Here is a 126,091-nt window from a genome sequence, read left to right on the forward strand (position 1 = left end):
AAAAAAAAAAAAAAAAAAATCTCAAAATTACCCTCCAAGTCTCCGTTAAAAATATGATAAATAAATTTTTTATTTAAAATGATATTTTAAAAAAATCTTCTCGATCGGGCTCGAACTTAGCTCATTTTAACTGTGACTTTAACTCGAGTTTGTATTCGAGTAGAAAATGTAGGAAAAAAAATTTGAGGAGAAAAATAAGAAAAATAGTAAATGTCGTAAAAAGCACATGAAAAGTCTGGTCCAATTGGTCCACACGCAAGGAAGAAATTAATTACTTGTTGGAAGCCTCGTGTTTTATTCTCCATTTTGATATCTACTGGATTAAATCAAATAAACACCGAACCTAATAATAAAAATTGAAATAATTAATTAAGGTAAAATTTAGAGCTCAAAAATAAATAATTTTAAATTAATAGCAAATAAAAATAAATATAGAAGCTTAAATACCCAATAATATCTAAACCTACTTTCAGAATTTTTAATTATAAATTTTATTTTCCGTTTATATATATATATATATATNTAATTTATATATTTACGTGTATTTATTTCATCCGTATATTATTTTAAATTTTTTTATTGGAGGGTCAAGCTTGGCCATACATTCATGAAGCGACAATGTGATAAAAGTAGTAAAAAGACATCTATTTATTTATTTTATAATAGACATTAAAAATTTTAAAATAATGAGGGATATAAATTATTAACAAATAGTTGATTATTATTATTGCAATTATTTATACCATCATCTTCTTTATTGTTGTAATTATTTTTTATTATTCATAAATTAAAAAAAAAAATCAATTAGATTCTCGAAAGAATAAAAAATTATAAATAAAAAAAACCCAATAATTATTTGCATTAGATAAAATAATTTTAAATTTTCATATGCTATTTTTATGAAATTTTTATATAGTATTGTTGGGCGTTACAGCCCATATTTTCATATAATATTGATGAAAATGTAAATAAACTTAAAACAATATCAAATAATATATATACCTATAATTAAATGGTGAGGTAGAGCCTATCAAATAATATATACTATAGTTAAATGCGCGAGGTAGGCCTTATTTTTCACATTATGTCATTGCCCATTAATTACATAATTATAAGTATAGATTAATTAATTAACCATTAATTATTCATAATAGATGTATATAATTTTAAATGTTTATGACAGCTATCATCCTTTAAAGTTCATGTAATTAGGATTAAATTGTTATAGTAAAAAAAAAAAAAAAATCATGGATGACTTCCTTAGCTTGTTTTGGCATTATTAAACGGAGTTAAAATTGGCTTAATTTATATAATAAATAATATTTAACACTAATTAACATTGGTTTTAGGTTAAATTAATAAAAATACTTTAAATATCTTATTTTTACCGCATTTAAAAAATACTCGTGAACTTTACAGAATAACATTAGAACGTTTGGAAATAATTTATAAGGTGTTGATAGACAGTTTTCGTCCACATAATAACACTACAATAAGGGGGTACTTTGAATTTTTATGGATACAGTAAAAGTAAAAGTAATTTTTTTTTAAGTCGAGTATTTTTTAAATGTTATTTAACGGAGAAGGCCCATAACTTAGCCGGATAAAACGAAGTGGACCGGAACTATGGGCTAGGAAGTCCTTGGAATTGGGTTCTTTTCCGCACGTGGCGCATGGCCCATGAGATGTTATGACGTATCATGTATGATGGACATGTATGACATACCACAACTATGTAAATATGTCATATAGATAATTCATGCAGTAACAAGTATTAAGTATTACGTGCATTGTTATACTAAACCATGATTTTAAATACGATACTTCATGCATTTTGTATGTCACATGAGCATATATTATTTCTTCAACTATTACGTGCGTTCCATTTTGTATGAGTGTGTGCTGACCCATAGTTAGGCACAAAGATACATATACGAGTTTAACTAATAGATTCATTTGCATACGCATGAACCATGTGTAGAGAATTACTTTGCATCCAACTATATCCAAATATATACACGAGTCTGCCTAGTAAGAGCTCACTTAATTATTGAGGAGTTAGGAAGAGACTCTGTCGAGATGAGTTAGTTGATCACGTTTTACCATAGATAAACAAATATTTAGAGACAAAGAACAGATTTTTTAACGATATAAATTCAATATAAACAAACAATTGTCTAGATAATCAAATATATAGAGACAATGAAGAACCATTTTTGTCTATGATCTAAATTACTTGACAATGAAATTGACTCCCTACCAATAGTTATATAATGTGAGCTATTGTTGTTACTCTCTTGTTTGCATATATAACACTTCATTAAAAAAATTTCTTTTGAAAATCTCTCTGCCCTCGTTTTGTAAAACTTATTCTTAAACCGAGGCCAGAGGCTCGAGCACACGTCGCTTGGCCGTAGGCGACGTAAGAACGAATTGTCTTAGTTCACTTGTTGCTGGAAAGTGAGTGTCAATCGCAAGTCCAGTATCATTAAAAGTGCGATTGAGTAAATCTTAAATAAATAATTATTTTTTTAAAAATAATAGTATTTCTTATAATAATTAAATGATTAATATTTTGTTGACTAATCAAATGGGTCAGCCCAAGCTCGACCAAACTTTGGATGTAAGAGTTGACCCACGAGCTCGACTATTTTAAACCAAGTTGGCCCAACCAAAGCCCAAACAATGGTTCAGGTTGAATTTTGAGATTTAATTTTATCTTATTAAACGATAATTAATGTCTTGTCTATTAAATTATGCCGAATATGTTATTAAAATTTAAAAAATAGATATATAATTTATAATCCGGAAAATATTTATATTTAAAAAAAAAATGATTTAAACTTGAAAATTAAGTTGTTGGAATAAAGGATTGAATAATGATTGAAATTGAAAAATATTAAAAGAAATAATAAATTTTATTTATGTTGGAAGGAAAAAGAAATGGGTATTTAAACGATCCACGCGGCGGCAGAGCTGAGGAGGGAGAAATCGTTCCACGACTGCGAGTGACTGGAGAGAAAAATTGCAGAGAAAAAAGCCCTCAAATTTTCTTCACACGCCATTCCAAACCCTCAATTTAGGTTTTTTCTCCTCCTCCATTGCCATTCCAGCTTCTCTCTCTCTATCTCTGCAGGTTGCCTGAGCAGACTGCAACGCCGCGCTTCGCGTTCCTACTGTTCTGTCTAAGGTTATCTGATCGTTTTTTTCTTGATTCTTCTGTTGCTGCCGTTCTTTTAATCCTTCTGAGCTGCCATTGAGTCGTTCTGTTGATGTTGTTTTGTTTCCAGCGCGAGAAATTATGGAGAATGGTGTTACATGTAACATTAGTCATTGTTTTTCTTTCCTGTTAGTGGTTTGTGCATTTTTTTTTTTAATGTGTCTGGGCTAATCAGAGGTTTTGGATTTACAGCATGCTAGTTAAGTAGGAAAAGATGGGCTAATTCTCTTGTAAGTGTCTCAAGCTTTGGGTTGTGTTGTGTCTTCTTGTGGTCAATCTGAGTAATAAGCGATCAGGAAGTGAGAAAATAATCGATGTAAACCGTTCTTTTCAAGTAAATTCTGTCTGCATAGTAGCTTGCGAGGTTAAGTTTTGATTCATTCAATGCGTGGTTTTGGTAATTGATGTTATCTTTTGTTTTCTTTTTAAATCGTGTATTTATTGTTTTGTAGGATTATAGAATGTGCTAGTGATTGCATAGCACGGAGGATTCCCACATTGACCAGTTATTGGTCTTTCGTGGTTAATGCGGACTTTGTTTGAGAAGACATTATCATAGTATATCGTCCGTTTTAGTAGGGGCCGATGAGCTCGTATAGTTTCTCAAAACATTACAGCAGAAGAAGTAAAAAGCAGACACTGAGCAACTCTAATGATGAAAGTGCAGCTCGGACTAGGCCTCTCAGCTTTGAAGATATTATGCTTAGAAGGAAGAATAAAGGGTCAGCTGATACTGTTGAAGTGGGTGTCACAGGTAGCCATTCAAGGAGGGAAAGCATAGATAAGCTCAGCACCGATAATTGTGCATCTGAAAGGCATTTTCGTCACGGTAAAGGTGCTTCTCTTGATGTGCAAAATCTTTCATTGGAGGAATCGGGCAAGGATAGTTCAAGAAGGAAAAAAGAGGAGACATTGTTGAAGGACAATATGGAGGTTCGAAGTGATAGGAATAATTATGATTCTGAATTGACACTGATGGGTAAGCTGAAATATGATGCAAATGGAAATGATAAAAAACAGAAGTATGGCCAGGAAAATGTTGGTCGGGGAAAAAATAACCAGAGTTCAAGGGTTGATATTGAAAAGGAAACTGGAAAGAGGCATTCAAGAGATAGCAAGGCTAAACGTGAAGATCTCGATAGGGGGAAATTTGAAAGAGGTGGTAAGAGAAAAGATCAAAATGGTGACGATGAAGGGAATAGAGACAAGTATGCTGCAAAGAGACATGATCATTGTAAACACCATGACCCAGAAAATAGAAAAAGAAAGGAAGCTAAATCATTGTTGACTTCAAATTATGAAGATTCAAGATTGAAAAGAAGACGGAAAAGAAGCCAAGATCGTGAAAGTAAACATAGAAGATCTGTGTCACTTTCTCCAAGGCCACACAAGCACTCGTCTAAGTTAGTGAGGCAGAAGGAGTTGCCATTAGATTCTCATGTAAAGAAGTCTGGAAGATGGCGTTCTGATAGTGATAGAACAGGGGATTTGACCAACAGTTCCAATAGCCAATACAGGCGACATTCTGGGTCAACTAGTGGGCTGGGTGGCTATTCACCTAGAAAGAGAAGAACTGAGTCTGCTATCAAGACTCCTTCACCGGTTCAATCACCAGAGAAGAAAGATGAAGGGTTGGATCTTCCTCCAACAGAAAAAATTGGATTATTTTCTAGTTCAATTAATTCCAACTTTCAGCCGTCAAATGCTACAGTTTCCTCGGGCATTATTAATGTTCAATCTGGTGGTGCAATCTTTTCTTCAGTTATAGGGAAATCTTTAACAGGGGTCTCTTCAAATAATATAGAAATGAAGACAAATGTTTCTCTTGATTTGATTCAGCTGACCCAAGCTACCCGGCCAATGAGGAGGCTTTATATTGAAAACTTACCACATTCTGCATCTGAGAAAGCAATCATTGATTGCCTGAATGGTTTTCTTACATCTTCAGGCGTTAATCACATCAAAGGAACACTGCCATGTATTAGTTGTATTGTAAGTGCTTTATTCTATGTTCTAAATGCGTGTCGCTATTTTCTTATGATGCTGTTTGATGAGAGTTTTGGTGCATACCACCACTTGTGCAGATACACAAAGACAGGGGGCAAGCTCTTGTCGAATTTCTAACTCCTGAAGATGCTTCAGCAGCTCTTTCGTTTGACGGAAGTGACTTCTCTGGCTCCATTCTAAAGATTCGGCGCCCAAAAGATTATGTTGAGATTGTAGTAAGAATAAATATCCAGAATTCTTGACCGTCTCCATTCTCATGATACCCTCAAGATATATTACAATTTGCATTTGTTGAATTAATAATTCCATTGATTGGATGAGTAGTATAGTAGTAAGGCAAACCTAAAATTGTTAAACTATGATTTCCTAGGTGTAAACACCCTGCATGACTATCTTCTAATTGTTGGGGACCTTTGTTTGTCTCCCATGACTAAATTTTTATTTTTTCTTGAAGTTCGATATGCTTTTGTTTTGAATTCTTTGATTCTTTTGTTACAAAAGTATGTTGTGCCAGTAAATGAGGACTTAGATGAAGTTGTCTTACATCTTCGTTTTCTGGGATTGGGGAGGTAATCTGTGGTACTTTTTTCCTGCCTGTTCTCTAGAATGTTTGGTTAGAAAAATACAGGAGAATCTCCCTTTAAGTAAGTTCTGCGTCATGTGGATACATGTTTTAGTTTAGTAGGGTGCAAAATGTGGATGCTATGATGGCTTGTAGCGTTGGAGAATGGCATATGTTATATTTAGGCATGCGACTTAGGGATGATCCTATTGAAAACATTTTTTGAATGCAGTGATGGGAAGTGTAGAGAAGGATGAGTAAGTGGGAAATGTGGTTTTTAAGATTTGATTATGTTTATGCTAGTTCTTGGGGGTAGTATTTTGCGCACATGAAGGATAGTCAGGATAGAATTCCTTTTATTTCATGAAGCCCTCTGTTCAAGGGATGTTTGCAAGTGGACGAGATTGGGTTAGATATCTTAGTTGAAGATGGGATTACAAGTACTTATGGATTGGGGGAGACTCAAGTTGTGGAGTGGTGGAGTTGACCAACGGTGTAGAGGAATTTCCCTGAATCTTGAGAATGAGAATGTAGGGATTGTTGTTTATTGTTGGGGTATTACTGTTAAAATAACTCATCAAGTGCATGGATCAATTGTGGATTTTCCTACAAAAAAAGGTTATGCTCGGGCATGTTGTTAACACAATGGGAGGACCTATTATTTAAGGAAGGCTCTAAATGATTACGAGTGAAGATGTTGTAGTGAACTCCCTCACAATTTTTTAAGGTGCACAAGCCTATAAAAAAATAAGGTTAAAACTTAAAAGTGGTGGATAGTCGGGCTCCTCTAGGGCTAATAAGAGTTTAAAATTAGGACAGACAATGTAACGCCCCAGATCCATCGCTAGCCGATATTGTCCTCTTTGGGCTTTCCCTTTCGGGCTTCCCCTCAAGGCTTTAAAATGCGTCTGCTAGGGGAAGGTTTTCACACCCTTATAAATGGTGGTTTGTTCTCCTCCCAACCAATGTGGGACATCACAATCCACCCCCCTTCAGGGCCCAGCGTCATCGCTGGCACTCTTTCCTTCCTCCCATCGATGTGGGACCGCTCCCAAATCCACCCTCCTTTGGGCCCCAGTGTCCTTACTGGCACACCGCCTCATGTCTACCCCCTCTTCGGGGAAGAGCGAGAAGGCTGACACATAGTCCGGTGTCTGGCTCTGATACCATTTGTAACGCCCTAGATCCACTGCTAGTAGATATTGTCCTCTTTGGGCTTTCTCTTTCGGGCTTCCCCTCAAGGCTTTAAAACGCGTCTGCTAGGGGAAGGTTTTCACACCCTTATAAATGGTGGTTTGTTCTCCTCCCAACCAATGTGGGACATCACAATCCACCCCCCTTCAGGGCCCAGCGTCATCGCTGGCACTCTTTCCTTCCTCCCATCGATGTGGGACCGCTCCCAAATCCACCCTCCTTTGGGCCCCAGTGTCCTTACTGGCACACCGCCTCATGTCTACCCCCTCTTCGGGGAAGAGCGAGAAGGCTGACACATAGTCCGGTGTCTGGCTCTGATACCATTTGTAACGCCCTAGATCCACTGCTAGTAGATATTGTCCTCTTTGGGCTTTCTCTTTCGGGCTTCCCCTCAAGGCTTTAAAACGCGTCTGCTAGGGGAAGGTTTTCACACCCTTATAAATGGTGGTTTGTTCTCCTCCCCAACCAATGTCCATCACAATTGGAAGAAAATCTCTTGCTACTGATACCATATTAAACCAGAAACATATAGCTCAAGGGTTGGTCTTGAGAGTGGTAAATGATATCTTGTTATGTAGTCACTTGACAAAAATGCCCAACTATGGAATTATTAATTCAAATTCAATTTTTTTCCATGCGACAAGGAGGTGTACTTATCCATATTTTTGTCTAGCATGTCTACATTTTAAATTAAGGGATTCAAGAGCAGGATTTGAGGTTATCACTCCGTACCTTTTTGCCCCTAGTCAAACCTCCTTTTCTTTTTCCTTTTCTCGCAACAAAATTATTAGCTCAGGTTTCTAAAATTATTTCATGTTTTCTTTAGCGTATATAGAATCTGTTTCTTCATCCATGTTATTTCAGTTTCTGAGGTCTATTGTGGTTACTATCATGTAGCAGGTTTTCAGACCGTTACTATTTTCATGCAGACTGGTGGCCTGGACAAGTCAGTGGCCGTGGTAAATAAAATCATTGATACTGTCGAGGACTCACCAAATAAGGTATGCATTTAAGTTTTTGACACTGAGGAGCAGCATGTTACTTTTTGCTTATGATGAGGAGTGAAGTCTCCAGTTGTTTACTTATTATTATTATTTATTTTTGGTGGGGGGTGGAAAGAGAACAAAAAGGTAAATGAAGTAAGAAATGTCTTTATCTTTCCCCACTTATGCAACTCTTAGTTACCTGTCACCTTTTTTGGGATAAAAGTTACCTTTCACCATGTTGGACCAAGAAACTCTGGCTCTTCATAAAATGATCATGTAAAATTTGAACAAGAAAATCACTGAAGATTGCTGGCTGAAGAAGAAAAATGCCGAAATCATCCTTCAGGACCAGCTTGTTAATTAATGTTAATTAGCTTTCGTTTTCAAGTAATTGTAACCATGGAGGTTTCTAATCCCTAGCTGCACCAAACACAACCCAACTAAGGAGGTTGCTTACCATGATGGGCCTTCCCATTACCTTATGGACGGAACCTTTGGACCTACAAGGAAAATAGAGTGATCAATTCTCATTTATTACATCACTACTTGAGCACATTTTTCTTTAAACCATTTTCAAATGCATTCGTTGGTAATTCCAAGTATTACCAATGCCTAGATCCATTAAAGAAATTTTTTTCCCAGAGTGACTGCCCCTTCCTAATTCCTACTCCCAAATGAAGTTTCTGAATGGCATCTCCTTTTTCCACCTTCATAGGGACCCTGAATGAAGAAAAGTATTTATTCCATTTTGAAATTTTATTTTGAACTCTTTCCATAAACTGGTCCAAATAGTTGAGGCTTAGGATTTCTCTGAGGTTGAGTATAAAAAGTATTTGATAGTAACTTGTTTTCATTTTCATTTCATTTTTTTTTTTTTCTCTTCTCAGGTCGAGTAAAGCTATTAGAATTCTAGTGTTTTAGCATCATTTGAATATTTACTATTTTGCTGTCTATAGTCTGAATGGTACTCCCTGGTTTATTTAATATACAACTTTTCTGACATATAGAGGGGGCAATGGGTTGTTTTGATATATTTTGCACCACACATCATCATTAGAGCACTGGATGTGTCTATATCACTGTATTTGACAAACTAAAATTACTCTTGTCCTATTAAGCTATTCTTGTCTAAACTTGAATAAGTTTATTGAGTTATTACTACTCTTAGTGACCTTATTTTCTGCTTTGGCTATGTTGAATTTTGTTGCAGATTTTCATTGCTGGGATCTCAAATAGAATATCATCTGAAATGGTAATTTGAGGAAATAGTAGTTTCACCTTGTAAATGATCATACCTTGTATATGATCTTTACCTTTCACTACTGTTTTCACTTTGTAATATACATTCGGTGATTGTTTCTTTGTTGTTGTTCTCCAGCTTAGAGATATTGTTACTGCATTTGGACCTTTGAAGGCCTTTCACTTTGAGATGAACCATGATCTTAATGAACGTTGTGCCTTTTTGGAGGTAAATTTTCATGTCTTACGTGCTTTACTTCACCATGCTCATCTCAAGTGCTATTTTATTATTTGTAATGATTTGGAAGGATCTATATTGTTGGGAAGCATCATGTTTACACGAACACTTCCAGTCAGAAAATGATACTCCATAATAATTCTTCAAATACTACATTGGAAGCATATGATATCCTCTAGTATTTTGTTTCTGTACATTAACTTTTTAAGTTCTAGATGTTGTCTCTTTTTGATAAATGCTTCGGACTCAATATTCCTTTTATTATTATTATTTACGATGTATTAATGATATATGTCAATATGGTTACAATTTAAATTGTTCATGAAAGAGTTCAAATCACCTTGTATTTATAGTTTTACTTTGTAAAATTAAAAAATGTAAAGGAAATTGTCTGCACCAGTTCATGACATTTTAAGTGATTCATTTGATTTGACCAATCATTAATATTCACATTATTCTTTATCATCTCTGTCAAGTCTTAGACCTAGAAAACATGTTATCGTTTTACATCATATGCTTAAAGGAAGCTTGAGTAGATAGCACATATAGGATAATAATATCCTTGCATTATTTTTTTGGTAGTATATGCAATCCCTTGAGACTTGATTTAGTGATTTTTCCTTAATGCTTCTTGATCACAGTCTTAGTCCGGGAGTTGGTGACTTCAGTTAGTAGTGTTCTGTCATCCTCCTCAAGAGGGGCAAATATGGGTTGCCTCTTATTACAGTGAAAGATTCAACGTTCAAAGTTTTACTGATTAATGGGCGCTTTAAAATCTTTTGGTTTCTAACCAATGCACATAGAATGCTATTTTCTCTAGGAATCAGCAGACCAATGCAAAGCTGAAGGTAAAAATGCAATGAAGTGTGCTATTTGTCTTTGAACTTGCTTATAACCGCCATAAGTGAGACTCCAGCTATTGTAATACCCAAACATGGGTTTCTTAATAGGTTCAATTTGCTTTCTGGTGCAAATATTGCAGGATAGATTATTGACTTTGGGATTTCTTGTTGACATTTGGTTTTAGACTTTCACATATGAATATATACCTTGGTTCTGATGGATGAACCTTTTGCCACTATAAACTACTATGTTCCGGACATGTTGTATGATCTTTTTAGTGTGTTTACCTTTATGTACTCCACAGCTCTGTTTTATATCAACATGCTCTAGAACTCTCATTTGTAGACGTATGTTAGGTAATTGTATATTCACCAATGACAAAATACTCAAATGACTCTTCTCAGCTATTTAACTAGGCGAAACTGTTCGCACAATATTCAGAGTGAATGCATGATGAAGTTTCATATTTCTTCGTACCTTTTAGGCAGCAACATGTGTTAAAGATATTCACGATGTTCATGTATTGTATTGTAGCCACTGTAGCCGTGGTCCATGGCAACCCTTGATCATTAAATCAAGGCTTTTTGTTTGCTGTTTAACAAGTATGGTATCAATTAAATTATTAAGTTCTTTTACTTTTGAATAGGTAATAGCACTTCTTATATGCACGTAGAAATGTTGGCCTGTTATTATCTCGAATTTTCTTGATGCTTAATTTATATGTCGTTTCCTAGCCAAAAAGAAAGCATGAATAAGTAAAGTCCTCGGGCTTCAATATCATTCCCTCCGTTTAACTTTTGTATTATATGCCATTTATTTGATCAATCTTCTCTTCCCTGACCACAATTCCACTTAATTTAATTATCAGTATGTCGACCAATCAATTGTCTCCAAAGCTTGTGCTGGTCTAAATGGTATGAAGATTGGAGGGGAAGTACTAAAAGTGTTTCCAGCTGTTCCATTTACATCATTGGTATTAATGCTATTATCCTTGTTTTCCTAATTTTTGTGACAATTATTGATCACAATAAGCTTTTTGAAATTTTTATTTTTTATTTCATATACTGGTTTGGTCCTTGCTTATCAAGTAACATTTGTTAGGAACGTAATGAATGTCAACCATGGTATGGGATCCCAGAGCATGTGAAACCTCTTCTTCAACAGCCAACAGTAGTGTTAAAAGTTAATAATGTGGTACGTTAATTTTTTTTTGCTTACTCCTGAAACCACTCACCTCCCCCACCCAACAGAAAATGAAAACATAGGCACATACATATACTGTCACTATGCAGTTTAATGGTCAAAGTGGTTATTTACAATCTTCCGATGAGGCGTTTTCTTTTTGGAACCAGTTTAATGCAGATGTCCTCCCAGTACTCTCTGAGGCAGATATCGATGAAGTTCTTGAAGATATTCGGGTTGAATGTGCTAGGTCCTGAGAATTACTTTTAATGTTACTAATTATGTTACTAATAGTGTTATCTTTCCTTAAATGTGATTGTTGTCAAATAATCCATGCAATTTTGTAGGTTTGGGACAGTTAAATCCATGAACTTTGTAAAGCCATGTAATGGCTGTTTCAGTGCTGAAGAAGATTACAAGAACATTAGTGATATCACTGATGTGGAGATCAAGCGTGAGATTCAGGAAAACTGCACAATGGCGATTTCAAGAAATGGTAATGATGTCGAAGATAATAACGTTAACCTTGATAATTGCCCCATTGATACCAATCAGAGGCAGGGTAATTTCCCTGGCAATGGTAGACATCAAGACGAAGTTGTGGAGGTCAAATCGTATCGAATGGGTCAAGATGATGCTACACGTTTTGAAATTGTAGCGTGTGAGAATGCTTCGGAAAGAATCCCTCGCAGGCTCTCTGAACAGCAGAGCAGCCCAGGAAACCAACATCAGGATGCAAATGTAGCTGAAACAATCGAAACCAATGAAATTAGCCCGGATAAGAAATCAGTGTGTATAGATGATTCAGCTATGGTGAGAACAGATTCCGACACGTCTGAGAAGAACGAGAAGGACGATCCTAGAAATACTCTGGCAAGTTTATTTGTGTTGGGGAGCGTTTTTGTCGAGTTTGGTAGAACGGAAGCCTCATGTATGGCAGCACACTCTTTACATGGAAGGATTTATGATGGACAAGAGATTAGCATTGAGTACATTCCCCATGATCTCTATCGAAAGAGGTTTCCTAAATGATAAGTTAAATACTGAATGTGGTGATTTATCTGGTCGATGAGGTCCTTCGCCATGAAAGGTCCACTTATTAGCAACTTTCATTACTGACGAAGGCATTTGTTGATGGCTCATTTTAGGTCAGCCTCAATCATCTTTTTTGATCATTTAGCTCGACAAGTCATTTCTCGAGCACCGCATCGACGATATACTGAAATGAAAGCCTAGGAGAGTATAACACTCCCCATAGCTTGGAGGAAGCCTTTTAACTAAGCCCCTGTACATTTCTGATAGATTTTCTCTATATGCTCAACAGGTGCAAGGAACTAGGTTATGGACGTGAAAGATTTACGGGTTCTTTTACTGCCGAGCTCTCGACATTCTCTCGAGTCTCTCTCGAGTCTGACCTTTGTTGTTGACGATCTCTCCTTCGTTGTTGAATTAGGTACTTTATTACAAGAGATCATGATCCTTCATCTCTGTTTTGTTTACCTTATATAGTAATACAGTACGTAATGGAGTGGGCCACCCCATAAAGTTCATAAATGATAGACATTTTTAGTAGTAATCTTCTTTTTGCATGTTTTTGAGCCAGATTTATAAGTTTGGTGCAAGGTTCTTATACCATTTGGATGCAACTTTGTTAAGAAGCTGATCATGGGGAACTAAGATTTTGTTCTTTATATGCAGCTTGGTTTTTTGTTCTTGCATAGTACACTAAGGCGTATAGTCTTCTCGAACCTTAACCATAGGATCATACGTCACAAGCAAAATACAAGAACTTATGGACTCGTGGTTTCTTAAAATGAAGGTATTAATTACCATTTTAAAATTAGATGGTTTAATTTTTATTTTTTCTGCTGTTGGACTAAAAATTGCGATATAATCTTCGATAACTTGAGCATTAGGGAAATACGAGCATTCTTGAGCATTAGGGAAATACGAGCATTCTTGAGCATTAGGGTTGTGAATTTCGTGAATATTAAGTCAGTCTAATGATTCATGAATTTGTTTTGGTCATACAATGCTGAGTGTGGATTTATATAATTTGTATTCGATGAAGAGAAAAGAAATAGAATAACATAACAATATTGATGATAAATATTGACGTAATCTAATGCATGAAAACAATTTCATAGTGCATATTATATTATATGGTATGATATATGATGCGAAGTAAAAAGCTTAGTGGTGTCCAATTCCTCCGCCACCACCTCCACCAAAGCCAGAGCCACCGCCGAAGCCCCCTCCGACTCCGCCTCCGCCGCCGCCACCGAACCCACCTCCAAATCCACCACCTGAGCCACCTCCAAAACCTCCGCCTTTTCCAAAGCCACCACCAAAACCTCCGCCCTTTCCAAAGCCACCACCAAAACCTCCTCCTCCTCCTCCTCCTCCTCCACCTCCACCACTCCCTATGCCACCACCAAGTCCACCGCCCTTACCGAACCCTCCTCCAGCACCACCACCAAGGCCTCCACCATTACCACCTCCTACTCCACCACCTAGGCCTCCACCCTTTCCAATGCCACCGCCAAGTCCACCACCCTTGCCAAACCCTCCACCGGCACCACCACCTAAGCCTCCTCCTTTGCCAATTCCACCGCCCAGTCCACCACCCTTGCCAAACCCTCCACCGGCACCACCACCTAAGCCTCCTCCTTTACCAATTCCACCGCCCAGTCCTCCACCCTTGCCAAACCCTCCACCGGCACCGCCTCCTAAGCCTCCTCCCTTACCAATTCCACCGCCCAGTCCACCACCCTTACCATACCCTCCACCGGCACCACCTCCTAAGCCTCCTCCCTTACCAATTCCACCGCCAAGTCCACCACCTTTACCGATCCCTCCCCCAACACCGCCTCCTACTCCACCACCAAGGCCTCCTCCCTTACCGAATCCTCCACCCTTCCCAATGCCACCACCAAGTCCTCCACCCTTACCATAACCTCCTCCAGCGCCACCACCAAGTCCTCCACCTTTGCCAATGCCACCACCAAGCCCTCCTCCCTTACCGTATCCACCACCTAGGCCTCCACCCTTGCCAATGCCACCGCCTACTCCACCACCAGCACCACCACCTAGGCCTCCACCCTTACCAATGCCACCGCCTAGACCACCACCTTTACCAAACCCGCCACCAGCACCACCACCTAGTCCGCCACCCTTGCCAAAGCCAGCGCCTCCTCCTACGCCACCTCCAGCTCCACCCCCAATTCCACTTCCACCTCCAAAACCACCGCCGCCGCCGCCGCCGCCGCCACCTCCACCTCCTCCTCCTCCTCCAAATCCGCCTCCAAATCCACTTCCACCACCAAACCCAACCCCTAATCCACCACTCTTGCCAAAGAACAGAAACTTCTCTTCCTCCCCATTACTAACTTCCTTGGCAACCACACTGAACACAAGAACATAAAAGCAGAACAAGGATAACAGAGTCACTCTGTTGCAGCCAGTTGCCATGATTGTGGAGGGCAATGGATGAAGAGCTTTAGGCACACCCACAGGTATTTATATGCCCCATCAAACACCTTTTGGCTTGGCATTAATTTGAACTCAACTACTAACAGTTCGCTTTTTTGTTAGAAACTCTGAGCTCCCACTTCCCCATCACTACTTTTTCTGCCTTTTCCCATAACCAGAAATGTGAGAGAGCCATTTTGTAGCTGTCATGCACGTTATGGTCACACCACCATTCAATTCTTTGGGTCCTTCTAAACTAACAACCAAATACAAACCCTCTTAATTCCTCACAAACCTCCTCTTCATACATTCATTCATTAGGGAACCACTTCTTGTTGCTCCTCAAAAAATCACTTCAAATTACACCCAAATTAACCCAACCCATTTCAGAGTTAGATATTCATGTTTAATGTGGTATCAATGAGATGTCCACCCAAGACGAGGAAGCCTTCTCCGTCCTTATTTTATGCCCCATGCTCAAGACGAGGAAGCCTTCTCCGTCCTTATTTCACGCCTCATGCTCAAGACGAGGAAGCCTTCTCCGTCCTTATTTCACGCCCCATGCTCACATCCTCCATTAATTTTTTGATGGGGGTCGAGGTAAAGATTCCTGGTAATTCACTTTTCCCTCCATTTATTGCCCCATTTAGCTAACAAGAAAATATGATCTGGGTAGGATCGAGATGAGAATATAATTCATCCCGACCCCAGTCCCATTTATCTAATCAGAAAAAATGTGAGATTCCCACGTCAGTTAGGAGAAGAATGAAATATTCTTATCTAACATGAGAGCAAACACGAAAGGAAAAACCCAAAGAAGATAATATCTACTAGCAATGAGTTTGGACTGCTACGAAAAAAAATCTCTTCCCTCTCTCCCTTTTTTTATTTAAAGAGGGATCCCATTCATGGCGAATTAAAATGCTCTCCACAAATCTCACAAATCACAAAGTGAGTATAAACTTCGAGAAAGTGACGCATATTAATTAGAGCGTGGAGGTTGCAATATCTTATCTTAACATTATGCAACTAAGGATAGGGAGAGTGAAGGAACAATTTTGTTATGAAAAAAAAAAAAAAAAAAAATAAAAAAACATAATTATTTTGTTTTTAGTGATTAATTATTGGAATTATTTGTGTATTAGTGTGTTTTTGATGCTTTTAGGATACCCACCGACAAATCAGCCCCCAAACAAAAAGCTAAAACAGATCACTTTCCTATTATTTCAATGGAGAGTAAATGAATAATTAATTATTTCTTTTTTATTTTTTTAATATTTTTTTAATAAACCATATTAATTACCACAACAAAATAATAATAAAACTGAGATAGTCTCCTATTTATTTATTTATTTTATTAAAATATATTTTTTTTTATTTGTTTATTTTAAGGATATTTTTATGGCTTATCCACCAATGCTTGTGGCACATATTAATTAGAGAAATAAAGAAAATAAAATATAGCTCAAATTTTCATTTATTATTATTTTTATTATTTTATCAAGTATATTACTGTTAAATTTATTAAGTAATTAATTGAATTATATAAGAAATATTATATGGTCTGTAATTAAAAAAAAAAAAGAGAAATAATATATATATATATATTATGTAATATATTATAAAAGTTAAAAAAATATTTATAAATCATATAAAAAATTTAATAGCTATAATTGCTAAGAAATATGGTTTGAAATTTTATTCGTACAAACTTATTATAATATTTGTTATTAAATTTAATTATTGCATAATATTTTTTTGAAAAATTAGGCATATGTATGAACATATTATAAATAGGAATTATAGCCATATTTGTGAATATAATACCATGTGTGACACCTAAGTTTGTTAAATGTCTAATTTATTCCCTATGGTATAAGATTAGTAATAATTTTGGTCACCTTGCCATTATCATATTTACTTTTTTTTAACGTGCTAATAAATTAATATTTTTTATTTAGCTAATTAGTTAATTACGGTAGGGTAAAAGAAATAGATGTGATAAATAGCAGGTTTTTTCGGGTGAATATTAAAGAAGAGTATAGGAAAGATTTGTGAGGCTTAATCAAACCCTAAGGACTAAATTGAAATTTGTAATACTATAAAAACGACGCATTAGGGAGTAAATTGAAAATTTTAAAACTACCCAGGCCAAATTGAAATTATATTGGAAAGGGTGGGTATAAAAGAAATAGACGTGACAAATAGCACGTTTTTTCAAGTGGGTATTAAATAAGAGGATAGAAAAGATTTGTGAGGCTTAATCAAGCTACAAGGACTAAATTGAAACTGTAATACTATAACAACGACCCATTAGGGAGTAAATTGAAAATTCTAAAACTAAAGGGACCAAACTGAAAATATATTGGAAGGGATGGGTATAAAAGAAAAAGAGGTGACAAATGCTGGTTTTTTCGAGCAATTTGTGAGGCTTAATCAAACTATAAGGACTAAATTGCAATTTGTGATACTATAAAAACGACCCATTATGGAGTAAATTGAAAATTCTAAAACTAAAGGGACCAAATTGAAATTATATGGGTATAAAAGAAATAGATGTGACAAATAGCAGGTTTTTTCGGGCGGGTATTAAATAAGAGTACAGGAAAGATTCGTGAGGCTTAATCAAACTATAAGGACTAAATTGCAATTTGTGATGCTATAAAAACGACACAATAGGGAGTAAATTGAAAATCCTAAAACTAAAGGGGCCAAATCGAAATTATATTGGAATGGATGGGTATAAAAGAAAAAGATGTGACAAACAACAGGTTTTTTCGGGCGGGTATTAAATAAGAGTATTGAAAAGATTTGTGAAGCTTAATCAAACTATAAGGACTAAATTGCAATTTGTGATAGTATAAAAACGACCCATTAGAGAGTAAATTGAAAATTCTAAAATTCGAGGGACCAAATTGAAATTATATCGGAAATGGGTGGGTTTGATGGTTTCCCATGTGATTTGGTAGCTGAAAAAATTGAATGCCATGTTGGGAAGTTGTGTTCTTTTTCTTTGATTGTAGCATTCAATTTTTGTCCAAATCTAAACACATTATGAAGCTTCTTAGCTGTTCCTTTCTTTTTTTCATCTCTTTTTTGTACACTTTTAATTAATTTTGGAGTCCCTATTATGGATCAACTTACGTTAATACAATAATTTACTAAATAATTGATTAAAGTACACGTTTAATTTTGAAATTTTGAGATTTGTAACGCCCCGACATTTTCTGCAACTTGGTCACGTAATTTACTTTTTGTAACGACCTGAATCACGACTCAAAAGTTGGATGGTCTCGACATTCCCTGCGACGTGATTACGTAACTTACTTTTAGCTTCTAAGAGTGAACATTAGTCCCGACATTCTCTGCAATATGATCATGTAACCTACTTTTTGTAACGACCCATGTCAAAGATTTGGATCAAGATTCAAAATTTGAATGGTCCGAACATTCCCTATGACATGCTCACGTAACCTACTTCTTGTAATGAATGACCCATGTCCAAGATTTGGATCAAGATTTAAAATCCAAATGTTCCCGACATTCCCTTCGACATGGTCATGTAAATTACTCCTTGTAACGATCCATGTCCAAGCTTTGGATCAAGATTCAAAATTTGAATGGTCACGACATTCTCTACAACATGGTCACGTAACCTACTTCTTGTAACGACCCATGTCTTGACATGTCCTACGACATGCTCACGTAACCTACTTGTAGTGACCCACATCTAAGATTTGGATCAAGATTCAAAATCCAAATGGTCCTGACGTTCCCGATAAACTAAAATTTTGAAAGGAATTCAAACATATATCTAATAAATCAATTAATTTATTAATTTGACAATCTAATTTTCAACACAATTTAAAAATATCAATAAAATTTAAAATAATGGAAGACATTTAATTATATACATATTTGATCAAGATTTCAAAAGTATATTAAAAAAAAAAAAAAAAAAAAAAAAAAAAAAAAAAAAAAAAAAAAAAAAAAANATGTAATAATAGACTATTATTTTTTTTCTTTATAAAATATATAAACAAGATAATTTATTTTATAATATCCATACAAAAAGTGTTCAAAATCAATTCAATAAATAGCTTTTTTATAAGATTTAATATATATATATATATATATATATATATATCATTTTTGGATTTTTCTATTATAACTCTATTTTTAATTTATTAAATATTATTTAGGGTATAAAAATTATTAATAACCTTTTTTATATTATAATTTAATATTCCAAAATTATTAATAGTCGATAAGAAAAGTTAGCTATGGAAATTAATGAAGCATTAAAAACATTAACTAATTTAAGCAAAATTAGCACATGGGAGAACCAACCGACAATTTTGTGAGAGGGAAATAACATGTCCTTTGGTGCTATTTTTCCAAATATGAGAAAATTAGGGCTATTTTTCCAATTTTTTTGAAATTAATGGACTTTTAAGTGACCGAAATTTTAGATGTAATTAAATTAGAAATTTGTCACCATTTTTAAATTGAAATATTATTAATATATCTAGATTTAATTTTAAATTATAAGACTAACTAATAAAAATATTCCTAAATTTTCTTTAAAAAAAAATAAAATGTAGAATTAAAACAATTTTTCTTTATAAGAAAAAAAATCTTATCGTCAATATACGAACGAAAATTATTTATCGATACCTCATAAAATATCTCCAAATTTTTTTAATATTCTCTTAGAAAGTTCGTGAGTATTTTTTAAACGTGGTACTCACGAAATTTTTGAAAACTTAAAGTAATTTTTTAAATATTTTAAAAGTTGTAGGGTATTTTTTAAATTATTTTGAAAATTAAAAGGATATTTTTGAAATAAAATACTAACCCGCACTATTTTTTTAAACCATTTAAAATTTAAGGGTATTTTTTTAAAATAAAAAATTCAATTTTTTTTACGAATTTGAGTTTTCTAAATTTCATTCCTATTTTTATAATTACAAAAAATCATAATAATAATAATAAAAAAATCATAATGTCATAGATGGGCTATATTCGGTTGTGGATCAGTTTGTGTGGGCCGGCCCATCAGCTTCGACCAGAAAAATTTGGATCATCTAAAGCCCATATATTCTGTCGTTTTTCTGAAATACCTTAATTTTCTCAAAACCACGTGAATATAAGGTTAAATTAATAAATTATTTTTTAAAAAAATTCAGAAAATTAAATTTTTAATATTAGAATGAAAATAATTATTCTTAAAAAAAAAAAAAAAAAAAAAAAAAAAAAAAAACACGTGGGGCACGGAGGTTCGGAGCCGAGCATAGAAGATGATAAGATGGGGACCTTGACAATTGTAGTAACGATGTTGATTGCCCAACCACCATTTTACCTTAATAATGTTAACAATTATGCAAGCCCTTAATTATACTTACTTCCATTAACATGGATTCTTCGGCGTTGGTGCTCGATCTCTTTCCGATGTACATCTATATCGGGTTCGGGAGCATTTTAAAGGGAACCTTCTACTTTTTCTAATGGATGCACATCGAGATCAATGTCTCACCAAAGACACGAGTTTGAGCTCGATACAAGGCTTTTATCAACGTCCATGAATGATAAGTCATAAATCGACTTACTGGAGTGTCAAGTCGATCTCGTGCTCTTTCACGTGGAATCGTTTAATTTTAATGTAATTTCTAAAAGTATATTAAAAATATATAATTTTTTAAAATAATTATAGAGTGAAAGAAGCCTTAAAATAATTGTTACACACGTAAATATACATAGTTTGGGATGTTTTTCAATCGAGTCATAGCTAAGGGGTATAACATAGTCTAATGGTTTAATTTTTTTGATATATTCAACTAAAAAAGGACATTTTCTTCAACATACATGCTCACACTCGAACTTTTCTCAAAAGATCAAGGTTGGTCGGTGGTGCAACCCATAGAGGGATTCCACCCATAAGCTTCCATGCACCTTACGAGTTTATTTGCTTGTTAATTTCCCCACACGTCAGTTTCTTTGATCCGTCTTTCAAGACAGGTCGAATGGAGAGCCCACAAACTGACGTTAGGAACATGCATATGTCAAAGCACGTCAAAAGGCGCGTGCTACCAACGATGACAACGTTTCAACAGGCGTAACGAGGGCCTTGTTACCATCTCAATCTGGACCGTTCCATGTCCCAAGTCGATTACGAACTAGCTTATTACTTTTCCACATCCAACTGGGGGCATTACCAACCCCCATACGTACGTACGTACATACGTACGAAACCGCGATGTGGAGTTGGACAAGGGGATGAGAGGGAATGGTTTAGAGAATGGGTGACATTTATGGAGCATATTTTAAAAATTTGTTATGGCAGACTTTTTAGGTCAAAAGTGGATGAGTTATTATACAATTATCTGTGCCTCAATGTATTCTATTAATTAAAGTTTCCCAATATCACCATACTTTATTTAGCCTTTATTTTTCTCATCTTACTTTTCACACTTTAATTCATTTAATTATCTTCATTTGGGTTAATCTATGGTTTATCTATTTTATTTTAACTTAATTTATTATTTATAATAATAATAATAATAATAATAAGTTCGACATTAAATTCTTAGAAATTATACTTTGAACTGATATTTATATTTTTACATACGAACAAACGTTTCTAGATCAATGTATTAAAAGAATGGAATGTATTTTATTATGATTAAAAAAAAATTAATTTAAGTATTTTTTATGCTAATATAATAAATAAAAAATATTTGTTTGGTACATCACAATATCATGAATGCTAGCGTGTTAGGTATGGTCATGAAACCTTCGTTCCTTCCTCTTTCCTTCCCCTTCTTTTTTTTTTTTCCTTCTTTAGGACAAAATGTTAATATAGGGGAGATTTCGTTTTATATTTTTATTAATTAAGTTGGTTCACTATTTTTTCGGTCATTGTGAGATCCCACATTGGTTGGAGAAGATAATGAAATATTCTTTATAAGCTCAAACACCGGACGATGTGCCAGCAAGGACGCTGGGTCCCGAATAGGGGTGGATTGTGAGATTCCACATTGATTGAAGAGAGGAATGAGTACCAGCGAGAACGCTGGGCCCAAAAAGAAGGTGGATCGTGAGAACCCACATCGATTAGAGAGGGGAATGAGTGCCAGTTGGGTCACAAAGGAGGTGAATTGTGAGATCCCACAATGGGTGAAGAGTGACCAGCGAGGACGCTGGGCCCAAAACGGAGGTGGATCGTGAGAACTCACATTGATTATAGAGGGGAATGAGTGCCAGCAAGGAGACTGGGCCACGAAGGAGGGTGGATTATGAGATCCCACAACGAGTGGAGAGTGATGAAACATAAGGGTGTGGAAATCTCTCCCCAACATGTGCGTTGATAAAAGACAATGTCTGTTATCAGTGGGCTTGAGCGGTTAGAAATGATCAGACCATTATTCTAACCATTTAATTTGTAAAGATATTTGTAAATGATTATTTGCAAAATGTATAACCATTTAATTTGTCATAAATGTTTTTTTTTTTTTTTTTTTTATNTAAAAAAGTATATATTGAGGATTTTTAAAATTTAATTGAAAATAGCATTTATATTTTATCGGATTGTTTCCTTCTAACAAGGAACGTGTCTACAAAAGTAAGAATGTTACCACATCGTGGCTGTTGTCTAGGAAACCGTATTTCGACCCAAAACGACGTCGTAAAAGGGCAATTGTGTCCTTTCATACAACCAATGGCAAATCCAGTAATTTTATTAAACAATGAGGCTATTTTCTAAACTTCCCACCCAATATATTCAAGAACCACCATTTCGCCTCATTCCCCTTCCCCATATATATTCTCAAATTTCTCCCCCCTCTCTCTCTCTCTCTTTCCGTTTTTCCTTTTTCGCTCCCTCAATCTCTAACTATCAATCTCAACCCTAGAACCCTCAGTTTTCCTCTCTTCCTCCGCCGTCTACGGAGGCGAGTTTCCAGGACGCCGTCGGTGGATAAATCTGGCCGTACTTTCATCGGTCACCGTCGCAAGGACCGCCGCCTCTCGATCCGATTTCCGTCGTATCGACGTTTCGGATTCGGTTTTTAAACAGACCATTTTCTCTCTCAAAATTTCGGAGAGTTTACGCTTTGATCCTTTTTCGTTGCTGGAGTTACTGACATTCACCGTCTGCATCTTTCTTTAACCGCTCCAAGTTCTTTATTATTATTATTAATTTTTCTTTTTTTTTTTTTTCATTTCCTCTTATCATTTGCGATTTGAAATTTGTTACGTCCGAAACGTCCAACTCTGGGTGATTTGACGGGTGAACCTTTCTAGGAGTAGGATTTTACGATTTTACCCCTTTGTAGTGCCACGTGGCATGATCTAAGGTTGAGGATGAGTGTTCACTCACGCACCATCACCACCATGTTGCCTCCTAGGGCGTCAAGGAAGCGAAAGGAGGTTGAGCCGTTTGTGAAGCCAAAAGCTACGGGAGTCGACTCAGTCTCGTCGAATCAGCTTCTAGCCGGCTACCTTGCTCACGAGTTTCTCAGTAAAGGCACTTTGTTTGGGGAGAAGTATGAGCCGGCTCGAAGTGAAGCCGTTGGAATGACTAGCTCACAGCCATCTGAGTGTAAGAGGACGAAGCCGGAAGCCGCCGCCGCTGCCGCTCCGAGCGTCAGAAAAGAAAATCATAGCTATGCTGAGGTGGCAAGCATCTTGAAAATGGATGGGGCCCACTTGCCTGGGATTGTTAACCCGGCCCAGCTCGCTCGGTGGATTAAAATGTAACGTCCGGCGTGGTGTCCTTTCATTGGATGTAAATTTTACTTTTTAAGTTTGCGTTGAAATTTCTCATTTCTCATAACAGTTGGAAGGATGGAAGTAGAGACGAGTGCTCTCTCTCTCTCTCTCTCTCTCTAAAATAGCTCTCGGGAATTTTCTCTCTCATTCTCTTTTGTTCTCTCGAATTTCATATGAGTGTAGCGAGATCTGTTGCTGATCAACGTATAGGACTGAGTTCGGAAACGGAGAATCAGTCAGCTTGTTCTAATGCTGTAATCGTACAGTTTCTCCTTCCATGTAAATGATTATATGTTCCTCTTTTTCTTCTGTTTCAGATTTTTTATTGCTCCGATTTATGAAATACAGATCTATAATGGATGCATGCATAAGCTTTCATAAACCGCTAATGTCGAACCGGCATTTGCTTTAGAAATCGGAGCCATGATGATTGAGGTACGTACGCTATTGAAATTTTCTGCACATTTACGAATTTCTTTAGTTATATGTGGATCGATGAATGATTCTTCTCGTTTGCGTCGTAAATGATTGGTTCGATTGTTCCTCTTTTGTTTAGTTGGCACGGCAGCCTTGACCGTCAAAATTCGTTCATCTGTCGTGCCAATTTAGAATTTGTTACGGCATTAGATTTTCACTGCAAAAATTTTCCGTTTCGTCGATATATTGCTTTATTTTCTTCGGAAGAAAATTGCAATTAATTTTTGAAACATTCTTCGAGGAAGAATGTCGGATGATCGGATAATCAAGTTCAAAGAACTTGTTATGGCTTATGGCTTTGGATATCCGTGCGTATTCTCTGTTTCTGCCGTCAGCTTCACTTGGAAGGAAACCGCCTTTAATTTTAGTAACATTCTATCTGCAAGAAACGCTCTATGGTTCGATTCCATTACCACGGCGCAACAAGAAGTATCACGGTAGTTTTCAATCTTCAAAAGTTTTGTGTACTTCAAATATGTCAGACGAACACGTCTCCCCACAATGGTGGTATGATATTGTCCACTTTGAATATGTGGTTATTTTTTCCTCCTATTAAGTTTTTCTTTTCCAAATTTCTCTTTTCCAAATTTCTTGCATCGAAAGAAAAGGGAATTTTGAAAGCGTGTGATACAGTTAAATAACTGTTGTGTTTGAAAACTCTTTTATACTTTACTTTTCCTCTCTCCTTCTCTTCCCTTCACCTGATTCTCCTCCACCATTTCATCTGCCCTCTCCCTCTCCTTCAACTTCAACAAATTTGATGGCCAAAAGATTTGTGCTGGATTGCAACGACAAATATAGACAGTGCCAGCGACACATAACTCAAAATGCTTCAGATCTGGATAAATCAACCAAAATCAAAATATAATATAATAATATAACGCATTACAACGTTTCCGATAATCATTGCCACGTGGAAGTACCCCACTGAGCACAGGCAGTTTGAAACGACGGTTTCTATCGCTGTCCATCAGACGGTTATAAGCATTTGAGATTATCGGAAGGGACATTGAATCTGGCCGAGGAAGAAAAGAGGAAGGAAGGGTTGGATGTGAGATGGAGATGACAGTATTTTTAAAAGGTTAAGAAATTAAATTTATATAAATAAAATTTAAAGGTAACGTGAAGCCCATGGACTTTGGTTTAACCCAATGGTTGCTAAATCCAGGCCTTGAAAATCCCAAATTCTTTATATTCAACCTTTGAACTATAATATGGTTAAAATCAAACTCAAATTCTTTACATCAAGTTTTTTTTTTTTTTTTTAATATAGAAAAACCGAATATGTTTAATGTTTCAATATTATAGTGTTAAAAAATTAAGTGAAAAGTAATGGATTGACAAGATATATTGCCAAGTTTAATTGTATGTTTTTTTAGAAAGGGCAAAACATCTTTTTTATTGGAAGAGTAGAAAGAAAAAAAAAAAAAAAAGGATCGGTGAGAATTGTTGGAAGAGGAATTCTTATATTGGCTAGTTAAGCGAAAGATCATGGGTTTATAAATTAGAAACACGAGGCCTTTTGTGAAAATCAAAAGCAAAGTCGTGAGAGCTTATGCTCAAAGTGGACAATATCGTACCATTGTGGAGGTTTGTGATTCCTAATATGGTATTAGAGTCATACCCTTAACTTAGCCTATGTATGTAGAATCCTCAAGTGTCGAACAAAGAAGTTGTGGTATAGTCAAAAGTGACTCAAGTGTCGAACAAATAGTATTTGTTCGAGAGTTCTAGAGGAGTAAAGCCTCGATTGATGGGAGGTTGTTTGAGGGCTCCATAGACCTCGGGTAAAGCTCTATGGTGTATGTTGTTCAAGGGGAAGATTGTTGAGAGAGGAGTCCCACATGTGGCTACCCAAGTGTCGAACAAATGGAGGAAAGACTATTGTATACTTTGTTTAAGGGGAGGATTGTTGAGGATTATTGAAAGAGGAGGTCACACCTCGGTTATTGACTAATTGAGGGAAAGATCATAGGTTTATAAGTAAGGAATACTAGAGACCTTTTGGGAAAACTAAAATTACGAAAGTTTATGCTTAAAGTGGAGAATATCATACCATTGGGGACGTTCTGAGTGCTTTGCCTCTTACCCTCTTACTTTAATGCTAACCAATAAGGGCAAAGGAAAAAAAAATAGAGACAAGCTTCTTTAGTTTATTCCTTAACTACCCTTGTATTATTCATGGTGCGAGTCAAAACAGAAGATGAGCAATCACAGCTCATATCAAAAGCTAATGGGTTCTACAGATACCAAAGTAAAGAAAGAGAGACTTTAAGGCTTAAATTAGAGAAATGATGATTCAACTTATGCTGCCTTCACCGCAACTGATCTTGCTTTCAGATTCAGAAAGATTCCCCTGAAACCAGAAACCACAATTGTGTTAAGGGGAATATGTACAAGATCAAATCACAATATTCTTTTCCAGATAATATATATATATATATATATATGTAGCTTTATATTCTTGTAGGCTAAGTTACAAAGCATACCCCACGACCTTCGTCTTTCGTTAAAAAGTATTCCTATTTTTTTCAGAAGTTGCAACATCACCCATGAGTCGTGACGTTCATGGTCTTTTCAAAACTACTTGAATGTTAGATGAAATTGAGATATGGAATGGTGTGATCGTGACCATGAACGGTAATCGATACTCTATTTTGAAGCATTTATGAAACAATAACAAAATTTAGAGGTGTTTCTTGTAATGTCAGCAGTTTCTTGATCTTCCAGTTTATGGTGAAATGGCCTAATATAAGTAACATTATCAAGCCAGATGGTACAAACATCAAATTCTAATGCTCAGATTAACGTGTAAACAATATTGTTTCTTTCATTTCTTTTGACTCTTTTAGATGTAAGTTATATAGATTTGTAAAATAGTTAATAGCCCAAGCCCACCGCTAGTAGATATTGTCCGCTTTGACCCGTTACCACGGTTTTTAAAACGCATATACTAGAAAGGTTTCTACACTCTTATAAGGAATGTTTCGTTCCCCTCTCCAACCAATGTGGGATCTCACAATCCACCCTCCTTGGGGGCCCAACGTCCTCGTTGACACACCGCCCGATGTTTGGCTCTGATACCATTTATAACCAAGCCCACCACTAGCAGATATTGTCTGCTTTGGCCTGTTACGTACTGTTATCAGCCTCACGGTTTTTAAAACGCATATACTAGGGAGAGGTTTCTACACCCTTATAAGGAATGTTTCGTTCCCTTTTCCAACCGATGTGGGATCTCACAATCCACCCTCGGAGGCCCAACGTCCTCGTTGGCACACCGACCAGTGTCTAACTCTGATACCATTTATAACCAAGCCTACTGCTGGCAGATATTGTCTGCTTTAGCACATTACGTATCGCCGTCAGTCTAAAATCGTGTGTGCTAGGGAGAGGTTTCTACACCCTTATAAGGAATGCTTCGTTCCCCCTCTTCAACCGACGTGGGATCTCACAATATATATTTGTTTTTTTGTTGCAGGAATAGTTGAAAAATAATGAAGGGGTCTCACCAGCATGAAGCAACAAAGCTGTGAAATATGACTCGAAACTGCAGAGGCATGTACTGGTAATTCACCCAACCAACTATAGGCCAGAACTGCAATTCATAAGCATCTCATTCTTATTATCTATTTTACTAAGCTTTCTTCATTTCTAACAGCAACACAAACCCAAATCAAAACAAAACAAAACAACAATAGGTTTCAATTCCATACCCGCCAAGCAGTCAGCTGAATAGTTGGATAATCCTTTCGAACTTTAGCCTTCACCAAACTCCATGGTCTTCCTGCAATTATAGGCTCTAAGTTTGTCAACCTTTTAGCCAACATGACCTTTATGAACATAGTTCATCCATAGAGATTAGAACCAACAGCACTATGGAGGGTTGAATACTTCTGGATAAAACATGAAAAGCTAAGTAACCCATATTTCACCATCGTTTGAAATAGCAAAGATTCTCGAGGATTGTTGGGAGGGAATATCACATTGGCTAATTAAGGAAGCAATGATCATGGGTGGATAAGGAACACATCTCTATTGGCACGAGGTCTTTTGGGGAAACCGAAAGCAAAGCCTATAGAGCTTATATTCAAAGTGGACAATATCATAAGATCGTGGTAAAAGATATAAAAAAACATGACTAATTGCAGCAGATTTGCTTACCTTCAACTACCAAACCATAGTATATCATGAAAAACAAATTGTTCCAAGGAGAGCTGGTCAATTGTTCCAATATCACCTTCAGCCATCAATATAACCACAGAAAACGGCTAAGATTATAAGGAAAGGATTCAGGTTTAGAAACATTTAAAGAAGAAACAGATACTACCTTCTTTGCAACAGTTGTGTTTCCTTTCTTCCCCTTGAAAATTTTATCCATTAACTTATGCAAAAAATGCCCAAACGGTCCAGCATAAGCAAAGCCATAGAGCTACAGAGCAGTAATACAACACATTTTTAGCACCTCACCAGCCATTATCCACAGAGAATCACAGAATTAATAAAGGAACTGTACCATCACAAGAAGTAATCGTCTGATTTGAAGCTTTTTGATCCCAGAAATCTTCTGAGCCACCGTATCGCTGCAACCAGCTAAAACCCCAGCAGTGATCGCCTAAAAAGAAAGCTAGAACATAGTTAGAACAACCCGAAGAAGCCGAATCAGATTCTGAATGAAACAACAGACCTTCGTTCTGAGAGGATTCTTCTGAAGTTGAAGGAGATAGCCTTTCCAGGCATCGGTAACTATGGAAGACATAGTTCTCTTGAGTTGGGGATCTCCAAGATCTTGGGATGAAAATGGAAACAATAAGCGAAGATCGTTGTGATGATCGAGAATAGAATAGGGGTTTTGGAGGAATTTAAGTATTGGAATTAACGAATGTTTGACTTTGATCGCAGGGGGTTGGTTTGCGACGCCGGTAGACCGAGATTGGACGCGTCTCTGTCTCGAACCCTACCATCGAAGGTACTCACTCGATCATTTCGCATGAATTTCCAAACAATTACTTGGCCTTGACATGAATTTCCAAATTTGGGCCTTTTTTTATTTACTTAAAACAATTTTGAGCTGTTTTTAATTATTAGGTTTAAATATATGTTGTTTTTGTCCTCAATTAAAACTTTTAACAAAATTTCGCTTAAATCAATAAAAATAATCTTTTAATTTTGTATTTACTCTCTAAAAATACCTTAAATATTTCAAAAATTCCAACTTTATTGGAAAGAAGTTGACAAAAATAGTCTATCCATACTGATAGATTATTTCTAAATTTTTTAATGTTAAAAATGTGATACTAACGGTATAGATGTATTTTTCTTTTAAGTTTAATTTTTTTATTTGATTATATTGTTTACTTTGAAAAACTATTGTTATTAATTAATTATTGTCCAATTTGATAATTATTTAGTGTTTTTTACGACAGTAAATATTTGAAAATTAAAAGCACATTTTTTTAAAATTACTATTTTTAATTTAAAAAATTTGTTTGGATTTTAAAAACATTTCTAAAAATAGATATCAATAAATGGAAATAGTTGTTTATAAATTTAATTTTCAATAACTAAATAATCAAACCGCGTAAATAATTTTGGATATATATTTAATATATTTATGACCGAAAAGTAAAAATGTAAAAGGACGTTTTAAAGGCTTGTTTTTTTCTTCTAGAATGGAAAAATGAAAGTAAAAGGAGGGGCAAAATAGTAAAAGAATAAAGGTTTGACATTTATTATTAAAAAAAAAAAGGCAAAAGAAAATTGAATTGTCTATGGGTTTTTTGTTTTCATATTTAAATACTCTGAGTCGAAATCGAGAACAAAGTTTTACTGTAACAATTCAAACCTAATTGTCTGCCCGGTTATGTATTGTCTTTAGTCTCACATGTTTAAAATGTGTTGGTAGGGAGAATTTTTCACATCTTTATAAGAAATATTTCATTCCCTCTACGTGAGATCCATTACTTACAAGGAGAGTGAGCCATTTGGTGGTTGTGTCGTTGAGTCAAGGTCAACATGGTCTCGCTTCTACACCATTTCATTTATGATTGTAACATTTATCTAAGTTTAGGGTGAAATTTAATGAAATTAAAAGGGTACGAATATACTTTCTAAATTTTATGTATTTTTCTAAAATTATTTAAATAAATATCTATCAAAAGAATGTATAGTCGTATTTTTCAGCTATATAAAATTGTTGATATTTGAAAATATAGATGTCTGACATCTTTAAATAACCGTACTTATTTTACACGAATTTTTTTAAGAATGTTCGAGAATATTTAGACAGGGAGGTATATTTTCAAATAAGTTATATATAAAATTATATAATTTTTTTATGTCTTTAATAATTTAATATTTTAAATTATGAATTCAGTTTGTATTAATTTTACTTAAAAAAACAAGTTAATGGATATTTTCTCTAATTTTATTTTTATATATTCAATTAAATATAAAATTGATCGGAAAACGCGAAAAGGAAAAATATGGAAGAAAAATAATTAAAAAATTGGACGTTGGGAAGTCGTAACGGCTATATTTTGTTTGAACTTCAAAGCCATACTCCATTTCTCATTTTTTTCCTCATTTCAACGGGTCTTCTTCTTCTTCTTCTTCTTCTTCTTCTTCAATAGCTCTCTGTAATTCCTCATCCTTCCTAAATTAGCTTTCTTCATAATCCAATCTTGAAGTTCCTCGATCAAAAACCCTAGTGATCTGCAAATCAATCTTGTCGAGGTAAATTCTTCTGCACTTCTTTTTTCTTCTGGATCACTGTAATGGCTCCAACGCCGTCTTCGAAATCAAATCAAGGTCACATGAGCCAATTGAGAACTCCTCAAGCAAAACGCCTCAATTTCAACCCCCCTAGGCCACATTTATCCCCTTTCCCCAATTCCGCCATTAAAGACTCTCAATCGGAGCATCCTGTTGAAGTAATCGGCCGGATCCGAGACTATCCGGACAGAAAAGAGAAACCGGCTTCGATTCTTCAGATAAATCCCGACGGACAGAACGTTAGGGTTCGGGCCGATTTCGGATACCGGGATTTCAGTCTCGACGGAATTTCGCTCTCGGAAGAGGAAGATCTGGACACGTTTTACAAGAAGTTCGTTGAAGCGAGGATTCATGGCGTTAAGTTGGGTGAGAAATGTACGATTATGATGTACGGACCTACCGGTGCCGGCAAGAGCCATACGATGTTTGGCTGTGCGAAGCAGCCGGGGATAGTGTATCGATCGCTGAAGGACATTTTAGGCGATGGAGAAGGTGAAGCTGACACCGCTGCCGGCGCAGGTGGCGGCGAACGGTTGAACGTTGGGATGTTTGTACAAGTTACGGTGCTGGAGATTTATAATGAAGAAATATATGATCTTCTATCGAGTAATTCTGGCGGAGGGCTAGGGCTTGGCTGGCCGAAGGGCAGTGCCTCTAAGGTAATATCACTTGACTCCCTACACTTGTTTCTTGAATTAGGTTAAAATAACATTTTGGGCTTCTTGGTCTCTGTACTTCTATGTCAAAGTTTAGTGCAATAGTTTTGGGAAATGCTGAAAGTGGTCCATCCTGTTTGAGCTATTAAGTTATAGGAACAACGACTCTCCGGTCTCCACAATGGTACGAAATTGTCCACTTTGAGCATCAGCTCGCATGTCTTTGCTTTGAGCTTTTCCAAGAGACCTCATAACAATGGAGATGTATTACTTATAACCTCATGATCATTTCCTTAAATTAGTCAATATGTGACTCCCTCCCAACCATCCTCAACAATCCTCCTCTCCATCAAAGTACACCATAGAGCCTACCTACCCTGAGTTCTATGTAGCCCTCGAACAGCCTCCCCTAAATCAAGGATCGACTCCTTTCTCTGGCACCCTCGAACAAACTACACCCTTTGTTCGACACATGAGTCCCTTTTGACTACACCTTCGAGGCTAGCAATTTTTTTATTCAACACTTAAAAATTCTGTTGACATGGCTAAATTAAGGGCATACTCTCAACAATAGTATGATATTGTCCACTTTGAGTGTAAGCTCTCGTGTCTTTGCTTTGGGCTTATCCAAAAGACTTCATACTGATGGAGATGTATTCTTTACTTATAAACCCATGATCATTTCCTAAATTAGCGTGTGACTCCCTCCCAACAATCCTCGACAAGTTGTTCATGAAAAATAATTTCATGTAGCTGAGAAAATGTGATCTGTTTTGTTTGCTTGGACTGTGATCTCAAGGGACTGAAAGTTTGAGATCATTTTGTTGTTGCAGGTGAAGCTTGAAGTAATGGGGAAGAAGGCTAAGAATGCTACATATCTATCTGGGAATGAGGCAGGAAAGATCTCCAAAGAGATTCAGAAAGTGGAGAAAAGAAGGATTGTTAAAAGTACACTCTGTAATGAAAGAAGTTCAAGGAGCCATTGCATGGTATGTTTGAAGAACTGTCTTCTTTATCTAGTTCATGAAGTTTTGTAATGCTTATTATGCTCTGGATTTTTCATAGGTAATCCTCGACGTGCCGATGGTCGGCGGGCGGCTAATGCTCGTCGATATGGCTGGTTCTGAAAATATAGAGCAAGCTGGGCAAGTTGGATTTGAGGCAAAAATGCAGGTGAAAATTGTTTCAAGAACAGTCCATCCCCCCCTCCCCCTGTGCTCTTTAAGAACTAAATATTTTCTTTCAATCACAGACAGCAAAGATTAATCAAGGTAACATTGCACTGAAAAGAGTGGTTGAATCAATTGCCAATGGTGATTCTCATGTGCCTTTTAGAGACAGTAAATTGACTATGCTTCTGCAGGTAACTTTCCTCCCCTCGGTGAAATTTCTTAGGCTTAGAATTCTGTGTTCTTGCTCAGATTGTGTTTATAATGGTGATTCTCTGTTTCTTTTGAGTTTTGCTCAGATTGTGACTGAAAGATTGATTTGGTTTGATCCAATTCTTCTGTTTAGGATTCTTTTGAGGATGATAAATCCAAAATTCTGATGATTCTGTGTGCCAGCCCTGATCCAAAGGAACTACACAAGACAATCTCTACGCTCGAATATGGCGCGAAAGCCAAATGCATTGTCCGTGGTCCTCACACGCCGACGAAGGATAAAGGCGGTGCGGACGATTCGGCTTCTGCTGTTATTCTGGGGTCCAGAATTGCAGCCATGGATGATTTCATTTTCAAGTTACAGAAGGAGAACAAACTCAGAGAGAAAGAGAGAAATGAGGCGCATAGAGAGCTCATGAAGAAAGAGGAAGAGGTATCCGAATTGAGAGCTAAGCTCGAGCTAGCGGGGTCGAGAGGCTCTGGCCTCGTGAGTGAGGACGAGATCAATTCGAAGGTGAATGAAAGAACTCAACTTCTGAAACTTGAGTTAGAGAGGAAGCTGGAGGAGTGCCAGAGAATGGCCAATGAGTTTGTTGAAGTGGAAAGGAGAAGGATGGAAGAAACAATAATGCAGCAGCAACAAGAAGTTGAAATGTTAAGACGACGTTTAGAAGAGATCGAAACCGAGCTATTGAATTTGAGGGATGCCACGAGCGTCGACGTACACAAATCAAGGGACATGGATGGCTGTAAGCTTGCTAAAAGGCTCTTAGGAGTTTATGCTAGTGCTGATGCAAGTATGGTGAAGTCCATGGACCTTGACATGGATGATCAAGAACCGACTCGCGAAGTAAGACTCATCGGCGGTGTGGATTATCAACCAACAACAACGAACAATGGTATCCAAAGCCTACTAGACAAAGTGAACGAGATAGTTGATCACGATGTGTTTTCATCGCGATTTGGGGATCGGGATAGAGTATGCCTGAGTACCGTGTTCGAGGAAGAAGAGGTAGAAGAGGAAGAGGAGAAGGAAGTTATAGAAGAAAAGAGAGTAGTGTGTACAGTTGAAGGACACAACGAACTGACACCAAATGGTATGAACAAAGATAACCTTCCCAAGGAGAGATCAGAGATCGGTATCGGATTGATGAACGATAACGAACACTCGAAGGACACGGCGTTCTCGAGAAAATTGAGAATTCAAAATATATTTACTCTTTGTGGAAATCATAGAGAGCTTTCTCAACAAGTTGGCTCAATGCCTGAGAAGAAGAGATCAGATGATGCTGAAAACCAGCACCTATCATCTCCATTGAAGCCTGCATCAGATCATTACACTCAAATTCTTTCAGACCTGACGGTAATATTTATCGGTTTCGAAAATTTAGTTTCGTAACGTAAGAACAATCATTTCGACTCGTTTTTGTTTACATTGCAGAACAAGAATGGAGCATTGTTGACAGAAAATGAGGAGACAATGCAGGCTGTAAAGCTACAAGTAAAGGGAGGAGTAAACAGCCCTGGTGTTGTACCATTGAGTCCAATTCCATTGTGCTCAAAGGAGAACCAGCTACCCGTCACGCCGAGCGTCGTATCACAGCAACGTGATGGCCTATCGCCGCCGAGGCTCTGCGTTACGCCGTTCATCACTGTAAGAAGACACTGAGGGGAAAGGAAATGGGGGATTTATGTTAGGACTTTTACATATTTTGTTGTGGTTTTGAGTATATAGAGATGAATATACTCTTGTGTTGGACTGAACCCTCAAAAGTTGTTAATAGATTCATGAAATCCTCAATGTATTCAATTATATCTTATACTTTGTTATATATGGAACTTAGTCTTCCTTCCCATTATTGTTCTTCTAAGAACAAAAAAAATTATGTTGGGATCTTTATTTCACATATCGAGCAAGAACCCACTAATCTAAATAACTCGATTAATCCAATCCAGCTAGTGCTACTTGGGTATGGAAGATTTTGTTGATTTTATAGCAACCGTGAAATTTTCTCGAGTCGAACCAAATCCATTTGAATTTATGTTTGCTAGTGATGGACTTGAGCTATTACAAATGGTATTAGACCTAGATGCAGGGTGATGTGTCAACGAGGACACTGCCCCCTATAAGTCAAAGTGAACAATATTTGCTAGTGGTGGACTTGAGGTGCTATAAATGGTATCAGACCTAGACACTAGGTGGCGTGTCGATGAAACGTTGGCCCCCATCGAGCCAAAGTAGACAATATTTTCCAGTGGTAGAATTAGTTTGTTACAAGTAGTACCAGACATAGACACGTATGATGTGTCAGCGTCATCTCGAGAAAGGTGGAATGTGAAATGTGAGATCCCAACTAACATTTGTTGGAGATAGGAACGTAACATTTTTTTATAAATATTTGTTCGTTTGTCAAAAAAAAAAAAAAAAAAAAAAAAATTGATATTTTATAATTAATTTTGGTTGAATTTATTATTTAATAGAAGTTAATTAGGTTGAAAACTTAATTAAAAATAAATTTATTTAAAATTTAAAAAAGAAACAAGAAAATAAAATGAACGTGGGCCGGAAGAGGCCCAAAAGAAAGCCTTCATTTGGGTCTAAACTTCCTTCGAAGGCCCAATTTGATGAGTATCCAATTAATTTGAGAGCCCTAGAGAAAAGTTATTATAAAATGCAGTAGGACAGCAGCTTCTCCTTCCTTCCTCCATCGGCGCCGCTGCTCTCCACAGTTGTAAACCTCCCACAAGCCGCAAGAATGGTGAGATTCTCTCTGTAATTCATTTACTGCTCCTTTCTCTTTAACTCTGCTTTGTTTTCCATTGTTTCAACCTGTTCATTTTGGTCTTTGGTTTTGTTTGTTTAGCCGTTCAAGAGGTACGTCGAGATCGGGAGGGTTGCCCTCGTCAACTACGGTGAAGATTACGGAAAGCTTGTTGTAATCGTTGATGTCATTGACCAGAATCGGGTAGGCACTCGTAATATCGTTTTATTCCATTTTTTTTTGTAGATGTTATTCTGATTGTCTTTTAGCAACTCAACAGGAAAAGGCCGTAATGTTATTCTTTTAATAGCTATATGGAATAACAGTAGCGTTCGTAGCTTCTGTGGAAATTCGTATTATAGGACTTGGTGATGTAACTGCTGGATATTGAACTAGTTGTGTTTCAGTCTTCATGATGTTTTTTTCTTTTTTGCCATACAATGTAATCCTTGGACTACTGGATATTGAGTATTTGAAACTTAAGAACCGGTGGATTTGTACACTATTTCATTTGTATAGTGTTGATGTTGGTGGTTTTCATTTCCAGCATTCTCAATTGGTGGATTGAAGTTCTTTGATGCATAGAACTTGGGTTTTTGTTGCTTATCTGCAGAAGTATTAATTTTCTATTCTCTAGTAATTTTGGAACTTTTTGGAATGAGTGAATTTCATGACTAGTTTCTTAATGGAGCCTTTTGTTAAATCATCTGCATGACTAGTTTGATTTTATGTTTGGACAGGCTCTGGTTGATGCCCCTGATATGGAGCGGTCTCAAATGAATTTTAAGAGACTTTCCCTGACAGATATCAAAATTGATATTAAGAGGGTCCCTAAGAAGAAGGAGTTGATTGAAGCAATGAAAGCCGGGGGTATGGAGTAATTCCTTGCAATCTCATCTCCTACTTATATTGTTTTAGTATGTGCTTAATAATTTTTCTATCCAATAATCAGATGTTCAAAAGAAATGGGAGGATAGCTCTTGGGGAAGGAAATTGATTGTTAAGAAGAGAAGAGCCTCTCTCAACGACTTCGACAGGTTCAAGCTTATGTTGGCGAAGATTAAGGTTCGTGCTGATTACCTAACGATGCACCACATTTTTTTAAGAACAATTGATAACATTTGAACTTATGGGTCTTGGTTTATGCAGAGGGCTGGATTGGTTAGACAAGAGCTCTCCAAGTTGAAGAAGGCCGAGGCTTAGAGGTTCATTTTTTCAACGGATTCTCTCATTTTGCTGTCATCTTTCATTTAAACTACTGTAGGTCTTCGTTTTTTTGTTCCAAACTTTTGGTAGCAGTCTGTGTTCAACTTCTCACATTTAAATTATAGTACGCCAATTTCTTATTTGGATTTCAATTGTCACAGCTTTATCACCCTCTATTTATAAGGTCCTTGTTTAAATTGGCTTGAATGATAGTTCTGGTTTTTCATTTCTTTAAGAAAGTCACTTTACTGTGAGTTAATGTCTCTATGATTTGCCCATTATTCTTCATGGTAGTTGATTAAGTAGCTTTTTTAGTGTATTCACTGAATTTATATGCTGAACATGGAAAGAAAATTTTCTTAATCTTGTATCCAAATGTATATCCTTATTCATAATTAGTGTAGGGTCTCTAGAGATTACTACCAGAATGCACCTTATTGTTGAGTTTGAAGCGTTGATCACCATCTTAGGTTGGTTTGAATTGGGTTTTTTCTTTTTTTTTTTTTCATTTTGAACTGCATAAGAACATTCAAACAAACCATTAGTTATGGATGTTTTATCCTTTCTAACTGAACTATGAAACGTTTTAGTTGGTTTGTTGGTTTGCCTTTGAGTCCTTTACTACTAACTTTAAAGTAGCCTTCTAATTTCATTGGAGATTCGATTTTTGGTATGGTTATTGGTATCTTTATCCATTAAGTTGTGTTTGGATTGATGTTGAGCTTTAATTCTCTCTCTTATTTCTTCTATCAAACCAAACCGAGCTTTAATTCTCTCTTATTTCTTCTAACAACCGAACCTAGAAAAAACGACTTAAAAATTTCTCACTTTTGAAATAAATGTTGGATTTCGGCTTATTGCTCTTAGCCCCACTTTCAATCTTAATGATAATCACAAGATTGTGTCATGATATTCAATTATTCTATTTTATTTATTTATTTATTTTTTGGTGTGAGAGATTTGAAAACGTGTTTTAAATAGTTATGAATAGTAATCTAAATGTAATTTTCAAACATTTCAAAATCTAATTTTTTACATTTCGACTTAATTTATTCTTTATAATGTCAAAATGTTTATTTGGGTCCAAGCTTTTGACCATTTCTATCAAAATTTTGTCGTAAAGATTTATGATACATGTATAGGGTGTACTCAATGTGTCCAAGCTTGCCCCACAGATGTACTAGAAATGATACCTTGGGGTGGATGTAAAGCTAAGCAAATAGCTTCGGCTCCAAGAACAGAAGACTGTGTTGGTTGTAAGAGATGTGAATTTGCTTGTCCGGCGGATTTCTTGAGTGTTTATTTATGGCATGAAACAACTCGAAGCATGAGTCTAGCTTATTGATACGTTCTTATATTTTAAAAATATAGAGAATTTTAAAAATATAGAGATCGAAGTCTATTATTGTGAAAGTATATGAAAAGATATGGATTAAATTGATATTAAAATGAAACTGAAAGCAAACAATTACATCTATTATGATTGAAGAAACGCAAGCATTGAAACAAAGAGGATTGTAGTTTGAAGGACCAAATTTTTAGGAAAAAACCCATCTGTTTGCTTTGCATTCCCATCTTCTTCTTCATGAGAAATCGTCGAGTCTTGCCAGTCTGAACTGAAAATATACCAAAAAAAGCCGAAACAGACTGTTACTTCACACTAAATTTTTGCTTTTTTTATTTAATTGACAATTCAAATTCAAATTAATAATTATCTTGCCAATTCATTCAACCCAAAAATGGAGTCTAATTATAATCACTTTTCTCTTTCTCCTTCTACAAATTCCCCCTTTTTTCAATTCAACTCCTTCACCACTTCAATCACTCCCCACTATTTACAAAAGAAAACATAGAACTTTCCCCCAAGAAAACCCAAACCCCTTCACTCATAAATCCAGGAAAAATCTCTCGTTTTCCCTTGAAAACAAGGGAAACTCCACACACCCATGTGAAAATTTTCACTGGATTTTTCTCCTGTTCATCGAGGGGTCTCATTTCTTTAGATTTCTGAAAATGGGTCTTGAAAATCTTCGTCTCAAACTCAAGGTAAACCCATCTTTATCATCTCATTTCCCTAAGTTTTCAAGAATCTGATTGATGGGATTTTCTTAAACTACTGTTTCATTGCATTCTCGTCCATTTCTTCTCTGTTTTCGTCCCTTTCTTTCATCGAGGTGTATTAATGGCGGATTGTAAAATGGGAATCTCAAAATCTTGAAGATGGTGTACCTTTTTGTAGGCGCTTAGATTGGGAAGGTTTCTGACGAGGAATAGGAGGAGTAAAAGACGGCCGGCGGCGGCGGTGTGTAATCGGACGTGGATAGCGCCGGTGAACCATGGGTATCATATGGTGGCCGATCTGTCGTATTCGAGGAATTGGGAAGAGGAATCGGAGCACGACTCCGTTGTGGTGCAGAGAGAGCAGATGGATGGGATTGAGTTATGTTTTTTTGGGGTTTTTGATACTCAAATTGGCGACAAAGTCATCAAGTTCATGCAAACCCATTTCTTTGATAAGAACTTCAAACAGGTCAAATCTCAACATTCTCTCCATTCTTTTAACCCTTTTAATCTTCAATCTCTTGCAGAATAAATTACCCTTTAAGGGTTGTTTTTTTTGTTCATATTGCATCATAAATGGTAACTAGTAGATGAACACTTTGAAGACTTTTCTTCATCAAACAAAGTTTTCAAATCTATAATTACCAATTTTGTTAATGGGTGATATTGTGAGATCCTACGTCTTGGAACGAAACATTTCTTATAAGGGTGTGAACCTCTGCCTAGCACACGCGTCTCGTCTTAAAATCTTGAGGCTAACGACAATATGTAATGGGTCAAAGCGGATAATATATGTTAGTTGTATGCTTGGACTGTTACGAATAGTATCAGATACAGTCATTAGATGGTGCGAGGCACTAATCTGAGTAGGGCTAGATCCTCTCTCTAGCATACGCATTTTAAAATTGCAAGACTGACGATAATACGTAACAGACCAAAGCGGACATTATCTATCAGTGGACTTGAGCTGTTACCTATAGGAATGTGATTAGGGAATATGAAGGTGGAGAGTTGTTTAGATGGTTTTCATCCTAAGTTAACGTACTCGAGATTCTCAAGTTCTTCGAATACTTTGATTATCTCGTAAGTTATAGGTTATATTGTACTTAAAATCGTTATTCTTCATATGGTATAATTTGCAGTCTCAAGTAAAGGGGAAGGGAAGAGAAGCAATGAAGAAAGCACATGTGAGTGTAAGAAGTAAGGTGAAAGAAGCAAAGGAAGGGAAGGAGGCATGGAATATGGGATCATCTTCAGCATTGGTCGTGGATGGAGATAGATTGGTGATTGCTACCATGGGGAACTATAGAGCCATTGTATGTGAAAACGGTCTGGCTCGTCAAATAAGCTGTGATCAAGATCCAACTAAGCAACGCTGGCATCGTAGATTAATGCTCGGTAATCTTCTTTCTCTACTCACTCGACTCATAGTGTTTTTTCAAGCTCGAATGTCCTTATGTAAGAAAACAACCAAAAAATCCCGTTAAGAGCCTCTAAAATGAAACTTTTGTGATGAAGTAACATGTGAATGACATGAACTTAGATGCCACCAAATCCCGAAGATAACCCAGGCGGGGACGATATCTTGTTGGTTAACATGAAGCGTTTTAGAGGAAGTTGAAAAGTGCACTCTTATAGTATAAAGTGAATAATATCATCTATTGTATAGCTTTTAATTCGAGGGAGTTTCTTCTTAGGAATGAAGCCTCGGAGAAGCTCCGAACTTGTGGTTGCAGCTAAAAGAATCAACTCGGAAACGGAATTTGTGATATTGGGAAGCAATGGCATATGGGAGGTAAGATATGAACTCCAAGAACATTTACATCTTCCGCATGAACAGATCTTGGTCAAATGGATTGAAAGCAACATCATATCTTAACAACATTGCTTTTATGAGTGCATATATAATATATACATATCTTCAAGTTTACTGCATTTTATGTTCATTGTCAAAGAGCTTGCTTCAACTATGGTTTTTAAAGAGAATTTAAAATTTCAAACCAAATGAATCTATATCGTTTTCTATCTCGTTTGAGAGTTTAATCTAATTTCTTTTCATAACTTTTGTAATGGAACGACCACTAACATAAGCTTCTTCCTTTTTCAAAGATAAGGTTTAAGATTTCACATCCATCATAAGTGGAAAGTTTGAAAGCTTTTTTTTTTTTTCTTTTCTTTTCTTTTTTAGACTTCGATAAGATTTTGTTGGATTTTTTTGGTCGGAGACATTTCAATGCATAGGTCACTTGGATATTCCTTTCGGTCTCTGCTTTTTATGTTCGGTGATCAGTCAGGCCGATCCTTTTGTTAGAAATTTCTTCGTTTGGCCATAACTTATTGTAGTGGACATTCAAGAGGTAGTGGTATGCAAGAGAGGAAGCTAGGCTCGGTCTTGCATGTCCGAGTGTATATAACTTTTTTAAAAGAATGATATCTGTGATTAATATTTGAAAAGGAAATTCAGGTAATGAAGAACCAGGAGGCTGTGAATCTGATAAGACACATAGAAGACCCACAAGAAGCAGCAGAGTGTTTGGCGAAGGAGGCCTTCACCAGAATGAGCAAAACTAACATTTCTTGTTTGGTCATTCGTTTCGACTAAATTTAGTCTTTCCTTTTCTTTCTCTTCTTATCTATTCTCTACCTAATCTGTTTACACTTTGGGTCATAATTGCTATGCTGTAAATATGAGCCATACCATTTGGTTTTTCCTGTAATAAATTTTGGACATCTTATTCCTTAAATTTTTCTTCACATATATATTCTTTTAATCCTGTTTCTAAATTTATTGTTAAAAGTTAAGGCTTGTTCAATAAGTCAAGAAAGGCTGTATCATATAATTTATAATTATCTACTTTCTCTTCCATCTGTTTCAAAAGTCAACCTTATCGGTCAGAGTCAACTATCCTTAGGAAAGGCAATCTCACTAGTTGGGTATGTTTATAACATAATCTCACCCATAATCTAAGTTAGTCAATCTAAACAAAATATTTATAAATAATCACTTATAGCATGAAATGATGTATATATGCATGAAATAAAAGAATAAAATGCAATTCAATTGGTTAAAATATATATTCTCGATCAAGATATTTGGTTATCAAAGAAATACATGCAAAGGTACCCGTTAAACATAGAGCTATTCTATAAAATCTACTTTAGAGCTATTCTATAAAATCTACTTTAGAACGGATATTCTCATGTATGGAATCCACTCTAAGAGGATATATCTTAGGGCAGCAGTGAGGATAATCCACTCTAACAAGTGGAGGATTAGTAACAGCTAGTAACTATGATGATGAATTGATGATTGATTATCATATTCATGACAGAAGTACCTATTTCAGACTTGATGCCCGTCCCTCGGCTCGGTGTTTGAACGAGCACATTCGAGAATGACATCGCCTCCAGTCTCTATTCTCCTACAATCATTTAGACAATAAAGGAAACATTGTGTTCTTCCATTCCTTGAGTAGTGTGCGATCCAGTTTTTTTTTTTTTTTTTTTTTTTTTGTTTTTTCNTTTTGCATAATTTGAAACTGGTTTTTCATTTAATAAGCCATAATGGACACTACATGGAAATTCATCACTGGAAAAATATGTAAAATATACAATGACCATGCTTAAGATAACGTTACTGAGAATATTTTATAAGAGAACAAAAAACAAACCGTTGTATCCTTCACAACCCAATCAAGGCTTGTGCTGCGCAAAAGACAAGCTTGAACTTTATGGTTCCTCAACTTCACATATTTAAGAGCACCACAAAATTGTGTCGTGTTATGCAGTTCTCTTTTCACTGTTCTTGCTTCGGAAAGGTGATAGCAAGGAAAATGCACGAGAAGCTGTAGCAAGAACAAAAAATACATTTGAATTTGAGACCATAATGATCTTACAAGATGAAGACAATATGGAAAAATAGAAACATATCAAATCATTGGCAATGCTTACACTTCTGAGTTTTGCTGGCAGTGGGGGTTTCATCTTGAGAAATCAGATTTTTCAATGTAGGAACTGCTGGCAAAACAAAGGGTTCAAAGATATATTTGTTTCAAAGTTACATAGTAAGCTCACAAAGCAAGATCAACAGAAACAAACACATGGAAACATCATTGTCATATTTTTGTCAAACATGAACTTTCCATCATCCAACATGATAATTAAAAGTCTAAGAGAACAGAAACCGTGCCATAGTAGTTAGTTAGAGCGATATACGACTTCTGATGTGTTGTTCAGTTCTCCATATATAAAAAATGTACATGTGACTCAGCTAAATGAGTTTCAATTCAAGATGAAATATTGTTATATCTAAAGTGCTTAATTAGATAGTAGAATCACTTTTGTAGCATCATCTTTGAACTCTCAGATTAATGTATCAGATTGTTACTAGAAATATACGCATTTTCGTCATCTGCTCAGCAAGTATCAAGCAACTAATATAATTTTACCTTCATTGTGCGGAGTGGTATTTGTCCCAACATCATTGGCTTCAGAACCAGTTGCGCTGGTATTATCTGATTCATCATTATGCTCATCTGTAGCTGGGCTTTGATTCTTTCTTCCAAACTTCAGAAACAGTCTAAGTCCTTTAGATGATTTTTTTGCCTCGGGTTTCTCTAATGCTTCAGGAATCTTTTCCAATAGTGCGTTTCCATGATCAGGAACATAAGCTTTAGCCGTTTCAGTGCCTGATGCTGCACTCTCCAAATTTGATGGGGTTGCTTTTCCATGCTCCGAAATGCGTGTGCAAGGATCTTCAAAAGACGAAACTCGAGCATGTGGAGCTTTATACAATTTTTCGGTCGTAGTAGGAGATGAGAAGTTTTGTGCTTCCTGATCTGCACCATTCACCGTCACCTGAACAAAGGAGCTTATATGTAAGACTATCTAGGGTTCAACTTGTTCTGTAAGCATCGCACTGTTCAAAGAATTCACTGAAAAACTTTCCACATCTGAGGAAGCAGTCAATCATACCTCACGAGAACTCAACTGACCCTGTGATTGGCGCTTGATGGGTTCTCTATTAACACCGGACACTTTAATTTGGGGATTAAGAGCATTGGTGGCAGAATATTCTGATGGGATATCAGTTTTTCCCTCCATTTTGTGCTTGCTATATGTCCTTCGGTCGCAAAGATTGTCTTGAGAAACAGGACCTGTACGGATGGAGGGCTTCTCACATTCAAGCATTACAACAGTCTTCTCAACAACAGGGTTGTCATCCAGTTCATTATGATGTGAGACTTTGGCAGTGATTTTTTCCATGGAAGCACAAGCAACATCAGAAACTGAAGAACAATTAACGCTCTGCGTCATTTCTTTTGCTAATGAGTTGCCAATTGTAGCACCAGGTCCCTTGGGCGTTCTAATTTTAAGTTCCGGAAGAGTTGCAGCCTTGCTCTTATCCAAATTCATTATAGCAGATATCTTCTTTTTGCTATCAGTCTCATTTACCTTCTTTTTGCTGTCAGTCTCATTAGATATCTTCCTTTTGCTATCATTCTCATTAGATACCTTCTTTTTGCTGTCAGTCTCATTAGATATCTTCTTTTTGCTCTCAGTCTCATTTGTTAGTTTTGCCTTCAAAGCTGGCTCAGTGCTCCGCGTCTTGAAAGAAGAAGAATGATTGCTGATACTCATTTTGGGCTCTGATAATCTTCTAATTCGAGCCATGGATACTTTTTTATCATGTGTAGCCTCACTGTTCTCTTTCTTTAGTTTATTTAATGAAGGTACAGATTGACTTAACCGGTTTCCAGCTGAGTGATTTATACCATTCAATCTGCTGGGTTTTGCAGCACTGTTGGAATCATTGGAACCAATTGAAGCCGTTCTGATGGAGAACCTTTGCAGAGGAGATGATGGTCCTGGATCTGAATCACTAAATTTTGACCCTTTCTGAGAGCTCGGTGACATTTTTGTTGGCAGGAGCTTTCTAGTTTGTTGAGAGGGCAATGATGACTGAGCAGCAGTATTGCTGTTGTTACCTCTTGCTGCAATTCTCTTCTGCCTCTCTAGCTTTAAAGTTTCTATTCTTTTTATTGCCTCCTCCTCCTGCATAGAAGATTTTAGAATAAGTTATATCCTGAACAAACTAGCCAGAAAAAAAAAAAAAAAAAAAAAAATANCTGCAACTTTTGAGACATGACTAGCAAAAAAAAATAATTTACATGAAGAAAAACATTTCTAATATGATACCTTCTCCTTCTTCAATTTCTGGAGATCAGCTTTATAACTTCTTAGCTTTTCAGCACGTGCTCGTGCTTCATCTAAAGGACTCAACTTAGATGGCTTTCCCTTCCTTATTGGCCCCCCAGTTTTTCTGTCAGGAGTAACTTTTGGCTTTCGATCATTGTCCAACCTTTTAGTCCCTTGTTTAACATCAGTCACCATTTCCTTCTTTTTATTCACAGCTGGTACACGTCCAGCATGGACTTGCATTTCATATTCTGAAGCAGGATCATAGCCAGCAGGTTCGTTTTCTGTTTCACGCTTTGGCACCAGATTCAGTACATCTGGCTCGTAGTCAGCAACTCTATTGGACAAGTTTTCTGCCTTACGATTTGAAGATGGAAACTCAGAATCCATGTCAACAGCACTTCTACCTTCCTTTCCTACTGCATCCATTGATGTCGATCTTAATGTAACTATGTAAGAATCACCATCCAAATTATTTGACGAACTTTTATCATAACTCATTTTTGTATTATCAAAGCCACCTGCAGCTAATGGATCCGAGTAAGCGTTAGAATGAGTTTGACCTTTTTGTCCATAAACTATAAAATCATCACTACCAGGCCTCCTGTAGCCATTTCTTCCTCCATCTAGTTCTGTAGCCTGCACGTTCAAATGACCATCTCCAGATAGACTATCTCCTCTGGAAGTTAATAATTCATCATTTGATGCCCTTGACATGCGGTTGATTCTTCCACCAACTCGATCAATGTCTGTAGCACCATTTTCTCGGATTTCATTTTTGTTCCATCCTTGAGCAATCAATGGATCATCACCAACTTTATTTTGTTGCCTTTTCTGCTTCGTCTCCCTTTCCAAGGTAAACAGGCTTTGATCAGCATGATGTTTATCCCCATCAGCATCCCGAAGTAAAAGGTTTTGGAATGCCTGCCAATGTCCATCTGCTTCTGGTGAAACAGTTTTTGCAGAAGTATTTGATTGATCTCCAAAATTTAGATGTTTTCCTTTGCTCCTTGACGATCTAGGTGATTTCTTGTGTTTAATTTCCGGATTAATAGCCTGTGAATCTCCATCTTCACCACTTTCACTATCAGACCGTGAATCTGTTTCACTGCCTGATGAGTTGTGCCTCTTCGATGCAATGTAGTTGATGTTGCGGATGACAACCACACTCGACTTCTTTTTACCTGATCGACCAGCTTTTCTTAGATCTTCTGAAGCTTCTTGCTCTGATTCTGCATCATCTGGTGTTCTTGTTTCTGAAGCATTCGACTCCCAGGCCTCTGGTTCCATCGAGTTATCTCCACTATCCATGGAGTGCCGTTTGCCTCCCATTTTTTTACCATCACCCGGGCGAGAATCCTCTGTTACTGGATAATGTGGATGAAAGAATGGGCTACTCCCTGCATAGTTCTGATAGTAAGGCATTCCTTGCATGGGGTATCCTTGAAAGACAGGTAATGCACCTGGAGGAGAATTGATGGGCCAGGGAGGGTAGACATGATGAGGATACTGCCCTTGAAGATACTCCTGGTGGCCTGGTGGTGACTGGTACATCATAGGTGTCCGTGTATTTCCATCTGGGAAAATGAGTCACAAAAAAAATTTTAACCCAAAATTGAAAAGAGTAAAACAAGCAGCATTGTATAAGGCAGACATGTAGTATCGCTAGTGTTTCTTAGTCTATAGATTTGATAAAAAATCAGGAGACTGTAAAAACAACTTCAATTATTGATCGACACTCTATCAGTTAAAATTAGTCCCATGGCTGTTACTTTGTCACAAATATAATGATGTGGCATGGACATTTTAAGTCTAAGACAAAAATTAGGAAAGCTTCATTTTAAGTCCCATATCACACCTGCACTTGCATTCCCCTTATTTGTCGGAGATGGTTCGCTTTGAGATTCAGACAATGCTTCTCTAGATTCTGTCTGCTTGTCAGTCATATTTGTAAGTATAATGCCTGATGCATTCATGGAAGGGGAAAAGTCTGCTCGGCTGGACAGTGCTTCTGCTGCTTCAATTTCGAGCCATTGGCCACTTTCATGCTTTCTTTTCCACAGTTCTTTGAATTTTATGCATGCATCCCTATTTGTTTGCAGCAAATTATTCACACAATGAGTCATCAACTGCAAGAAATATGATGTCAACATTAACATTTTTTAGTTAGCTAGAAATATGAATCATTGCGTACATCAATCGTGAGGCTCCAAAGCTGTTGGCAAATGATATCAAGGGTGACAACCGATCAATGTCAAAACCAGCAGCAACAGCTCGAGCAAAAGCCATTCCTTGCTCCTTTTGCAGCATAGTTTTGCGTGTCTCCAAGACTTTAAGAAGCTGGGCTCTAATGGGATTAAAGGAAATTAAAAATACTCACAGCAAAGTCATGAAATTTCATTGCATAATTATCCTTACCCTAAAGGAGGACAACACCAGACATACTTTAATTTACTTCTTTATTAGCAAACTTATTATTTGTTTGTGTCATGGAAAGGGGAAAAAAATGATAGAAGGAGATTCAACTCTGCAAAATAGTTTGAACAAATAAATCGTGGGAGGACCTTTGCATCCGTGATATGGAAGTGAAGAAGTTCAAAAGAGAGGCAACAACTTTAGAAGAACCTAATTGTGATCAGTCCTTTCTATGCAAGGGATTAGCGGGGGAGAATTACTTTGAAAGATAAGATCAAATTCTCTAATATCAATCATATTAGGTAAAAAAAAAAAAAAAAAAAAAAAAAAAAAANATTCAAGGCTTGCAATAGGCATACATATGCATATTAGTATTCAAGATTCTAAGTGAGTATTTGCAATTGTTGACTAGGGTAAATTTTATAACAAATCTATTTAAGTTGAGGATGGTATGTACTTTGAGTTCTCCTCTGACATCATATGTCCATTGGCCTCCAATGATTTTGCATCAGGCTGCCAGATTTTTTTAACAAAGAAAATTAAAATAAAGAAGTGAAATTTAGTTAGCTCAAGAGCATAATTGAGTACCACTTACCTTGTATAGAACAATGGCTTTCTCCTCATTACCATCCAGAAGAGGCTTGCTTGCTGTTAAAGACCACATAAATCAATTTAGTTGTTAAATATTGCACGGTATTTAAGGTACATAAATATCGACTTGGTAAACAAAACTTTCGCTTCATATTCAAAGATGGTAGTAACTCATTCTAAAAGAAGATAGAGTAAAACAGAAAAAGACTAAGAAGCAATGACTATTTTGATCCTCCAATACCAGGATATCAAGTCAAATGTAATACATAATCTATGTTAAGAAAATGAAAAAAATATTCTACATGCCTCCATTGATTTTAGAACCTTCGGTGGCGCTTTCGGTAGGCTTTGTAGGCTTTCCTTGCTTGTCATCTACCTGTTGAATGAAACTGAACTGAAAGATGGACCTTTTGGGTGAACATGATGCGTATTAATAATATGTTAGAATATACTTACAACATTTGGTCCCATGTCACTGTTGCCCTGAATCACGATTGCCTCCTCAATTTGTAAGATCTCTGATTCAATAGTGTACACCCGTTCCAAGATTTCAGGGGTGCTTACAAATCGGACAAACCTAAAGGTGGAAATTGATCAGTATAACATGAATTGCCCAGAAAAAAGCTCAATACTAAGGCTGAGTAACACATGGCCGAACCTAAGACGATTTACGCAAATAAATTTTGCTTGCATCTTTTAAACAAAATTTGCAATGGATGTTACTCGTTAGGCACTTAATATGGACACATTTATATTGGTTCCAGAGGCAACAAATGTTAGGAATCACGATCCTCCACAATGGTATGATATTGTCCACTTTGAGCATAAGCTCTCATGGCTTCGCTTTTGGCTTCCCCAAAAGGCCTCATATGAATGGAGATAGTATTCCTTACTTATAAACCCATGATCAACCCCTTAATTAACCGATGTGGGATTCCTCTCCCAACAATCCTCAACAATCCTCCCCTCGAACAAAGTATACCATAGAGTCTCCCCTGAGGCCTATGAAGCCCTCGAACAGCCTCCCCTTAATTGAGGCTCGACTCCTTCTTTGGAGTCATTCCTTACTTATAAACTCATGATCAACCCCTTAATTAGTAATGTGGGACTCCTCTCCCAACAATCCTCAACAATAAATACTATAAGTAGAAACACATACTTGGTGAGAATAATATTGATGTATATTTATGAATGGGAGAAATGTAGGTTCATAATATCAATACTACCTTTCCATGGTACCCTTTGTGAACCATGTTCTATCACTGCGAGGGTCTGGCTCAAGAATAATGGAATAACCACCTCTGGCCATCTGTTCTTGTGCAGTCTTCAAATGGGCAAGAAAAGGATTCAACAAACCCGAAGCTATCTTCTCAGACTTTCCATTCGCAGATAGAATCAAATCACACCTGATTTTAGTGGGAGAAAAAGAGAGATGGTTCACTATCACTAGAGAGTTCAATGATTCAATGTTCACACAAGTAAAAATGCTGCTACAATCTTAACAGATAAATCCTTAAATAAAGAAAGAAAAAAAACTAGAAGAAATTCATAATAGCAGGTCAGAATGCAAACAAAATCCAAATATTATGCACCAAGAACTAATCAAAGCTAAAATACTAAAACCGTGAATTGGCTTCTAAAGCCGAGCGCGGCATAGCAGATCGCTTGAAGCAAAGAAGTTCATCAGAACTATTAACAAGAAATCAAAAGCATGTAAAATCTAATCTAATTCTTCAAACATTGGCAAACAATTGTAAATTAACTCAAATAATAAGGCAAGAACAAAACCTGGTTCGAGTAGGTGTGAGCTGAAAAGTAGCCGAATCAAGCCTAGTCGAAGACTTCATGGCTGCAACAAAAAAAACCTGATCAGAAAAACGAAACTCAACAAGTACAATACAAAAATCAAGGAATTAGCCTTAAAAGAGAGATCAGAACAACAAATAAAAGGAAATGAGAAAGAAACAGAACATACCGAAAGACAGATAAGCAGGTTCGTGCCACCAAAATATGAGCTCGAAACTCCAAGTAAAAAGTTGAAGAAGAAACCTAAAGAAGAAAGAGCATTTAGCTCTAAAGATGAGCTTTAATGGCTGCCGCCATGAGAGAGAGAGAGAGAGAGAAAGCTGCAGCAGCGACCAGCAAAAGAATCCAAGACTAAGAGAGAAGAAAGAGAGTGTAGCTTTTTGGTAGGGCTGAAATGGAAAATAGGGAGAAGATGAGGGGTACATTTGGAAATAAGAATAAAGTCGATAAACAACGGCATGGTCGAACCGCTGCCAGAAAGCGACACAGATAGAGCCGGAAATTTTATATTATTATTATTATTATTATTATTATTAATTATTAATTAACATAAATATCCATAAAATGTTGTTTTTTTCTTCAAAATTAAGGAATATGGTAGAAAATGCTTTGCAATAATATTCATTTTTCCTTTTATAATCGTAGAAATTAAAATTAAATAAATCTTACAAGCTCATCGAACAAGTTAATTAATGATCAATCCGAGCATAATTTATTGAATAAATACAATAATTATCGTCAATTTTTATTATTTTATTGGTATTTAAAAATTACAACTTACAAAAAGTTGTAATTGATATGTCATATTAATCGTAGCCTTCTATTTATGAATATATTAGTTAAGAAATTACTTTAAGATGTTAGATGATGAAGTACCACATCGGCTAATTTAGAGAATGATATCGGTTTATAAACAAAGAATACTTTCTTAATTGGTATGAGACATTTTGGGAAAGCCCAAAGCAAAGCCATGAGAGCTTATGCTCAAAGTGGACAATATCATACCATTGTGGAGAGTCATAAGATTTACAATAACTTTATCCCGACCTAATTCTTCTTTTTTCCTTTTTCGGGATTCAATTATATCTCTAATTTTTTAAAAAAATTATTTTAATCTTTAAAATTTATATGATTTAAATTTTAAAATATAATCCAATTCTAACTACATAAATCAAAATAAAATTTCAAATATTAAATAAAAAAAAAAGGGAATTTTAACATTGAATGAAGACATTAAATGAGTCAATTTTGTCAAACATCACTAATAAATAATAAATCGTTTATTAAAAATGAAAAAAAAACAAAATATTTTTAAAATTATTGATATATATATTAAAAAAAATTAAAAGATAATTGATATATTATATATATAATTTAATTTTATATGTAATAAAATTCAGAATATTGAATTTAGATTAAAAAAAAAAAACATGTTTAACATAATTTTACGATGTTTTAAGTGAATTTTATTATTATTATTATTTATTTGCCTTGTTTTTTTTTTTTTTAATTCAAATGGGACATTTTGATTTTTGGTCTATATTGTCTATAGTATCAAACAACTCCTAATTTAATTTCATTTTTTTAGTATTTATTTTAATTTCATAATTAATGCCCCCAATTATTACTCTATTAACGAATTTCAACCATTTACGAGATTATTTCAGATGGGGTGTACTTTTGTCGGGTTGAAATTTTTTGAACAAACTCTAAATTTCAAGTTGATTGAGTTGGTGACTCGAGCAACCCGAATAGAGCTCACAACCCAATTCAACCCAACTTTCTATTTACGGGTTAGATTGGATTGAGTTGATGAGTTATTTCTTTTTATTATTTTAAAAAAATTATATTTATCTATCCTACGTGCTCATACAACTCAAATATCAAACATTCAGAAGTCAAAACACATTACTAACATCGAATACAAATATCAATTATTTTTAATCTCTATAATAATCTTAAAAGTAGGATAATCGGGTTGAGCTCTTACCCTATTTTTAGGTTGGTTAGAGTGACGGGACAAAAAATGTCAACTTGTGATTAATAATGTAAAGAATATTTGTATAAAGTTTTATTTATTTCATTTAGAGGAGAAAGTTTGGAAATTATTCCCTCCATTATCTTTTTAAAGTTTTCAAATTTTCTGATAAGTCAGAAGGAACACTTTGAAAAGACTAAAATGCCCTTATTCTGTCACTCCTTGGTTTTTTTCATGGACTACTGTCATAACATGTGGGTGGATTTCTGATCTTGACCCTCTAGGGCATGAATGGAATTTCCAAGTAGTAATTATAATATAAATCTGACAAATAAAAAAGGATAATTTTATTTTCACACTTATTTAATCTTGGTTAAAAATTTAGGGTTAAAATTGAAAAGGATGTACGTTCAACAACCCATGAACCGAATCAATTCCATGAAGAAATCATATAGTCTAGAAAAATCGTCTAGAAAAATCATTGAATAGCTACAATACAACGTAAAATAATCAAAGTAAATTATTGCATAACTTGAATGAACAATAATGTACATAAGGAAGGACATTCATTCACTAGCAGCTTATAGGGCATGCAGTGGCCTTGGCCATCTCCTCCCTCTGTCTCCCATTACAACACACCATTTTCATTAATTTTTTGATCTCATTAATGTTGAGGGTTGTTGGTAAGGAGTCCCACGTTAGCTAATTAACGGGATGATCATGAGTTTATAAGTAAGGAATACAAACTAACAATATCATACCATTTTGGAGATTCGTGATTCCTAACAATTAATGGGAGAAAAAAGTACAAGATGTTAGTAAACTCACCACTAGATTGATTCTTCCAAGTTATCAATTATTTGGTAGGAGTACACTAATTCAGCTAACTCATTTAGTAGTTTACTAAATGACATGCATATCATCCATATGATACTCGTGTTATAGTAACTTTATTGAATAATCTGTTTATAGGTTTAAAGTTAGAAAGTCAGAAGAGAAGTTAGAAAATGTCTTGGAGAGGATAAATTATTTGAAGGGACGGTCACAAGTAACTAATAGTTTTGAGAAACTACGGAAGTATCATGAATTTGTAACCATTGATTATTAGGGATATACAGATTCTCGAACTCAAATCTAACCGTTATTAGGAAGAGATTAGATTGTAGCGGTTTCATTGAAGAATACCTTTTGAGGTTGCTTGTCTTCAAGAATGGATGTGTTTGGTCCCTAAACGAAGAAGAAGAGTTGAATGGGATTTTGAGGCCTTACCTAAGCTTGGGAGGCAATGAGAAAGAGGGGAAACTGAAGAAGCCATTGGTGATGAAGTGGAGGTTTCCTGCTAATGAGATTGGTAGGAAAGATAACCACAAATGATGGGCTCATGCCACTCTCTTAGCAATAGAAATCTCAGATGGGAGTTTCAGTTGGAATAAACATAGAACTAGAAGCAATTGACGTAGCCCAGGATCAAAATATGTTGAAACAAGAGGAATAAATCGAGGAAAGAGAGCTTTTGAATAGAGGAACCTTAAGCACTTATATACTTTTCAATTCTGTTTGTTGTTATAAAGAGAACATACATCTAATGAGTATTTATAGCGGAGAAAGCACTAACTAGTTTCCTAAACTTTCTCCTCAAGTTAACAACCACGGACAATCTTCCTAATTAAAGTACTCAACTTCATCCACAATTTGGCAACTACTAACAATTCTCTTAAAAAAGTTAGTAACTTATTATACGAAGTCTACCCACAATTCTCATAAAGTTACTCCATAAAGTCAGTAATTTATTCTACAAAATCAAATTTATTAGCTCAGAGGAGCTCATAAGGTCAATAACTTATTCTACCAAGTCTACTAACAATTCACGTAAAGTTACTCCATAAGTAATTAACTTATTCTACTGAGTCAAGTTTATTAGCTCAGAGAAACTCATAAAGTTAGTAACTTATTCTACTAAATCTACTAACAAAATTCTCGTAAAGTTACTTCATAAGTAAGTAACTTATTCTACTAAGTCAAGCTTATTAGTTCAGAGAAGTTCATAAAGTTAGTAACTTATTTTACTAAATCTACTATCAAAGTTACTCCATTAATTCATATAAAGTTACTCCACATGTAAGTAACTTATTCTACCAAGTTAAGTTTACTAGTTCATAGAAGTTCATAAAATTAGTAACTTATTTTACTAAGTCTACTCAGAATTCCTCGTAAAGTTACTTATAAGTAACTTATTCTAAATCAAGTCTATTAGCTCACAAAAGCTGGATAGGTGAAATGTGGGTCATTGAAAATTCCTTCATTCTTTCAGCCGGTGATCGGAATCCAAAGCCTCTCTGGTCAGAATCGGGCACAAGGTAGAAGTCACGCAAGAACTCGTGTTTAATCGATTTAGGGATATCTTAATTATTTCAAACAAAATCCACTTGGGACATTGTTTTCAATTCAATAAGTCACACAAGCAGCTAAAATGTCTCGTCAGCATTTGATCTTTTAATCCTATTCTTACACATTCTGAGACCAAACAGAAATATTCTTGAAAACTATGGCCATCACCAACAACCCCACTGGTCTTTATAAACAAAACGGCAGTGTCTCTCACAAGCATTACATCAAACAGGTTTCGAACGTCAGCCACACCTACCACAGTACCCACTGGAACTTATAACCCAACAAAAATGGGAAGTGTTTTTCAGAGGCATTATATCAAACAGGTTACGTGCACTCTCAGTCTCAACCCCACTAGTCAGCCCCACAAGTTTTACGAAAAAAAGGGTAAATTATTCTCAGAGGCATTACGTCGAACAGGTTACGGATGTGAAAATAAGCACATTCAAATGAGTGAAAAACAAGATAAAGCGAGAGAGAAAGAGACCCACTTACAATAAATGAGAGTAATGGATGGCAGTTCCTCAGAGTACATTGTCACTACGGAGGGAGAAATGGTTTCATCTTCTTTGATTTTTGCAATTTCAGGGCTCGAAGATCAAAAGGGGACGATTGATGATGGTCTTTTGTGTTGCCTGTGCTCACAGCCGCCACCCGCCAGGGCCCATCGAATCCGATGGGTGGGCTTGGTGGGGTTTTAAAAATTATATAAATGAACCACCATGACGGCGGCCATATGAATATAGAATAATAATAAAAATTTATTTTCATTTTATTTTTGTTCTAGAGAACCCGCTCAATTCTCCATTTATTTTTACAAAAATTGAGTTAGGATACTAACTATCACGATCGTACTTCTTTCAACCATGCCATGTCGTGATCTTGAATATTCACAACCAGTCAGAAATTAAAGTCTCATATATTTTTCGCCCCAATTTTGTTGAATCTTAGGTGAGATTTGTCTTCGTTAACCGAACATCGCTTGTGCGGAATTCAAGCTTGTTCGACCACACACGCTGTATGTGCATGTATGTTCATTCTACTCGACCTTGCCCTTATTTAGGGCCAAGCCCCAAAGTCTGTCCCAATTTTTAATTTTAAAAGATTTAATTAAATTTTTGAAAGAATATTAGGTTATTTTTAATTTTCTTTATAGGAATAATTGTGAATTGAATGTGAAATATGTCACGTTAGGAAAAGAGACAGATTGAGGATTTAATTAATTTTTAAATCCAAGAAAAATTCAAATATTATAATTAATTTAATTTCATTAGGAGAGGAAATTTTGACATTTGTCTTATAATCCATTTTTGTATTTTCAACCATAATTATATTCCATATTTAATCAATATCATATGATAATATTATATTATCTATAAAAAAAAATTAAATACAAATTAATTTTCAAAAATATTGTAATTATTAAAGTTGGGACGTAAGTTTAAATTTCGTTGATAAAATTTAAGTTTTGAATCCATAAATAATTAAATACAAATTAATTCATCTCCTCGTGCATTTTATCTAAAAAAAATACTCCTAAATTTTTAAAAATAATATTCTTAAACTAAATAAAAAAAAAATTCAAAAATACTGTTGAGATTTAAAAAATGGTTAGTTTTGAAGGCGTAAAAAATACTTTTTAGTTTTCAAAAAGTTTCATTAAATATTTAATTTTTTCAAAAACTTTAAAAACATTGTTAATTTAAAAAAAAATTTGAAAATATCTTTATAATTAGTAAGACGTTTAAAAAATACTCAAAACTTTCCAGAGTAATATTAAAAAGTTTGGAGATAGTCTATAAAGTGTCCGTGTGGACAGACGCTTTTCGTCCATCATAATATTTTTTTTTTGTATAAATAAAATGTATTAATGTTACTTTTAAAAATTCATAGATATTATTGTTGAAGAGTATTCTTTCAATATTATTATTAAAATTTTAAAATAAATTTGATATTTTAATTTTAAAATAAAGTATTAACGGCTTTCATTTCCTCTAAAAACTAAAAATAAAGATTTTTTTAGATTTTTTTAATATAAAAAATTATTTTTTTAATTTTTTTTTAAAGTTTAAAAATATCAGTACTCACGAACTTTTAGAAGTAATATTAAAAAGTTCGGAGATAATCTATGAGGTGATAGACGCTTTTGGTCCCTAATAATAAATTTTAATTTTAATTTTTTTTTAAAAATAAAAAGTAAATTTCATAGATGGAGTATTTTTTTCAGTATTATTATTAAAATTTTAAAATAAATTTAATATTTTAATTTTAAAATAAAATATTAACGGCTTTTCTTTCATTTAGTAATAAAGATTTTTTTTTAATATGAGAAATTATTATTTTTTAATAAATAAATGGTGAGAAAATAAAGCTAATTTTTTTAAAAAAATCAGCCCTCAAACATGAATATTGTAATAGAAAAGGGATGAAAATAATGAAATTAATCCAAATAATGAGTAAAAATAAAATAAAAATGAACTAGAAATAAAATATTATAATTATAATATAATATATTGAGAAAAAGTTTATTTTTTCTGCCTACATTTTGATTCGATTCCATTTCACAGCCTCAGGGTCAGGTCTAGTTTGCTGAAATACAGTTGACGCCCGTCGTCTTCTTCACCTCCGCCGCCGCCCACTTTCGGTAAGCATTTCTCCAACTGATTTATATAAGGCTTCGTACAATCGCCGCTCGCCTCCTCCGCCGCATTCCAATTCGTAAGGTACTGACCGACAGGCGGCGGATACGACGGCGGTCCTTCTCTAAACAGGCTTCTCGCGAATGGAGAGAGTTGATTCGGCCAAAGCGATTCCGCCGCGTCAAAACCTAGCGAATTAGGAGGCACTGAATATCTACTCGGCAGAAACATCGCCGTCGCTCGCGGCGGACCAGGCGGAAGCCGATGCGTTTGGCTTCGTTGTTGACTCTGTCTTCTAGAAGCTGCAGCAGAGGAGGCGCTTTCATCGGAGACGTGTGCTCCGATATGGTTAATTAGGGCTTGGCTACTGGAAAACACTGCATCGCAGATCCGGCAAGCGACGAGTGGACTACCGGGAATCGGGAGTGGGCGTAGATGGTGGAGATCGGCGGCGGTTGCCCGGCCAAATTCGGCCATAGCGGTGGCGGAGAGAGATTTGGGCGGAAGAAACAGGGGAGGATTGAATTTTGCACCGAGGAATTGATGGATTGGGCGCAATTTATAGGTGAAGGAAAATCCCTTAAAATTATTGTGTTCTTAAAAAGATTTAATGAAAGATATAATTTAATTTAATTGTTTGGAATTAATTATTTGAAGTGTCAATTAACTAAGTTTATGAATAATTAATGGTAGTTAAGTTCTTGTCAAAATTAGTTAGTAATTGGGACACCATTATAAAAATATATGGGAAACAACTTAGTACTTATCGAAATTATCTGGAACTATTAATTAATATTTTTTTTTTATTTAACGAAAATAATTTTTTTAAAAATACTCGTGAACTTTCAAGTTAAAACTTCTAGAAGAACTCTCGATAAAAGACAGGTTAGCTATTTTTGTTATTACTTTCCGAGTCGAAGAGAGGAAAACTAACGTATCTTCAGAGAGAAATATTAAGTACTAAAAATACTCGAGAAGTAACGCATCTAATGTCAATCAGATCAGACATGCATATAAACACACAGTATGTGTGTGATTCCACATCGGTTGGAGAGAGGAACAAAATATTATTTATAAGAGTGTGAAAACCTCTCCCTAGCGTACGTATTTTAAAAACTTTGAGAGCAAGTTCGAATGGAAGAACCCAGAAAAAATACAATATATGCTAGCGGTGGGCTTGGGTCCGGGTATGCGGTATGAACAAGTAGGACCTAAATCGATAGCTAGTCAATGGAGTCGAGCCTCACCCGTCTAGCGCCTCATGATCGTGATATTAAATGAACAATCATCATCATACTTGTCATGATAATACATGTCATTCACATTCATGCATGCAGACTTGTAACAAACTTTTTTTTTTTTTTGTATTCGTAATAATATATGCATTAACATCACATGATACAACGTGCATCATATAATATTCGTATTAGCCCTAATATCATCTATGAGGAAAGTTGCATACTTGCTCAGCAATCAAGCGTAAACAAATCATAAACTTAATTCAACACTACTAAATAATCCATAGGGTATTCGGGAGAGTTGTTAACTCGATCTTATCCAATGTTGCGTCCCAAAAACAACCCTAAACCGAATACAAAATGAATAAAACTGAGTGTGAACTAGAGAAAACATCAGTAGGACCTAAAGAAACCTATTGAAGCAAATTGAAAATCGGACAAAATTTACTAAATCGAGCTGAACAGGACCAAACCAACCTAAAGCAGACCTACGAGGAGATAGAGAAGAAAACGATCGAAAACACGAGACAATGCACAAAGCCAAAGAGAACGAAAGGGGAAGAAAACATGACTATTGTAAGCGGATTACCGATCTGAGGGAGACCTTAGGTGGTCGACACTACTCGATCGAGACAATCATGTGAGAACGCAAGTTGAGCTAGAAATGCAACGTCGATTAGGGTTTTCAACTTTTTTATTTTTCAATTTATTACAAAAACAAATACGATAACATAGTAGAATCAACCAATTAGAGTATAGTTCAGTAGACAAGACATGTTAAAAAAACAAATACGATAACACAGTAGAATCAACAAATTTGAGTATAGTTCAGTAGACAAGACATTTTACAAAAACAAATACGATAACACAGTAGAATCAACCAATTTGAGTATAGTTCAGTAGACAAGACATGTTACAAAAACAAATACGATAACATATTAGAATCAACCAATTTGAGTATAGTTCAGTAGACAAGAAATGTTACAAAAACAAATACGATAACACAGTAGAATCAACCAATTTGAGTATAGTTCAGTAGACAAGACATGTTACAAAAACAAATACGATAACATATTAGAATCAACCAATTTGAGTATAGTTCAGTAGACAAGAAATGTTACAAAAACAAATACGATAACACAGTAGAATCAACCAATTTGAGTATAGTTCAGTAGACAAGACATGTTAAAAAAACAAATACGATAACACAGTAGAATCAACAAATTTGAGTATAGTTCAGTAGACAAGACATTTTACAAAAACAAATACGATAACACAGTAGAATCAACCAATTTGAGTATAGTTCAGTAGACAAGACATGTTACAAAAACAAATACGATAACACAGTAGAATCAACCAATTTGAGTATAGTTCAGTAGACAAGACATGTTACAAAAACAAATACGATAACACAGTAGAATCAACCAATTTGAGTATAGTTCAGTAGACAAGACATGTTACAAAAACAAATACGATAACACAGTAGAATCAACCAATTTGAGTATAGTTCAGTAGACAAGACATGTTACAAAAACAAATACGATAACACAGTAGAATCAACCAATTTGAGTATAGTTCAGTAGACAAGACATGTTACAAAAACAAATACGATAACACAGTAGAATCAACCAATTTGAGTATAGTTCAGTAGACAAGACATGTTACAAAAACAAATACGATAACACAGTAGAATCAACCAATTTGAGTATAGTTCAGTAGACAAGACATGTTACAAAAACAAATACGATAACACAGTAGAATCAACCAATTTGAGTATAGTTCAGTAGACAAGACATGAATTATCATTTCAAAAGTCGATGATTCAATTTTCGATGCAGCCGAGTTAATCAGCCGGCATTTCATTTATAGCAACTCCATCAAAATTATGCAAAAAAATTTACCTAATTTTTGTTTTTATGCAAAAGGGTTTATTTGTTTGAATGGTAATATTATGAAGCATTAAATGAGTAATTTGGTTTAATGTGTGTGCACAAATTAGGAAGGAGACCTGTCTTCTTTAAATAATAAATTATTACAACAAAAGGGTTATAAATTTTAACAATTTTTCATAGATTTTTCACAACAATTCCAATTAATTCTTTTGGTAATACATTTAATTTTCTTCTAAAATTAATAAAAATACAAAATTTGAGAAACAAATTAATTAAAGTCATTAATAACATTCCATAAATGGGTTTTCTAAATTTCATTAAATTCTATAATTGCATTTATACAACCTAATGAAATGCTGGGTATTTTAATTTATTTTTCTTTCTACAAAATATTATATTATTATTTTTAAAACATTAATGGCAATTAATCCTATAATTTTCTTCTTCTTGATAATGTTTGGAGGTCACAAGATTACATTCCATAATTAAAATTAAGAATTAATTTCTCATTAATGAAGACATTTAAGGAACAAATTGAGTGGCTTATGAGTGTTCTTTATTTAAAACTATAAATCTAAAATTATTATTTTTTATTTTTAATTGCTAAATTTAATGAATATGGTTTATGTCACATCAATTTTTTTTTATCATATTTAATATTATTTTGGAAATTTTAATTTTAATTTTTCATTTTAATTATTAAAGATTCATCCTCCACGTATTAGCATTTCTTATCTAGTTTTGTTATGGAGATTTATTTAATGTAATGAAGGAAAAAAAGTTAATAAATATGGGGAATGGAGGATATAATTGGAAATAAATATTATTTTGAGCATTTATTATTCCAATTCAAATTTAAAAAAAAAAAACTATTTTTATCGGGGTTCTTTAGTTTGTATAGATTTAGCTTTTGTTGTGAAAAATATTATTATAAATAAAGACTAAGCGTTACGTAATAAAATTAACGCTTAGTTTTGATGAAATTCATCAAACGAAAGTCTAAATTGTAACAAAGGGTAAAGTCAGTCACCGACAAAATTAGTTAGAACTAAATTTAAGAGCTAAATTGTTACTTCTATAAAAGTTTGTGTATCAAAAATGTTTTTTTGTACCGACCATAACGGTTGACAATTTAATAGTTCTTGGTTTAATATTCAAATATACTTTTTACTTTATATGCTTAAGTTAACCCTCTTCAAGTTGATAGTTTCAAAAAATTCCTTACATGATAAATGTATGTTATATTTTACAATTTTATATATTAACAGAAAAAAAGCATACTTCGTATATTTTGACGTAAAATTTTATTGTGCTAAAATTTTTAAGTGCCTATAAGTTCTATTGGAACAAATGTTAACATCAAAGTAAAAATTAAGTGCAATTGGAGAGGGAACGGAACATTTCATATAAAAGGGTGAAAACCTCTCCCAAGTAGACGCATTTTATAACCATGAGGCTGATAACGATACGTATAGACTAAAGGGGACAATATTTATTAGCGATGAGCTTGTGCAGTTACAAATGATATCAGAATTACACCAGATAGTTTGTCAGCAAAGACGCTTGCCTCCAAGAGAAGTGAATTGTGAGATTCTACATCGGTTAGAGAAGAGAAGAGAACGAAGCATTTCTTATAAGAGTAGAAACCTCTCCCTAGTAGACACGTTTTAAAACCGTGAGACTAACGGCGATATATAACGGACAAAAACCGACAATATCTACTATCACGTGTAGTTAGACAGCTTAAAATAATTGGCGATATATAACGGACAAAAACCGACAATATCTACTATCACGTGTAGTTAGACAGTTTAAAATAATTCATTCTTTTTCACCTTAGCTTACAATTGAGACTTAGAATTAGTTCACCCTTGACCCTGAAGGCGGTTAGCAAAATAAACTTTGATCACAAAAACAGAGAATAACTTGAAGTCCATTCATATGGCTATTAGGATGAAAAAAAGAAAAAAAAGAAAAAAAAGCTAAGTTTCAAAATATACCCATAAATTTTACTCTTTGTTTGAGAAAAAATTGAGATCGGAAACAATGAAAAAGTCTATTAGTTTAACAAGTGGAGATGAAAGATTCAAACCTCAAACCTCAAACCTAAAAGAACTAGTGACGTTAGAAGTAGCTAATAACAGTGGTCTTGATACATGGCAACTTCTTTTCCACATGAAAATATAACCTTATACATCCGGAACAATGCAAATTCATGCAACATCTTAAGAAATTTTCCAAGAGACCGAGAAAGTTCTAAAAGAAAGTTTTTTTTTTTTTTTTGAAGTAGTATTCAACGGACTTTGCCATAAAGAAAAACAGGAAGGAGAAAGTGTCGACGCTATACATTGATTTCGGGATGAAGATTGTGATCGACATACAATTTTAGGTGTGCTAATTTGGCTAGGAATCTAACGAAACAACATCAAATTCGATCGGTAAGAGCTTTAAGCGTTCAATTACAACAGTAACACGAACAACGAAGAAGCAAGAGATATGTGGTGTTGCTGCAAATAAAGAATTGAGCAGAAGAATGGAAAAAGGATATCATGGAAATATGCAAAGCATTGAATTTAGTCTCACATGGCCGGGTGGGCTTACCTAGCCTGCAGGGAAACTTCATGTAATGTACACTTCTTGAGCGGCCAAACTTTGTAGTGGTGCGAAGCACATCTCTCGTCTCACATCCAATATTGCGATCAACCAGAGTACCATTTATGTGTTTACGTCGCCTGTATTTAAAATCACACCAAATGAGAAGCTAATACACAAACAATAAGCTCTTGTGTGCTCCTAGCGAGTCGCCTAATACCCTATCTTAGCCATTCTCTTGGCAGTAACCAAGCTTCAAGGCATATTGATCAACGATTATGGAAAGGGTTATGGCTAAAAAAAATAAAAAATGTAAAAAAAAAAATCCTTTCTTTTTCACCCTGATGATGTTAGGAATCACGACCTCTACAATGGTACAATATTGTCCACTTTAAGCATAAGCTCTCATGACTTTTGTTTTTTGTTTCCCCAAAAGACCTCGTACCAATGAAGACAATGTTCTTTACTTATAAATCCATGATCTTCCTCTTAATTAGCCAACGTGGAACTGCTCAACAAATGTGTAGGCTCACTTATCACATGTGCTTTGTCCATTTTTCCCATCTATTTACCCTGTACTGTTCATATGGAAAGGAAAGTTCATCTAATCAATTGGAAGGCTGCTTCTCACTGCATTCAGCTAGGTGTCATGGGCATTGGAGAGACATCAGGAGTGGAAATATCTCTGTGATTACTAAATGGCTTTGGAGGCTTTATCTTGAAAGAAAGCTTTTTGGTGAATATGGGACTGAGGACGGGCAGCTTTATAGATGAGCTTCCGCTAGTTCCGTTAGCCCTACGGTTGCAATTGCTAGAACCAAGGAAATTTTGATGGAAAGTGACTTTTTATGTGGCAATGATTCAAATTTTAATTAAGTTTCGGGAAGATTCCAGGAGAGATGGTCCTCCTTTTGTGAGTTCTTCCCTTCTCTGTTATCCATTACAGATAGCATAAGTTTGATTAAAGTTGTTGGGATGAAACCTCATGTGGTCGAACACTAATGTAACGTCCCAAGCCTACCGAGGCTAGCTGATATTATCCTCTTTAGGCTTTCCCTTTCGCGCTTCCCCCTCAAGGATTTTAAAACACGTCTGCTAGAGAGAAGTTTCCACACTCTCATAAAGAATGCTTCGTTTTCCTCCCCAACCGATGTGAGATCTCACAATCCACCCCCCTTCAAGGCCCAACGTCCTCACTGGCACTCTTTTCTCTCTTCGATCGACATGGATCTCACGACTAAGATGTCATAATAAAAAACAATGTTAACGGAACAAACTCCAAAGAGAACCTTATAAGGAACGATATTCAGTATCACTTCGAGCTCCCTAGAAGAGTTCCCATTTCTTCTGGTGGTGTTCTTTCTCCTCAGCTCATGGCAAGAACTTCCGAGATACTTTCATTTTCTCTTCTGCCGTCCCTAAGAGAGTTCAGAATTTTTTTTGTATAGATTTGTGTGACTACCCTTTTAAAAAGAAAGCACAAGTTTAGAAGCCTAATGCACTAGAGAGTAATTATTTGGGAATTTTGGTTAAAGGATATAAGAGAATTGTCTAAGGGAAATATCTTTAGTTGAGATGATGAAGGTTTAGTTCTTGTCCCTCCTGGAATTATATTCACTCTTTATTTCTTTTAATATCCTTCACCATTTGAGGAGGAGGAGGAGGAGGAGGAGGAGAAGGTTTAATCATCCATCAACTCAGACATCTCCCACTTTCAACTGGAAGTATATTCAACAGCTCAAACTAAAGAAACAAGACGATGAAGGAAAAAGGAGGAGGAATTGATTACCCATACGTCAAAAAGGAGCCTCAAGTGACTCATCCCAGGCATCACTTGCATTTGAAGCATCTTCAGCTTCTTCTTCCATGGAAAGACGAATATATTCTCTATGTGCAAATCGATCCCATTCCGTCAAAGTTGGATCCTCATGTTCCTAACAAAATAGAATATTAATTTTCTCTTCAGCACTTCAAAGCACAACATAGTTGAAAGCGCAAATCCATTTGCCACAAATTTGAGGCAAAAACACCACATCTACCTGACGGATTAGGAATGGATCACGACTTTCAAAAGCAACGAACTTGTTGAGATTGAAAAGGATGTTGAAAACATGTCCAGCAAGTTTGCAGTTTTTAATATCTCGCAAAGTTATGCATTCCTCATTCTATATATGAAACAAAACGCCAATAAAATTCATACTCAGCTGAAATAAGTTATGAAAATAAAAAAGGAGTGAAGCAATAGTTAGGACAAGGAATTGACCTCTGGTCCGATCATATCAAAAATCTGGCACAATATGTCCTCAAAAAGCACTGGTTCCTGAGCCATACACTCCATTCGGTGCAACTGCTCTTCAAAAAAATAGTGCATTTCTTTCCTTGTGAGCACTCCATTTCCGTCTAGATCAATGCATTTAAACCTAGAAAAGGGAATCAGGAAGATCAAGCAACACCGTATTTTTGGATTATACATTATACCCCCCAATCCCCAAACCCCAAACAAGATAAAGATATTCCCTCCACTACATCTTAATTGAGACTATGAAAGGATCTCCAATTGATTTTTGCTAGGAAAGAAGAAAAAATAACAAAATAATCAAGATAAGGATCTAAATTGATGAGAGGTCGCAGCTGAAATGATAAAAGAAGACGCAACACAAAATTATTAGAGAACTCTTTCTATTTGATCTTGCAGTAGATTAGATGATCTGGGTCTGGAATCCTACTTTTTTCCATGCTTTCTTGCATTTAAGGCATTGAGTTTTTTCAAGAAATATTGATTTTGCAAATTTCATACATGTTCAAACCGTTATTTCTCTGTTCAAATCTAAAATACCTTACATTGAACTACATTAGAAAGTTCACACAAAACCTCCAGACACGAGTAAATATACCAGTACTCGAGGCTAGGTTCAGATGATTTATCCTCTTCAGCCAAAATGAAGAACACAAAGTCTTCATACCCCATCCTCCCTTCAACGTTACAAGTAAATTTTCTTGGAACCTAACAGGAAAAGACGACAAATAAAAAGCTTGTTGGCCCAAGAATAATCCAAGAGAAAAACCAGTCAATAGATGAATAATCCAAGGGGAAAAATTCAAACCTGAGAAAAGATTCTATCGACAATCCGATATGTTAAAGCATGGTTACCATATTTGATAACATTCTCTTTCTCGATAAAAAAATCATGATCATTGTCAAGCTCCCAAAATTTGCAATATATGACATAGAAGTGTTCGTATGAGAAGTACCTAAACCACACAAGGACAATCGTAATGAAAAAGATCCAAAATCTAAACAATAGCAACATATGTTTTTAGCATATAAAGAAAAAATCAGGTAGACCTTATTTTGAAGAAAGATTAATTTTTTTTTAAAAAAAAAGAAATCATTATTTCATAAAATGACAGAAAAAGTAATTTTACTATCTCCTAGACAAAACAACTGAGACATAAGGAGTCTGTTATCATGTTCAAGTTTCCTTTAGAGAATACAACTATGTGATTAGAGTGTATCAAGATAACTGCCTCCTATAGATAACATTCTGATTTCCTACAAGAAAACTGAGTGTTGTCAACATATGAGCATACTTCAGGACTTTGTTGATATCTTCTTCCTTGTCCACATGCTGCATTGCAGCAATTAAGTTGCCACGCTTCAACTCCCTGAGGGTAATACGACCGTTACTGGATCTGTTAATATAGTAAAATATCCTGTATATGACTGTTTCAGCTGTTCCATTCGTAAGAGAAAGTACACATCAAATCAGTTTCACATTGCATGACATTAGATCCATGTGAACATTGGACCCATGTGTTAATTAGACTAGCAAGTAAATTTTGAACCATAAATAAAAAGAGGAAAAACTACTTAAGTTTTCAAAATTTGCCTTGGATTTGGAAACATCCCAAAAAAAGTAGATAACGAAAAGAAATCATAGGTGGAAGTAATAATCTTAATTTCAAAAGCTAAAAACAAAAAGTCAATTGGTTATGAGATAAGGCCTGGGTAAATCATGGAAGTAGGGAAAAGTACATGAGGTTGAGAACATGAATAACTTCAGAAAATAGAGTTGAATATTTTCCCATAATTAGAATTTTTAAATCAAATGCTCAAAAAATTAACATTGATAATGTTTACTTGGGTTGAAACATTGCATCATCACTAAAACTTCACTGGGAATATTTTAGTCAAAGTTGAAGCCCTTCAGAAGAATGTATTGGCAAATTGACACATGGAAATCACAACCAAATTATATTAGCAAAAGAAACAGTGTGATCAAGGTCTAAATAATATAGAAACAATATATCTATAAAATCAGTTCCTGATTACACATCTGAAAAAGTAGTGTAGCTGTAATCTTCTCACCATATCTTTCCTGGAATTCTGGTGTACTTTGCAAAAATTCCAACCCCGGATGAGTTGCCAAAAGTTCTTGTAAGGCAGGTTTGAAATCATCCTGAATTGAAGATACAAATTTTTACTGAGGAAAGGGAAACAATTTTTCCCTGCGATATTTCTCAGAGAAATGAGCTCAGCCAAACTACAATTTTCAAAAAGTATTTTTGATTGTCATCAATGTTTGAATGTGAAGCACGTATATGCAGCTTTTGATAGAAAACAATACCTGAACAAGGTAATTTCGCTCTGGCTCCTTGAGAATAGTAAATACTTGAGTTGCTAAATCCATAGTTAACATATTGCTCGTAATCCAATAATTGATGAACTGTTCTCTGCAAAATAAGCAACAAAGTCATTACAGATTTCCAGAAAAAAAATCTACAAAACAAATACTCATTCAGTCATCAGGGTTTAATTAATAGTCCCATGTTGCTCAGATTCCAAGGATCATTCAATTATTCAACATATGTGGAAACAGAGCATAGAATCCTAAAAATGCTTTCATTTTAAAGTTCACTTCTAGATATTTTCACTTCCATTCTTAACTGCATACCTCGATACTTTTCCGCTGCAGTTAGCGTCAATCTTCCTAAAAAGAGTAGTGGAGAGATATGAAGGTAACTTGCAGATCTCCTTCGTGACTGATTTAAACTCTGCATTGAAAAAGGAAAATGAAAAATGATTCCTTAAGAAACTAAAAAAAAAAAAAAAGCCACAGGAACTAGCAAGAAAAGAGTATAAATGCATTACAGTTCATTCTCACCCTTTATTTGCACTCCATCCGAACGAGACAGAAAAAATTGATTCACTTTAGATAGAAAATCTTCTGTCGTGGCATTCGGTGCTGGACGACCAGTTGTAAAATAAAACTACAAACATATTATAAGTCTCATGAGACTCTGTGAACTTGTAACATCGCTAATGCAACTTTGAACAGACAAACATACAAGCCCTGCATACTTGGATTAATGATTAGCGAACAATCTACAGTTTCCTTTATACCTGTGGTATAGCCTCTCTTGCTGGCTCACAGACCAACTTAAGTGGAGAGCCTAGCGAAGACGGTCCAAACCTCTGTTTCACCATCCGTGGGGAACTGGATGCACTGCGTGGTGAAAGTGGAGGTGTACTGCCACCGGGAAACATGGAAGGTAGAGAATGATTAGAAACACCATCGATTCCAGTAGAGTTCCCGCCAACATTCAAAGAAGCACCGGACTTCGCATCAGTAATCAAAGAATTCACCTAAGTTCAAAACAATAATTGGAGGGAAAAGGGTCGTCAGAAGGAAGCAAAAATCAGATGAACGTTTACAGTATAAATTCCTATACAATACAAGAACTTCTGCCGAAGGAATCGCTATTCACTGTGTGGCTATGGAGAAGCGCAAGTAATTTCTAAAATTGATTAGTTTTCTCATTTGCCTACTTATAGGAAGCCATAAAGAACACCAACCATGACCTTGAAAGTACAGAACACTCGAGTAACATCGATTTATAGTTTCTAAACAAAGCGTAGTATTAGGATGAATCGAAGAAGTACCAGTCGGCCAGTCCCGGGAAGCGAAAGCCACTGCGAAAACAGCGCCTCAACGACATAAGGATTGGATTTCAGAGCAAAATAAGATACCTCGGGGAGCTGCAACATCTCCAGGACCAGCGGGAACTCCAAGTCACCTCCAGCGTCCATATCCATCACGAATTCAATCCACCTCTCGTACAAACCGCAAATTCAAATCACCACAAACAGAAAACCTAATCCCCACTCTTCATGAACTCCACACTCGACTCTCACTCCACTGCGAAGCACTTTGAAGTAAGATCTCCAAAAGCAAACGACGCAACAACAACTGGTGATCAACAACGCATGGAACCAAACCACCACGGATTTAGCTGACTCAGAAGCTCCGAAATCGGAAGAATGGCCGATGGAGGACAGTGACGGAGCTGCATGTGGAAGAAGAGAGGGAATTCGAGTTGGACGGAGGAATACTGCGATAATTGGATCCAAAGGGAAAAGAGGGCTTCAATGGAAGGGAAGCTGAGCCGACTCCGATTGAACTGCGACTGGACTGTAACTGCAGATCGACTGTAGAACAAAGTCGAGAAATCGTACGGATGAAAGTGCCCGTCGTTTTGTAAGTGGAAATGGAAACGGGGGCCGTTGATTTTCTCGACGGAAGCAGTATTAACGAATCAAGTTGGCTTTAGCTTTGCTAGGGCCCAATAATTGCTTTTTTCTTTTTTTCTTTTTTTTTTTTTAAATGGAAATTAATCTTTTTTTAAAACAAAATTAATAATAATTTCAAAATTTTAAAAAATATCCTATCGATATTATGTTATTTCAAAAATACTCTTGAACTTTGATTGAATTATCTCTTTTTGATATTATTTTTGAAAGTTCATTAATATTTTTAAATACATACTAGTAATAAGATTATTTTTTAAACGTAATAAAATAGAATGGAGTTTTTTAATATGTGAATATATTGTGTGAATGCCTCCTAATAAACACCACAAACAAATAAATTTAAGAAACTTTTACGGTTTTTCATATATATATATATAAGTGCAGGATCAAAATCAAAATAGTCAATCACATTGAAACAACCTCCTCATATGCAGTACTATAAACAAATGTTTACCTTGTGTATTGAATTAGACGATCCTATACACTAACCATACTTAATATGGTCGATCTTGATTTTGGTTGAAATGAAGGGAGCCTGTTACTAAACTTAACTCGGGTACCGGAACTAAAATGAAACTTTCAAAGACATATACACTAATCATACTTAATATGGTCGATCTTGATTTTGGTTGAAATGAAGGGAGCCTGTTACTAAACTTAACTCGGGTACCGGGACTAAAATGAAACTTTCAAAGACATAGAATCAAGTGAGTTAGGGAACGTCCAAACGAAAGAAAAGAGAAGATAATCACACAAGTTAGAATGTGTTAATATGAATCTAAAATTTCGATATGTAAAATGATACGAGTTATAAACAACACAGTAAGTTAATTACAAGAACAGAAATGTTAGAGAATGGAACAAAGGAGACTTTGCATCTTGCATGAGGGGTTGGAAATAAATAAAAGAAAAGAATAAAGAACTCACAAGTCGGAGTTTGGAAAGAACCTATACCTCCCTCCATGGCGATATTTTACAGTGACCAATGGAAACAGATGATCCAAGAGCCAATCTGTGCTTGTCTTTAATCACTCACTCACTCACTCACTCCCAACAATTAGCCCATTTTCCCTCTAAAAACCTTCCAGTCCAAAAATTTACCCTAATATGCAAAGCAACAGTTAAAAAGTAAGGGGTAGTCTCACCAAAAAAGCATGGTTGGTTTTTGGAAGCAACTCCGACGACGAGCTAAATCATGAATGCTTCTCACCGGCGCTGATCGGTTTCTCGGGGACTTCTAGTTGGGGAGGCAAGAGTTTCAAAAAGCTGCCTTGAACGGGTTGATTTGTCGCCATGGCAGATTCGTTAGCTGTGGTTGGAGACCAAAGTGACAACTTAAAACGACATTAACGAAGGAAAGATGCTTAAGAAATTCTTCGTGGGGCAATCATTACGGAAACAATGGGCATAATAAAATGCAAATTCAAGAACAAATAATGGAATAGCAGCAAGAAAATGAAGGTTTCCTAAGGGCTTGAAAATTACCGAAAAGAGATTTGATGGAAGGTCTTGTAGATTTTGCGCTCTTCTTCTTCAATTCAGCTGTTAATAAAAGACGCAGACAAGTCATGTAAGATTAGAATATCTCCGATCAAGAAAAGGGAGAATGCGTTTCATGTATTAACAACAAACATTTTAGTTATGTATGAACTAAAGAAACATCTATCTTAAAATTAAACGGTATATTAGTTGAATATATTCTGCCATGAAATTGTTCCTGAACATATATAAGATTAAACAAAGATAATATAGTTCATCCTTCGGAACCATATCACATTCTGGATCTGATGAAATAGGATGAATTGAGACGGTATTTTGTAAATACGTAATAATCTTGAATATATTAGCTATTTCTTTATTTTCCGATCGCCTGGAAGGACAAAAGAAATACATACTAAAGCACTATGGATAAACAAGAACCCAAGAAATGAAGATAGAAGCCATAAAAGATTTATCAATATAATCTACCTTTTCACGTGTACTGATCTACCTTTTCACGTGTACGACTAGACTAAACAATAGCCTTTTCCCAGAAAATACGATTGGAAGTTGAAATGAGTAACCAAGCCAACCAATACAAAAACCTACATCGCCTCGAGTGGCATTACTACCAGTAATGAAGAAAAACATGCTGTTATTTGGTTTTTGGGTAGTGTGAGAGGGGAAGTGAAAAGCAAAATATATATATCTGATGGAATTCTTTCTTCAAATATGCATTAAAAATTGAACCGACTACAAGAGAATAATATTGTAAGAGGTGTGAAAAGAGATACCTATTCCAGGCAATTGATTATCATCAATGATTTCCAAGTTTTTGTACGTATAACCCACAAAATTGACGTCCTTCGATGATAACATCTGCATTAAACAACAAAAAGATAAGCAAACAGGCAGAGCATGTTTTGTCCTATACATATACCGGTGATTTCCAGATCATCGTCTGTATGTCTTAAATACGAACAACGTCGTATAAAACAATGGCTTAACGCCTCTCCCCAAATGAAAAGAGGAAAAGCAATGGTTCTAGTCGTTAAGAATCAAGAAAAGATGAATTTACTTGAAAAAACCAAAGACAAGACTGAATTTCGCTAGACTCCAGACCTTTTCTCATTACTCATAATAAACTAATTTTCCTCCGGACCAAATAAACCAAAGAATAGCAAGAAAAACAGCCTGCCAAGGAGTCTCCTCCTGTTTCAATTCCCAACACAGTCCAGATTCCAGACCATCTGGTAAATTTAGAAAATAGAGACGATTCCCAATACCATTGACATGCCAAATGTTTGTTTACCACCCCAAAAGCTGATTCCCATATGGCAAGAATCATAATGAAATTCAAGAAATTAGTCATTCATTTTTTTTATAAAAAAAAAAAGTCAACAGTTGACACGTTAAGTCTCCAACCAGATGACCTTGTTTGACTCAATTAGAAGTTGCCTAGTATTACAAATTTATGGCATTGAAATAAAGCCGCTTCTCCAACTTCAAATCAAACGAGTGACTGAAGTCTGAAAAAAACACAGTAATTTTATCATATATCTTCAGCTAACTCCCTAAAAATGGATTTGATTGAGAAAGCCACAACAGAAGAAGAAAAAAAAAATGCCTATCATCCAGCATATTAGGATATTATAGATGCAAGGTATAGAATGGCCACAGTAAATATTTTTGTCACTGTAAAAGTAAAACCCGATTCCAATGGTTCTCAATAAACAAATGATACATGATCAGGAGCCTGACAAACTAACCTTTCTCCATGGACCCGATTTTGATGACGTCTGAATTGCATTTTCAGTCTATCACAACATCCATAAGCAGATAGACAGAACAAGTTAGCACAAGGGTAGCAGCAGCAGTTCTGCCGTAGATACAGAAAATGAATTACTCTGTACCTCTTCGAACTTCTCAAAGTTTTGAGTATCCAATTCGTCATTGACCTCAGGAATAAATGCAGCTTTCATTTGATACAACTTGTCCCATTCAATGCCCTTGAACCACGGGTGTGCCTACAAATAATAAGCCAAATCAACCAATAGTTTAATTGCCACTCTATTATAGGAACTCAATATGTTAATGATTGATCAAAATTTAGAACAGAACACACCACACAACACCTTTATTTCATCTGCACCCTTGGTCCCTAGCCTTTGTTCAACATTGCATAAGAGTTTACTAATTAGATCCTTCGCTTCTGGAGAGAGTTTTGCTTCTTCTGGAAATTTCAAATGAGTTCTCCAATTAACTATCTGCATCATAGGTTAAAGAGAAAAAAAAATTACTCACGAGAGAGAAAACAACATCAAATCACAAGACAAAAGAGTCGATTCCTAAATAATTAACTAAGCTACACAAATTACAGATGGTTTATCCAAATTACACCATGGCCCTATAAGGCCCAGAGCATCCTAAATTTTCCAGTTCACCATTAATGAAATTAGAAAAATTAAGGCTCTGTTTACATATAAGGAATAACAATGAAGGTTTGAAGATTATTTCCCCATTCTATAATTATTCTTTACCCAAGTTGAAAATAATTAGGTCGCCAAACCTATCCAAAATAGTAGTTAGACTCGTCAGTCTAAATAGCAACATCCTAAACGAAGGTGGAGGACACTTTTCTCATTTATCCATTCTTTTTGTCCATTTCAATTTTTAGTTTAACATTTTGCTTCACTACATAACTAGAGTCTTGTAACAATCTAAAACAATTCAGTAAGCACTAACATTAGAAGTTCTACTCCAATTTTTACCGGTTTTATTTTGATTGGCTTTCATTTTTTATTCATCCACATATTCATTCCCATCCAGTAAGCGTAAACCAACATAAATGCGACGTACCCCATGAGATTTAACTTCCATTCATGTTAAGAAATCAAGGGCCATAAACATAATCAGAAACTAGTTCCATATTACCTTCCTACAAGTTGACATTGGCTCATCTGAGTAAAACGGTGGAAATCCCACAAGCATTTCATACATGATGGCACCAAGTGACCACCTGAAGTAGTTTTAGCAAAATAATTAAAAGGTTCTCTTGAAATATAAAAATATACCGAATAGAGCAGAAAGATGCTAACCAATCACATTCCATTCCATATCCTTTCTTCAACAAAACTTCCGGAGCAATATAATCAGGAGTTCCAACTGTAGAATAAGCCTGCATCCCAAATCACCTTGATGTCAAATACAAAAATCGGGGAAGCAACAAAAAATTTGCAGTAAGAGGAGTGGTTGTTAAAGGTTTAAAATGGGAACTTCACTAAAGAGAGTGGAGAAACCCCCTAGAATAATCAAAATCAAAAGGGAAAACTTTTGGCTCACCAGAACACCAGTTTATAAGTGACTAATGTAAAGTAATTACAGATCTACCATACATGATACTGAACTACTTACAAGCATCCGCCTATTCCTTTGCCAATGCTGTAGTTGTTCCTGTTGTGTGCGTTTTGATGCCACAGGTCGCCCATCACTTTGAAGAGCACCACTGAGGTTATTTCCCTGGGAAAAATCCTTTTCTTGTAGGTTACTACAATCTAATGGTTTACATAATCCAAAATCTGATAATTTCATATGGCCATCCTTGTCAAGAAGCAAGTTATCTGGCTTGATATCTCTGCAAAGCACACAGGGAATATAAGGGTTACTCCAAAACAATCCAATGCAATTAATAAACTACAGAATAAATCAGGCAGAAGTTTTCACCTATGAATATAATTATGTTTATGGATTGACTCAATAGCTAAAACTGTTTCACCAACATAAAATCGGGCCTCGTCTTCTGTTAGAGTATCTTTCCTCATAAGCAAAGTCATCATATCTCCACCAGGTAAGTATTCCATAATAAGATACAAATACTCTTCATCTTGGAAAGAGCAGTACAGCTTTACAATACAATTACTGTCAACCTCCGCCAATAGATTCCTTTCAGCTTTCACATGTTCAACCTATAGTCAAATAATACACATTCAATAAAATAGTGACTGAAACCGAAGATAGTGCCGGTAATGCAATCATACCTGGCCTCTTCGAAGCATCTCTGATTTCTTAAGCTTCTTCATGGCATATACATGACCTGTTGCTTTCTCACGACAAACTCTAACCTGTATCTCAATCAAAATGGAAATGCGTCTCATAGAATGTACAATAGGTTAACATTCTGTAAGACAGTGCTCACGAAAAATAATGCATATGGAAACTACAAGCAAGATCCCACTGCCAGCCAGACTGTCCCAAACCAAAAGGAACCCCAAGTGGGGAAGATGCACCGATGCAATAGGAAAAAAGAAAGACGAGTTCACTTTGACCAGCTCCGGCTATTAACACTTGGTCCTTTTCTTTCAGCTGAATTACTAGACTTAGCAGCCTAGTTAAAAACAGTGTCAAATCATACTTTCAAAGCTAACCAATAGCAGCCGCACAATTAAGTATGAATAGACAAACTTTCATGTAAAAGGAAGTATTCACACCTCTCCGAAAGCACCCCTCCCTATCATTGTTAGAGGCTCAAAATCATCAGCACCCATTTTATGCCTCTGAAGGCGCATATACTCCGTTTCCTTCTTCTCTAGATGCTTAAGCAGGTTGCTCTGCTCTTCTTGAGAGACCTCAGCATCAGCCAACTTCTTTTCTAGTACATGGCGTCTGCAAGAGATGAAAATTTTACTCCATGGTACGAAAAATGAACAAGTACATAGAATATTAACTAAACAGCCAAGGTGACAGAGGACTTCAATCCATATCCGGGAAAAAACCGCGGGCTGACCTAAAAAAAGGCAAGTGCGCAACTGGAATAAAAAAACATCTGTAGAACAAAATGGAGCAAAGAATGATAGCACCTAAGCCAAACAAATTTAGCATGTGTTACACGGTACTTTACAAGAAGATGGAAAGGCAGCAGATAGAGTGAGGAAGGACTATGGAGGAGAGAATACTGTAGAAAACTAAACTAATCCCGCAACTATTTCTTTGTTAGCAGATATTTTATATACATACATAATTTACTAAAATATTCCATTGGGACTTCACCAAAATATAATCTCAAAAAATGAATACGTTAAAGAGTAAAATAAAAGGCATATTCAGACCAGTATATATTTGACTTACAGAGGAAACATTGGTCTCTCAAAGTTGGATATGTACACTTACACCTAACAGCTAATTTAAAAAAGATATGTGTAAACAGAATAGATGCCTTCCCAAAAATAAGTTATATGCATAAGAACGATTTTCCTTCTTTTTTTTTCTTTTTTTTTTTTTTTTTTTTGNAGAAGAAATGCAAACAGAAAAGTAAAAACATACGCAGGAAAATTAAACAATGAGGGGGACACAAAATCAAAATTTTCTGCCCACGCAACTCCAAAACTATAACAAGTCCAACCTCTCCCTCCTTTCTTCCAAGCTCTTCATTTGCTTCTTGTAATGGTTTTCTATATACTGCTTGGCAGCTGCAACCTTCTGCTTGGTGACATTTGAGGGTAACTCTTCACTGGTTGGTGCTTTCGATGCATCTCTAGCATTTCCTGCACTCTCCTTATTTGTTGAGGATTTTGGCTTGTCTTTGGATCTGAACTTATTAAACCAACGCCTAGTAGCTTCCATTATATCATGCAATTAATATGCTAAGTCCTTAACCACACTTCCCAATGCTCATTTTCTTTCAACAATAATGTATGATATATTTCACCCAGCACGAGTGGTACAGCAAATATACATATACTGAGCAGTACGTCTCCAGTAGGTTAGATAGCGCGACTTCCTGCATGGAAAAAAAATATCTAACAATGACAAGATGATAATCAAAGGACATTAAATACACATATTGATTCCGGCAGTGGAATATAAATAAAAAAGTTACAAAATGTCTCTTAGATAGTAAAAATTAAATCATTATTTTCCAGAAGACTATAGTTAACGCATTGATAAATGGATAACTTCTTATGGCCTCCAAGCTTTCTGGTGAGCAATTTCCAACAACTTAATGTTACAAAGCAATACACTTCCTGCAGCCAGCAGACTTCAAACTCGGAAATTATTGGCCTCGTGATATATTAACTCAGCTGCTGTTTATATCAGAGTGAACCCTTCCCTTAGAAGGTAATTAGCAAAATTTTAGAGCTGCATATGTAATTCAAGATATAGAAAGGACCAGCAACAAAGATGATGCCTGAGCTAGTATCTACCGTTGGCCGGTCGGATGTTCAATCCAGGGCGTCTGGTTTACTAAAACTCGTCCAAAATTGTAAGAGAGCTTATTAGTCTGTCAGTTATCAGCTCATTATTAATTATTTTTCACAATTGTAATGTTCATTATAATTTTTTCAGTTGTAAAATCATGACGCACAAACAATTATTTGGTCGGAATTTATAGTTTGAAACGCCTGACAAGAGACCAAGTCAAAGTTTCCTCCAAAACTACATCCTCCTCTCTCTCTCTTTTTCACGAGCTTCTTATCACTTAAAATCCAGAAGAAAAAAAAACAGCACCACCTAATCCTCCCTCAATTTCCGATCAACGAATAACTTCAAGAAACAGAACACATAGCCACCAAACAAGAGAGCATCCATAAAGAAGAAAAAATTACTCCTCGCGTATAAAAACATTTCAAATCAAAATCTCCATGGAATTTGACCAAAAATCAAAACCAAACAAGATCAATCGACTGAAATTAAAAGCAAACAAAGAAGAGAGCAGCAGACGCATCCGACCTCGTAGATCGGATAAAACGAACCAAACAAGTATATAGCTGGAAGAAAGAAACGAAATCAGACGAGAATGAAGGAGAAACAGACATCGGAGCAAAAGAAGGGGAAAGTAAAAAAAGAGAAAGTACCGTACAACTTGGCGGAGAAGAAACAGCAGGAAAGCAATGAGAAGCAAAGCGAAACCCTAGAGAAGAGAGTGAGAGAATGTACGGCCGGCGATTTCGGGTGAAGAAGAAGCAGAAGTGAAGAAGAGGAACACTCTGTCTTCATGATTCGGATGCCCCATTTTCCCTCTTTCTTTCTTTCTTTCTTCTTTTAGCTTTTTNGAAAAAAGCTGACCCAATCTCAAATTCTCTGTATTTTCATTATTATTCTAATTTTCTCCTTTTTAATTATAGGATATTCATACGTGGATTATTATTCTATTTTACGGTCCCATTTATTTATATATTTCTTTTCTTTTCTTTTTAAATAATAATTTCTTAAACTGACTCAAATGTTCGAGTGCTACTTTTTTTTATTGTCGACCCTTATTAATAATTAACTAAATTAAACTCGACCATAAATCAATTATTTGAGTTGTTCGGTTATTTATTAAAAAAAAAATTAATATTGGGAGAAATGTCATCGAAAAAATTTGAAATTACGGTCGTGATGTTTTTAGCTTCATTAGTTTATTTTACTCATCGTTTTCAAATATATTATAAAATAAACCCATTTCCTCACAATTGAGTCCATATTAAATATTTTTTTAATTAAAAATAGAAGTTCAGCCCAAGTTCATTATTAACAAATATTGTCCGCTTTGGCCCGTACGTATAGCCACCAGCCTTACGATTTTAAAATGCATTTGTTAGGTAGAAATTTTCACACACCCTCTCTAATCAACGTGGGATCTCACAATTCACTCTTTTTGGGGACCCAACGTCCTATTTGACACACTGCCCAGAACTTGTCTCTCATACTATTTTAACCGTCTAAGTTCACCGCTGACAAATATTGTATGCTTTGACCCGCTACGTATTGTCGTTAGTCTCACGATTTTAAAACACGTCTATTAAGGAGAAATTTTACACCCCTTTCAAACTCAATTATTTAATAGTAATTTATATAGTCGACGGTTTGGCATATAATATTATTTAAAAATTATATATTTTCAAAACCAAATAAATAAATAAAGTGTTTTATAAAAAGGTATATTGACTTTAGAATGAAAAAAATAAAATAAGATGGACAGTTGGATAGTGAAAGGCACATTCAAAGCCTTGACGTCCGCCGGAGATACAGCGGCCGTGCTGTCAACTGAACCACCGCCACTCTCCGCCGCCACCTCCACTCGCCCCATATTTGATTTAATCCCACTCATTCATTTAATTATTATTAAAATATGTTAATATATATTATTAACTTTTATAATTTTTATTAATTTATAATAAAAAAAAAACAAATTATCCCATAAAAATTTTAAAATACTTTTTTTGGTCTCTATACTTTCGACTTACTTTAACGTAGCTCACGTCCTTTCAAATATCCACAATCCAACCCGTTTTCAACACAATTCACCAATATTGAATTAAATATGTCAATCTAAAGATGTCCGAACCATTTCGTTTTAGTTTACATATTTCACGCCTATTTTAGTCTCTATATTTTTTAAAAGGGACCAATTTGATTATTAATACGAAGCTTTTTTATATACAACGGTCAGTATATTTCAATAAATTTATTTAATCTAACATCGTGATTGATTTTTTAAAGGGACCCACTTACAAGTACGAATATCGAAATTGATGTTTTGGAAGCACGGGACCTAAAATTACACCTAAATCCGTATAATAGACATTGATTTAGCAACCTTTTGCCCTTTTTTTAAAAAAAAAAATAATAATAATAAAGAGAAACACATATTTATAAAGGGAAGAAAGCAAAACTTGCATTATAAGAAAGGAGGAGACATCATAAGAGAAAAGGGAGTGTGGAGGTTGTTATTGAGTAAATGGGGAGGTTCCTTCTCCTTTGGGGCATCTTTGAGGGACCATCATCTCTATTACCATTTGGCTAAGCAACCACCAAATTAATGGATCCGAAACACGGTTTGAAGGCAACGTTCTATCAAACTTTCCATCAACAAGCAATTAGTCTCGTATAATTTGAATATTCATAGAGTTTTCGTGAGTCTAATTTGAACCTAGCCCAACTAGTTAGAAGTTTGAATATCTCATCTCGTCATTAAACCAAGACAGGGTGGTTTTAGTCTATGAATTTTTGGTATGTTTTGTTTTAACAATATCGTTTTATTAGATCTTTATATGAAAATCAGGATTTTAATGTCAAATTGGTAAGAAGTATCGATATTGCTTGTGATGTTAGATGAATACTTCAAAAAAGATAGATGAGATTAACAATCTCATCAACGTAAATATCTTTTGTTTCAATCACATTATTAATGACTTTCTTCAAAAGTCAACCAAAAGTCAACATTATCAATGACTTTCTTCAAAAGTCAAAGGTCAAATCTTCATTATCAACTCGAGATCAACTAACCAATCCATCTATGATATTAGGTCAAAGTACATCATGCTAACAACTATCAAGTTTATGCTTAAGGTTCGTTCTATTACAATTACTTGGTCATCTTTACTTTATCCTTAGCAACTAGGTCTACTCCCACTGGGTAGTAACAAATAATTCATGCCGTCAAGGTTCGAGAGACTGGGTAGTAACAAATAATTCATGCCATCAAGGTTCGAGTTCAAACCCTGTGTGTCTAACAAATGGGACACAAAGCGCTCGAATGCTCACCAACCCAATATTTGTATTTCCATATAATAGGTGTTAGGCAATTTTAACAAGGACGAAATGCTATGAAGTATGAAGATTTAAAAGTATATAGACCAAAATAACCGGAGATCGTAATAAACATCTTGAAAGTATAAGATCCGAAATGAACCGAAACCGAATAATGAAAAAGAACTCACAAGGCATGAAAAGGAAAAGGAAAAGGAAAAGGGAAAGTGAAAGTGAAAAAGAAAGAAAGGTCCCCCAGCTATACATAATGCTCATACGCGTTTTGGCCCTGATGTGACAACCTGATAAAACGTGAAGGCTTGTAATTAGCTACAGACAGCCTACAGCCAAGCAGTAATAAAGGCAGGCACGTCGGTCTCATTTGGTTGCCCATTATAACTCATTCATTCATTCAAAGCTCAAGACTTTAGAGAGAGCCCAGTTTGCACCCTTTTCAACATTCTATGAATGAATAACAGCTATGGATGGGAAGAACATTGAAGGGCAAACCCAAAAAAGGAAAATAATGAAGCAAAATTATGTATTCCTATGAGCTTCAGGCCAAATTTTCCAGTCTTCAATTCATAATCAAATAGCTTTAAGTAGAGACAATGGCCCAATGACAGACAACAAAAGTGGAAAAAAATTGATGAAGAATATCCATCGTCTATAGATACTATCAATCAAAGCATTACACTGAGTAAATAAATAGAAATGTGAAATACCTCGCTATTAAACAGCGCTGCTCGGGACTTGCTTGCTGATCCGACCCCTCTGGGCGACGACGGGCACTGGAGAACTTAACAGCAACAGGGGATTGTGAAGAAGACAGCATTTTTGGTCTTATTCTGAATCCCTGACACTCTCACTTGTCAGCCACAGTTTCTTCTGGACGATGAACACGGTCTCGTCCCCGTCCAGTTCTGAATCTGAGCTGGCATTGGCGGTAGCTACTGTTTCCCAGTGTAATGCAGGTAGATACTTCTTTATCAAATCTACAATAGATTGCTTGTCCCTGATAATGACGAAACCTGTGGGTCTGAGCATGCGATCCATCTCGAGCAACAAGTCCTCAATGCTGCATTCTTTCTTCTCGATATCAGAAAAGATGGTCCATGCGTGGAGCAGATCGTATGTACGAGGATATGTCGAGAAGGCTTCGCACCTGTAAAAAATGTATAAAGTGTAATTTGCATATACTATCTTGAATAAACTAGAATTGCATTTCACAGTTTTCGTTGTAGCCATAAAAGGATATGCAAGTGCTTTTTTTCAGCTGCATACCAGTTATTGATAGAGCCTATGAGACCTCGATCATATATCAACTTCAGCGTGTTCGGTCCGTCTTCTGGAACAACATTCATCACCCACACATCCTTGTCCTTCAGAGCAGCTCCAAACGATCCCATATTAGCCTTCATGTCCATCACATTCCTGATAGTGTCCGATTCGATCTTTGGACTCAGTAGATTCCAGTAACTCCCAACTCTACGCTGCCAAATTTCCTGCAACAAGACGATACAAGTTTAGAAACTTCAGAATCCAGATTTGAATCAGCCAAATTCACCATGGTCATAAATTACCGTGTCTTTTTCGAACATTTCATTTGAATAGCCAAAATCCTGAAGTCGTGGAGGAGGTGAAGTTAATCGAGCTGGCCAAGGAGCCAATCCACTGCCCTTGACTTTATGATCATCTGCACCAACAAATCCAGTGTGATCATCGAGAAAGCATGTTCAATTTGCAATAGGACGATATTTCTCAGCACATGCCAATAGGACACAACAGAAACCTTTTACGATCACACGATTCAGAAAATCAATTCCAGTTCAGTTGAAGGCTAGTAGGCTAATTTACAAGAAAAAATTAACACCAAGAATCCCAAAGATGGGATTTCCTCCCCCAAGAATGTCATATTCTCTATGCCACATAGCTTTAAACCCAAAAATTTAAATAATTTCCATTAGATAAGCAGCAACACATGGATACTGATAGTTGGCAAGTTGAAAAGGAGGTACACTTATGCTGGCAAATAATAAATGATGCATTTAGTAGTAAGAAAATAAAATATAAATCGAGCCATTCGATAAGGGACGTACGGTCAGAGTAAGGAGTGATACAAGCTTCCATCTGCACACCCCAAACGGCATCAGGATCATCGTCAGATCGACATAGTGGAGGACGAGTACCAGGTTCTCTTTGCAGATAACAATCATTTGTTAGGGGCTTTTGCCATATTACAGTCTGATTCCTCTTTGCAGCAACTCTCCAACACATACGGCCCACAAGGTCACTCATTTTTCTCCATATTCTCAGATCCTCCTCATCCTGGGCATAAGCTTCTGGAGATGAATAAGCAAAATAACCGCCCGGTCTAAGTAATCTATCTAGCTCAAGAAGAAGAATCCCGTCTCTTTGAAGCCAATCAATACGACAACGAGAACAGTGTGCGAGTTCAAAAGATCTGCTTGGGTAAGGGAGCCTCTTGGTTCCTAAAACACCAAGGTATGCCGGAATTCCTCTTTCCAAGGCAAATTGAATTTGATTTTGATGAACATCATTTGGTGCTAAGGACATTGCTATGATATTAGATGAGAGAAGATATCCTCCAAAACTTGCGACACCACAACCAACATCAAGAACGGTACGCAGTCTTCCTTGATTGTTTAGATTATCATTTGAAAAGTTGAGCATCTGAAAGATGAAGGCCAACGTTTTCAGCTAATCAATTGCTCATAAGAAAACTTGCAGAAATAATAAAATCTCATAAACTTGAGCCAAAACCATGAATGGTAGAGATATAATACGATAAACCCTGCATCTAAAATATTGTTCAAACAGCAAACATTGCATAATCTTTCCTTTCTGGACGATAAAGAAGTGTTCAGAAATCTTACATTTGCAATTGAAGCAATGTACTTATCAGCTCCGTAGTGAAAGTGAGTACCTCCTCCAGGGAACACAATTTTTTCTCCTTTCACAACCATCCAGTTCTGATCGGATTTCTCATGTGCAAGATGAGTATGAGGAATGTTAGCTTTCCACACTTCATCTCTGCTCTTTGGCCACTTAATTGGGACCTGAAGTAACACATCATTAGTAAGTAATCAGCAAAATCTTCAGGTGATGCTCAGTGCTACTAAATTACCTTATATCCTGCTGGAGGAGGAATCAGGCAATTGAACCGTCTCTCAGGTGGTGGGCAGTGTCTTTCGTAGTGTTCCATTAAAGAAAGGTCCAGTTTCAATCTCATTTGGTAAATGAGATGTCTGTCCAAGCATGGAATCAATTCCGAATGCCGGTCATCGCAGACCTTTGAAACAAGAGAAGAAACTACATGAGAAGGCTCCACAGATCACTGCAAGACTAAAAAGTATTAAAAGTTGAAGGAAGAAAAAACAAGGGAACACAGTTACTTACAGGGTAACTTTTTGGTACGACACCATCTTCTGCGTCGTCCTGCTCAGTTGAGGTTGTAGATTCTTCAGAGTCTTCGTTCCCCATCAAATAATGGCTCAATGACTTGCTGCCATGCTGCAGAGCGAACGCACCACGGTCTTGATTGCCAAAAATGGATCCATAATATGCATACAGGAACCCAAGAAATATCGCTACAACACATATGGTAGCGATTAATCGCTTCTTCTGAGTTCCATCAGATCTTCCCCTCGTCATTTATCAATCTTTCGAGTTTTTCTCAACTATATACTTTGACCCAAGTATGAAAACAGTGTTGCACGTATCGCCTAAACAGAAACTGGTTAACCTCCCCTCCTGAAGCTACAGTAGAAAACGATAGCAAGAATCAGGTATATTATAGAACCCAATGCCGAACCTGCCAGGAAAGCATGAAGTTTCGTAACAGAAGAAAAGGCCAGAGACACCAAGAGCCTGATTTGTGGGTTATGAAACCCCGTTCTACTTGAAGTAAGTGAATTCATACTTCAGTCACTTGTGGTCCTAATCTTAGGGACAATACTAAATCAGAAATGGCAAGTGCACTCAATTTCTTGAGTCTTGACTTGTAATCCTTTATGCTTTCTTAAAGAATTCTCTTCTCCAAAGGTCGGTATAGATTAATTTCTTGAGTCTTCTCTCAAGAAATCATCAATTCTCAAACACCATAACACAAGTTCAAGCAACAATTACATTCAATTCAACGTGTAAAAAGCGAAGAAAAGAAAACAAAACACATAAAATTCTTAATGCATCCAACGAAACTCTATCAAGTACATTGACAAGCCAACCAACTGAAGAATGGATGAACCGACACTCATAAGCAAGATTCGCCCTAATAGAACATCAGCCCACTCTAAGATCATTTCGACATTAAATCACCGTCAAAATACCAAAACAGCCAAAGATACGAGAGCAATGTGTGTCGGTGCATTCAACTAAATCCCCAGATCTGAAAAATCTTCAGAGAAAAAAGAAAAAAAAAATCCATCGACTAACTAATCAACACCTCCATAAATTCCAATCAAACCAAACGCCAAATCCAAATCAAATTTAACTAATTAACAAACGATATCCAGAAACCAAACCAATTTAGATCCAAAAATCAACGAAAACAACTCACAAGCAGAAACCCAAATCACGAGAAATGGAGAAAAACAAGTAGACAGCGGGATCGGAGAGCAAGTGCAGCAACTAAAGATAAACAGCGAGAGCTTCCAGTGAGTAAAGTAACAAGAAATCAAATATGAAACAGACAGAAAGATTAGGAAGAAGAAGAGGAAGGAGAAACCAGATCTACAAGTTTCTGGTTTAATGGAGAAATCATGCTATTTTTGGGAGGGAAGGACCTGACCTGTTGTTAAGTAATACCTCTGCGTCTGCCATTGCCAGAGAAAAGAGGGAAGAGAGTGATGGTTTTATACACTGTATTGAATTTCTCTAATTTTCTGCAATCTTTATTTATTTATTTTATTTAAATATCAGTGAAACTAAATCATTAATCCTCCCAACTACTTGCTAATTAAGATGCTAATCCTTTAATTAAAAATTAATTAATACGTTAATTATTGATTAATTCTATTTTATTCACGGATAACACACTGATTAATAAATTTTAATTTCGAACTTTAATTATACAAAATAATTAAAAATTAAAATTGGCCACTCCAAATAAAAATAGGTATTTATTAAATCAATTCGCTATTAACATTTTTAAATCATCACTTAATTTAATATTTTAGGTTAAAACTTTATTTATTTTTTTTAATTTTAGTTTTAAAATGTTTATTTATTTTATTAAATCTTTTAATAAGAAGGGTCATAATGGTAATTTTAAAAATAAACTGGGTAAATATTAAATATTAGAATAATTTTTGTGTAGATATTAATAAATAAAATAAGTAATTAAAATGGAAAGTTATTTATGAGGGAAATAAAGTTGCATGAGATCTCAAATATGTCCACTTCACATGCCACAGCTGTTGATATGCCTTTTACATAAATAAATTTGACAGCTTTAAATTATTGATTATGACTTTTATCCTATTTATTCAACCTTTTCTTTAAATAAAATAATAATAATAATAATAATAATAATAAAGGTGTATTAGGTGTTATAGACTGTAACATTTCTTTTTATTAAAAAAAGTTAAACGTAGACTAAATATAGTTTTTTTTTTTTTTTTTTTTTTTTTTTTTTTTNTATTTTAATGAGGATATATTTTTTTAATTTTATTTTTGTTAATTTTAAGGGTTATAATGAGTATTTTTTAAGGTAGTATTAAAAATTTAAGGATAATTATGAAATAATCTATAAAGATATGTTTTAAATAAAATAAATAAAATATTAATAATTTCTAATTTTTTAAAAATAGTTAGACTACAATTATAATTTCAAGCATAAGCTCTCATAATTTTGTTTTGGGCTTCTCCAAAAAGGCTTCATTCTAATGTAAAGTGTATTATTTGATTATAAACTCATGACCATTCCCTTCCAATGTAAAGTGTATTATTTGATTATAAACTCATGACCATTCCCTAAAATAACCGATGTGGGACACTTTCATCCAACACCTCCCTTTAAACAAAGTATGTCTTCCCTTAATCAAGGCTCGACTCCTTTGGAGTATTTTCTAGTCACTTTTTTACTATGCTTTCTCACAACACTTTGTTTGACATTTGAGGATTATTCCCTAAAATAACCGATGTGAGACACTTTCATCCAACACCTCCCCTCGAACAAAGTATGTCTCCTCTTAATCGAAAGGGAGTGTCTTCTCTAGTCATATTTTATTCGAGGGGAGGTGTTGTCATGGATTTATGAGTTTATAATCAAGTAATAAACTCTCCATTGGGGAAATGAGTTTATAATCAAAGAATAAACCGGAGAAATGAGGTCATAACTACTGCCAAGAGTCAACATTTAACAAAAATAACTATTAAATATATTAATATATTCCCGCGTTTTCAATTTGAAAATAGAATATATATATTATATATATATATATATGCGCGTGGAGTTGGAAGAAAGGGAAACATTATTACTTTTATTATTAAAACTCCGAGAGATTTCTCCATTTTCCCGGCCGACAACGGCTCGTCGGCGAAAGCTCGCTCTTTATTCCCTAAATTACATTACGACTCCATTATATATATATATCTACCATTTCTTCATCTCTTTCAGTCTCTTCTTTCCTGCGACCTTCCTGGGCTGAGAATCCTCATCTCCTGTTGCCCGTACTTCAGCCGCTGTGCCTCCTCCCTTGAAATCCGGTACATGTTCGACAGAACTCCCAGCGGCAACATCCTCATCTCCGAAGCGCGCCCCGCCAGAAGGTTCGTGATAGCGTTGTCGTTCGTCTTGAATGCAATCCACTCGAATCCTTTGTCGCTTGCTTGTTTCATCACCACGAAGTTCTGTGGAATCATCAGTACCTGTCCTTTCCGAACCTCGCCGTTGAACACCGATTGTCCTAAGTCGTTGACGACCTGTACTCTCGCGCTGCCTCTCGTCGCGTATAACACCGTGTGGCTGTTCACTGTGTAGTGCGGTGCTACGAGCGCGTTCTGTTTGTGTTGAAATTAGGGATTTCGAGGTTGTTAGGGTTTTTTTTTTTTTTTTTTTTTTTTTTTTTTTTTTTTTTTTTTTTTTTTTTTTNTTTTTTTTTCAAATTGGAGATTTGAAGAAATTTGCGTGTTAGGGTTTCTGAAATTGGAGATATGATGCAATTACTCTACTTACGCTGTAGAGGACTCCTCGTTCGGCGCTGAGGCGGACTTGGCGGAGGAAGGGGAGGTTATGGTAGTTGGCGGTGGAGATGCGGCCGCCGCGTGGGTTGAACACATCGGCGCGCTCAGACCGACCGATGTTGTGCTTCAATCGGAGTGTGCATATGGTTTCTTCGAAGCCATTTTCCGATTCTGATTCGATGTATCTTCCTCTTGATCTCTCCTGTTCATCTCTCTCTGGCAGAAGCACGTCGAAATCTTCATCGACTTGCACGATTCTGTCCCTCTCGTCGTCTTCTCCCTTCAGCCGCCTGACCAATCCACTGTCTACTTTGAAAGCTTCTTCCAGAAGTTCGTCTGCAATTCCACTGAACATATTGCCTGATTTCTCGCCAACGGATCCCCTGCGGCTTCTTCCTTCCATTTCCTCTGCGCCTCTTTCCACCATCTCTGGCCTTCCGGCGAGGAAGAATTTCTGTAACAAATACAACAAAGAATCTTACGACTTCTTGATCAAACAGTAATTACATCGTTATACACTGCCAAATCTGAGGTCGTCTTTTTTTGAATCAGAGATTAAATCGTTATACTCTGTTTTTGCTTAACTTACTCTGAGGTATGGATCGATTTGATTGGCGACATTGCGAGTGTCAGTGAAGACGATCAAGATGAGATCGGACTGTCCTCGATTATAGATCCAGTGAGAAACTCCGGCCGGTACAACGAGGAGATCGCCCTCTCTGAACTGGCGGATCTTCTGATGCTGGTCTCTGAACGCAGATCCAGCCGATTGCGATCTTCGTAAATCGGTCTGGTAAGTTTCCGCACAACCGGGAATTGCAACCCCGCGTATGCCGGTGCCTTGGACTACGAAGATGAGTTTAGGAGCATTAGAGAATCCAGGTAGAAGCAGACCTCTGGGCCGGATTTTATGGCGGAGCATATTTACTCCGGCGCACTGGAACTCCTCGCTGTACTGATCCCACACTTCAGTGGAACCGGCCTCCGCCTCGGCTCTACGAACGGGCTCTTGAGCTCTGAGATTCTCAAGACGACAGGCTCTCGGAGAATGGAATCGGTGCTGCTGCATTGCTTCCCCGTCTTGGAATTCCTGAGGGAAATGCTCAAACTGAGCGAAGCAGACATTGATGAAAACTAGTAAACATGACAAACCATGAAGAGAAGAGCGAGCCATGGTGACGGAGAAAGAGAGGAGAAGGTTACTAGGTGCGTGAGAAACGTAGAGGAAGGTGGCGGAGTATTTATTGGGGGACGGAGGAGGAATGGTGGTGACAAGTGGATGGCGGCGGCGGTGGTAACAGAATACGTGGTGGGAGGGATTCATGTAGAAACCCACCAGCTGCCATTTCGTCTCTGACATGTTGTTACAGAAGGTGCTCCTTCGAGCCTCCACGGACCATTGTTGCACAGGCTAATCCACCTCAATGGTACGTAATTTTATTTGCATGTTTTTTATTTTCATTTTCTTTAACGATTATTCTTTTTAAATTATCCTATTTAATTATGTTAATTATATATGGGCCTGATGGGTCATATCTCTTAGACAGCCCAATAAGTGGAGATATGTGAAGAAGCCCACCTTCTAAATTTATGGGCTTTTTGGCCCACTAACTAGAAATAAAAGTTATTTATTGTTTTCAACAAAATAATAATTTATAATAATTTTGTAAATTTTATCAAAATAGACTAAATCTTATAAAAAATAGCGAAAATGATAAAATTGAGTATTTAAATTTATTATTCATTACCTCATTCCTTGAAGAGTACTCAAACTTGAATATTTTTTTAATTCGTTTATTTTTTCTTTTTTAATTATTAATATTACTTGTGATAGGAATGTGTTATTTATTCTTACCTACTTTGCAATAGGGTAATGTAATATTTGTTTCATAGACTAATAATTTTAAATCTCGTTATATTAAAACGAGCTGAAATATCTAGTTTTTAAATTATTTATGTGAGGATTCATCTTTTTTTTTTTCTTCGTCTTTTTTAATAAATTAGAATTAGATATGTTTAACCTAATGATTAGTGGGCTCTCTGACTTATTTTGAGTTAAGATTATTGTTGTTTGTTTGGCTTAATTTCATCTAGTACGAAAATTAATTCTATCTTATTTCATTCATTAATTTCAAAACAATATTATTGATTATTAGCAGGTTTGATAATACACAAAAATATTTAATAAGTTTGAAAATAAAGTTAAAGAATATGGAATAAGTAAAAGTCATAAAAGTTATGCAAAATTTCTAAATAATAATAGTAGGTGAAGAGCGGTAGAGACAATGTTTCAATCTGCTTTTGTGATGTTGAAACATTAGAGTAGCGTTAAGATATTACAATCATTAATAACGTGATAAAATTAGTTTTGGGCAATATTAGATCTTAGAGGTCATTGTAAGATTAGATAAATTCAAGGCTATCAAATGCAAAAGGGACGAAAAATCAAGTTCAAACTCCACCTTAGAACTCAATCGAGCATGGGGAAAATAAGAATTCAGGCCAAGGACACCCTTACAAAAAGAATGATTAGAAGAAAGGTCATACCAGCCATCTTGGCTTCGACTAAGGTTAAGGTTGAGATCAACCCAATGCTCGACTAAGATCACGAAGAATCTCGAGGTCAATCTGATTCAACTCTCAAATCTAGATCTTAAGATGAATTGGAATTTGATATCAACCGTCATATAGAAAACAGGTCTATTTCTAAACTCTTAAAATTCCAAGCATTTTATACTCTTCTTTTACCCTATAATTTAAGTATCAGACTATGTAATGACAACTAATCCCCTCATCTTTAATTCTAAAAATTCTCTGTTAAAGCACGTAAATATCAAATACATTTTCTATGTTAAAAGTATATATATATAACATTACCAAACAATCATATACTTTACATTAAAAAAAAAATCAATTATTAATACATTTTATTTTGAAAACCATAATATACTAAAAAAAAAAATGTGTTTATGTGAGCGCGGCCTAGTTTTCCATAAATTTCCTAGAACAAAGCAAGACGACGCCGTTTTCACTTAAACGCGTCAATTCCAAGACGCCGAACTTAGCGTTACATTGAAACTACATTTTAAATGCAATATTAATTACGAGAAAAGGACTGATGAGAAATTTCCTGGAAACTCGAAATTAGCCCCTAAATTCTCAGTTATTACATAAACCCCCCAATTTTTTTATTCCTTTCTTCAAACTCCTTACCCGGTAAGGAATCCACTCTCTCAACGCTCAACTCTCGACTCTCAACTCTCAACTCTCCCGCGGATTCATATTTCTACCCCTGAGTTTCCTTATAAATCGAAAAGTGGAACTCCTTTTTGTTTATTTATATTTCAACCCCCCTGCTCTGTTTCGTCAAGCTTTCCATTTATTTTTAGAACTGCCATTTTTGCCACATTCTAAATTCTCAAGATCAAGATACAACCTGACGAACGAGAGATTTGAGACCTTTCAATCCTCTTTTTGTTTGTTTGGTTTTTTTTTTTTTTTTTTGATTCAGTTTTTTTTTCTGGATTTCGTATGGGGCAGCAACCTTCCAAAGATGAGCTTGTGTACCAGCGCGCCAGCAATGGCGATGTGGATGGGATTAAAGCCCTTTCTAACGATGGTGCCGGCCTTGAGGTGATTGGAATTCGTAATTTGTTTATTTATTGATCTCTATTCTTTTGTAGTTTTGTATTCTCGTGGATCATTTTTGGTTTATTTTGGGTTATTGGTGTAGTGGGTTGATAGGGAAGGAAGGACTCCGTTGATTGTTGCCTGTACGAAACCCGAGCCCTACAACGTGGCGAAAACGTTGCTAGAACTCGGCGCCAATGTCAATGCGTTTGGACCAGGTTTGCTATCAACATTTCGGGTTTCCATGGCTTGATTTGGTCGATTAATTGATTTATCAGATTTCCATATACGTTTATTTCAATTTCTGTGACATAATTGATTATTTTATTGCATAGTATCCAATGGATTTAATATTTTATCATTTCGTAGCAGTTTGTTTTTGGAAGATTGGGTTGTAATTGTTTATTCTCTTGTCACCCTTTGAAAGCTGGATTTATGTTATTTTAGGCCGTCATGGTGGAACGCCATTGCACCATGCTGCTAAAAGAGGCTTGGAAAACACTGTTAGATTGCTTCTTTCATACAGAGGTTTGTTTGTTTTTGTTACTCGAAATATTATAACTTGTTCTGCATCCTGCCAATATCGGATAATTCATTTAACCTCCATTTTTGCTGTAAATATTGCTTATTTTTGTTCCAATTTCCAGCAAATACTTCGATAATCAATGATGCTTGCCAAACTCCTTTGGAAGTTGCGAGAGCAGCGGGGCACAAAAATGTTGTTCGTGCCATTGAGGTACTCTATCTTGTATATATTTTTTAAATTCTCCCCACATTTAGGCTTGGATATTAATTTGATTCATACCCACATGTAAATTCTTAATATCAATTGGAGAGAAAATGACAATAGAGAAGTAGGATTTTCTATTCTAATACTACGTCACATTTTTATTAAGGTTGAATGCTTAAATTAATAGGTTTATGTATGTTCTTAACATACAAATGACCTCTTAATATGTCAATTTGAGCATAGATCAACCGATTAAGATATATGCTCTCAACCAAGAGATAAGGGTTCTAGTCTACCCACTTTACATTTGGTTGAACTCAGAAAAATAAAGGAAAACGTTCTTTAAAATGTTGAAGCATCTTTAAACTACACAATGAAACTTCATTTTCATACTATTTTCTGTACTCAGAAGATGTTTCTAATGATGTTTTGTAGAATCATATTTGTTTATTCTCTGGTTGGATGCGGGAATTTTATGGGCCGGAGTTTCTAGAAGTACTTGTTCCTCATCTCCTTTCGAGAAAAGTGTGAGTATTTTTTCCATATGATTTCGGTCATGTTTATCCCCTTTCCCCTCTTTCAATTGACATTGATACTCTGCATTGTATGTTAGTCGTTGAAGACATTAGGGAATCTTTGGCACTATCTTTTGATATTTATTAACCAAGTCTTTTGTCCAGCTTTTCTGTAAAGCCGTGAATAGTTTTATCCTTACATAGTGCATGATATAGCTTGTACGCTAACAATGCAATTTCTGCAGCTGGGTAGTCATTTTACCTTGTGGTTCTCGAAATCCTATGAAGCCTACTAAGTTGGAGCTTGCCTTATACACTAGCTTGGAGGTATTGATTTTTATATATGTCAGCTTTCATTTCCTTCATTTAAATTATGTGTCAGATGTATTAAAACCACTATCCCCTTCATCTGGAAATTTTAGTTCAAATCCTTCGCTCCCGGGTGAAAGATGCCTCTTCGGTTCTTTTCATTTATTACGGTTCTTTTGTAATTGGAATAGTCTTAGTACTTCAATTTCATTTCCTTCGTTCTGTAATTAATAGTTGTTCTTATCCAAGTTATATTGCCTTATCCTGTTTCTAGAAAGTGAATTTGTGAATTGTGTGAAGATCATGCATCCCCCCTTTCCCCCACCCCCACCGCAAGAATAAAGGGGAAAAATAAAAATTGAGAGAGAGAGAGAGAGAGAGGTTCTGACCGTTGGGTCTTGTGCAACTTATGTGACTTTTATGCCATTTCCTTTATCCCATGCCTTTTAAAAATATATAGAACTTCTAGTTACTATCGAATTGTTACAAAAGGTTCCATCAAATTGAGAGAGAAAGAGAGAGAAATAGGGGTTCTGCCCGTTGGATCTTGTGTAACTTATGTGACTTTTATGCCATTTGCTCTATTCCATGCCTTTTAAAGATATGTAGAACTTCTAGTTACTATCTAATTGTTGCAAAAGGTTTCGTCAGTCTTTGAATCCAGAACAAAGGCTTTATCTGATGAATTTTTCTTTTTCTTTGGCTGTTGATTCAAATTGATAATCATTTAATAACGAGTTGATTCAAATTGATAGTCATTTAATAACTGAATCAGCTCTGGTTTATCTAGGTTGTAAGGGAATTTCTTTTTTGGACTGTACAAGTTAGCTTCTATTTGTTCTGAAAAATAGAATGAAATATACTCTGTGGACATTCGGAATAAAATATAAACGTTTGGTTCGTGGGACTGTTCTGGAAATCTGGCTTCTGCTAAACAAATATATTAAGTCTTTAATTGTAGCATACTGCTCTGACTGATGTAATTTAATGTGAATGAGATACTGCAATCTTTCCTTTATGTTGTACTGCTTGTATTGTGAGATTCTATGTTTTCTTGCTCATGTTTGGATTTTTTATTGAATGGACAGGATGCCCAACCTCGTTTAATCATTCCATTGTGGAAGTCATGTTTAGAGGAACATAAGTTGCAGGATCCTGATCCCTCTGTTGTTATTGTCGACAACGCTCCAAGTAATTTCTAATTGCTGGAAAATGCTATTTCAGTAACAGTTATTGACTTCTTCAGTTAAATTTTATTTATTGTCCTTGGTTTTGCTCTCAGACTTAGTCTCAAGAGGAGTAAGGAGGCGAAAACGGAGTTGTCACACCTCCTGGGAAGCCAGATCTCGATTTCGAAAATCAAAGAGACGTAAGAACTAATAAGATCCTGTTCATATACTTGTGTTAAAAAATCAATCATTCAGGTATTTCATGTTTGAAACTATATGAAACAGAAATTAGGGTCTTTCTAGTTTTGTGTTTTAAATGTGAAACGTCTTAGTGTATGCTCACTGTTTTACATCCTCCAAATTGATATGGTCGGGAGTGAATAGATCATTTTGGTCATGTTTAAATCACACTAAAATATGTCATTAATAATTAAAAATCAATTTAATGTTTTATTTTTTCACTTTGTTGCTTTTACAATTGAGATGTGGTAAGTAATTTTGTTTCGTATCTGTGGTTTTTGCAGCTGGACGTCTTAGACTTGCACCTGATAATGAGTATGACAGACAACAACTTCAATGGTTTTGTGATGCTTGCAAAGGGATTCCTCAGCCAAAGGTATTATGCCTTTTCTTTCTTTATTTCTAGAAAGCGACTGAAACAGATCGATTAAAACATGTTGTCTCAAGCTTTCAGTTTCTCACATCCCCATTGTCGCTATTCATGGGAAAACTTTACAGAGAGCTATTGTAACAGTCTAAGTCTACTGCTAGCAGAGATTGTCCTCTTTGGGTTTTCTTTGGGCTTTCCCTTTTGGGTTTCCCCTCAAGGTTTTGAAAACGCTCTGTTAGGGAGAGGTTTCCACGCTCTTGTAAAGAATACTTCTTTCTCCTCCCCAACTAATGTGAGATCTCACAATCCACTCCCTTCGAGACTTAACCACCTCGCTGGCACTCGTTCCCAAAGAGGACAATATCTGCTAGCAGTAGATTTTGGTTGTTACAACTATCTTCAACAAATTCATTATCCAAACGGTTTTTTTATATTAAAATAGAATATTCTCTAAAATCGAGTAATTTTTTAACACCATTTCAAAGAGGTCTCGGCACTATATATAGTACATAGTCTCGATGATTTAGTACTCATTAGTGGAGGCACGAACTGCATATCTACATTTTCCTGTCTTTGAAGTAGTTTTCGCTCAGCCTGCAAGCCCAAGATATTGAATGTCTCTCTTTTGTGGGGCTGATCATAACATCAAGTACTGTTTTGAAATTTCAGATGATGCAATCTACAATCTGGCATAATCACCAGAGCCCGATCAACATTGCCACTGTACCTCCGGGTTCAGAAGATCCGGAGCTTACAATGGCCATAAATGCCTCTATTCAGTCAGCTATGCAGGAAAGTGGACAGCTTCATAATCCCCATTCATCAAGCTCTGAAGCAGGTGCCTCAAGTAGCAGTGCATTACCTCCACCTGCTCCTCCAAGACCAGGCTCTAGCAAATCGGCAATGCATGAAGAAGCAAGCCACGGTTACAATCCAAGCCATTGCGCTCAAGCGCCAATGAACACCGGCATCCAGATTACACACCCTCCAAATGCAGTCCCCACTGCTCCACCAGTTGAAGCCAAAACCTTCGAGGCTAGCACTAGTACGGTTGGCGACTACCCGTTGGTCGATTCCGATCCCACAGACAGCATGGCTTCTTCATCCGTTGGGGACGATGGGAAACAAGGCAGTGGCAACACGACATGTGTGATATGTTTGGATGCACCAGTGGAGGGAGCCTGCGTCCCCTGTGGCCATATGGCTGGATGTATGTCTTGTTTAAGTGAGATCAAAGCCAAGAATTGGGGCTGCCCAGTTTGTCGCACCAAGATCAATCAAGTCATAAAGCTGTATGCTGTCTGAGCCACCCCAATCAACCAAGCATATAACCAGGTGAAACCCCTTGAACTCTGTCTGTATAATTTGCGCTATACATACCCTTCAGCTTTCAGATACTTAAATGTTTATAAACTTATATAAATTCTTTCGACTGAAACAACCAGATTGGTACTCCTGCTAAAAGAAAAACTGGGGAGGTAAAACTACTGCGGGAGTATTTGGCTCATAAATTTGGACTTGTGTGTGTACATATTTCGTATATGAATTTGTTTGTTAATCCATGAACTATTTATTGATAATTTTCTTTTCGGTTTTCGAAAATTTTGTTTGTTTTAGGTCGAGTTTTACCTTCCTTTCGAGACCTCACAATTTGTTTGGTCTTGAGTTTTTATTTTAAATTTGAATTTTGCGTATCATTAATATTTTCGGGTTAGTGCTCTTAATAAAAGATAGTTTAGTTTTCGAACCCTTTTAATTTTTGAAATTTAAGCTTATAAATAACACTGTAGCATTATTCTCACTTAATTATGATTATTATTATTATTATTAATTTATTTTTTTGTGATGTTTTTATAGTTTTGAAATTTTCAAAAATATTTAAAATGTCCTTTTTTGTTTTTTGTTTTCTTCTAAATTTAAGTAAAATTAAAAAACAATGACTCCCACTAGATCTAATTTTTTCTATTTAAAAAAAAAAAATGTTTAGATTTGAAAATAGTGTTAAAAATAATCCACAATTATTTCATTCCAAATTTAGCAATTGTAAGCCAAATAATTACAAAAAAAAAATAAAAAACTGTCAGCCACAAATAAACCTTTTTTCTTTTTCTAAAAATAAGCAGATAAATTAAAGTTAAAGCGACATCTAATAATATCGATATTCGTGACATGATAACCAGAAGCTGATTGGTCCACCGCTACGACATGTAGCTTAATGCCCCACCCTTACGACACGTGGTTTCCCACCGCTTCACAATGTTCCTTTCTCGTTATCGCATCTGAAACAGAATATGCCTCACACGTGTCATCATTACTGGACAAATCCTCTGCACTCGTGTCACCATTACTACAACCACAATAGAATTTGTCTTTTTTTAGTTTTCATATCCACTTTTTAAAAAATATCAAGTCTAAAAAAGGTTTGGAAATTTTCAAAAAATTAAAATGTATTTTTAAAATATTTTTTTATGAACAAAAATTAAACAAAATTTTGAAAAATAAATATAATATTAGCCGTTTTATCTAAAACTAATTATATAATTTTTAAAAATTTTAAAATATTACGTCAACTTTCTATTAGTATAAAAGGGTAAAATGGGAAACTTAATTATTAAAATTTAAAAATTTTAAATGATTTTTTTGTACAAATGTCAGGTTACACGCCGGACAGACACCGTTTTCGCCAGGTCAGCATCGTTAACGACCGTCAAGTCCACCGTCGCAGTGACGGCGTCGTTTGATTGGTGACCAGAAAAATCCGCCTCCCCCTTAGGTTTCAGTGTCTTTCTTCTTCACCGCCAATAAATACTCCTTCCTCTGTCTCAGTTTCCTCTTCGGTCTTCCACTCATTCTCTCTCATTTTATCCTCTGCTTCTCCTTCCTGTTCTTCGTTTTCCTCTCCTCGTCGATCTTTGTCAACCATGGCATCAGAACCAGTTAGAGTCCTTGTCACTGGAGCTGCAGGTACTGTACTGAAAACGTTTCATTTCTTTCTTTTCGGTTCTACTTGATCTTAGATCTTGTCTGATTTCCATCGTAACCGCTCTTGGTTTCTTTGTGTTTTTTGAGATCTGATACTGTTGCTTACCGCATCTATTGGTGTTTGGTTTGAGTATTCCATCAGATCTGTTGGTTGTAGTTCATTTCTTAAGTTTATGCTATGATCGTTGTTATTAGTTTGCGTTTTTACTAGCTGTTTTTGGATAAGGTTAAGGAGATTTATCTTTTTCTTTATCGTTTTCTATCAGATGTAGTTCTGTCATGGAAGTGTTTGTGTTTCTTTTGTTGATCATCGAGTTTTCTAATGAATGTTGAAAGATATAGGCGGTGAGCTGATGTGGATCTAGACTGTGAATCTGTTTACCTTGATATAGGCGGAGAGATGATGTGGATCTAGACCAGTACACGTTGATTAGTTCTTTTAACTCGTTACTTTTGTGCTCGTGCTTGTTCATACAGTTCTTGAATCAAGTTTATTTCGATTAAAGGTTTATTGTTGGTCCAGTCTTTTAGAGAAGTCAATTACCAGCTTTTTCTTTTTGCTTATATGGTCCTCTAACGAACTTTATTTCGATATTTTCATACGAACTGGTCTATTTGGCTGGCTCCAATATTTTCATACGAAGTTATGCATTCGCTCCTTGGGTTTCAGGACAAATCGGATACGCTCTCGTGCCTATGATTGCCAGAGGAGTATTGCTAGGATCTAACCAACCTGTCATCTTGCACATGCTTGATATCCCACCTGCTGCAGAGTCTTTGAATGGCGTAAAGATGGAGTTGGTGGATGCTGCTTTCCCACTCCTTAAAGGTATATATATATATATATAGATAATGTTGAGGAGTATTGGAAGTGAGTCTCACCTTGATTAATTTAGTGGAAGATCCTGGGTTTATGAAAGATCCTGGGTTTATGAGTGAGAAATACTAACTCAATGGGTATGAGGCCTTTTGGGAAACCCAAAGCAAAGCCATAACAGCTCATACTCAAAGTGGATAATATCGTACCATTGTGGAAGGCCCATGATTCCTAACATGGTATCAGAGTCCTGCCCTAAACTTAGCCATAACAATAGAATCCTCAAATATCGAACAAAGAATTGTGAGCTTGAAAGGTGTAGTCAAAAGTGGAGTCGAGACTAAGGGGAGACCCTTGAAACTTATCTACCATTATGGAGATCCATGATTCCTACCATATAATACCAATTCTTTGCTAATATCGAACAAACTCCTATGGATTTTGTGATTTTCTTACTATTTATGGATGCTTGATGCATTGTTCTAGGTGTTGTTGCTACAACTGATGTGGTGGAGGCATGCACCGGTGTCAACATTGCTATTATGGTTGGTGGATTCCCAAGGAAAGAGGGTATGGAAAGAAAAGATGTGATGTCAAAAAACGTCTCCATTTACAAGGCTCAGGCTTCTGCCCTTGAAAAGCACGCTGCTGCCAACTGTAAGGTAAGTAACTTGCATCAATTTAATTCCATTACGTAATCCAGCAAAACTTGTTTTTTTGAGCACTAACAATGTTTGGTAAGCAATTGTAAGATGTAGACCCAAACAGCACAAAAAAACAAAAAAAACAGAAGTTTATAGAATGAAGAGTTTGACACGTTACGAACTGTAGTTGAACTATTGAACTGGACTAAAAAATGTGCATGCATGCTAATATTTTTCTAAATAATTTTATTGAAAAGTCGTGTTGTTTTATTTCTTTCTATTTCCTTTTAGTCATTATATTTGAATGGTCAGACATCTGACTCTTTGTTTCCTAACTCTTGCAGGTGTTGGTTGTCGCTAACCCGGCAAATACTAATGCATTGATCTTGAAGGAGTTTGCTCCTTCCATCCCGGAGAAAAACATTTCTTGCTTGACGAGATTGGACCATAACAGGGCATTGGGCCAAATTTCAGAGAGATTGAATGTTCAAGTATCCGAAGTTAAGAATGTTATTATCTGGGGTAACCATTCATCAACACAATACCCTGATGTCAACCATGCTACTGTCAAGTTACCATCTGGGGAGGAGAAATCTGTCCGCGAGCTTGTTGCTGATGATGCATGGTAGAGTTTCTGTACAATATCCGTCTCTAAGTTTGATGGGATTCAATTAGATTAATGTATGGTTGTTTCTCATTGAAGGTTGAATGGAGAGTTTATTAGCACTGTTCAACAACGTGGTGCTGCAATCATCAAAGCCCGGAAGCTCTCAAGTGCATTGTCTGCTGCTAGTGCAGCTTGTGATCACATTCGTGATTGGGTTCTTGGAACTCCGGAGGTTGGTGATTTTGCCTTTGTCTTGAACTTTGTGCATTTCAATTGCTGACTCAGAGCGCTCATTAAAACTAAATTTCGTTCCAGGGCACCTGGGTTTCCATGGGAGTTTATTCTGATGGATCATACAATGTACCAGCTGGACTGATGTACTCATTCCCCGTCACGTGCCGTAATGGTGAATGGTCAATTGTGCAAGGTATTGTTTTCTTTTTTCTTTAGTTGATTAGTATGGGGAAACCAATTAACTATATAAAAAAAAAAAAAAAGTCTCCAATTAACATAGGGCTCCATCATCCCTGCTTCTTTCGAGGGTTTTTAGGAAGAGTTTTCCACACCCTTATAAAAAGTGTTTTGTTCTTCTCTCCAACGGACGGATCTAACAATCCCATCCCCTTTGGGGGCCAGCGTCCTTTACGCGCCAGGTGGATTAACACCCCTTTTAGAACCCAACATCCTTACTGGCACACTGCCTCGTGTCCACTTCCCTTTGGAGCTTAGCCTCCTCTTTGGCATAGTGTCTGGCTTTGATACCATTTGTAACCGTCAAGCCCACCGTTAGTAGATATTGTTCTCTTTGAACTTTCTCTTACTGGCACACTGCCTCGTGTCCACTTCCCTTTGGAGCTTAGCCTCCTTTTTGGCACATCGTCTGACTTTGATACCATTTGTAACAGTCCAAGCCCACCGTTAGTGGATATTGTTATCTTTTAACTTTTCCCTTCAGACCTCCCATCAATGTTTTTAGAAGGCTATCTCTAGGGAGAAATTTTTACCCCTTCAAAGTTGTTCTCCTCCCGAACCAAGTGGGCCGGTAAAAAGAACAGGAAAAAAAAAAAAAAAAAATGGGCGNCTTATGCTGCAACTCCATGCTGAGATTTGTTCCATTTGTTTGTGATCCTTTGTGGATCCTCTCCAGGCCTTTCCATTGATGAATTCTCAAGGAAGAAACTGGACTTGACCGCCGAGGAGCTGACCGAGGAAAAGGCTTTGGCTTACTCCTGCCTCTCGTAAACAGTTGGTCCCTGGCCCCTTCCCGTTGGTACTAAGAGAAGTGTGGCTCTTAATTTAAGTACTTTGGCTACAGTTTTGATTGAATAATGCCATCATTAAGAACAGCTATGGAGGAAGCAGAGAAACAGGACAATTATCTTCTGCTTTCTGGTCTTTATTATGCATTTCCCTGGTTTCCCTTTTTGTTGAGGATTTTTCATTTCCTTACTGCTTCAACCCATCAACGGCCTGTTTATGTCATGAGTTTTACATGAACTTTTGTTGATCGGATTCATATAATATTACCTAATTAGAATAATTTCCTCGAATTTGTCCCTTGATTTTGTTGTATGTTCTTCAGAATCCACTTCCGAGAAGAATTTAAGATTCAAATAATAAATATCTTTTTAAAAAATAAATTAAAAAAGTAAATAAAAATAGAAATAAAAAACAAAGGAAGACCTTTTATGTAAATTTCAAAACCAAAAGCAAATTAATTATAAATTAAAAAAAAGATAAATCTATTATGTTTATTGCAATTTTCTTATTTTTTAAATGTAATTTTGTTGAATGTACATTTTTATTTCCAATTAGATTTCCATGATTTCTTATTAGCCTAGTTTTACTCTAAAAAAAAATATTACTAAAAAAAACTTAATTAAAATATATATATTGAAAAACAACTTAATTTAAATGTAATATTAAAATAATGAAATATTTCCTCTATTTATTAAAATAGCATTCTTAGTTGTGAGTTTACCTTAAAGAAAAAGAAAAAAAAGTAAACAGAGGCCGAAAGAAGAATCTGGAAAAACGATAGCTTCGGAACCGAACCTCAGATGCGGAATTCGAGCCTAAGTCTGAGTCGGAGCCTCGGAAGACTCTAGACCCGAACCGTATGCCCGTAACTGAACTAGCTAGGTTAAGAAATTCAACTCAATTTTCGGTCCAGTAGCATTCAGATCTCGGCCCACAGCCCACACACCGACCCAGACACAACTCCAATACCCAGCCCACGACCCGATATAGTACCTGGGTCAACCCAAACTGACTCGCTGACCCGGAAGCCAACCCGAAGTTGTATTCCACATGCGGCGCGCGTGCAGCTTGGATTTTCTACTTGTGTTGGCTTAGCCCAGCCGACTCCTCAATTCGGCGACACGACTTGACGACTCCAGCTTAGTTTCCTCGGTCTAGGCAGCTCGGGTTAAAGTTTGAGGACCCCATTATACCCATTATATCATTTTGGACCGTTTCGGAGCCGTTTTTGATGATTTTAGTGGTGTTCAAGGCTAGTATGACCACTATGTGGTCAATTTAAGTCGTTTTTCTAGCCAAAAGTTGAACTAAATAATAATGTTCGATGACGCGAGCCCATATAGACACGTGTATGTCAACCAATTAAGTGACTTTCTCTTGGTTTGAGTAGACGACTTGTTTGTTGTATGAATGACACGTGTCTTGTGGCCTCTGCACGTGTCATGTTTTATGATTATTTGATGTGTACTATGTTATGTTAATGCTGTGATATATGTTATGTTGCGGTACAAGTTATGCTAAGTTATATGTTATACTATAATATGATTATGCTATGTTATGAAATTATGTTGTGTTACCAATGTTGTATGATGCATGAACCTCCATGTGTCACGTTAGGTAAAATATGTTAATACGTTCGCTCTCTGCTTATGAGACATTAGAAAGACATGTATGTTAATCAAGAAAGGCATAGTCTCAGAGAAATGTTATATCCAAAAAATGGAGATATGACTTGCATCATAAGTATATGTCATATTTTGATACTACAGGACCTCATGCATTTTATATGTCAAGTGTATCGAGATACTTCTCCGTTAGTACGGATGTGTGCACTACGATTCATGTACATCGTGATATTATTTGCGTTCCTTTTCCTCCATGGTTTCCGACAACGTGAGTCTACGCTAACATGACAGGTAGGCCTAGGGGTACATATATGAGCCCGTTTGGTGGGTCTATACGTGCGTGTGTAGGCGGTGTGTAGAGAAATACTACACATTCAATTCTATCCGGATTGGAAAGTAAAGACTAAAGTCATGATGTTCTATAAAAATATAGGTCTCACTATGATTACACGTGCTTGCATTTTCCAACCCAAAATTGGCGCTACTTATTGAATATTTTTAAATACTCAAGTCACATGCTACTTTTCAAGTAAAGGTAAGATACCCTTATACGGATGATGTCGTTACTGTGCAGGTTAGAACGAAGTCAGGATAGTTACATTTTCTATTTAAGTTGTAGCCCTCAAATTAGATCGTGACGTTTTCATTACTTTGAAAATATTGTTATTTCACTTTCACTATTCCATTGATATTTACTTTTATTTCAAATAAATTTTACAAACATTGAAGTCCTCGAAGTCTGCATGTGAATATTTCTAAACAAATTTTTACACATATTAGGTACGTCATGAACATAGTACCAACTTTATTTTAGTAGTAAAAATAGGGTCGTTACAACTTCCTCATCCCCCTCTCGCCCCGTAGACATCTCTACTTAAATCAACCCTTTGTCTTGTTGATCTCGTACGATATATTGACCCTTAGCTCGTTAATCTTGTTCAAGAGTCGATTGAAGTCTCGATGACTTGTGCACTTGAGATATCTTCATCTTGTCTTTGAAGTTTTTCAGACTTTCGAAACCTTCTACTTCCCGAAGTCTTCTAATCCTCCGAGCGTCTTTAGTTCTCGGGCTTCGAGCGTCGTAAAGATGGAATTAGAAAAAAAGAAAAAAGATGGAGTTTATGATTGCCCTTTTTTTTTTGTTTCCCCAAAAGGTGGAATTATAAAAAATAAAAAAAAATAGAAATAAAGAATTCATTTTTTTCTTTTCACTTGAAAAAGAATATACAAATCCCAATCACTCATTTTGGACTACCTTTCTATTCACATCTCCAAATTTCTCTCAAATTTCTCTCAAATTTCTTCAAATTTCTTCAAATTTCTCTCAAATTTCTTTAAATTTTCTCTTTTTCACCACTTAATTCCCAATATGTCTCAAAATTCTGGCAGTTCTGAAATTCCTCCAGCTTGGACAAAAACGTTGTACCAAAATTCCATGTCATCATCAACAACGCTTTCACCATAGCTCTTATCCATGGAATTTGAGTTCGTCGAATCCTCAGCCACCTCGGACCAAAAGCTCTCGTCGATCGGCGGTGGAGCCTCCAGCATCGCCTCCGTGCCCTCGGCCGGGTAGCTGTAGTACTCATTTTCAGCCATGGAAGCATCTGTGAGTGATGAAGAGATCTCACAGCTTGAAGATTGTTGTGAAGAAGGGGACGTTATTGAGGAATAATTGGCAATTTGGGTTTGATTTGTAATGTTAATAACAATGGATGATGAAGATTCTGATGAAGTTTTTGGTTTTATTTGCTTTTTTCTTTTGTTTTCCGATGTGGGAGCTTTTGTTTTTATGTTCTTTTCTACCCTTTTCTTCAAGTGAGTGTGCCAAACATTCTTGATTTCATTGTCTGTTCGACCCGGCAGCTTCGCTGCTATCGCCGACCATCTATAGTAGCCAAACAAAAATGTTAGGCCAATTTAACGAGATACGAAAATTTAAACCTCTGATAGCAGCAAAACTATCTTTTTACCTATTTCCGAGCAATTCGTGTAGTTTAATAATGGCGTCTTCTTCTTCTTTAGTAAAGTTGCCTCGCTTAATGTCAGGTTTCAAGTAGTTTGTCCACCGAAGTCGGCAACTTTTCCCGCATCTTAAAAGACCTACAAGAAATAGTAAGAAAATCACTAAAAATTCAATCTTTTTTTTTTTTTTGGAAATAAGATGAAATTAGTAAATTTAAGACACGGGTATTTCTGGGTTTATGATTTTCTGTTTGGATGCCAAGAAAAACCCCGAGAAAATCACTAAAAATCCAATCTTTTGTTCGAAACAAAATGAAATTAGTAAATTTAAGACATGGGTTTTTCTGGGTTTATGATTTTCTGTTTGGATGCCAAGAAAAACCCCGAGAAAATCACTAAAAATCCAATCTTTTGTTCGAAACAAAATGAAATTAGTAAATTTAAGACATGGGTTTTTCTGGGTTTATGATTTTCTGTTTGGATGCCAAGAAAAACCCCGAGAAAATCACTAAAAATCCAATCTTTTGTTCGAAACAAAATGAAATTAGTAAATTTAAGACATGGGTTTTTCTGGGTTTATGATTTTCTGTTTGGATGCCAAGAAAAACCCCGAGAAAATCACTAAAAATCCAATCTTTTGTTCGAAACAAGATGAAATTAGTAAATTTAAGACATGGGTTTTTCTGGGTTTATGATTTTGTGTTTGGATACCAAGAAAAACCCATAAAAAATCACTAAAAACTCAATCTTTTTATGAACCCACAAACAAAAAACTCACCAGCTTGCTTAGGAAGAGCTCGCCAATTGCTATGGCCATGATTCTGAATAAAGTTAGTCAAAATCCTGTCTTCTTCAGGGGACCAAGGCCCCTTCTTCAACCCCATTTTCTCACAGCAAGGAGCTCTCACCATTATCGTTCTTCGTTCTTCGTTCTTCTTCTTCTTCTCTGGTTTATCGTTCGTCTTCGAGCTCTCGAACGGAGTCTGAACTGAGAGACTCGACGAGATTCAAAGAAGATGAATTCAAATCAATATTTATAGAATTTGAGTTAATGAAGAAATGGATGTTTACAAATCCAAAATGTTGTGCTTTGAATAAATAATAGTCTAAGTCGACGAAAACAGCTACGTAGAAATGGATGTTGGGGTAATTTCCACGAAGGGGAGCTTAGATTTATAGAAAGGACCAATCCTAGCCCACCAAAATTACGGATTTTTTAATTATATATATATATAAGTGGACAATAGTGTTTTTTTTTTTTTTTTTTTTTTTTTTTTTTTTTTTTTTTTTTTTTTTTTTTTTNTTTTAGTATTGTCTAGTTGTAGGAGTAGTTAAAAATATTTTATTATGATTGAGGGAAGAATTTAGGGTTTTTTGAAGGGTTGTGGATTGACGTAGCATGAGTATTAGTTGAGGTGGGAATTAAAATAATGATATATTACTCGGGTTCGGGTATTGTTCGTCGATCTTTATGTCATGTTTTTTAAATATGGTAAATGGGTTAGGAGTGATTTTGAGCGTTAGGGTTTAAAAGTTGTAGTATGTGTCAATTGTTGTTGAGTTATGTTCATTTTTAACGTGTTTATATCGTGTTATGTGAAAGCTGATGTTTAGGTTTGACGTTTTTAAAAGCCATCATTGTTTGGTCTAATTTTTGAATATTTTGTCCAATTCTCAACTAATATTAGAGAAATTGTGACGCCGGAGTAAATGAGAGGTACATGAATGAACTGAGATCACATCTGAATCAGAGCGATTATGAAGATAGAATAACTAAGAAAAGCTTAAAAGAACTGAAAGTTACCGTCTAAATGAAGGTGCATCTTCCTTTTCAGTGGCTCAATCTTGCTCAATGGTTTGTTTGCACGTGAGTGATGACAAAACATGCTAGAATAACTCGAGTTGGTATGTAGGGGTAGTTTTTACCCTTGTAACGTGACCATGTTGCACGGGAATGTCAGGGTCATCAATTGTCGAGCTTTATCCAAAATTTGAGCTTAGGGCATTACAAAAATTCTCGATCCACTATCATACATTTAGTTGAGCTGTATACAATTATTTAGAAGACTTTTTTTCCTTTTTTTTAAAAAACAAACATTAATTTTCAAACTAAAGTACAAATCTTATTTCAATCAAAGAGACCAACTCGAAGCCCTTTCTCGTTTTCACACACTTCGAATACTAAAAATCTAATTTGAATGCCAACACGAGCATAATTCAGCAATAATAAGTACGTACGGGAGGAAAGTCTTCATTTAATTAAATCTTCAAATTTCTATACTCACATTTATTATACTAAAGAAAATTCCTTTTAAATAGACAAATTCAATTTTTTCAATAAGATAAATACAAAAATACAAAAATTCATCAACGAAGTCATCAATCTCGTGTGCATGTTCATTCAAAAGACTTACAATTATCAACACGTTCAAGATTATTAATTAATATTAAAAATTAGAAAAATTAATATAATTTTAAAAAATTAAACTATTTGACTAAAATACGCGTAACGTATAAATATATATATATATATATATATATATATATATATATATATATATATATATATATATATATATATATATATATATATATTTATTTATTTATTTGTCTGTTAGTGTGGCTGGTAAAAGCACACGAGGGAGAAACCTAATTGGTCGAAAAATAATAATGAATTTCCCACTATGGTTTTAGTGGTAAATAAAAGCAGCCAAAAAAAAAAGAAAAAGGAAAAATCAAAACGGCGTCGTAGTGAGAACGATCCAGGAAACTGGCTGCTCTGAAGTAGGACGGTTCCAAGTGGCTTCGTGGCACGTGGGGGTTATTATTTAGTTATAAACTCATTAAATTGATTTTATTTATTATTATTTTTTGGAAATGAATAACAGTAAGGTTAATTGAATAAGGACCCATTTGAATTAAATCGTTAATTTTAATGATGTCACATTAAACTTATAATTGCTTCAACACCTAACTTAGGATTAATTTTCCAATTAATCAAACTTTATAGTAAACAATAAATCATGACTCATATTCATTTCTCATATGCTTCGTAATTATTATTTTTTAAATAAAAAATAAAATAAATTGAAATGATTATAACTCATTTTAGTTAATTTTTATTATAATTAATAATTCGGATTAGATCTAAAATGCATAATTAAAATAAAGGTTTAGATTCTCTCTTTCTTTTAATTAAAAAAAATTAAAGATTCTCTTTAATCATTCCTAATTTGCTCATTTATTCAATTTTGGTTCAATTACTTTATTATTATTTTAATATTTTAATTATTAAAATAATAATAAAGTTATTTGAAATAATGAAAAGATAAATTATTGAGTAATTTAAGGTGGCTAATGTTTTTATTTATTTATTTTGATGGCTAAGATATTTAATACGTGGCATTATAAATAGAAACAACAGAGACTCCATGCACTAGAGGACATGGCCTACAAATAAATAAATAAATAAATAAATAAAGTAATGTCGGCCTCTTGTAATTTTTTTTTAATAATTATATATTATATTTAAAAAGAAAACTCATTTTAATAAAGCTACTATGAATAATATATTGTATAGCCGTGGAAACTAAGGTGTAGATATAAATTAATGTTCGTACGAGAATCTAACAATTTATAACTAAATTATTCTTTTATTTTCCTCATAAATATAACAATATTATAATTGGGTTTGAGAATATATTTTCCTAAAACTAAATAAAAAAATTATTATTATTATTATTATTATAATAGTATTTGTATTTATATTATATTAACTGGGTCTATAGATGAACATAGCATCTGATTTAAGGAATGATATTAGAGTCAGACACCAGACGATGTGTCAGTCTTCTCGTTGTTCTCCGAAGGGGATAGACACAAGGTGGTGTGCCAGTAAGGACGTTGGGCCCCAAAAGGGGGTGGATTTGGGAGCGGTCCCACATCGATTGGAGGAAGGAAATATGCCAGCGAGGACGTTGGGCCCCGAAGGGGGGTGGATTGTGATGTCCCACATTGGTTGGGGAGGAGAACAAACCACCATTTATAAGGGTGTGGAAACCTTCCCTAACAGACGTGTTTTAAAGCCTTGAGGGGAAGCCCGAAAGGAAAAAACCCAAAGAGAACAATATCTGCTAGAGGTGGATCTGGGTCGTTACAATCCATCAAACCCTACTTGTTATTAATAAGCCTAAGTTGGAAAACGCATGAGGAGATGCAATTTTGTGTATTTTCATTTCGTGGAAGTCCTCGACAGAGGAAAGAAAGGGTAGGATGTTCTTAATTTTGTAATAATTTAAAAGTAGGGTAGGAATAGGTTAACACCCGAATTGACGGGAAATTTTCACAAAAAATAACTCTATTTTCGGGTTGGCCAGGTTGAACCAACCAAAAAAATGTTAACACCCGAATGGACGGGAATTTTTGAATTTTTAAAAAATTCAACCCAACCAAATTGAAAAAATGAGTTAAATAGTCTGGGTTAGTGTTATCGGGTCATATGAACACTACTATTTAACGTGTCAAAATAATAACATGACTAAAATGATTAATTATTTGAAAGTTTAAAGACTAAAAAAGATCTAAACTCAAAAAACTCATAAACACGCTAGATGAGCGATAATCGTACGAGAGATCGAGTTTGTATTAAGCGTACAAAGTGAAGTCAACTCTCCAACGAAGTCAAATGATCAAATCGACATGTATTGAAGTTAAATGAATCACAATTTATTGATGAGTTGAAAAGTCAAAGAACGTGGCCAATAATTTAATTACCAAATTAGTAAGAAAATGGAAAAAAGTAACATGATTGGTCGGACAGTCAACGTTTTACATTGGTCTTTGGTTTGACTTTGACTAATCATTGGGAAGAAGACAAGAAATATAGAGCACACTAACCTATTGTCCAATTTATTGTCTCTCTCATTGATTCTTTTTTCATCCAAAATTTCATTCCTTTCGCTTAAAATTTCTCTATTTCATTTTCAGCCAAGAAAAAGGACCCATCCATCATTTTCCCCTTTCCACACCTTATAGAAAACGAGAGCGGTTTAGATCAAATATACATACACGAGTTCTTTTAACATGATTTGAAGTGTTTTTAAGAGTGAAGACTATCCTTACATCCCCACAAATCAACCCGAGTTTTTAAAACATGATTTATCTTAACTCGTGTTTTCTTCTGTGATCCAAGTTTAGGAGAGGTGCATGAATGAACCAATTGTCGAGGATTATTGGGAGTGAGTTCCACATTGGTGAGTTTATAAGTGAGAAATACTATCTCCATTGGGATGAGACCTTTTGGAGAACCCCAAAGCAAAGTCACGAGAGCTTATACTCAAAGTGGATAATATCATACCATTGTGGAGATCCGTGATTTCTAACATGGTATCAGTGTTATGCCCTAAACTTAATTATATCAATAAAATCCTCAAATATCGAACAAAAAATTGTGAGCCTCGAATGTGTAGTCAAAAGTGACTAAAGTGTCGAACAAAGAGTGTACTTTGTTTGAGGGCTCCAGAAAAAGGAGTCGTGCCTCGATTAAGGGGAGACTTATAGTGTACTTTGTTCGAGGGGAGGATTGTTGAGGATTATTGGGAGTAATACTATCTCTATTGGGATGAGAGCTTATGCTCAAAGTGGATAATTCCATACAATTGTGGAGATCCGTGATTTCTAACACCAATAACACATCTGAATGAGAGCAATCTTGAGAATAGAATGATTAAGAAAAACTTAAAGGAATTAGGATTCAGTGCATATGCTAACAAGGTGCACATTCCTTTTCGATAGCTCAATCATAGGAACTTATGGTTAAGCATGTTTTATTTGGAACAATTCTACGTCAGGTGACCACTTTAAAATTTTTCTAGGATGCACGTGAATGAGGACAAAACATGTTAGAATGACTCGTGTTGGTATAGATAGTAACTATCAATCTTTTAAAAATTTATCTTCATAATAACTCTCATTCAAATATGATATCGATTTATTTATGTACCATTCTTTACGAATTGTATTTTAAAAAATAAAAACAAAAAAAACCACTATTGTTCGTTAAATTTTTACTTTTACTTTTAACAACCTTATATTCTATGTTTGACATATGTAACAATATTATAATATATTAATTAAAATAAAGACATGATTTGATGTTTAAATCAAACTTTAATATATATATATATATATATTAATGTGGCCATAAAAGTCTACAAGAGAATATGATATTTGGCATAATGAACTTTGATTATTTTCTTGACCACAATAATAAAGAAATTTTAAAAAAATATGACATCATGATGATGTAATAAATAAAAACATTATCAAATGTATAAAAATTTATTAGAAATTATTAGGTTAAATGGATAATGCAAAAGATATTTAATTTATTTAGGGGAAGAATGTGAAAACAATTTCTCTTTGAACTTAATAATAATAATTAATGATTTTAAAGTTGAATTATTCAAAATTTTAATTTTCAAAAAATAAGAAAATAATAAGTTGAAATTCAAAGTTATGCAGCTCAATGCCTCAAACCCCACCAATATACATTTATACATGCATGAATCGAATCGAGTCGAGAATTTTCCAATAATATTTATTTTCTTTATATGACTTTTTTATTTTCTACATTTTTAAATTTTAAAAATTAATTATTTCCGATATAAGTCTAACACGTTGAGTGTGACAACTTTTTTTTTTTTAAGGTTTATTTCGATATGTCAATTTTCATTTAATGTTTCACTCAAAAAGTACGAATTAGTTAAATTAAATCTACAAATTTAAAAATTGAGATTTACTTATGTACAACTTGTGACACTCGAGTAAAGGAGAGGTACATAAATGAACTGAGACCACATATGAATAAGAGCAATTTTGAGAACAATATGACTAAAAAAGGCTTGAAGTAAATGAAAATTACTGCGTATACTAACATGGTGAACATTTTTTTTCGGTAGTTTAATCATAAGAACTTCATAGTTAAGCGTGCTTTGATTGGAGCAATTATAATTCGTGTTCATTTATGGGGATATAAGTAACGTGACTGTGTCGTACGAGAATGCCAGGGCATTCAGGTGCCGAATCAGGATTCCGAATCCTAAGCATGTGTCGTTACACGACTTATGATATGAACCACGACCAAAGAATTTTCATATCTCAAGGTCCAATTACAAAGACGAGAGCCAAGAAACTACAACAAACCTTATACAGTTATATTCAAGCTATAGTGAGCTCATCAAACAAAATTCTAAAAGACGATGGAGACCTCCCTTATATGTTGTGCAAAGTTGAGCTTCAAGAAAGAGATGAATTAAATGCACTTTAAGTTACATTTAATAAACTCAATTTATGAAACTAGTTCAAGGATGACTAATAAGCCCATTCCATTCCTTGCACTATTTAATTATAATTTAATTATTTGTTTGTCAAGTTAGTTTTAAATATAGGAGTTAAGGTTATATTGTAACCCACATGGGTTACCATATTCCACCGTTAACTAGCCATTTTAATAAGGACGTTATGGGTATTTCTCATCTACTAGCCCATCTTTAATTTCAGAGTTATGTATCACATGGGTTAAGGTTGTAAACGCTATATAAAGTCTCCTTTTCTTTGATCAGAGACATCAGATTTTGGAATTAATAATAAAATTTATATTTTAGCTTTGTTGAGAGCTAAGTTTATTCTTTGCAAATTCTTGTGTTTAGAACTTGCATGCTAGAGTCATTCAAATAGTATTGACCAAACTTCTTGTGGAGTGATTCGAATCACGAGTTTATAAACGAGTTTTCTTTACTCTTGATCTTGATCATCAAGGTAATCCGTTCCAACTTATTTCTAATCTCGAGATTTGCTTCCATACAACTTATTTTAATCACGAGGTTTGTTGAGTACAGGGTATCATAGATTTGTTACATCATATATTTTTAATCTATCTTCTAAAATACATTAATATTATAATAAATAAATATAGATAAAGTTTCATCTAATAATTAATTAATATAACTAATCCAACCCAAAAATTATTTGCATTTGTTATAAATTTCTTGAATATTTATAATGCTAAATATAGAGAGAATTTTATATATTTTGTTCATATATTCATACAAAATAAATATTAAAAAAGTAATGGTAGTATTAAAAATAAATTATATTCACAAATAATAGGTATAATTTATAAGAAAAATCTTATTATATTTTAAAATTTTCATTTATGTATAAATTATTAAATAAATAAATAAATAAATAAAAGACCAAAGAACATAGAATGTCGGTATTAAATTTAAAAATGTGTTTTATTTATTTATTTCAGAAAAAGATGTGTTTTATTTATTGATAATTGGAATTTCTTGCCACAATATTTGTAATATTCAAAGTCTATTTTTTTTAGGCCAATTGGGTTTATTTTTATTTAAAAAATATTAAAGCAATAATATTTGATTTTACATATTCAAGAAAACTGTTTAATTCAAATTCTATAATGATTTATATTATTATATAAAGTTTTGTTAATTAATTAAAATTCAAGTTTTGGCTCCGTGGCTATAGACGTACCTCAATTTTGACAAAAACTCTAAGAGACCCGACATTCAAATCTTTCAATCCGAACGTGCTGAAATTAAAAAAAATAATAATAAATTACGCTTATTTACCACACGAATAATAATAAAAAGAAAATCACCTTATTATCTGTTTAAATAGAGATTCTCCGCTCTGGTCTCTGTTTATATTATTAATTATATATTTATTTATTTATTTATTGGGATTTTGTTGGTTTTATTATTATTCGACCTCGTTTTATGTATGTCGACGGCTAATATGGTTTGCATTATTGGCCTAAAATAATAGTTTATGTTTTAAAAATAATTTGTCAATTTTTAGCTTCACTAGTAGGTCAATGCTAATGTGTCCCACATTCCACTTTCATACATTTTAGATAATAAATATTTATAATAAAAATATTTTTAAATAATAATATCACCCGCTTTAATAAATATATAATTTTTTAATTCCGCTCTACATTTAATAAATAAATAAATAAATTATTGAATTCACATCTATTTCCTTATGATAAAGAACACGTCTAATCGTAACACTTACTAATTTAAAAAAAGTCATCCAACGTAAAAATGCTCAAAGTAAAACACGCCTAATCATGAATTTCTATGATTGGACCACTGAAAAAGAAGGTGTACATTGTTGGTATAGATAGTAACTTTTGATTATTTTAAGCTTTTTTTTTTAAGCTATTTTATTTTTAAGATTGCTCTAATTTGGATGTGATCTCAGTTCATTCATGCAACCCTTATTTAGTCGAGTGTCACAAAATATATCGGTTCTTTTTTAAAATGAAGAATAGGGTTAGCATTACGTTTCAAATGACTATTAAAAGTTGTAGATCTATTTTTACGAAAGAATTTAGGCATTTTTACAAATGAAAGTCTATTGAATTTTATTCATTTTTAACGTTAATTTAAGAATAACTCAACTAGTTAATACATAGTTTAAAATAAAAATTGCACCATTTATTTAAAAATTTTAAAGTTTTAGTATAAAATGGGTAAATTCACAAAATTATTATATAAAATAGAGATGTTCGACTACACTTAAGTAAATTCGGTCCGGTTTGCAAGTTGACATTTTTTTACCAAACAACTCAACTCAACCCGATTTTTTAAAAGATTAAGAATAATTAATGTTCGAAATTAGTATATATAGTGACTTATAAATATTTAATATTTAAATTTTACGAGATTTTAATGAATTTTTTTTAAATAATTAAGAAAATTGATAAATTAATCTAACCAAAATCAGTAGTCAGTTTTATTTTTTCCCGCCATAATTAACTATAAATTTGAATGGAAATCTCCTTTTCCCTCTTTCGGAGCCTCTGCCGGAGCTGTCGTAAGAGGGGAAGTACGAAGGGTTTTTTGTACGGATGCCGTCAACCTCCGCAGTCCGATCGATCCAATGCGGCTCAACGACAGCCAAGTACGAACACTGGATGGAACCTTGAATCTTAACGACAAAGATAGCGCGTGAAATTGTTGATCTCCTTCTTCTGATGGAGTTCTGCAACTTAATTCTAATGCTCATTCTGCTTGCAAGGAAGGCGAGTTTCATCTGTAGAAATCGTTGTTGCAATGCAATCTAAGACGATTGGCCTCCCTTATACCGCCATTTCTACTTCAATTGTTGCGATTTTGGAAGGGATTGAGTTTGTAATACGAGTATGGGCGACCTAATTCATTGTGGAATCAAATTATCTTCGATCTATTTAGCCTCAATTTTGCTCGAGTATAATCTATGGCCACTGCTATGTGGCGAAATCTCGGTCTAATGGCAGGTATGATTTGAACTTATTTCGAAAAATTTGAAGTTTAAATCGTGAAGTGAGAGTTATAAACTAGTGTAATTTGTCTGTAAAGCTTATTTATGCATCTCTGAGTTCGTGCTGATTCAGTATGTAGTTTGAATTGAGTGATTGGCGATTAGGCAAAGGAATGGTGGGTTAAAGATTGAATTAGATCAATGTTTCTAATGCCCCACCCTTGGTTTCAGCTTTCTATCAATCTTTAAAGTTAATTAGCCGACACCACGACACGCCACACCCCACCCTTGTTCATCAGCATGTGGGAATTGCCAATTGGTTGATTGGTTGGTTGTTTGTTTGTCTAGATTTTATCTAATTTTATTGAATGAAGAAATTCGTAGAGAACTGTCAAAATTTCAAACAGGTACGGTGAAATTGACTGTTTATTAACTTTTCCAACTGTAGTTTCCACTTCCTGTACAAGTTCTTTATGATTTTTTTTTGGGAAAACTAGAAGCTCTTGCTTGAATTCTGCAAGTTTTTACTGTTTGTTTTGTGATTAAATATTCCCATTTCTACTTGCATGAACTGTAGAAAACTGGAGAGGCCCAAATGTGAACGAACTGCCAAATCTTTCCTAAATAGGTATAAATGCAAGGACTCAAACATGGTGGGTTTACCGAAAAACTATTGGGGTAAGTCCATTTTGGACTCAAGTGGTTGGCACATGTTGAGGCAAGCCTTATCTCTTTGCCAGTGGGCTCACAATCAATACGACGATAAGAAGTGGTTCCTAACACCGTCATTGTCAGCGACCATGTGAGCTTCAGGAAATTGGATCCTTCAAGTAACTCACGTGAAGGATATTTAGTGATTCACTTAATTAACCTCACAGTCTCCCTGTTTATTTCGAGTTAGGCGAATCCATCGTACGTAAGTATATTTTGAGATCATTTATCTATATCTTGTTCTTTTTTGTTCTTGTTTTTCTTTAATTATTGATTATTTATCTGCTTCAAGTAAAATGATGACCTTGAGATTTCAGCCCCTTTTTTGTTTTCTGGTTGGTAGGGCTAAGTGGGTTTCTGATATCTTACTGAAAAAGTTGTAATCTTGCTAGAATCCTCGATAGATTTCAGATTATGTATAGATTTCGTGTTGATATTTCCTGGTTTCGGTAAATGGTATTCTTGTATGACGATTGTTGGGAAGAGTCATAAGTTTGTCTCAGATCTACTATAATTCTTGAAGCTGCTCCGATCATACTTCAAGAGTTCTTGTGCATTTTTCCCCTGTCTCTCTTTCTATCAGCTTGTGATTGTAAATTGTGCTCGTGATTGGTTTTAAGCTGTTGAGACGGCGTTGGCACCGTGTCCTAATTTGAGAGTGGTCAACTTGATCATCTGGGGTAGTTATGGCCCCCTTTTCCGTTGCCAGACGGTTTACTGCTTATTTCTCTACTGGAATCTTGTAGTTCATATTTTAAATTGGCTTCTTCTTCTGTGGTGTTTCTGATTTGTGATATGATTTGAGTAATTTTTGATCGGTTGTTATGAATTTGGTTGACAGCAATTGGGGGGACCATGGAATCATTGTGGTTCTTCACATAGATTCAGATTTCTGAGATGTTGAGAAGGCTTTAACCTTTCTGTCACTGAAGTGGATGCTGGAAGCTCTGATTCCCCAAATATGGGTTGCAACAAGACCATAGTATGGTTTCGGAGAGACCTCAGGATTGAGGACAACCCTGCTTTAACTGCTGCTGCTAGAGATGGTTTTGTATATCCTGTGTACATATGGTGTCCTAAAGAGGAGGTACAATTCTATCCTGGACGGGTATCAAGGTGGTGGCTGAAGCAATCACTTGCCCATTTAAAACAGTCATTGAAATCCCTTGGTTCGGACCTCGTGCTAATGAAAACTCAGAGTACTATTTTCTCTCTTCTGGAGTGTATCAATGCTATTGGGGCAACAAAAGTAGCATTTAACTGTCTCTACGGTACGTATGTTCCTTTCTAGTTTCCTTCTCTTGCTTGAGATTTGATGCTCTTTTCAATTAGGAATATGCTAATGCACTTACTGATTAAAGTATGTGTATCATTGCCCTTGGGAATTCTGTGTGGTGGAATTGTCATTACATTGTGATGGCATGTCCTGCTCAATGTTCTTTGCAGCTGACTGAGTTGTAGTTTCGTAGTGGATCATCATGCTACTTTGGAATTTCCTGTGCACCTTACTTTGTGTTGGTGAACAAAATATTTGTTTTTTCTACGACAAAAAAGAAACAACTCCTGTAAATTTCTAGTGGCAAACCTTACCAAACTTGGTGTGGATAGATAACTTCATTACTACCCAGTTGGAAGGCTGGGGGATAAAATGTAGGAGAAGAGATTTCTCAAAATATCCATATCACTAACAATTAGTTTGTCATAAAGTCAGCAGTTGGCTTCGCAGCAACACACAATATAAATCACCGTCAGTTCAAGGTAGATATTGTATAAAATACACAAATCATGATACTTAATCATTTTCACTTAACTGGTGGAGAGGAACCTTCGTAAGAACATAATTATCTCATTTTATATCCTCCATGACAAGAGTGTTAGGAATCACGACCCTCCACAATGGTATGATATTGTCCACTTTGAGCATAAGCTCTCATGGTTTTGCTTTTGGCTTCCCCAAAAGGGCTCATACCAGTGAAGATGTATTTCTTACTTATAAATTCATGACCATTCCTTTAATTAGCCGACGTGGGACTCCCTCCCAACCATCCTCAACAAAGAGGTGATTTCATTCTCAAGCAACCACATTTTTAGGACCTAGTAAAATAAGGAGTTTTAGCTTCTGCTTGATGTAAGGCCGAATAATAGTTTTAAAGCAATTCTTCCTGCCTCTGTGGTTGGGAAAGTGCCTGTGTCAAACTACAGAGATACCAAGATCATTCTACTAATGGTTATCTTTTCATCTCAGATCCCATTTCACTTGTCCGAGACCACAATATTAAAGAAAAACTAGTTGAACTTGGAATTTCTGTACAGAGCTACAATGCAGATCTTTTATATGAGCCATGGGACGTATATGATGAAAATGGGAATGCTTTTACGACTTTCAAGGACTATTGGGGTAAATGTCTTCTTTTGCAGAAGGAATTTATTTCAACTCTCCCTCCATGGAAACTACAACATGCTGCAGGTACATTTCTGACAGTATATATGTAATTTCCGAATCATTCATCCTTGAAGATACGTTCTTTGATGCTTCTAGGATTGATATTTGTGATACTTTTGGAAGATAGATAGAAAGAATGAGAAGCTAGGTTGCTATTCTAACAAAATTTTGGAATTAACAGAATAGTACTGAAATACTTGTATAGATATGCATGCAACTGCAAAGGAGCTTGTTGTGAAACTTTTAGAACTGTGTAGAGTATTGTCTTAAGAGCTTCTCTCCTGTTTTAATCTTGACAGGATCAGTGGGAAGTTGTTCCATTGAGGAACTAGGTCTTGAAAATGAATCAGAGAAATCTAGCAATGCATTACTAGCAAGAGCTTGGTCGCCAGGGTGGAGCAACGCTGATAATGCTCTGGCTGAATTTGTTGAAAATCATCTGCTAGAATATGCGAAAAATAGGCAACAGCTTGGCGGTAGCTCGACATCTCTACTGTCCCCATACCTACATTTTGGGGAAGTAAGTGTCTGGAAGGTTTTCCAAAAAGTGAGAATGAAACAGATATTGTGGGCAAGAGAGGAAAACGCTGTAGGGGAACAAAGCACAAATCTGTTTCTCAGAGCTATAGGGCTCAGAGAGTATTCCCGTTATATATGTTTCAACTTTCCATTCACCCATGAGAGATCATTGCTGAGCAGCCTGAAGTTCTTCCCTTGGCATGCTAGCCAGAATAACTTTAAAGCTTGGAGGCAGGGTCGAACTGGCTACCCATTGGTTGATGCTGGAATGAGAGAGCTTTGGGCAACTGGATGGATACACAACAGAATAAGAGTGATTGTTTCTAGCTTTGCAGTTAAGGTTTTGCTTCTTCCTTGGAAATGGGGAATGAAGTATTTCTGGGACACTCTTTTAGATGCAGATTTGGAAAGTGATATCCTTGGTTGGCAATATATTTCTGGGAGTTTGCCAGACGGCCATGAACTTGAGAGATTGGACGACCCACAGGTATGTTTAGTTTCTTTAAACTTAAAAGCACTCAAATGTCTTCAAGATTAAATTTCTAATTGTCAGCTATGCCACAATTGAACTGCACTTAATTTTGGAAGCATGTGGTAGATACTTAATAAAGAACAGTAGGGTAGGAATCACGACTCTCCAGTGTAGCTTTGCTTTGGGCTTCTCCAAAAGGCCTCATACCAATGGAGATGTATTTCTTATTTATAAACCCATGATCATTCCCTATATTAGCCAACATTGGATTCCCTCCCAACAATTCTCCCCTCCAAACAAAGTACACTACACAGCCTTCCCCGAGGCTTATGGAGCCCTCGAATAGTCTCCTCTTAATCGAGGCTCGACTCCTTCTCTGGAGTCCTCAAACAAAGTACACCCTTTGTTTGACACTTGAGTCACTTTTGACTACACCTTTGAGGCTCACAACTTATTTGTTCGACATTTGAGGATTCTATGGACATGACTAAATTAAGGGCATGACTCTGATATCATGATAGAAATCACGACTCTCCACAATAGTATGATATTGTCCACTTTGAGCATAAACTCTCATGACTTTGCTTTGAGCTAACCGAAAAGGCCTCATACGAATGGAGATGTATTCTTTACTTATAAATCCATGATCATTCCCTAAACTAGCCAATGTAGGACTTCCTCCCAACAATCCTCGACAAATAGAACATGAGATATGCTTGAAATACTTCCTGATATACATTTATCTGACATTTAACAACATCTAAAATAACATATCTGATGCCTTATACCGATAATATAGTTCAGTTTTTTATTCATAATTGAAGTAATAAGAAGATTATTGGCTGGCCAATTACAGTATCTTTATTTATATATTTTTTTTAAAATCTGTTATGATGCCTTGTTGTACCTAAAATTATCAGTTAAACGTTATAGTCTCTACTTATCTCATCATGCTAACTCGACATTCTTGAATTTAGATTCAAGGCTCGAAATACGATCCAGATGGAGAATATATTAGGCATTGGCTGCCTGAGCTAGCACGAATGCCGACCGAGTGGATTCATCATCCTTGGGATGCACCTCAGACTGTCCTGAAAGTTTCAGGAGTTGAGTTAGGCTTAAACTATCCTACACCGATAGTTGACTTAGACTTTGCTGCTAATCGATTGAGAGAAGCCATAATCAAAATGCGGGAGATTGAAGCAGCTGCTGGGGCAAACTCAAATGGTACAAATGAAGTTGTTATGGATAATGCAGATAGGATTCAATCCTTAGGTACTACAAATGTTGTAGCAGAGCCAAAAACCTGTGCTACTTATTCTTCTAATGATCAGAAGGTACCCATGATTCAAACTTCAAAGGTTGATAATCCATTGAGTAGGAAACGGTCTAAGCCTATGGAAGAGAAAGGAGAATTTCAATATAATATTCGCAACGACGTACAAAGTGAAGCTGGGACGTCGAAACCAGACGAAGATTTATGCTCTACTGCTGAATCTTCATCATCTAAGAAGCCATCCACCAGCAGAACTTCCTTTTCTGTTCCACAGTTTTGTTCCTCATCAAAGGGGCTGCCAGAATCATCTGAAGGAACTACTGATAGATGAGAATTCAATTAATGATAGAGTGAGTTCTACATTACTTCAGTAGTTTTACATTGGTTTTAAACTGTAACGGCTCAAACCCACCGCTGGCAGATATTGTTTCTTTTGGGTTTTCTCTTTCGGGTATCCTCTCAAAGTTTTTAAAACGTTTGTAACAGCCTAAGCACACCGCTAGCAGATATTGTCCTATTTTGGTTTTTCCTTTTAGACTTTTCCTCAAGGCTTTTAAAACGCGTCTGTTAGGGAGAGGTTTCCACACTCTTATAACGAATGTTTCGTTCTCCTCTACAATGGATGTGAGATCTCACGTATATCTTCTATCTTGAAACTTGATTTTACTATTGGATTTCAACTTTTCTGACTTGTTTGACTCCATATTTTCTATGAAACTCACGCAGGAACTTCGGAATGATAATGGTTTCACATCTGGGCAATGGATCTACCTCAACGATTGTTGGCTTGTGCGTGCCGATATTTGGTACACTTTTTGATCTCTAAGGTACTGAGTTTAGATGCCTCTTCCTTTCTGTACATATAAACATACTCATAAAACATAAAACTGTGCACAACTTTATTCGCAAGTTTGTCCAAATATGTGCAGTTTCCCGTTGTAATTCCTTCAAGTCCTCTTGAGTATCTTGACCATGGCATGGTATTGAAGCATGTATCATTCAAATTTATGTGGTTACTCTTAGGATCTGATTTTAGTCACCGTAACTGAGAAATACGATATATTTTCTTCGTTCGATAACTATTTGGTCTTTGATCTTTGATCTTTGAGAATCAAGTTTTTAAGCACTATTTACACCTATTGATTTATTTGTTTTGTTATGTACTTTCTCGAACTATTTTCAAAACTCAAACCGAGTTTTGAAAACTTATATTTGTTTTCGGAATTTGACTTAGAAAAAAAAAAGTGAAAAAGTGAGTATAATTTTTAAAAACCAAATCGTTACAAATAAACTTCAAACATAGATGAATGATAAATTCATTAGTGATAAGTGTGTTTATAAGCTACAAAGATTAAATCTTAACATCATAAGAATTGACATTTAATTTTGAAGGGAACTTTAAGAAAGAGATTAAATTATTGCTATATTAATATATTTAAACGTGATAGAACATGCCTATAGAATTCTACTCGATGCATCCATGTTTATATATTAACAAAGTTTAATAGATATTTTTATGATGCTAAAATTAACATAATTCATCTGACATAAAATATGTACTCTCGATCAAAAGGTCAAAGATTCGAATTCTCTTTATCTGTTAAACTAAAAATATAGATATTTTTATTGTCCGTAAAAACTTAATATATTTGAATATTTTTTGGAATAAAAAAGCGATTAAAAAGGGTAAATTTGAGAATTAGATTAAAATATTCAATATTATGTCCTACTTTGAAGAAAAATATAGATACTTATTTTATGATTTATAATTTAAGTTCGATTCTATCCAGCAAATAAGCGCCCATGGCCTAATGGATAAGGCGTCTGACTTCTAATCAGGCGATTGTGGGTTCGAGTCCCACTGGGCGTGCATTTTTTAATCTNAAATAAAAAAGGATATTTATATATATATTAAATAATTGTATATTAAAGGATACATTAAATAGAAAATAAAAAATATTTGTAAATGATCAGACAGGGGGAGTTCCAATCCCATCGTCATCCACTTCGTTCTCCCCCGTCAGCTCCTCCAGAGATTTGCCTTTGGATTCCGGCACTAACAGAGTAAACAAAGCTCCCAAGAAATTAATGCATCCCAACACAATCAAAGCATTCTTAACGCCGATCCCCGTCGGGTACCCCGGCTCCGTCAACGCCGGATCCTTACTCTGCGCCGCATACAAAAACCCAAACGCCCCCACTATCGCCCCTGCCTTCCCCGCCGCCGCCGATATCCCATGGCAAGTCGACCTCAACCTCGCCGGAAATATCTCCGCCGGCACTATAAACGTCGTCGAATTCGGCCCAAAATTCGCAAAGAAAAACGTCAGCGAATACATCACCACAAACCCAATTCTGTGCGGCTTCTCCTTCCAATGATTGTATGGAAAAGCCAGAGCAAACATGAAAATCGTCATCATTATGAACCCCATCAATTGAATCACGAATCTCCCTATGTAATCGATGAACACCACCGTGAACCAGTACCCGGGAACCGTCCCGCACAGGGCAATTAGTGTCTGTGCGCGTGCGATTTTGAAACATTCTTCTAATTCGCTCATTGTTGCCGCCGGTGGAAGCCATTCGATGGCGGTGAAAATGTCTTTTTGGAAGAGGTTTTGGCTGTAAAACGCTATGTCTAATAGAAACCATGTGGTGGTTGTCCCCAATAAATGGAGCCCATGGCGTTTCGCGAATTTCTTCGAGAATAAACCGAAACGGTTTGGATTTTGATTTGATTCGGTTGTGGGTTTTTGTTCTTCGGCTTCGAGGTGGACTTGCAGCACTTTTGACATGTCGGCGGCGGCTTGTTTTGCGTTTTGGGCTACCAGAGCGGTGTATCTCGCCGTCTCTGGCATTTTCATCCGCCAGTAGTATGTTATTCCGGCCGGAATTGCGCCGAACATTAGGACGATTCGCCACACGTAATCCGCCTCCGGGATTGTGGGGCGGGAGGGATTTTCGCTGTAGGGTGGTGCAGGGAAGCGGTTGTTGAAGGCGGCGGAGACTACCAAAGCAACGACTCCTCCGGCTAAAATTCCGAACCCCTGCATTGCGAAGACGGCGGCGATGAATGCGCCACGGGTTTTTTTGTTGGCGTATTCCGACATTATAGTGGCGGAGAGAGGGTAGTCGCCGCCGATTCCGAAGCCGAGCCAGAAACGGAAGAAACAGAGAGTGGAAATAACGGCTTTTGGGGAGTTGCTGAAGGAGAGGCCAGAGGCGATGGAACAGAGGACCATGAGAATGAGGGTAATGCCGTAGACCCTTTTCCGGCCAAGTTTATCGCCGAGCCAGCCGAAGAAGAGTTGGCCGGCGAGGGTACCGCAGAGGGCAACGCCGTTGACGGCGGCGGCGACGTTGGGGGGGAGAGATCCGGGTCGGGGGGAGTTTTGAATATGGTAATAGATTCGGCCGAGGAGTTTGGTGACGATGGAGATGCAGAAGAGGTCGTAGGCGTCGGTGAAGAAACCCATTCCGGCGATGATGATTGCCGTGAAATGGTACCATTGGGTTTTTGCAAGATCGAGTGCGCTTAGCACTCCCAGTTGTTGGCTCATCTTAAGCTTTTGGCTATGGAAGATCTCCGATCAATCTTCCTCCTCCTCCTCCTCCTCTCCGGTCAACTGAAATTTAAAATTTAAATTTTGAAAAACTGAAAAATAAATTTCAAATTTAAAATTTTACCGTGTTGATTTATAATCAAGGAATACTATCTGCCTTTTGGGGAAGTTCAAAGTTCAAAACAAAGCCACGAGGTGTAAGGCCTTCTGGGGAAAGTCCAAAGCAAAGCTACTAGAGTTTATGTTCAAAGTGGACAATATCTTACCATTGCGAAGAGTCGTGTTCAATTAACGTATAGAATATAGTTTAGAGCTGAATTTTAAAATTTATTAGACTCACCCGAAATTAAAAAAAGTAAGGAATTTCTCTTACGATTTACTGTTTTTATCGATTCGAACATATATATAGTGAAGAAGACATCTGTTATGTTAGTTAAGATATTAAGTTTCCAATCGAAAACGAGAACGTTTGAATTCTCACTCTCGTGTATGATCAAACTAAGAAGAAGAAAAAAGTAGTGAGCACAGTAGAATTTGACTCGAGTTTCTTTTATGATTTTACTGTTCCAGTCAAATACGACTATTTAGAGTGGATAAGACATCTGTTACACTATTTCTCGTCATTATCGAACGTAAAAGCTAATTATAATACCCGAAAGAAAGTAAACGAAATACTAACCAATTACATATTACCCATAATTTTCAATTTCAAAAATATATATTTTTCTAAAAAAAATAAGATCTGTAGAGAGGGAAAGAGAACCTGAAATTTCTGGAAAAATGACACAATGGTGGAGAACAGAGCTTGGATGATGGGATGAAGAAGATGAAGATAAAACGGCTATTTTTATAAGTGAAGCTGTCCAAATTCCAGAAATACCCCTGAGGGCATCTATTGGAATATACCAATCAAAACTCTATTTTGGTCTCTTTCTATCCCTATTTCTTAATTTTAAATTAGAGGTTCAATATTAGCATTTTGTATAAATACAAAAGATTATTGAAAATATAAATAATTTAATTATTAATTTAAATAACTTTTACAATCATATTTTGTCCATATATATATCGATGTATTGTGGAATTGAAGTCTCGATGTTGATATGCTGCTGATATCACGTCAACCAATGTATTCATAATAGAAAACAATACAATTATTCACCCGACGTGTCTTTTAATTGTTGTAATTATTATATTATATAAAATATAGAATTATAAAGGTTAGTCTTCAAATTGACTAAGTTTATTATTATTTTTTTTTTCCATACAATCAAACAAAAAACAAAAAACAAATCAACGAGACAACAAAAACAACAAGAAGTTCATATTTACACGTGACACTTGTTCGGTGTTGCTTGAGTGAAACGTCCTTCTACTTCTATATTCAACAAAAACAAAACAACAAAAGAGAATAGCTTGTATTTTCTTTCGTGACGTGATAGGAAGATCACGACGGTGCGATTGTGAGCGAGAAATACTGACAATTCTTGATTAGAGATTGAAGGTCGGGGAGAGGAGGACGAGTGAGCGAACTTGAAGGAGAACCGGGAGGGATTAATTGAGACATGAGACGGAGAAGACAAGCGGAGAGAGGGAGAGTATTCAAGAGCGAGCTAAGGGAAAACGAGTACAATCGAACGTTAATTGACTTTGACTTGGTCAATCCTAAATTTTCAATGGAATTAAGATGACGAGAATGAATGATTTAATGGTATACTGTAAAACAATATTTCAGATGATATATATCGATATATATCTTCTTAATTTTGAACGTTCAAGCAACCTAAAAGTTGACTTCAAAAAGTCAAGATAGTCTTAAAAAAAATAAAATATTTTTTTTTCTTATTTAACTATGTTTCCTAGGTTGTTTGTGGGTGAGACATCCAATATTCTATGCATAGCGGTAACAGTCCAAGCCCACAACTAATAAATATTGTTATTTTAGCATGTTACGTATTGTCGTCCGATTTTAAAATATATCTATTAGGGAGAGGTTCCACACTCTTATGAGAAATGTTTCGTTCCTCTCTCCAATAGCCCAACGAAGAATGGTTCATCAACGTATTTGTTTCAAATGGCCGCATGAAAACGAGAGCCTATCTACCTTAAATGGACCGCTTACTTACTGATACGCTTCTCTTATTCTAATGATATTGTCCAAAGTGCCAATGTTAGATGGCTTCGTACCAGGATTTTCTCATAATTATGGCATATTATAGTCCCCGATGGGACTCAACTCTATCGTAAGAGTATTTAATTTTTTTTTTTTTTAAGATTTAAAGGTATTATCGAAACTTTCGATAAGATGAAAAGTTAAGGAAATTTTATTATTTTAGAAAAAAAAAAAAAAAAATATATA

General features: G+C 35.5%; 18 protein-coding genes, 1 long non-coding RNA gene and 1 other non-coding gene across 39 annotated transcripts; 10 read left to right on the top strand and 10 right to left on the bottom strand.

The window, feature by feature from the left end:
- Positions 1–2,976: 2,976 nt before the first annotated feature.
- On the top strand, positions 2,977–13,047 carry LOC111806869 (splicing factor U2af large subunit B-like). Of its 2 annotated transcripts, XR_002816887.1 has the most exons (11): positions 2,977–3,190; positions 3,673–5,212; positions 5,305–5,442; positions 7,913–7,984; positions 9,180–9,221; positions 9,348–9,437; positions 11,158–11,262; positions 11,391–11,483; positions 11,642–11,721; positions 11,819–12,619; positions 12,796–13,047. XR_002816887.1 is itself a non-coding variant. In XM_023692373.1 (10 exons), exons 2-10 carry the CDS (start codon positions 3,806–3,808, stop codon positions 12,501–12,503), a joined length of 2,712 nt encoding a protein of 903 aa, XP_023548141.1. In that variant the 5' UTR covers positions 2,977–3,190; positions 3,673–3,805; the 3' UTR covers positions 12,504–13,047. The 2 variants fall into 2 exon arrangements, 1 of the variants encoding a protein (XP_023548141.1); XM_023692373.1 differs by having other exon boundaries at positions 11,819–13,047.
- On the top strand, positions 2,982–3,190 carry LOC111806874 (floral homeotic protein AGAMOUS-like; the record flags this gene model as incomplete). Its single annotated transcript, XM_023692383.1, is given in 1 exon segment — positions 2,982–3,190. A coding segment is annotated over 1 exon segment (164 nt), but the record flags the coding sequence as incomplete, so codon positions are not given.
- A 452-nt stretch (positions 13,048–13,499) lies between the features above and the next one.
- LOC111806872 (glycine-rich cell wall structural protein-like) lies at positions 13,500–15,126 on the bottom strand. 4 transcript variants are annotated; one of them, XM_023692381.1, is made up of 3 exons: positions 14,417–15,125; positions 14,291–14,314; positions 13,500–14,248 (listed from the first exon to the last, which is right to left on the bottom strand). In XM_023692381.1, exons 1-3 carry the CDS (start codon positions 14,940–14,942, stop codon positions 13,665–13,667), a joined length of 1,134 nt encoding a protein of 377 aa, XP_023548149.1. In that variant the 5' UTR covers positions 14,943–15,125; the 3' UTR covers positions 13,500–13,664. The 4 variants fall into 4 exon arrangements, with proteins under 4 accessions (XP_023548149.1, XP_023548150.1, XP_023548148.1 ...); XM_023692382.1 differs by lacking the exon at positions 14,291–14,314 and having other exon boundaries at positions 13,500–14,269; positions 14,504–15,126; XM_023692380.1 differs by having other exon boundaries at positions 14,291–15,126.
- Positions 15,127–22,753: 7,627 nt separating this feature from the next.
- Positions 22,754–24,860, top strand: LOC111806520. 2 transcript variants are annotated; one of them, XM_023691868.1, is made up of 3 exons: positions 22,754–23,965; positions 24,060–24,146; positions 24,434–24,860. In XM_023691868.1, exon 1 carries the CDS (start codon positions 23,304–23,306, stop codon positions 23,697–23,699), a length of 396 nt encoding a protein of 131 aa, XP_023547636.1. In that variant the 5' UTR covers positions 22,754–23,303; the 3' UTR covers positions 23,700–23,965; positions 24,060–24,146; positions 24,434–24,860. The 2 variants fall into 2 exon arrangements, with proteins under 2 accessions (XP_023547636.1, XP_023547637.1); XM_023691869.1 differs by having other exon boundaries at positions 24,575–24,860.
- Positions 24,861–26,321: 1,461 nt separating this feature from the next.
- LOC111806519 (peroxisomal membrane protein PMP22) lies at positions 26,322–29,294 on the bottom strand. The gene is made up of 7 exons (XM_023691867.1): positions 28,876–29,294; positions 28,705–28,803; positions 28,519–28,620; positions 28,353–28,428; positions 27,905–27,975; positions 27,701–27,786; positions 26,322–26,544 (listed from the first exon to the last, which is right to left on the bottom strand). Exons 1-7 carry the CDS (start codon positions 28,945–28,947, stop codon positions 26,493–26,495), a joined length of 558 nt encoding a protein of 185 aa, XP_023547635.1. The 5' UTR covers positions 28,948–29,294; the 3' UTR covers positions 26,322–26,492.
- Positions 29,295–30,626: 1,332 nt separating this feature from the next.
- Positions 30,627–34,843, top strand: LOC111806518 (kinesin-like protein KIN-10A). The gene is made up of 6 exons (XM_023691866.1): positions 30,627–31,621; positions 32,452–32,607; positions 32,684–32,791; positions 32,871–32,981; positions 33,134–34,363; positions 34,442–34,843. Exons 1-6 carry the CDS (start codon positions 30,965–30,967, stop codon positions 34,667–34,669), a joined length of 2,490 nt encoding a protein of 829 aa, XP_023547634.1. The 5' UTR covers positions 30,627–30,964; the 3' UTR covers positions 34,670–34,843.
- An 832-nt stretch (positions 34,844–35,675) lies between these two features.
- Positions 35,676–37,194, top strand: LOC111806521 (60S ribosomal protein L14-2-like). Its single transcript, XM_023691870.1, has 5 exons — positions 35,676–35,759; positions 35,865–35,966; positions 36,503–36,632; positions 36,715–36,827; positions 36,912–37,194. The coding sequence occupies exons 1-5, from the start codon at positions 35,757–35,759 to the stop codon at positions 36,963–36,965; spliced, it is 402 nt and encodes a 133-aa protein (XP_023547638.1). The 5' UTR covers positions 35,676–35,756; the 3' UTR covers positions 36,966–37,194.
- Positions 37,195–38,411: 1,217 nt separating this feature from the next.
- LOC111806630 lies at positions 38,412–42,543 on the bottom strand. The gene is made up of 2 exons (XR_002816847.1): positions 42,368–42,543; positions 38,412–38,584 (listed from the first exon to the last, which is right to left on the bottom strand). It is a non-coding gene; the product is annotated as an uncharacterized LOC111806630 (long non-coding RNA).
- LOC111806629 (putative protein phosphatase 2C-like protein 44) lies at positions 38,789–41,787 on the top strand. Its single transcript, XM_023692007.1, has 5 exons — positions 38,789–39,014; positions 39,208–39,498; positions 40,172–40,427; positions 40,727–40,824; positions 41,494–41,787. Exons 1-5 carry the CDS (start codon positions 38,982–38,984, stop codon positions 41,629–41,631), a joined length of 816 nt encoding a protein of 271 aa, XP_023547775.1. The 5' UTR covers positions 38,789–38,981; the 3' UTR covers positions 41,632–41,787.
- A 15-nt stretch (positions 42,544–42,558) lies between the features above and the next one.
- On the bottom strand, positions 42,559–50,393 carry LOC111806628 (COP1-interacting protein 7-like). 4 transcript variants are annotated; one of them, XM_023692004.1, is made up of 15 exons: positions 50,209–50,393; positions 50,022–50,082; positions 49,460–49,639; positions 48,690–48,810; positions 48,540–48,609; positions 48,238–48,290; positions 48,100–48,155; positions 47,422–47,574; positions 47,086–47,315; positions 45,228–46,804; positions 44,537–45,083; positions 44,004–44,479; positions 43,478–43,886; positions 42,981–43,046; positions 42,559–42,874 (listed from the first exon to the last, which is right to left on the bottom strand). In XM_023692004.1, the coding sequence occupies exons 2-15, from the start codon at positions 50,078–50,080 to the stop codon at positions 42,810–42,812; spliced, it is 4,062 nt and encodes a 1,353-aa protein (XP_023547772.1). In that variant the 5' UTR covers positions 50,081–50,082; positions 50,209–50,393; the 3' UTR covers positions 42,559–42,809. The 4 variants fall into 4 exon arrangements, with proteins under 4 accessions (XP_023547772.1, XP_023547771.1, XP_023547770.1 ...); XM_023692003.1 differs by having other exon boundaries at positions 42,981–43,043; positions 44,004–45,083; XM_023692002.1 differs by having other exon boundaries at positions 44,004–45,083.
- Positions 50,394–62,490: 12,097 nt separating this feature from the next.
- Positions 62,491–69,349, bottom strand: LOC111806825 (probable serine/threonine protein phosphatase 2A regulatory subunit B''delta). 3 transcript variants are annotated; one of them, XR_002816885.1, is made up of 14 exons: positions 68,711–69,348; positions 68,171–68,413; positions 67,932–68,037; positions 67,722–67,821; positions 67,395–67,500; positions 67,136–67,226; positions 66,358–66,499; positions 65,871–66,018; positions 65,661–65,770; positions 65,030–65,186; positions 64,806–64,931; positions 64,556–64,700; positions 62,776–62,906; positions 62,496–62,681 (listed from the first exon to the last, which is right to left on the bottom strand). XR_002816885.1 is itself a non-coding variant. In XM_023692310.1 (13 exons), the coding sequence occupies exons 1-12, from the start codon at positions 68,861–68,863 to the stop codon at positions 64,563–64,565; spliced, it is 1,620 nt and encodes a 539-aa protein (XP_023548078.1). In that variant the 5' UTR covers positions 68,864–69,349; the 3' UTR covers positions 62,491–62,906; position 64,562. The 3 variants fall into 3 exon arrangements, 2 of the variants coding, with proteins under 2 accessions (XP_023548078.1, XP_023548077.1); XM_023692310.1 differs by having other exon boundaries at positions 62,491–62,906; positions 64,562–64,700; positions 68,711–69,349; XM_023692309.1 differs by having other exon boundaries at positions 62,491–62,906.
- Positions 69,350–70,118: 769 nt separating this feature from the next.
- LOC111806824 (serine/threonine-protein kinase tricorner-like) lies at positions 70,119–77,875 on the bottom strand. 3 transcript variants are annotated; one of them, XM_023692308.1, is made up of 15 exons: positions 77,689–77,868; positions 77,564–77,601; positions 76,236–76,613; positions 75,325–75,499; positions 74,875–74,958; positions 74,561–74,802; positions 74,252–74,471; positions 73,936–74,015; positions 73,772–73,856; positions 72,973–73,104; positions 72,751–72,864; positions 72,607–72,654; positions 71,632–71,716; positions 70,844–70,900; positions 70,119–70,667 (listed from the first exon to the last, which is right to left on the bottom strand). In XM_023692308.1, exons 3-15 carry the CDS (start codon positions 76,454–76,456, stop codon positions 70,552–70,554), a joined length of 1,659 nt encoding a protein of 552 aa, XP_023548076.1. In that variant the 5' UTR covers positions 76,457–76,613; positions 77,564–77,601; positions 77,689–77,868; the 3' UTR covers positions 70,119–70,551. The 3 variants fall into 3 exon arrangements, with proteins under 3 accessions (XP_023548076.1, XP_023548074.1, XP_023548075.1); XM_023692306.1 differs by lacking the exon at positions 77,564–77,601 and having other exon boundaries at positions 77,689–77,875; XM_023692307.1 differs by lacking the exon at positions 77,564–77,601 and having other exon boundaries at positions 77,694–77,868.
- Positions 77,876–80,866: 2,991 nt separating this feature from the next.
- On the bottom strand, positions 80,867–85,261 carry LOC111806826 (probable methyltransferase PMT3). Of its 3 annotated transcripts, none has more exons than XM_023692311.1 (8): positions 85,158–85,261; positions 83,768–84,127; positions 83,496–83,660; positions 83,245–83,427; positions 82,447–83,041; positions 81,931–82,043; positions 81,632–81,852; positions 80,867–81,512 (listed from the first exon to the last, which is right to left on the bottom strand). In XM_023692311.1, exons 2-8 carry the CDS (start codon positions 84,020–84,022, stop codon positions 81,191–81,193), a joined length of 1,854 nt encoding a protein of 617 aa, XP_023548079.1. In that variant the 5' UTR covers positions 84,023–84,127; positions 85,158–85,261; the 3' UTR covers positions 80,867–81,190. The 3 variants fall into 3 exon arrangements, with proteins under 3 accessions (XP_023548079.1, XP_023548081.1, XP_023548080.1); XM_023692313.1 differs by having other exon boundaries at positions 83,768–84,121; positions 85,158–85,250; XM_023692312.1 differs by lacking the exon at positions 85,158–85,261 and adding an exon at positions 84,927–85,139.
- Positions 85,262–86,829: 1,568 nt separating this feature from the next.
- LOC111806828 (11S globulin subunit beta-like) lies at positions 86,830–88,928 on the bottom strand. Its single transcript, XM_023692314.1, has 3 exons — positions 88,143–88,928; positions 87,546–88,007; positions 86,830–87,370 (listed from the first exon to the last, which is right to left on the bottom strand). Exons 1-3 carry the CDS (start codon positions 88,911–88,913, stop codon positions 86,984–86,986), a joined length of 1,620 nt encoding a protein of 539 aa, XP_023548082.1. The 5' UTR covers positions 88,914–88,928; the 3' UTR covers positions 86,830–86,983.
- Positions 88,929–90,757: 1,829 nt separating this feature from the next.
- Positions 90,758–96,096, top strand: LOC111807494 (putative E3 ubiquitin-protein ligase XBAT34). Of its 2 annotated transcripts, XM_023693238.1 has the most exons (11): positions 90,758–91,186; positions 91,287–91,401; positions 91,631–91,711; positions 91,831–91,919; positions 92,349–92,440; positions 92,674–92,755; positions 93,826–93,928; positions 94,020–94,106; positions 94,431–94,522; positions 95,186–95,851; positions 95,962–96,096. In XM_023693238.1, the coding sequence occupies exons 1-10, from the start codon at positions 91,085–91,087 to the stop codon at positions 95,819–95,821; spliced, it is 1,479 nt and encodes a 492-aa protein (XP_023549006.1). In that variant the 5' UTR covers positions 90,758–91,084; the 3' UTR covers positions 95,822–95,851; positions 95,962–96,096. The 2 variants fall into 2 exon arrangements, with proteins under 2 accessions (XP_023549006.1, XP_023549005.1); XM_023693237.1 differs by having other exon boundaries at positions 95,186–96,096.
- A 1,222-nt stretch (positions 96,097–97,318) lies between these two features.
- On the top strand, positions 97,319–101,124 carry LOC111807156 (malate dehydrogenase). The gene is made up of 7 exons (XM_023692746.1): positions 97,319–97,480; positions 98,169–98,327; positions 98,802–98,977; positions 99,304–99,584; positions 99,663–99,798; positions 99,882–99,993; positions 100,714–101,124. The coding sequence occupies exons 1-7, from the start codon at positions 97,438–97,440 to the stop codon at positions 100,806–100,808; spliced, it is 1,002 nt and encodes a 333-aa protein (XP_023548514.1). The 5' UTR covers positions 97,319–97,437; the 3' UTR covers positions 100,809–101,124.
- Positions 101,125–103,812: 2,688 nt separating this feature from the next.
- Positions 103,813–105,523, bottom strand: LOC111807449 (transcription factor MYB15-like). Its single transcript, XM_023693181.1, has 3 exons — positions 105,195–105,523; positions 104,425–104,554; positions 103,813–104,339 (listed from the first exon to the last, which is right to left on the bottom strand). The coding sequence occupies exons 1-3, from the start codon at positions 105,325–105,327 to the stop codon at positions 103,826–103,828; spliced, it is 777 nt and encodes a 258-aa protein (XP_023548949.1). The 5' UTR covers positions 105,328–105,523; the 3' UTR covers positions 103,813–103,825.
- Positions 105,524–115,496: 9,973 nt separating this feature from the next.
- LOC111806706 (cryptochrome-1) lies at positions 115,497–121,185 on the top strand. Of its 5 annotated transcripts, none has more exons than XM_023692129.1 (6): positions 115,497–115,664; positions 116,301–116,730; positions 117,705–117,926; positions 118,202–118,908; positions 119,871–120,519; positions 120,896–121,185. In XM_023692129.1, exons 2-5 carry the CDS (start codon positions 116,421–116,423, stop codon positions 120,498–120,500), a joined length of 1,869 nt encoding a protein of 622 aa, XP_023547897.1. In that variant the 5' UTR covers positions 115,497–115,664; positions 116,301–116,420; the 3' UTR covers positions 120,501–120,519; positions 120,896–121,185. The 5 variants fall into 5 exon arrangements, with proteins under 5 accessions (XP_023547897.1, XP_023547899.1, XP_023547896.1 ...); XM_023692131.1 differs by having other exon boundaries at positions 115,526–115,660; XM_023692128.1 differs by lacking the exon at positions 115,497–115,664 and adding an exon at positions 115,709–116,171.
- A 781-nt stretch (positions 121,186–121,966) lies between these two features.
- On the top strand, positions 121,967–122,039 carry TRNAR-UCU. Its single transcript has one exon. It is a non-coding gene; the product is annotated as a tRNA-Arg (tRNA).
- A 67-nt stretch (positions 122,040–122,106) lies between these two features.
- On the bottom strand, positions 122,107–124,543 carry LOC111806708 (probable inorganic phosphate transporter 1-3). Its single transcript, XM_023692132.1, has 2 exons — positions 124,496–124,543; positions 122,107–123,795 (listed from the first exon to the last, which is right to left on the bottom strand). The coding sequence occupies exon 2, from the start codon at positions 123,727–123,729 to the stop codon at positions 122,140–122,142; it is 1,590 nt and encodes a 529-aa protein (XP_023547900.1). The 5' UTR covers positions 123,730–123,795; positions 124,496–124,543; the 3' UTR covers positions 122,107–122,139.
- Between the last annotated feature and the right edge of the window lie 1,548 nt (positions 124,544–126,091).

Source organism: Cucurbita pepo, chromosome LG12, assembly GCF_002806865.2.
Source record: "Cucurbita pepo subsp. pepo cultivar mu-cu-16 chromosome LG12, ASM280686v2, whole genome shotgun sequence".
NCBI classification, from domain to species: Eukaryota; Viridiplantae; Streptophyta; class Magnoliopsida; order Cucurbitales; family Cucurbitaceae; genus Cucurbita; species Cucurbita pepo.

Bases quoted from the DNA above. Each gene is read 5' to 3' on its own strand.
- LOC111806869 (XM_023692373.1), top strand. From the start codon at position 3,806: ATGAGCTCGTATAGTTTCTCAAAACATTACAGCAGAAGAAGTAAAAAG. The intron at 11,263-11,390 runs GTATTAATGCTA...AACATTTGTTAG, and splicing joins CTGTTCCATTTACATCATTG to GAACGTAATGAATGTCAACC. The intron at 11,484-11,641 runs GTACGTTAATTT...TTTTGGAACCAG, and splicing joins TGTTAAAAGTTAATAATGTG to TTTAATGCAGATGTCCTCCC.
- LOC111806872 (XM_023692379.1), bottom strand. From the start codon at position 14,942: ATGGCAACTGGCTGCAACAGAGTGACTCTGTTATCCTTGTTCTGCTTT.
- LOC111806520 (XM_023691868.1), top strand. From the start codon at position 23,304: ATGAGTGTTCACTCACGCACCATCACCACCATGTTGCCTCCTAGGGCG.
- LOC111806519 (XM_023691867.1), bottom strand. From the start codon at position 28,947: ATGTCTTCCATAGTTACCGATGCCTGGAAAGGCTATCTCCTTCAACTT. The intron at 28,804-28,875 runs GTCTGTTGTTTC...CTTTCTTTTTAG, and splicing joins AGAATCCTCTCAGAACGAAG to GCGATCACTGCTGGGGTTTT. The intron at 28,621-28,704 runs GTACAGTTCCTT...ACTGCTCTGTAG, and splicing joins GACGATTACTTCTTGTGATG to CTCTATGGCTTTGCTTATGC.
- LOC111806518 (XM_023691866.1), top strand. From the start codon at position 30,965: ATGGCTCCAACGCCGTCTTCGAAATCAAATCAAGGTCACATGAGCCAA. The intron at 31,622-32,451 runs GTAATATCACTT...TTGTTGTTGCAG, and splicing joins CGAAGGGCAGTGCCTCTAAG to GTGAAGCTTGAAGTAATGGG. The intron at 34,364-34,441 runs GTAATATTTATC...TTTACATTGCAG, and splicing joins AAATTCTTTCAGACCTGACG to AACAAGAATGGAGCATTGTT.
- LOC111806521 (XM_023691870.1), top strand. The intron at 35,967-36,502 runs GTAGGCACTCGT...ATGTTTGGACAG, and splicing joins ATGTCATTGACCAGAATCGG to GCTCTGGTTGATGCCCCTGA. The intron at 36,633-36,714 runs GTATGGAGTAAT...TCCAATAATCAG, and splicing joins TGAAGCAATGAAAGCCGGGG to ATGTTCAAAAGAAATGGGAG.
- LOC111806629 (XM_023692007.1), top strand. From the start codon at position 38,982: ATGGGTCTTGAAAATCTTCGTCTCAAACTCAAG. The intron at 39,015-39,207 runs GTAAACCCATCT...ACCTTTTTGTAG, and splicing joins ATCTTCGTCTCAAACTCAAG to GCGCTTAGATTGGGAAGGTT. The intron at 40,825-41,493 runs GTAAGATATGAA...AAGGAAATTCAG, and splicing joins GAAGCAATGGCATATGGGAG to GTAATGAAGAACCAGGAGGC.
- LOC111806628 (XM_023692002.1), bottom strand. From the start codon at position 50,080: ATGAAGTCTTCGACTAGGCTTGATTCGGCTACTTTTCAGCTCACACCT. The intron at 49,640-50,021 runs GTTTTGTTCTTG...CACTAAAATCAG, and splicing joins CTCACACCTACTCGAACCAG to GTGTGATTTGATTCTATCTG. The intron at 46,805-47,085 runs GTGTGATATGGG...TCATTTTCCCAG, and splicing joins TAAGGGGAATGCAAGTGCAG to ATGGAAATACACGGACACCT.
- LOC111806825 (XM_023692310.1), bottom strand. From the start codon at position 68,863: ATGGATATGGACGCTGGAGGTGACTTGGAGTTCCCGCTGGTCCTGGAG. The intron at 68,038-68,170 runs GTATAAAGGAAA...ATATGTTTGTAG, and splicing joins CAAGAGAGGCTATACCACAG to TTTTATTTTACAACTGGTCG. The intron at 65,771-65,870 runs GTTTGAATTTTT...TTTTCCTGTTAG, and splicing joins TCGATAGAATCTTTTCTCAG to GTTCCAAGAAAATTTACTTG.
- LOC111806824 (XM_023692306.1), bottom strand. From the start codon at position 76,456: ATGGAAGCTACTAGGCGTTGGTTTAATAAGTTCAGATCCAAAGACAAG. The intron at 74,016-74,251 runs GTAAGTAGTTCA...TTTGGGATGCAG, and splicing joins AAAGGAATAGGCGGATGCTT to GCTTATTCTACAGTTGGAAC. The intron at 72,655-72,750 runs GTACAGAGTAAT...ATGTTGTGATAG, and splicing joins ACTTTGAGAAGTTCGAAGAG to ACTGAAAATGCAATTCAGAC.
- LOC111806826 (XM_023692311.1), bottom strand. From the start codon at position 84,022: ATGACGAGGGGAAGATCTGATGGAACTCAGAAGAAGCGATTAATCGCT. The intron at 82,044-82,446 runs GTACGTCCCTTA...TTGTTGGTGCAG, and splicing joins TATCACTCCTTACTCTGACC to ATGATCATAAAGTCAAGGGC. The intron at 81,513-81,631 runs GTATGCAGCTGA...CATTTTTTACAG, and splicing joins ATAGGCTCTATCAATAACTG to GTGCGAAGCCTTCTCGACAT.
- LOC111806828 (XM_023692314.1), bottom strand. From the start codon at position 88,913: ATGTCAGAGACGAAATGGCAGCTGGTGGGTTTCTACATGAATCCCTCC. The intron at 88,008-88,142 runs GTAAGTTAAGCA...TATTTGTTACAG, and splicing joins AAATCGATCCATACCTCAGA to AAATTCTTCCTCGCCGGAAG. The intron at 87,371-87,545 runs GTAAGTAGAGTA...CAACACAAACAG, and splicing joins AACGAGGAGTCCTCTACAGC to AACGCGCTCGTAGCACCGCA.
- LOC111807494 (XM_023693237.1), top strand. From the start codon at position 91,085: ATGGGGCAGCAACCTTCCAAAGATGAGCTTGTGTACCAGCGCGCCAGC. The intron at 91,712-91,830 runs GTTTGTTTGTTT...TCCAATTTCCAG, and splicing joins ATTGCTTCTTTCATACAGAG to CAAATACTTCGATAATCAAT. The intron at 94,523-95,185 runs GTATTATGCCTT...TTGAAATTTCAG, and splicing joins AAGGGATTCCTCAGCCAAAG to ATGATGCAATCTACAATCTG.
- LOC111807156 (XM_023692746.1), top strand. From the start codon at position 97,438: ATGGCATCAGAACCAGTTAGAGTCCTTGTCACTGGAGCTGCAG. The intron at 99,585-99,662 runs GTAGAGTTTCTG...TTCTCATTGAAG, and splicing joins CTTGTTGCTGATGATGCATG to GTTGAATGGAGAGTTTATTA. The intron at 99,799-99,881 runs GTTGGTGATTTT...ATTTCGTTCCAG, and splicing joins GGGTTCTTGGAACTCCGGAG to GGCACCTGGGTTTCCATGGG.
- LOC111807449 (XM_023693181.1), bottom strand. From the start codon at position 105,327: ATGGTGAGAGCTCCTTGCTGTGAGAAAATGGGGTTGAAGAAGGGGCCT. The intron at 104,555-105,194 runs GTGAGTTTTTTG...TATTTCTTGTAG, and splicing joins AGCTCTTCCTAAGCAAGCTG to GTCTTTTAAGATGCGGGAAA. The intron at 104,340-104,424 runs GTAAAAAGATAG...TGGCTACTATAG, and splicing joins CACGAATTGCTCGGAAATAG to ATGGTCGGCGATAGCAGCGA.
- LOC111806706 (XM_023692129.1), top strand. From the start codon at position 116,421: ATGGGTTGCAACAAGACCATAGTATGGTTTCGGAGAGACCTCAGGATT. The intron at 116,731-117,704 runs GTACGTATGTTC...TTTTCATCTCAG, and splicing joins AGCATTTAACTGTCTCTACG to ATCCCATTTCACTTGTCCGA. The intron at 117,927-118,201 runs GTACATTTCTGA...TAATCTTGACAG, and splicing joins GAAACTACAACATGCTGCAG to GATCAGTGGGAAGTTGTTCC.
- LOC111806708 (XM_023692132.1), bottom strand. From the start codon at position 123,729: ATGAGCCAACAACTGGGAGTGCTAAGCGCACTCGATCTTGCAAAAACC.